The sequence below is a fragment of the Rutilus rutilus genome, assembly GCF_951802725.1.
Source record: "Rutilus rutilus genome assembly, chromosome: 16".
NCBI classification, from domain to species: Eukaryota; Metazoa; Chordata; class Actinopteri; order Cypriniformes; family Leuciscidae; genus Rutilus; species Rutilus rutilus.
In genome coordinates, this window is record NC_140224.1 from 27,955,272 (window position 1) to 28,099,450 (window position 144,179).

General features: G+C 37.6%; 3 protein-coding genes across 3 annotated transcripts; 2 read left to right on the forward strand and 1 right to left on the reverse strand.

The window, feature by feature from the left end:
- The first annotated feature begins 2,737 nt into the window (after nucleotides 1-2,737).
- Nucleotides 2,738-92,472, forward strand: ankfn1a (ankyrin repeat and fibronectin type III domain containing 1a). Its single transcript, XM_084434037.1, has 25 exons — nucleotides 2,738-2,952; nucleotides 3,061-3,142; nucleotides 4,278-4,402; nucleotides 4,581-4,754; nucleotides 7,043-7,275; nucleotides 19,095-19,318; nucleotides 35,262-35,299; nucleotides 48,136-48,264; nucleotides 50,080-50,272; nucleotides 51,295-51,505; nucleotides 63,959-64,153; nucleotides 65,398-65,511; nucleotides 66,010-66,107; nucleotides 68,301-68,391; nucleotides 69,022-69,129; nucleotides 77,272-77,371; nucleotides 79,058-79,190; nucleotides 80,021-80,137; nucleotides 80,643-80,858; nucleotides 80,955-81,121; nucleotides 83,067-83,208; nucleotides 83,939-84,107; nucleotides 84,801-84,967; nucleotides 89,388-89,601; nucleotides 91,580-92,472. Exons 1-25 carry the CDS (start codon nucleotides 2,906-2,908, stop codon nucleotides 92,341-92,343), a joined length of 4,251 nt encoding a protein of 1,416 aa, XP_084290163.1. The 5' UTR covers nucleotides 2,738-2,905; the 3' UTR covers nucleotides 92,344-92,472.
- A 7,344-nt stretch (nucleotides 92,473-99,816) lies between these two features.
- On the forward strand, nucleotides 99,817-101,501 carry nog3 (noggin 3). Its single transcript, XM_084434236.1, has one exon. The coding sequence runs from the start codon at nucleotides 100,241-100,243 to the stop codon at nucleotides 100,913-100,915; it is 675 nt and encodes a 224-aa protein (XP_084290362.1). The 5' UTR covers nucleotides 99,817-100,240; the 3' UTR covers nucleotides 100,916-101,501.
- Nucleotides 101,502-111,462: 9,961 nt separating this feature from the next.
- LOC311306515 (ectonucleotide pyrophosphatase/phosphodiesterase family member 7-like) lies at nucleotides 111,463-115,898 on the reverse strand. Its single transcript, XM_084434954.1, has 6 exons — nucleotides 115,463-115,898; nucleotides 113,866-114,011; nucleotides 113,016-113,648; nucleotides 112,675-112,918; nucleotides 112,085-112,208; nucleotides 111,463-111,991 (listed from the first exon to the last, which is right to left on the reverse strand). The coding sequence occupies exons 1-6, from the start codon at nucleotides 115,707-115,709 to the stop codon at nucleotides 111,931-111,933; spliced, it is 1,455 nt and encodes a 484-aa protein (XP_084291080.1). The 5' UTR covers nucleotides 115,710-115,898; the 3' UTR covers nucleotides 111,463-111,930.
- Nucleotides 115,899-144,179: the final 28,281 nt, after the last annotated feature.

Sequence of the window (144,179 nt, forward strand, 5' to 3'; positions counted from 1 at the left end):
GAACGATAGTGTACATATGGACAGATTTAAGTAGCTATTTATAAAATAACATAGTACAATTATTTACCAGTTCACTATAGTCATGCAGAAAGTTTAATGCATAAATAAAAAAGCTTCACAAACTGAGAAGCTGAAGAAGAAACTTACCATGACATGAAGCATATGTGCCCCGGAGTGGAAACCAGACTGAAATGAATTATTTCTTCAATATGTTTCTCTTTCTTTAAATACAACCTTGATATTTAACCCTCTACACACTGACTGCACGCATCCTTTGGAATCGTCCCTGTGGTGGGTCAGTTTCTGGGCCTCCAGGGTGCCACAGTATCCAAGGAACAAAAACAAATCCCTGCACCACAGCTGCAAGGCCACACACTCCCCTAGATTCCCTGGCCATGCCGTCAATTACAGACAGATGTTCAATGTTCTCTGCCTTTCATCTTTTTCCCACTCCCATAACTGGGTGCTGTGCTTGGACTCTTGCTCATCTGCATTGTGATCTGTGTAGAACTGTGAGTTTCTCAGAAAATAATTTATCATCATGTCTGCTGAAAAGTCTTCAACTGGTTTCATAAGGCGGGTTTCAGTCTCTGGAGAAATGCGTGGGTTAAAGCTCCCTCATGTGGTCTTTATAGTGACTAACAAGGGAAAGAAATATTCACAGGGAGTGAGTGGGTTTAATTTATGGGTGAAAATATTGAAATGTGACATACACAAGTGTCTTGGTAAAAGCATCATCTCACCATCTTTATCTAAAAGCAACAAGGTCACTGACCTTGAGGGTAATGTTCCTGTGAGATACAAACTGTAAAATTTTAAACAAGTCAACATCTTAAAGGGTTAGTTTGTTTTTGTTTTATTATGTTCCCTTAGGTGCAATTACAGTATTACTATATTTTTTTGGACCTTTTTTTTTTTTTACATTTTTAGTGATTTATGACCCTTTCATCATAATTCTCATCCTCTGATTCAAACAGTCTGTTTTGGGGGTGTTTCCCCTTTAAGAGTTCAGTGTTGACGCCCACTGTTATGATTGGCTAACGTCATTGGCTAATAGTAGTTTTAAGATGAAATACATTACTTACAGTTTGCGTCGTCGTTGTTGGGCTCAGAATAGTCGGCTCGGCCTGATCTTTAAGCAAAAGTTTTCTGGCAAAGCCAGCATCATTTGTTCCCAAAACAGTCATCCTTGAAATGTAGAGAACACACGCTTAAATTAACACTGCCGTGACTGGGACGTCCGCAAAAAATAAACTGCATCCATTTTTCCCTGATGTCTGGATCGTTTGTCAGCGAATTCAAACATTTTGTTTGTCCACAGCCAGGAACAGCACATCTGCGTCATCGCGATCTTAATTGTAAACAGACCCACTCGCTGCACGTCGACTGAACACCTGTGGCATGACAATAATGCGAAATGAGGTGTAGTTGTCTTGCGCTGGAGGCGGTCATATGCAAACGACTGGTACGTCACTTCGTACCGTGACGTCACTTCTTACCGTGACATCACTTCTTACCATGGATCCCCAACAAGCTGTAATTAGAGCTTGATTAAATAAATGCTTCGTTTACAATGGGGAGGATGTCTTAAACTATGAAACTTGCAGGAAGTTTTAATGGTACAAAGACCTCTATATACCAAAAGATCAAGGCAAATTTGGTTTCTCATGTCATGACCCCTTTAAAGTCAAACCAAACAAACACACCCCTCCCTTCATTGCTCCGCCCCCAAAATGCACCATACAATGCAGGAGATGACACTTTGTCATGGCATGAGGTGAAGCAAAATAATGCTTCTCAAAAAATAAAGTGAAGGTGACGATCGAACAACAAAGGAGGAACAAAAAATTAACATCCAGTATGAGTGTATACTTGCAAGAAATGTTTTAGTCGCCAGCAGCACACCAGCTTCAGACAAACAATGACACTATAAACTGTCCAATTACTATAGCTAACATTACAACAACAGCATCTCTTGGTTGTGTGAAACAGCTAAACCAATAGATCAGAAACAACGCAATTTTGTCGTCTTTCTTCAGACCTCCCACTTAGGTCTCTTCCAGTGATATTCCTCTGATCTTTTTTGTTGTTGTTGCAATGTCTCTCAGCCATCTCTCTTTCTACAATCTTTCTTCAAATCTCTCACTTGACTCTCTCTCCTCCTCCATCATGAATGGACACGCCCCCTACTGCTGATTGGCTACTAGGGAGTCGTGCTGCTCCCAATCCACTTTCAACAGCGTTTCTCAGAAATCTCTTACTGCACCTTTAAATCATATTTGAATATTTATTTGATTATTTCCAATAATCATGGTTTATAAAACTTTTTTTACAGTGATTCAGTGAATCAAATATTTCTATAATATTTAATAATAATAATAATATTTAATAATATAATTTACAATACAATTAGCCAATAGTTTTAATATAATAATTTTGACTTAAATTTACTTTAACCATTCAGTTTTAGTTACCACAAGCACGTTTTAGTTTACTCAACTTTTTTTCTTCTTTTTTTACAGTGGATTTATAGATTAACAGTGTTACATATTCTTCATAAATATAGGCAAGGTTTATATAACTGAGGCTATAAGTTAGTCATCATGTTCTCTGGTGAAAATAGCTGAGATGTTCTTTGGTTACATCAACATGAAGATGAAGAATTGTTTATGTGAGATAATTGCAGTCCCTCATTTTCCTGGATAACTACATAAATATTTCCTGTCTTATCTTACACAGACAAGTACAAGAAATCTGAACAGGACGGGTTTCAAAGAAAATCGACATTTTTACGTCCATACATGTATGTATGTATACACTCGTTAGCAAAACATAGGCTATCAAAACATTACTCCGTGGAACAGTTTAGTTATTGAACAGAGATGAAAGAGTATCTTCGAAGCAGATGACAGGGTTTCTTCACTTCCTGATGGCGAACAGAGATCATATTTGGTGAGTTTTGCAAAAAATCTTTTGCTTTTCTTTCTACATGCAGTCGCAGAAGTTCGACTTTTCAGTACGCCTGAGTGGAAGACACGTAACGGGAAGTTTTGAGTCTAGTTTCAGGTTTTTACGGGAAGAGGATGCAGATGTTCTGAGGATCCGCCGCGGTTCCTTGAGTCCAGAACCGGAGAACAAAGAGGTACATTCCCTCCTTTTCCAAACGAGTATTCATATTCAATGAAGCTGTCTGCCCTGGAGGTGAAAATGTGTAAACTTTACACTGTACATCGCAACTGAAGTGTTTGCAAAGTGTAGGTGGAGTGTTGGGAAGAGGAGTAATTAAAGATGGATGCATGTGGGATATATGAACTGTGTTGTGATGGTAAAAATGTGAGAAGATCTTAAAGTTATTTCGGAGCCACACCTATGCTAAAGCTAATTTGTTTAAAGTAATTTCTGTAGTGATTAAGGGAGTGAATGTATCATGATTGTTTATTTATGGAAGTCGACTTTATGTTTAGTCACTCATTAAAGTCTTGGCTACAGAAATCCATTGAACATTTCCACCGTTACTGCCATGGATAAAAAGTTTCTGATCATTTATTAATATTTTCCTGTGACAACATGCCCCAATAGCAGGAAATGCTGTCACACTAGTTGCCACAATGGAACCTGCCATTGAACAACCCATAAAGGTTTCCTTTTAATGTAAACAGTAAAACAGGAAACAGCCAAATGTAAAAGTTAACATTAAAATATCTTTTATCATTTGGTTTTGGTAGAAAATGTAAACAGTATCATAGTCGGCTCTGATGCTGCTTTTGTTGTGTAGGCTAAATGAAATTATGCATTAAACTTTGTTCATATCATAGATTAATATTGTTTTGTTTTTCTTGTTGTAATGTAATATTTTAATTCATATTTACATATTTATATGTTGATGATGTCATATTTAAAATATTAATTTCATATTAGGATAGGGCAGGATTCACATTTAGCCTTAAACCATAGTTACTGGGATATAACCTGTTTGACAGCTCCACCATGTGACAACTAGACCTTGCTCTAAAACAGGCTAGGCTACTAAAACATGTCAGCCAGATACTGTATGCTGAATGGGCATTAGTAATGTGTGCGGACTTGATTATTTATCCAGCCTCTGTTTGGCACCACCAGCAGGGACCTGTGCTGAGAAGTGACCTCAGGTCCAAAACATTAGCTATGTGGATTTTGGCTTTGGTGTATATTGGCTTCATTAGTGGTTGTAGAAGAAAACCTGCCATGATAAGCATATAGTACACTAACAGGTTTTACTATTTTCTTTGCGTGCTCAGAAATGGCTCAAGATGTCTTATGAGACCGAGAAAAGTTGCCTGCTGTCTCCACAGGAATCACAAACACCATATGGTTGCCTCACAGCTAATGAGAAATATGAAATCCCTGGAATGGGAGAGGACAGGTACTGTAAGCACTATAAAAAAAAAAAAAAAAATACAAATAATGATATGATTAGGCTATATATTTATGTTATGAAAACAATATATATACTATAAAGAACTAAAAATATTTTATTATTAGTTCTGTTTTATAGGTTTAATTAAGCAAAACTGAATGATTATTGTATTCCTGTATTTCAGTGTTTTAGAGATGCTGAGCTACTCAAAATTCTCTGATCTGGAGACATGGCTGTGTATGCCCTCCACTTTGTTACCCAGGAGCCGGGATTCAGTTTGCTCCTTGCTGACACCCTCCCATGAGAACGACAATCCCTCCCATGAGAATGACAATGGAGACACATACAAAGAATCCAGGTAAAGTGTTTGTGAGTGAATTTTAAGACATGCTAGTTCCTGTTTCCTTGTTACAGACCAGTTTGATGGCATTTTAGAGTAGGCGTTTCAGTTAAAGACAATTTTCATATCCAACCAGAAATCTTATGTCTGTGTGCTTAGACTGTTGGTTAGCAGTGTCTTGGTTTACTATCTTATGGACATGCAAATACATAATCGCCATTTTTACTATTACACAGCTCTTTGGAATACCCAATTCTATTTTTGTGTGTGTTTAATGACCACTAAACTGTAAAATTGAGTACTGACAGCCAGTTACCTACACATTTTGCACAGTCCAAGCCTCTCGTATCATTCTTTGGTATCTTTCTTCTTACATATTCAAATAATTCCAGCTCAAATATCCATTTTGCTTATTTATTTGGTAAGTAGCATGCAATAACTGAGATAATGTACAGTCAGCTGGAAATTATTAAGGAAAAAAAAACCTTACTGAACATTAAAATCATAAATATATTTACAATTTGAATGACCAAATGAATGTAAAATCAATATATACATAAATTTTTTTATATATATATATATATATATATATATATATATAGTAAAACATTTTGTTTTCAAATGTTCAAGAAAAAATGTCTTTATGTTTGACTGAGTGCAGTTGGTAGACTGTAATTCGTGTATTGACCACATGATGTCATTGTTTATTCATTGTTTACACAAGTCAGTGTTTGGACCTTCTTGTTAGCAGAACACTCTGACATAGCCAGACATCTGCAAACCATTTATTTAAAAAAGATATGTGAGTATGTACCAATTTGTACAGATTGTGACTGACATTTAAATGACTCTTAGTTCTCTTAGTTCTCAATAAACATTTCACTCCATATTTAACAACATCTGATTACTTTTGAGAGTCCTATTAAACATGCTTGTTTTCTTCATACACACTTTTGAATGCATATCAAAACTAAGAGCTGTGCAGAGAAGAGAGAATTACACTGACAGTAGTACCAGCCAACCTACTACATGTTGAATCACTGTGGCTCTTGTGGTTTCAATAGCCAATCAAAACCAATCATGTCTTCTCAGCTACCTTTTATGCAGCACTAGTCTCAACGAAAACTGAATCATCAGAACACCCAAAATCATACGCTACAAACTAGAAACACAAAAATGCAGTGCATACAATGACTAAGACCAGTTAATATTGCTTTTACCCTGCCTGGGGTAGAAGAAACACCCTGCCATCCAACTTTATGTAATCAGGCTACATTCATAAGCCTAAGCAGAGCCATTTATTAAAAACAAAAAGCCGGGCTCCATGCTGCGATGGTGTTATTACATCTCTCAGTGGAAACAAAGCATTCACTGGAAACCTCTCTTAACTTGCTACAGTTAATCAAGCCTCACAAAAGCAACATAGCCAACTCTACCATCAGATAGGCGCTACACTTGACTCTTGACAGACTGATATGGCTTTTGTGTGTGCGGCTGGCACACTTTAGCTGAAGGTGCTATTTAATATTTATGCCGGGCGCTGAACGCTGGTTGGGCTGCTTTTTTTAAAGTTTTTTTTTTAACCAGGGGCCTTCTTTTTACCCTAGAGCGATTACGTTGTTGATTTGACTATAAAAAGGCTTTAGCAACGGGAAGTCCTGGGCAAAAACGGTGGCGTTAGATCTTGCAGGTGCATTCAAATTGAATATGCTGCTCATGGCTCATACGGATTCAAATGGAAAATCTTTAATAACTTGTTTTACATGAAGAGAAGAAGTGCATGAGGGCATCATGCTTGCAATGGAACGGATTGTTGAGTTTTTGTTTAGAAGAAAAAAATCAGGGTCTCACACGAGAGGATCAAGAAAAAGCCAAAGCTATACCCTTCCAGATTCCAGGTATTCCAGATTCCAAATTGGTGTTTGTTTATTTTTATAACTATTCATTATTTTATTGAGGCTTCTACTAAATGTATTATTGCATTGATATATATATATTTTTTATAATAGAATGTTCTCAAACTAAGAATTAAATTGTGCACATAATATTGCCAATACCGCTTGATGTCTATAATATAATCCTTCCAACATTTTGTTCTCACATGTTTAATTCCCTGCTTTTTCTGATATCCAGCTAACGCTGTAATTTTCTCAGCGTTGATTGTTATGGAAAAACCTGCGTTTTTCACTGCCGGTATGACACGCTGTGCGGTACGGGGGAGCTCAATTGTGATCATGAAAACATCACGCTATGACAGCTAATTATAGTGGAGTGACAGCAGAAATGAAATCTCTTTCGTTCCACAGGCCCCCGGAGAACGAGTCTAGTCATCTGAGCCAGTGCCAGGAGAGGAAAACCCATCTATTGCCACCCTCTCCGCTCCTGCCAGTTTCAGCCTCCCCTCACTCCTCACCGCCCCTGCGGACCACCTCAACTCCCCTGCCCAAGCCCACCAGAGACTCCTGTCATGGCGGCGTGAGCGTGAGGAAACGGCGGCGCCTGGCAGCCAGCCCCGGAGGACTGCACTGGGACGCATCAGGTATGCCAATCACAAACTGCATCCATTCATCATAGTTTCAGATACCACCTCTTCTCCAAAACTCTTTTGGCTCTCTGTATGTGTGATTGTGCCAGTGCTGTGGTTCGAAACTTCTTTGAGCGAGTCAAATAAATACGTGTAGTGTTTCAGTGTTTGAACTTCTGTATTTGAGTTGGAAGCACATTTGGAGGTCTTGAATGGATTGATTTCTACGTTTCGCCAAGCATTGCTTGCGGTGCTGTTTGTTTTTATTTGCTTGATTGCCTGTTACGTCCAATTTCATCAAGCAATTTGCACAGTTTGACACACATATTTGTGAAATTCGAGGGTAAAGGTTCTCTGCAAAATTAATGACTTGAGTAATCTAGCTAATTGCTTCTGCCGGGAATGATACTCTCACTGTGTTTTGTTGCAATTACCAATAGTAAATGATGATGCTGTGAAAACTAGGTAAATAAAATGCAAATGTATTCCCAACTAACAAAAAAATATTCTAAGAACGTTTTGCTAACGTTCACATAGAGAACTTTATTTCTGAATGTTCCCTGAACATCCAGTTTTATAAATATTTTTTTTCTTGGAGCATTCCATTTTATAATTTTTCGCAAACGTGGGAATGATACTTCCTCACCGTTTCATGAACACGTTTTTTAATAACGTTATTAAATACCAGATAACTTTGAACAAACAATTTTATTAACATTAATTTGATTTAATTTTAAGGTGACGTAGTTACATTGTACTTACTCAAATAAGTATAAGTGATATTAATTGACTACATGTACTTACTATAGAGTTACGGTTCGGGTTTAGTTTAGGGTTACGGTAGTTACTTGTAATTATGCATCATTTATTTGACTGTTATTATTACTATAGTATTACTACAGTATTTTATTACCTTAAAATAAAGTGTTTCCCATTTCTCATAACTTTGAGAAAACCTTGCCAGAGCGTTAGACTAAAAAACATTTCAAGTATATTGAAACAAAAAGAGATGAGACACAGCTATTGAGTTGCACATTTGTAAATAATGAGGATATCCTACAGAACACTGTATGTGTTTTAATATTAGTGTTTTAACCAAGCTCATCTCGGAGTTCATGCTGTTATGCTGCCGATCGCCAGAGGTGACTCTGTCATTAGCGTTCTTGTTGTATGTGGAAATGACTCCTAATTGCAGGTTTATTTGTGGCACTGCCCTGCAGGCGATGTTCATTAATGCTATCGCAATAGTAGTGGTGAACCTTATGGATGGCATAATGAGCAATTTATTTTACAAGGACTTGTCAGGGAAACCAACATTTTCTGGTCACCCTCCAACCCCACCTACCCTTCAAAAGAGTATTATCACTATCTTTAGGGGTGGCACAGAATGGCAGGAAACAGCTCTGCCTATCTCTGGAAGAGCGTATGACTGGTATGTAAACAGTGGAGGGTGCTCTTGGAAGATTGTTTAAAGAGTTTGTTCGCCATGTTAATTCTGTCATCATTTACTCACCCTCATGTTGTTCCAATCCTGACTTTATTTCTGTATGTATGGATATAGCACCATAAAAGTATCATAAAAGAAGTCCATACAACTCATGTGCTATATTCCATGGAATGAGATGAGGGTTAGTTAATAATGACAAAATTAAACTATCACTTTAAGAGTGTATGAGGCTGTGTTCAGAATGCTAGCATACGACTCTCACTATTGTTGCAGTAAATAGTATGAATGTGCAGTATGTATACACATATACTAATGTTATGTATGTATGGAATACCCAGATAATCTTCATAATCTACTGTACAGTAATTTAAGAACACTGTGGGGAACATGATACAATGCACTTTCAATGCAGTTTCATAGTATGTTACAGTCCGGGGGGTTCGGACTGTAACAATACGTTACATATTTACAATAAATGTAATGAAATGGAAAATAAATGTATTTTATATCCATGGTGGATTTAAAATATTGTATATAAGATGGATAAACATTTTAAATTAGAGTTTTTCAGAGGTGGTAAATGGAAACATGCAACATGTTGTGCATAGTGTGACAATATTATGGCAACAGCGTAGTGTATACTGTTTACAACATTTATCATTGCACAGTGCACACTGTGTACACTACTAAAAGTTTGGTGTCAGTTAAGGTCCGTTCAAACCAAGAGCGATAACTATATTAGCGTCCACACCAGCAGATGATATCGCTCTGTTTATTCTAAGCGCGTGCTTGTCTGCCGCTATAGAAGCTTGATCTCATTACAGCAGGATGGATTCTGATTGGCTATCAATGTTTTTATCGTTCATCAGTTGGATTATAAAATCATTCTGAAAGTGATTTCAACGATATTGTTTCTCTGTGCCGTTATCGTTATAGCTGTGGTGGGAACTCTGTTATTATTTAATATTGAGAACGATTTTTAAAACTATATATCTTTATCATTATCTTTATAGTTATCGTCCTTGGAATGAACTGGCCCTAAGATTATTTTATTGAAAGAAATTGATATTTTAATTTGGCAAGGATGCAGTAAATTGATCAAAAGTGACAGTAAAGACATTTATAGTGTTACAAAAGTTTTCTATTTCAAATAAATGCTGTTTTTATTTTTTTTACTTGTGTTCAATGAATCCTGAAAAAATTTATCATGGTTTCCACAAATAACTGTTTTCAACATTAATAACTGTAAAAAAGGGTTTCTTTAGCAGCAAATCAGCATATTAGAATGATTTCTGAAGGATCATGTGACACTGAAGACTGGAGCATTCAGCTTTGCATCTCAGGAATAAATGACATTTTTAAAATCTATTAAAAATAGAAAGTAGTTATTTTAAATTGTATTAATATTTTACAATATTACTATTTTTACTGTATTTTGAGCTTTGGTGAGCAATAGAGATTTCTTTCAAAAACATTAAGGTTACAATTTTTTACTGAACCCAAACTTTTGAAGAGTAGTGTACTCTTTTACATACTATTCATTCTGAACATACAGTATATGTGATCAAATGTCAGTTTGATGCAGTGTACTTTAGCACAGGAAACATGCTTTAATGAACTTTAGCACAGGAAACATGCTTTAATGAAAGTTTTTTTTTAGTTGAATCTTTATCAGATTCAAAGATTTGCAAAACATCAGCCTAGCCATGGCCATTGTAAGCATGATGGTAAACAACGATAGTGTTTTCCACAGCTTTGTGTGGTTTGTTAAAGTCACTGTGTTTTCCATACCTAGATTCACCTTTGGGCTAAAAGTGAAAGGAATGAAAAGGAAAGTGGTGTTGATGTGATCCCCCTCTAGGGAATTCTGGAATTGTTTCCACAGAAGTGTTCAGTGCACATATTGATGTCAGCTGTGGCGTCAGAATCAATATTTTATCCAAAGAGCTCCAATGGGTGCTGGGTGTTATCTTCTGTTTAATGACACCATCCCGTGTAATAGAATGAGTGCCGTTGGAGGATTGTTTTCAGCCTCCGAGTTCTCTGTTTTTTACCTGGGGACGTGAGCCTTAATGTACTAAATGATACAATCAGGGTTAGATAACCCCTATGTACAGGGAACTGGTAAATGGCACAAGCCGGAAATTATAGGCTAAAAGGGTTGTCTGGGTAAAAGCAGTTAAAGGATTAGTTCACTTCAAAACGAAAATTCTGTCATGATTTACTCACCCTCGAGTTGTTTCAAACCTGTGTGAATTTCTTTCTTCTGTTGAACACAAAGGAAGATATTTTGAAGAATGTCGGTAACCAGACAGTTGATGGACCCCATTGACTTCCATAGTATTTTTTTTTTAAACTGTTTGGTTACCGACAATCTTCAAAATATCTTCCTTTGTGTTCAACAGAAGAAAGAAATTCACACAGAGGTTGAGTAAATCATGACAGAATTTTTATTTTGAAGTGAACTATTCCTTTAAGTTCACTTATTCGTCTTTTTATTCATTGTTTTGTTGGCATTACTTTAGTTTGAAAAATCTCTGATTATGTAATAAAAATGTAAATTTCAGTAAAATGTACATTTTGCAATTTAAATTACATTTTTTTTTTGTTGGTGGAAATGAAATTACACAAAAACACTCATTGTCTAAGTTAAATCAAATTATGTACGCTTCTGTTCAAAAGTTTGGGGGTCACTACGTTTTTTATTTATTTATATTAATTTATATAAATGAATGCTTTTATTCAGGGATGCATTATTTTCTATTCATCAACGTATCCTGAAAAATAAAGATCACGTTTTCCACAAAAACATTAATCAGGCCTGTTTCCAGCATTGATAATAATTAGTAATGTTACTATTAGTCTGATTTCTGCAGGATCACGTGACACTAAAGTAATGATGCTGAAAATTCAGACCCCAATCTTTTAATTTTTAATTAAAATCAAATTACAGTTTAAATCAAATGACATATAATACAGATTTATATGATGTAATTTTAATTATTTTCTTACAAATTAGTTATCTGTAATTTAATTTAAACTTGTCACTAATAAATAAGTTGTTTATAATCATTTTAATTTATTCTTTGCATTTTTAATCTTTATCTTAATGTTGCTTTTAAATAGCAAGACATAATGAATTTAGCCTCTGATATAAATGTTTAGATTAATTGATGCACTTTGATAATATTTTTGTGAGCAGTGCATTTTCTAATTCATCAACTACTCCAGTCGTCCAGTAGAGGTCACTATTGCATTTGAGCTTGTACACAGAAATGAACAGAAGAGAGGATTGAGGTGTAAAGGATTTACTTATTTCTGTTTCTCAACCCTATTGAATTTAATTCCGTAATTTCTGAACAGGACGTGCTGTAGGGCAGTAGAAGCTCGCCCATTCTGTTCCCAAGCGTTTGTTCCTTTTCCCTTAAAATGCCAGTTGTCATTCAAGCTCTTGGTGATTAACCACACAGCCATGTTTCAGCATTAAACGGGATTGGAGCCACTTTGTATTTAATGTCTGATGATTTGCACTGGTGTTGCGGATGAACATCACCATTACAGAAGATCAGGCTGTTCACTTTGTTCCTGATGTGGTTATTTTTGCTAATGGATTTATTTAGCTATACCACATATTTTAAAGCTGCAGTGTGTAATTCTTGAGCAATTAATATCAACCATAAAGAATTACAAAAATAATGACCACACACTCCCCCATCTGTCAGTGTTGTTGTATCGGGCTTTTGATGCTTTTTTTTTTATTATATATTTTTTTTACAGATATTACTTCTTTGCATAATTTTCATTTTAAAGGTTAGTTCACCCAATAAGGAAAATTCTGTCAAATTAAGATCTTTTTAATGAAATCTGAATGATTTATGTCCCTCCATTGACAGTCTACGCAACTACCACTTTCAATGCCCAGAAAGGTAGCAAAGGCATCATAAAAGTAATATGTGACCTCAATTTTATGAAGTGACACGAGTGCAAAAAACCATAATTTACCACTTTATTTACAAAATATTAATCTCCAACGCGTGTTCACGCAACAACATCTGCTCTTGCGTCATCACAGCATGCATGCGTCGTGGTGCTCTCATTAACGCGTGTTGGAGATTAATATTTTGTAAATAAAGTGGTAAATTATGTTGTTGGTTTTGCACAAACAAAGCACTCGCGTCGCATCATAATTGAGGTCACATGGATTTTTTTTATGATGCCTTTACTACCTTTCTGGGCCTTAAAAGTGGGCCTCAATGGAGGGACAGAAAGCTCTCATATTTCATTAAAAAATATCTTCATTTGTGTTTCGAAGATGAACGTCTTACGTAAATGATGACAGAATTTTCATTTTAGGGTGAACTAACCCTTTAAGCTGCAAATGCTATTTATTAAACAATTATTATATTATTATTTTTATGAAGTAAAATAAGAAAAAATTGTTGTTATTTATTTTTTCATGATTACTACTTAACATCCCACTGTAGTCAATAATTGTATCCCTTATAATTCATCTTTGATCACCAATCTATTTTCCCGTGATTTTTTTTTATTCATGCCTTAAAATAGCTTGAATGTAACTCTACACCCTTGGTTCATTTAGTATACGCGGATTCATGAATATGCAAATGAGCCCCGCCTCCACTCACTCATACAATGGCACGTATCGCTCTCTACAACGGCGGACGCATAACGGTAAATAATACGATTAGCATTCGGCTTGACTACGTTATCAAACAGCTAATGATGTGTTGCTAACGTTACACAAACCTGTTCTTGTTCGCCGTCTCAGAATCAGCCAGCTGCCTTCTAAAAATCAGCGTCCTTAGAAACGCTTTGAACATCATAGAAACTCAGTGAAGAAAGTCATATAGTTCATCATAACATAATACACTTGATTTTCACCACAGGGGGTCTTTAATCCTGTTATTAAATCTAGCCTGTACATTAGCAGCAAACATGTTGCTAAGCTTTCCTTGAATAGTTCATACAGACGGGTCGTCCTCCTCTAATGACACCCGATGACATGCTGTGTGTCTTTTGGCAAGAAGTATGGCCTTCCCGATGAATGAACAGACCAGTGACCCTGGAGCCAGCACCTCTTTACCCTTTGCTTTTGAGGATGACGAAGATGGATCCCAAACCGTTGTCATGGAAACTGGGATCATTAGCACCAGCTGTGTTTGTTTTAAGGTCTTAAGATTCTTCTCACGTCTTTAATTTAGTTGGACTTGGTGTTAAATTACACTTATCGAATGCTTTACTCTCGACCTCGCTTGATAGACAGCCGCAGGGCTTCATCAACACGCCGACGTCCTTGTGTCCATCCGTGGATGATTTTCAAACAAAAAGGGTAATTGGACAAATTGGATCACTCCTATAATTTGTGTTTTAATCACTTATTTGATAAAGTGGGGTCATTTGTAAAACCATTTTTCTCAGGCTCGTTCGATTTTTAAGTGCGCTCAGCCCTGGAATCTCACTCAAGCTGTAGGAGGGTTTACGGATAGTGTCACTGCAGGTGATGTGATATAACAGCTTCACACAACACACAGAGATGCTCGGTTATAAATCAATGCTGACATCAGACTGTTGGGATTAAATCTCAAACCTCTTTACTGTGTTGGTGACTCATCAGTGTGACCTAGAAAGCTTAATATTGAGTAAACATATAAAGATTCAACTACTGACGGAGGTATGAATATCTGGGTGCAACAAACAGGATCAGTTGGCAATATAATATATTGTTTTAATAATGTAGTTTGCATGTCAGATATCAATATGGTGTGTGGAAATGCTGGGAACGCATCAAAGCAGATGGTATGAGTAGATGCAAGCTCATGATGTGAAAATAATGTCTAGCTGCGGTAGCCAGAACACCACATGGAATCTGTCATCAGGGACCAGTTGAAGGAACTTGATATGGTTCAGTTGGATACGTGACACACACACAGACACCCATCGGTTCAGGTTTCATTTTGCTACAGTCACCATGCATCGTTTCCATAGCGATGAGCTAACAAAGTTAAAGTCTGTGTATTTGACAAGTGAGATAACATAAGAGTTTACGCTTGTAGCGTGCAATCCACACTTGGGCTGACACCTGGGTAACTCTTGAGAATCCTCAAATGGCATAATATGCTGAGGTTTTCATTGGATTTTTGTTTTTGTGAATTTCTCAATGGAACACACAGAAAATTGATCTGGGAATTGACTGTGATTATTTTCTGCCGTGGCTCATTCATCTTGGCTGTTCAGCATTAAAATACCATTATACTTGTACATGGTGATTCTAGGGTATTGTTTGAAAGAACCTTGGAGTGCCATGGAAATACAGCGGTACATGAATATGGTAATCATGTAATGCCATTATTGAATGTTTTATTTCCCTTCAAATACCGGCACGTCGTTGCTCTGTGATCTTTCAAAAAAAAAAAAAAAAAGTATCTACACAAAGATATTTTAACCAAATCTCACATTACAGTATGTTGAATTTAATACCATTCTGTGGAGAAAATGACATTTTAAACATTTAGGGAATGTTCAATGGACTCATTTGTCTTGCTAGCATTTTTATATAGCTAAAGTACAAGCAGGGTTCGTACGGGTGCTTGAAATCCTTGAAATTGCTTGAGTGTTTTCAAGGTTTGAAAAGTGCTTAAATTTGCTTGAAATAGTAACTGTATTTCTTTCACAACAAATACCTATCTGACTGAATAGTTTGTTTATTAAATGTAGAAATAAAATGTAGCCCTTCAGATACAGAGCGATTTGCTGGCCAGAGCAAAAGTAGGCGGAGTTTTCATTTTGATTCCCGCACTTTTTTGGATGCCCCGTTTTTATTGGCCACGCGGGTAATCGTCACAAAGTTGAACTATTTTTAACTTTGACCGTGGCGTGCACCCAAGCCCGCCAATGCTGCGCTCCGCTTTGGTCGATGCAGCAACAAAACATCTTCGCGCAGTGCGCAAGCCATTGAAATAAATGGGTGTCATAGCACAGCGGTAATAATGTAATGTTAGTATTGCATGTCCGTTATGGCACGTTCATTTGTGAACATAGCCAAAGTTAGGCTACAGCACAGTAACTAACGTTAACTACCCGCAAATTAAAACCTGCAAACGTTAGCCCAGTGCATAACAACAATCGTTGATTGCTGAACAGATGTGCAGATGAGTATACTGTATTAGGCTGCTGTCACTTTAAGACCTAATGCTTCCAATTCAATTTCTTTCTCAACTGTTTACGTTCACTTAAGACATCACCGACTGTGTTTATATGAATGCTCGCCAACACAGGCATGTTGACGTAACTGTATGTATTTGATCGTTCAAATGCAATAAGCCGTGAAAGAGAACTGAATTCGGGATCACACACTGTCTGAGAGGCGTCTTTCTGTGCGCGCGCTTTGAGTTCATTTCTGCAGCTTATTGCACTCTTTTTAACGTCAAGCAAGTCACACGTAGTAACAGTCGTTCCTCTGCTATATGTGTTGACCTAGGTAGCCTTAAATCGTTCAGATATCGCATTCCATTGTAAATATGTAAATGTGCGATATTTCAATAATTTTGATACATTGTGCACCTTTAAGATTAATAATAATAGTAATAATAAAAAAGATTCAAATATACACATCAAATGAATTTGAAAAGTAGGAAAAAATAAATGACGATGGCATGATAAAATGTTTTCAATCCTTTATATAACAAAAAATGATCATAATAAGTTTGTCAACCCCTGGGGCATAAAAGTGCCTGTCATTGAAATAACACTCGTATATCAAAGTGTTACTATCTGATACCATCAGTGTATTTTTTATTGTTCGGTTTGGCTTGAGTTACTTCTCCATACATCTTTATCTTGTCATTAAACAAGTGCTGCAGAAATAACTCACCACTGATATAATCTGTGTGCAGCGCATTCATGCAAATTGATGATTGTTTTCACGAATTAGCATATATCTGAGCTTGGTTATCAAAATGGTTAGGGTTTTGTCAGGACACCATTACAATTCTATGCGAAACGTGGTGGATTAGCTAAAACACCAAATTCATAAATGTTTATTTGACCTCTGCTTCAGAGGAGGTTCTCTTCACAACAGTCTCTGAGGCGAAGACGATAACAGCGATGTCTTCATGCAGTTTTAATTGTAAGTGGAGTAGGCAGAACCATGCAGTGGCTCAGCGGATAAAGAGCCAGAACTGCTGCCCACCAGCTGATGGTACAGAGAAACCAAACACCCCGCTTACAATCCTAGTGGCATACGGTGCACGTGTGTGTGTTTACATTATAAACCTCCAGTTTACAAGAGCAGCTCTTTTAGATCTTTAAGATACTTTTATACTTTACAGTTTAATGTTACCTGAGGTGAATTTTCACCCATTTAACTGACAAATTGTATTCTTCTGTGTGGTACAATAGTTGGTCTTTTTTATGCTTTGTTCATTACGGTGAAATTGTTATAAACATGACTCACTAGAGAAGCAGTGGGAAGTTTAATTAGAGCAGTTCAAATGAGAATTGAGAGGATGTGAAAGGATGGGCTATTTAAAAAAGGCTATTGCAAAGTGGTTAGAATTGACTAGTCATAATATGTATTCCTTTTTCTTATTCATACTGTACCAAATTTGTACTTCCCTTGTTTTCTACACTACATTTTTTGTTCAAATTACATTTAAATAAAAATTTTACATTTATGATTATGTATGTGAACTGCATAGACATTTTCCATCCTTTTGGATTACAGAGTTTTAACATAAACTAATAAACGTATGCTATGCATATTTGTCATGTGTAAATGATGCAGGCAAGATTTCTGGACTTGAAAATCACGGCATAGTTTATTATTACCTATTTGCATCTATTTGATTTTATTTAAAACAATTTTTTTATTAAAAATAGCTTAGAATCAGCATAAATGTGTTCATTGCGAAAACAATAACATTTATTCAGTTAAAAAGTATACACATATGGCTATAGCTGTGGAACAAGCAATATTCAATTAGTTAGAATGTATTAGATTTAAAGAAATTGGATTTATTGATGATAAATATATAAACCTGGTTATTGTAAAACACATTCAGTTTATTATTAGTAGTATTCAGTGTTTGGAATAACGCTGTTTAAAAGAACGGCGTTAGGTAACGACGTTATTTTTTCAGTAACGGGGTAATCTAACTAATTACTTTTCCCGTCTTTACACTGCGTTAACATTACTAGACGTTAAATGCGGTGGGTTACTAGTATGCATTGATTGAATAAACTGTGTAATCCGAACGCACCCCTGGCTCGCACAGCTAGCTAGTGAGGAGGTGGGTTAATAACGAGGTAAGCGATTATGATTGGCTAAGGCAGTGTCATGTGTTTCATGGTAGCCAATCAGAGCCAGTGTTTTTACACACATGCCAGCACACGTGCCACACACACACCAGCTAAACAGAGATTCGATGAAGCAGCAGAGATGGCGAGTTAGGAGCAATCCTGACTGTAAGGTTGGCGGGCGCGATCGAAAAGTTGCAAAGTGTTTACATTTGTGTGTGTGTGTGCGTGCGTGCGTGTGTGTGCGTGCGTGTGTGTGCGTGTGCGCGTGTGTGTGTGTGTGTGTGTGAGAGAGAGAGAAACAGAAAGAGAGGCGCGGGCGCGATCGAAAAGTCGTAAAGTGTTTACATTTGTGTGCGTGTGTGTGTGAGGCGCGGACGCGATCGAACAGTGGAAACATAAAAACATTCAATTCATTCAGGTACAATTACCAAACATATCTCAAGGTCTTTTTGTCTTTTTATTAATTTAATTAATAAACTAATTATATAAAACATATAAAATGTTATATCTGTCGATGTGCAATAAATATCTAAAGTTATGTACAAACACCTGTCTGTTCTACTCATTTCAACTGACTTGTGAAAACTGCTCAAAAAAATCCAAATTCTTTTTTTAACAGTAACGCAAATAGTTACTTTCCCAGGTAACGAGTTGCTTTAGAGTAATTCAGTTACTAACTCAGTTACTTTTTTGAACAAGTAGTGAGTAACTATAACTAATTACTTTTTTAAAGTAACGTTCCCAACACTGGTAGTATTACAGAAATCCTGTTTCTTTCATGTTTCATCTATGTATGACTAACAAATGTGCATTGCATGAAATGTATTAGTTTGTTTATATGTGTAATCCAAACTAATTGAAATGTTATATGCAATCAAAATACATAAATCTTAAATTTAGGCCTAAATATTTTTTTGGAGTGTTTGAATCCTATATTTAAAAAACAACAACAATCTCTTCAAGATGTGTGTTTTTGTGAGGAGAGGTTTTGGTCCTGTTCACATTCTCTAGTGTTTTCTTTCTCTCTGGGTGTCAGTTATCACCTGAGGTGTCTGTTTCTCTCTTTCAGGGTCAGTGTTGCGTGACCGTGACCGAGGGGAGACGTCGCCACTGTCGGAAGTGAAGCGCTTCCCTCGGAATTCAGAGAGCCGTGTCCCAGAGCTTTGGGGGGATAGAGTGGCTCTTAGGAAGACCATATCCGTCGATGACCGCCTTCTCCAGCAAACTCCTAGTGAACATCACAGACTCCTCAGTCGACTAGAGAGGGGCAAGAAGAAACTCAGGAACATCAATGTGAGTGGTGTGTCTCATATCGCTGTCAAATAGAGGTTAGATACAGACTCTATGGGGAATTCCACATTGGTCAAAGTTACAAATGTGCCCTTCGTTGCTTGTTTATTGCAATGTCTTGTTTGTTTACTTGCGCATATTCTTGTGTTTAAGGACAGCTCTTAGTTTTGTCCACCTTTAGGTGGATATTGATGTAGCACATACAGTGTTTTGACAGTTTCACAGCTGCTGTGTTATTTTTGTGAGGTTCTTCATAGACGTTCAGTTGTGTAACCGTTCAAAAATGAGGCATGCTTGCCCAGAATTCATCCTGGAGTTTGATCATGGCTTTCTATTCAGTGAACACTCATCTGTCATCCTACACCAGTGAGTCAGTGCTTTGAGGACGCATTGCCTTGTAACCTTACATTTGGGACTTTTGCAGAACATGAATTCGATCTGCATACATTTGCCTTTGTTGAAAAGCTGATTCTGTGCAGCTCTGTGAAAACTTTTATGTATACTATATAAATGTATATGTTAAGAGGGGGTAGATACAGAAGCGTTCGTAATGTACGTATGCTTTTATGTGCTGGCCTCAAATGATCATGGCCATGAATAACTATGAGATCTGTGCATTTCGAACTTCTCAGAATTAATGGTTTAAACTAAACCATCAAGGATTTCAAGTTTGAGTCGTTTACTGATAACGTACCATCTATAAAATGGAAAAAAGGTCATTTTGATCAGGATGAATCTATTAAAAGTAGGATCCTTCAGGGGCTATGTGACATATTAATTAAAATATAAAAACCACCAAGATATCACCAAACAGATAAATGTATCTAATATAATTAGATGCATCATAATTAAGGTGAACACAACAATACATCACATGAGTACTTTCAGGGTTAAAATATAAAAACCACCAAGATATCACCAAACAGATAAATGTATCTAATATAATTAGATGCATCATAATCAAGGTGAACACAACAATACATCACATGAGTACTTTCAATATTTTGCTTTACAAATAAAACGTAAAATGTGTCACGTGAAAAGGTGGATCATTTTTTTTAACTGATTTTTGTAAACATTTTAATGGTTTTATTTAACTGAACCTTTTTTTTTACCCAATTTTTTCTCTTTTTTTCTTTCTGTTTATCATTATGTACCATATTTGTAATCCTTTAAATATAAAAATATATACCCAAATCGTTTGAACAAACTGATTCACTAAAAATAATCTGACTTATCAACGCTGCTTTAGATGCCATAGAGTTCAACATCACCCCCCCTCCCTTTTTCAGCGGTGCTGGTTCCGGAAGTATTTTTGACATTCATTTTTCCCATAGGGATTATAAAAAAGTCTTTGTTAAAGAGTTAGAAGCCACGAACCAAGCCAATCAGCTACAAGGTGAATCACAACACTACAAACTGATTTGAAGCAAATGTTTTTGAAAATCGGACATAAGACAAAGGTACTACGAGACTGTGTACTTTAGTGATGGAAAGAACTACAATCCCATGAAGCATTGAGAGCAGCATAATCAAATTAAAAATGATGGAGAAATATAAAACTACTAATTTACAAATGTTGATTTTATATATATAAACAATATACCTTAAGTTTACTGCAAAATATGCATATATACACAAATATTTAAGGATTTTGAGAGTGTTTAGTTACATTATTCGCATTGCTTCATGGGAGTGGGCGGAGTTAAAGAGCAATTTTGATGCGTGTTGCTTTTTTCAACTATGATTGGTGTAATTTTCTGTACAGCATCATGGGTAATGTAGTTTTTCAGCTGTTAAACACAATTATTTTTAAAATAAGCTGAAATAATGCAGGCTGATGGAATACCATACCTGAGTACCATGGATTAACAACCTCGAAGTAGCACACAGTAGGTCTGTCTGTCTTTAAAGGTTTATAAATTATCGTTCAAAGTCAATTTCTCTATTGAGAAAATGAATGGAGTTTTTACTTTCAGAACCCATCTGTTGCACTCTATACGGGGCGCTCTTGAGCATGAAATATTATTTCAACATTTAACATTTTACATAGATAACATTTAAACCTACAAAAAAAAAAAAAAAAAAAAAAATGTATATTTCCCATTTTGGATTTTATAACTTGCACTTGTGAGTTTATATCAATTCTGAGAAAAAAAGGTTTTATCTCGAAATTCTGATTTTCTCTTCTCAAAATTGGGATATATAAACTTATAATTGCGAGAAAAAAGTCAGAATTGTGAGAAACAAACGTGAAATTACCATTTTAATAATTTTTTTCCATGGCTTCCATAGATTTCCACTGGGGAATTATCATTTTCTGCCACCAGGTAGGCTCCGCCCACAAAACACGTCGTGACTGAATATAAAAACCAACGATGCAGCGTTTTGTCGTAAATAATCACTACTTTTTGTCAAAAGTAGCTGCTCTGCTCCTAATCTACTGCCGCGCTAGTAAATAAGGTTAGTTTGTAGCGACTTAGTTGGTCACTCCCCAACATTGTTCAGTCAAATATAAACACAAATTATCCAGAAATTAGTATGCTGATGTCAGGAAGGCAATATCAGAGGAAAATAATTAAATAGATTTCAAAATGCAAATGAGCAGTAACACTGTGTATAAATATTGTGAGGTATTAGATCCTTTTTCATGTAAACTGTGTTGAATATCAGAATGGTGTGTGGAAATGCTGTGAATGCATCAAAGCAGATGGTATGAATAGATGCGAGCTCATAATGTGAAAATAATGTCTAGCTGTGGTAGCCAGAACACCACAGGAATCTGTTGTTAGGGAACAGTAAAGGAACTCGATATGGTTCAGTTGGATATGTGACACAAACAGACACCCATCAGTTCAGGTTTCATTCTGTCACCAATGTTTCCATAGCAATGAATGAATGAAGTTGGATTCTTCTTGTTTCAAAGTCAGATTACGTAACGTTTTAAAAGTGTAGTAAGGCACAATTGTGTAGACACCTTGGTAACTTAGAGAATTTTTGATTTGCGTAACATGCAGATATTTTCCTTGCTTTTTTGTGTCGTTCAGTGGAAAACAGACATCCAGTACTTGATCGTAATTGATTGTAATTGTTTTCTAGCGTGGTTAGTTTGGCTTGCATTTCTTTAACGAGTTCATTTAGATCTCAGGAGATGTAATTAAACAAATGTTGGCGAAAGAATAATGGCCTACCGCTGATATCATCTTGTGCGCACTGCAGTTTATATAATTGCTTTCAAGATGGCCTTTATATATTTGAGCTTGGTATTCACAATGGTCTTTGTGAGGGAACACATTAAAAATTAAAAGTATTTGGGAAAATGTGCTAGCGACAGTGGGACCTGTGTTTGATAAATAGTGTATTGTATATTGGTTGAATTTTACATAAATGTAGTGTATTTCTCGGGAGATCAGGTCTGTAGACAATATTACAATATAAAATATGAAGAGTTTGGGGTTGTAATCCGTAATCTAACATAAGATTTTGTTTTAATAAACCAAAAGCGAATCATACGTCAGTGGATTTATATCAGTGTTTTCAATATTTTGTAATTTCATTGGGATAGATATAGCAATGGAAAAGCAATAGAGAAGTACAGTGTGTGTGTCTGAGCGCTGTGTGTGGTAGGGAACATTGCCGCTGTTGCTGTTCGTCACTGATGACAACCACCGCAAGCCCCTCAAAAAAACATTCAGAATTTCAAATTCCAGAACCAGGTCTTTTTTGTATATTTATGGTGGCAAATCTGCGTTGAGAAGATTCCAGATTTACTCATTAATGCAGTGACAAACATCACCGATATGAGTCTATGATACTGCTTCATTTTGATCAAAATGAGGCACTTTATCCCTGTGATTTCCCTGCTGGCCAGGTAAACCCTGTTGACTTCCATAGTACACTCTAAAAAATTCTGAGTTGTTTTAACCCAATTTTGGGTCAAATATGGACTAACCCAAACGTTGGGTTAAAAATGCAATTTAAAAATGTAACCCAATAGCGGGGTTTGTCCATTTTTAAATTGCATTTTTTAATCCAACGTTGGGTTAGTCCATATTTGACCCAAAATTGGGTTAAAACAACCCAGCATTTTTTAGAGTGTAGAAAAAAATACTATGTCCATATACTGTTTGGTTACCGACATTCTTCAAAATATCTTCTTTTGTGTTCAGCAGAAGAAAGAAATTCATACAGGTTTGCAACAACCCGAGGGTGAGTAAATGATGACAGAATGTTCATTTTTAAGTGAACTATTTATTTAAAAGAACCATTTTTTTCTTAGTGTGAAGAACATTACATTTTTTTTCCCATTATAAAGAACCTTTTGTGGAATGGAAAAGTTTGATGGATGTTAAAGGTTCTTCATGAAGCTAGATGCCAATTAAGCACCTTTATTTATTTTTAAGAGTGTACAATAATGGTCCTTTTTTTGATTTTGAAAGACAAAAGTCCCTAGAATTCTTATGGCAAGAGTTATGCAAAGTTTTTTTTTTTTTACAAAAATGTCTGCTTTTGTCTTTGTGGGTTTGGAACGACATGAGGCTGAGTAAATAATAACAGCATTTTCAGTTTTGTGTGCACTCTTCCCTCCACCCTGGCTAACAAAATAATAGGGCTCAAGGCCCATTGATAATCTGCATATGTTATGAAGATTGAGTGGGAATTTACAGTCCAGCTGGAGATAATTTCCTACTAGTTTAGCATAAATTTTATTCTTCATACATTCCTAGCTCTCCTATAATTTCTTAACAATTGTTCCACGAAATTGCTCTGTGACCAAAAATATGATAGTTATGCTTTTTCTGTTTTCAAACCATGGGCAGAATTTTATGTCACCCAGGTGTTTTTTTTTTTTTAACCTCGCATGGCATGATAAAGCAGTGCATTTTAATTCTTGGGCCATTTCCAAAGAGAAGGATTTCTGAGAAGTGATGTATATGTAAAAAAAAAAAAAGTGTGTGCGTCCAGTCCACAACCTAAGTTCCGTTTTTTTCATTCCCAGAATGCTTCTGGATGAGTTGTCAAACTTTATAGTCCTATGGCAGTAGAAAACACAGTTACACAGATATTCCAGAATTTTTCCCTGCTCACAGCTCAGGCATGACTGCATGGAAAATGTCAGTGGAGAGCTCCTTTGTTATGGTGAATAGTAAAGCCTTTAAAATCGAAATGTACCTGAAAGCGAGTCTGGAAGGCCGTCTGCAGCTCTTTTTTGTGCAATTATGTTGCCAGGCTATGTCAATCACTAGGCTAGAAGATTTGTTTCGATGCCTGTGGCTGTATTATTGTCCAAGGCTTGATATTCTGACGTAAGAAAGTATGAATCAACAGATAGATGATGATCTGTACTGAATCCATAAGGAAAAACAAATTCAGGAATTCAGTTAATGAGAATATTAGATATCTATCTATCTATCTATCTATCTATCTATCTATCTATCTATCTATCTATCTATCTATCTATCTATCTATCTATCTATCTATCTATCTATCTATCTATCTATCTATCTATCTATCTATCTATCTATCGTAATTAATTTATAAACCACTTCAAAACTCAACGTCGCTGTCATAAATGTGCTTATTTTCTTATTGACCGAGTAATAATACAGAATCATAAATATTTCAAATAATTTTCTTCATGAGCGTTTCTTTGTTTGAAATTCTTAACCCCCCCCCCCCCCCCCAAAAAAAAATCTGTTTAGCAGGTTTAAATAATATTTGGATCTTAGATTTCCAATGCACTCTCTGACTCTTTTGAACCCTGCTGCGTATTGCAGAGAAAAATCTGACAAAAGATACGTTGGATGTTACAGACCGATGCAGCAATTTATTGCCCTTGGTTAAACATGTTACCATGGTGCTTGGTTAGTGCTGGTCTGAGGTTAAAGTCTTATAGCTCAAGGTGCTCAGAGCGTACAATGTAATGTGATAGAAGGTCCAGAAGCTTATAAAAGCAATCATTCCAACAACTGGCTGCCAGGAATGGTTTCTTCAGAGATAAATCTCATGTGTTAACGCTTTTGGCATCACTGGGTAATCTATTCAACATCTTTAGACAAAAGAACATCATTGATAAATGGACCTCCTAGTTACTGAACAACCACTTGAACCTTCATTCATGCATATAGCATCTCAACAAACATCTTGATTGGATGGATTTCAATCCGTGCTGATTTATAAAAGCATAGCCTGTACTACGGATGGTATGGAGCATCTCCTGCAGAGTTTTTTTTTTTTTACATATTCACCCTCTTCAAGGTTAATGTATTGTACGCTATAACTCACCACCTTCCAACCCTTCATTCTAGCGCCTCTAGTTAAAGGTCTACATTCCTGCTAGGACTTTTCTGGGATGTTTACCTCCAGACTTCTCTCAGACGTTCTGTCCTCTCTCCCCTCCACTCCCCTCCTCCTGGTTGTGGCGGTCTCTGGCAGCGCCTGCCGGATTCCTGCATGTCTATCACTCTAATCAGGCGGCCAGACTCATTACAGAGTCCACTTAGTCAAGCACCGCCAAAAAGAGAACTTTCCTGCTGTCTAACGGGGGAGGGCTATTTTCTTTTCATTTGGATGGGGTGCAGCGGTTTACTTCCACAGACTTGCTTTCTACAGGTTTTAAGAGTGCCCTATATGAAAGTTTACTTCATTAAGAGACCATAAGGGGGCAAGCTTGCCCTCTCTCTCTCTGCCATGCCGGAGCCGCTGTCTAGCCCAAGGTGATGAGCGTGGGCAGAAGACGTTGCAGAACAATTTCAAAGCAGCGTTGTACCCAACCGTCATAATAATGTGCAGCAGCCTAGTTTGAATCTCTGATTTCGGATGTTTATGAACATCTTGTTTGTGTGGGTTGAATCAATTTAGAATCACATTAAGAGGGAAAAGAAAATGCCAGTTATGGAGAGGAGAAATAGAAGCTGTGCATTTGACGGCCAGAATTTCATTGTTTTTCCATAAATTATTTATATAGTCCATCAGTGTTTGAACTATATAGTAAAAGGTACAGTTGGGTCCAGAATTGTCTGTGAAAAGGCTTTTATTATGCATAATTTTCTAGTTTAATACTTCATTTATTACAATTTATATTGTACTGATACATTTTATGCACTCAAAATTGCACTTGAGCTGCATGAACTCTACAAGTCACATCATTAGTGGTCTAGAAAGAGTGCAGCATCTTAAATCTTAATTATTTATTTTACTTTTCATCATTGATTATTAAAATGAGAACTTTTATATGTTGATTTACATGACAAAAATAAAAAACATTCAATGCGATCTCAATGCGGGTAAAAATTACTTTTGTTTTGGGGGTTACATTAAAGGTACATTGATGTAAAATAATACAAATTCTTTTCAGATTTCATGCTAGCATTTGGATGCTTGATACAACTTTTTCTATGTAAAAATGTATATGAATGTATTCAATTTCACCATTCACATTTTGCCTTCACACCACTTTATTTTAAATAATTCTGCGTTTTGACACATGAATTAAAAGTACAAACATTCCATGCAGTCTCTCAATTAATATAAGCTCAAAAAACTGCATGTAATTATTAAATAATTCTTACAAACAATTTAGCATGTGACACTGCAGGATATGGCAACTATCCATTTGCATATGGAACATGAAGTACATTAAGTTAATTGATTAATTAATATGTTGGCCATTAAGTGGTTACCAATCATTTTCTAGCATTTATCATCACTTTAAAAGTGATTTCACAGTTTGCATTACAGCTTGTTGCAAAGCAATCTTCAGTTATTGAAGCTTCAACCTGATAACACAAGAATTGCCAGTAATCGTCACAAAGGGAACGCACATGTTTTTCACACCAGGCTGGTGTGTTCCCGCACCACAGCACCCTAATGAATAATGAAACGGCACAATTTGCTAATGTGTTGCTGAACGCCTGCACCATATGAAAGCCGGTTGACACCTAGACATATAAAATGGCTGCGCAGGCCATGAATTTCTGCAGTCACTTAATATTGCTGCCACAAGGGCTGCGAGCTGCCAGGACTGGGCTGCCAGGGGCATCACCACAGCCCCCTCTTCCTCCCAGACCAGAAGCGAGATCTGGGCTATGAATGCTAGCATTGCTCCCCTAATTGGGCCTGGGAGAGGTTTAACAACCATGCTACAGTTTACTCTACTGACAAATAGAAAAATAAAGGCCTTGTTCAAATTAGCACCGTGAAGTGAGAAGTTCTAGAAGCCCTTGACTGTCTTGGCTGTCAGCTCCGTGCTTGCCTAACCTAATCTACAGAAAGAGGTTATTTGAGTTCAGTTCAAGCTATTCGCTTCATTCATTACGTCCAGAGGTGAAAACAGACTTCGGCTTCAGCCGAGTACGATCCTTTAAGCTCGCATGAGCAGGGTCAAGAAGCAGAAGACTCCAGGCGTCCAGATAAACCAGGTGTCCATAATGATGCTCTGGCTGCAAAGCAATTAGCATTTAAATGCCCTCCCATTCAATATGCATCTTGACTAAGCGTATATAAATTAGTCAAAGTGAATTATTGATTACTGTAATTTGAGGTCACACACCTTCAGCTTCCTCACGGGCTGCAATTATAGCCACGCTCACGCTAACTAATTTGTCTAATTAGCGTGCTAATTATACATGCATCGTGCACCATGCAGGTTCCTTGATCTGTACTGAGTTATTTTTTCTAAACATGTCACGAAAAACATATTTATTCATGCAGATGCTTTTACCCAAATCGACTTGCAAATGAGGAATAGTACAACACAAGTGATTCATCCTAAACAATCTGACAGCATTGCATTTCCTGCTGGCTGGTTCATGATTTGTTTGGGGACAAATAGCTTTGACAGTACAGTGACATTTCTAATAGTTTACTTTACAGTAACAAGATTATTTTTCTTACAAATAGTGATAGTTGTTTGTCACACTGTGAACTGAGGTAGTAATCAAATGTGCAATCCTCAATCCTCGCTCATATAATGGAAAGTCTGATTTATTTGAATGAATCAGTGCTTTATACTTATTATTGAGCAGTCTCTTTTTAAAATATTTAGTAAAAGCCATTATTCCAGTCTTCTATGACACATGATCCTTCAAAAATCTTTCTAATATGCTGATTTGGTGAAAAATGTCTTATTATCAATGTTGAAAACAGTTGTCAGGATTCTTCAGGATTCTTTGGTGAACAGAATGTTCAAAAAGAACAGCATTTATTTGAAATAGAAATCTTTTGTAACTTACAAATGTCTTCACTTTTTTTTATCAATTTGATGTTTTCTGTAGAAACAAAATAATATAATCTTACTGACCCTAAACTTTTGAACAGTAGTAAGTATCTATATAATATATATATTATGTTGATATTTAAAAAAAATTATTTACACATTCAATATTATAGCTTGTAGTGTAGCAAATTATTCAAAAGAGAAGCTTTCACTGTAGCTTAAGTATCTTGTAGCTGGAGAAGCAACAGTTTCCATCGCATTTTGTTCTCAATGCTCATGTGAAAAACAACGACGATGCACCAGTGGAGAGATTTGTTTGATATTGTGAAAAGGAGAATTTCTGTGCTTTTTATTTGACATGTTTATGAAGGGAAATGGTCAAAGCCATCTATCTCGGAGTCTTCACTTGTAAGCTCACAAGACCAGATGTGTGTCCATCCAAGCAGATATTTCGGGCTGGTGAATGCTTCCGTTTCCTGTCTGTCAGTGTGTGAGATTCTAATGTGAGAGTGTTTGCTCCCAGCATTTATCTGTCCACCGTATGCACAGCTGCGACCCGTTTTTCTGCTGTGTGCCAGGATAGTGGAGGTGTCAGTTTTAGTACGAGCTTTTAGACTCCTGGTTTATAGCTGATGCCTCCTGAATAAATGTGTAGAGGTGTAATTTGTATACTTTTACACATTATATGAATGAATGAACTCTGTTTGTGCTGATTTGATGCTGTTAGTGATTTGAAGTTTCGTTCAATCTTCAGACTTGTCACTTGTTTGTTGACACTTGACTCTTGGTTGTCTACATTGAGTTTACAGTTTGAATCTCTTGCTTTCTTTAGAGGTGAATTATCCATTGTCGATTTCACTATAAAGGTCACATAATGATATAAAAAAAAAAAAACACATTTAACATTGAATAATGCACATAATCAGTACCAGCCTTGACGTCGCAGAAATAGAAACCGTTTCTAAAATACTGTCCCTGTCTATCATCGCGTTTCACAGAGACAAAAACTCTGATTAACATTGAAAAGATCACGTGATTATGAGGCGTTTGCATGTAGTTAGTAGAGCAGTGCACCTTCAATGTCTGTTCTGCATCAGACAGAAAGACAGCGGCAGTGTATTGTCTTGGTCTCTGTTCGTGTTTTAAAGCAATTAAAGCCTTTCCAGGCTCATTTTACTCCCATAGATTGACAGTTGTCGCCCATGAACTGTTGTATTAGCCCAGAAGGTCCACTGACATTAAAAAAACAGGCGCAGACAGGAGCAGCCCTGTGTCGCGTTCCCGATAGAGCTTCCTGAGTGTGACATTTCACCAAAATCAACAAGCTGTCGATAGCAATTCTCTCGATTGGAAATCTCAAAGCCGCTAAGCTCAAAGCGCCGGTCCGCTGGCATTTGCTGCTCTCGGACATTTTGCCATGTTCACATTTTCACACGGTTCATGATTGCTCTGTCATTTTTGCTGGATTTTGTTTGATCTGGTTGTTCAAGTCAAAAACATGGCCTTGCTGAGTATGACTAAAGGCCCTTTATGGCAAGTCCATGGAAATGTATGAGATGATGAGAGGGAAAAAAAAATATTTCAATGCTTTTGCATTCTTGCGCAAAAGTTTTGCGTTCCCCCAAAAAACCTTGGAGGTGAGGGGATGAGGGGGCGGGGGATTGCATTCACTCGCAAATCCTTAGTAAAAACTTTTGGGTCACACTTCAGATTAGTGTCTCATTATTAACTACGACTTTTGACTCAAAAAACTCTTAATTACTGCTTATTAATAGTTAGTAAGGTAGTTGGTAAGTTTAAGTATTGGGAAGGATTAAGGGATGAAGAATATGGTCATGCAGAATAAGGCATTAATATGTGCTTTATAAGTACTAATAAGCCGCCAATATCCTAGTAATATACATGCTAATAAACAACTAGTTAATAGTGAGAATTGGACCCTAAACTAAAGTGTTACCAACTTTTGCATTCCCCCAAGAACGCTTCAAATTCCAAAAATTTGTGAGTGAACACAAAGTTTCTCTGGGGAACGCAAAACATTTGCAAGACAATACAAAAGCATTGCATAATTTTTCTAATTTTTTTCATCATCATGTCCTTTTAGGGGCTCCATACAAGTCAGCTCACTCAAAGTAATTGATTTTATTTCATGTAATTCATATATTGCACTTATGTAATAATTGTGAATTTAGATCTCACATTTGCAATTTTATATTGAACAGTTGTAATTGAGTATTTCTCGCAATTGTGATAAAGTACTGTACTTCATATGTCACAATTTGACTTTAGGTCTGTGTTCAGCATCAATTAAGATACTAATATATTTTTAGTAACATTTTGAATTTCGCTTTTATATTTATATTTCTATAGTTTTATATTTATATTTGTATAGTTTTCAATTTAATTTGAAAGTTTTAGTAATTCTGTCTTGACAACTCTCAGAGTGTTTGGCATGGTAATGGATATGACAATGTTGATATTTTTGGTCTTGGCAGAATAGATCTGCTACGCTGCTGCTCCTGTTGGTTATTGCTGCTGCTGCAGAGCAAGTACGGGACTTGCTACTGCTAATACACACACAACATGCTGCTGTGAGCAAGTAAGACATGCTGTTGCTGTTCAATATAGCGTACATGAATTACCCATAGCAGATCTATACAAGTGGAGCTGGGGAAGGTGGAGGGTTTCTGAAAGCGCACTGCAACTGCTACAGCAAATGCTGACCTGATACAGCAGGAACCAATCAGCTATGCCCTTTAGAGATGATGCGATTGCGAGCAGATTGAGTTAAGGACCTATTAGCCTGCGCCATCTAGAGTTTCATGTGTTGTTTAAGGCGAGACACGGCAGGCAAAAACATTGTTGTTTTTTTACTGGTCGATTTTGGGATATTTGTCTTCAATAACATGTCTTCTTTCAGACTTGTGGTGAAAAAAAGTCCGAAATACACATTTAGGTCTTTGTTTTACTACACTTTGTCTGTTTGCGTCTGTAGATTTCTCATAAATTCAACAAAAGTTGTCGTTGTAAATCATCCCGCCACTCCGCGATCTCTGTCTGCTCCCTGTCATCACATGCACTGCTGGAAAGCTCTCTCTTCACTGTACAATGCTGTCGGATCCAAATATGGTCATTTCCTTTTTATCAGCAAACAATCGTGAAAGTAAAAGGACTGAATGCGCAATCTCATTGGCTGATGATAAATCTTTAAAGCCCGTTTTCTCAAAATGATCTTTCTCTCATGCTCCAAGTCCGAAATCTCCACTTCAGTAGCACCGATATACACCAAACGTTCCAGTCTTGTTATATTATGAAGACATTTACAGAGGGATTTGTAAATATATTATTCCTAGCATGATTTAAATAACATTTTATTCCAAAAAACATGGCGAAAATCATTTTTTTAAGGCTATTGACAGTATATTCTGATTTACAGGATAACAAAAGTAGATATCCGTAAATCCCTCTGTAATTTTTTCCCCATCTAATATGTGAACACAATGAAAAAATAATTTTTAACCTGGCTTTATCCAATACTCAGATTTACACTCAGCAAATTAGTGCATATTTAATTAGATATTGCCTAATTTGCATATTTAAACATTAAGTTAAAGAAAAATTGTAATACTTTTTTTTCTCATCTTAATGTAGGTAATCAACTGGGAAAGTTTCATGGTGATATCTGCTAGTTAAAAATGTTACCCTATTCACCTGTAGTGTCTCGCCTTAAGAGGAAGAGGTTAAACATCGATCTAACCTGCCAGAAGGGGTAGTTTGTTATGAAATTGGATGTCAGTTTGTTTCACACAATTACACTCTTAATGATCATAGTCATTTATCTCCAGCAGATCTCATCAAGACTCTATGCGAGCAGAAAAGCCACATTCATGTGGGACACACAGCCCCTCTTGGGTATATTCACGACTCTTCGCGCTATGAGCTTTGTTAGGAAATATGACTTCAGTCACAGACACTGCTGGGTTTGGAATAGAACATCGTGTACCACACACTGTGGCAAATGTGTCATCCTCAAAATTGATTCAGCTTGTTTTGAACATCACAGTTACGTGAGTCACATCATACATTGTAAGACATGTTCTTTCAGTATGTGACAATATGTTTTTCTTTACTTTGTTCTGGCAAAGGAGGTTCAAGGTTGCTTAGTAGATTTTAAACTGAAGAGCTGTCTGAACAGTGTAGCAAGTGTATTTTCTCTTTTCTTTTTTTATCAATATGATATAATCATGTTATTTGTTGTGTAGCTATTGATTTAAGGAGTATTAACATCCAGTGGCAAAAGCACATCATTTCAGGTATTGCTCTCAGCTTCTACAGTCCTAGGTCTTATTTCATTATTGATCATTTCTTTTATGTGACTATTTAAAGGCTGAATGCCTTGCGCTCCTGTGTCCGCTAATTAAGGACTCCTTTTTTTGAGAATTAACTTTGAATTAACTTTTTAAGAGGTGATTTCTTTGAACAAATTATGCATGTAAAACTGGTGGACTTTTGAAATGAGGAAGTAAAGTCTCCTCTCTGTGCTTGATAGTATTCATCTTCAATTTAATTTTTTAATTTTTTTTTTTTTACCATTTCTGGGTATAGAACACCATTTACCTTACACTTTCCATCAGCAACCAATAGTTTAAAATCTATGATTATATTTGCATACTATTTAATTTAAAACTTGACATAAAAATAATAGCCATATCAAGTCTACTTTTTTAAGTGCGCATATTATGCTATTTTAAAGGTTCTTAATTTTGTTTTGGAGGACTCCAACAATAGGTTTACATGCACCCAAGGTCAAAAAACACTTTAATTTTCTCATAAAATACATTGCATATCACCTCATTTCTTCTCTCTAAACCCCTCCTTTCCGAGAGCCTACTCTGCTCTGATTGGTCAGATGGCCCAGTCTGTTGTGATTGGTCTACCGCTTACAAAGCCTGTCGGAAATGAAATGCCATTACCATATTTGAATTTCAGCTCTGGATCTTCTTCAGCGCTTGAGTGATACGAACAGTAACTATGGCGTTGGTCTTACCGTATCAATTCCAGCGCGAGTCCTCATCCTTTTGAAACGCAAAGTGGATTCCCAGTGCCGAAAGCAGCGTTTTCTCAACATGTCGACAACACAAGCCAAACTTTCAGCTACAACGATAGTGTTTGAGGGCGGGTCAAAGTAGACGTTGTTCGCGGGCAACCAATGAAGACCATAGGCAGGCCCTGTGCAAATTTGTTACATTAGAAGTGAGACTGGAATTAATGACGACTCGTTTCGACAGTTCAGAATCTATTCTTTCTTTTAGGAGATAACAACTTTTTTGTTGTGAAAGGTAATACTGTATTAGGGGCACTAACAGGGACACTTACTGTATATATTGCTCCAAAAATAATACAGTACAAAATTATTACAGTTATGTTGTAAAAGTAGAGTTTTTTTGTCATTTTCAGCTACTATTATTAATAGCCATTTTCACACTAATAGTCAACAAATCCACAGGTGTCATGATGGTTACAGTTTTAATCAAGCCTAAACCGGCTCACTCACAAACATTTCATATTTCAGCAATTTCGAGATTCAGACGTGACTAAATGAGGTGATGGGTTGTTTGCTTTGTAATTAGTCCATTCATTCCCATCTGTTTTATGAATTCATGCAGATTTGTGGAGTTTTTTTTTTACCAGACAACTTGAATTTCATAATGTTCTAATCTTTCTTTATAAGCTCTTTATAAAAACCTGACAACTTAAGAATCACGTTTTGTCTCGTAAACAGCTTTTATCCGCTGTTGGACTTGGTAAGTCAAATAAACTGTTTATACATTATTCCATTATTCTGTATTCTAGCTCTCATATTTCATAATATTTTTTGGTTTGTTTTTATTGTTGTATTGGTGATTATTTGTACATCTACATTTTTTTCCTCCCTTGCCTCCTCTGAAGAACCACCCCTGCTGTGTTTATTATTTCATAAAAAAACATGTGGTAGGCTTATGAAGAACATAAAGTACTGTACGCTGCAACAGGTCGAGCACGATTGTACAAATACAATTTGCTTTCTTTACCTATAATAATAATTATGATACACTTTGCTTTGTCTGAGTTTCATGTATTGGTAGCTGATGTGGCCAGTGCATGGCATTTGATGTCAGATGAAAGAATATGCATATCTACAGAATAGGTAATTTTCTAAACAAATTCTCGAAAGTTGCTATGACAACAGTGAGGCTGCCATTCCCAACTGTGAGGACAGTTTCTGGTAACAGGAATGCTTTGGTGTCTGCATTGATTACACTGTAATTATAAAATTGAATATTTCTGTTTGGCATTGTGTTAGTAGAGAGTGTTAATGTCATTAACTCAACTTACGTAAGCAACGAGGGGCCGCATTTATACATCTGTTTTATGCATTGGTTTGTCTTCTGTGGAATTCTAGAGCAGTAATTCATGCACTTTATTTTCATGCATTTTTGTCGTGTTGCATTTATTTGACTTACGGGTAATACAATACTTATACAATCTAAAAGGTTGTAAGTGCGTAACATCTGATTTATTTTCTAAGCAAAAGCCTAAAAAAGACATTCCCAATTTTTGGACAAAGGTTTGAAATGTTTGACTTTTCAAATAGTATGCTTAATAATGTATAATTAATCTTATTATCAAGATTAATGTTAATATAAATAATGTTCAAAATTCTACTTTTTTGTTTATTTAATTTTGCAGAGTCTTGGAGCCACTGGCAGATACGAAACCCATAAAAAGTAAGTGGTTTATTTTAAATACTTTACCTTCTAAAACTCCATGCAATTGCCAGAAATGAAAAGGGAAAAGATGAAGACAATGAACAGATGTTCAACTAATTAAGGTGCTATCAAATGTTATATGGTAAAAAAAAAACAGAAATATGATGATGTTTCAGTGTATAGTGTAACTACAGATGGCTAATGAGCTTGGTATGAACTCTTATAATTATTAAATATATATATACACAGTGGGTACGGAAAGTATTCAGATTTTTCACTCTTTGTTATATTGCAGCCATTTGCTAAAATCATTTAAGTTAATTTTTTTCCTCATTATTGTACACACAGCACCCCACATTGACAGAAAAACACAGAATTGTTGACATTTTTGCACATTTATTAAAAAAGAAAAACTGAAATATCACATGGTCCTAAATATTCAGACCCTTTGCTGTGACACTCATATATTTAACTGCAGGTGCTGTCCATTTCTTCTGATCATCCTTGAGATGGTTCTACACCTTCATTTGAGTCCAGCTGTGTTTGATTATACTGATTGGACTTGATTAGGAAAGCCACACACCTGTCTATATAAGACCTTACAGCTCACAGTGCATGTCAGAGCAAATGAGAATCATGAGGTCAAAGGAACTGCCTGAAGAGCTCAGAGACAGAATTGTGGCCCCTAAGAATCTGTAGTGGATCATTTAAATCATCACCGGTATCAGCTATGCAGGTGGAGATGGGAGAAATACCGTTAGGTATAAGACGAATGAAGTTAATGTTGGCATATTGGGTCAATATCCAGGGACAAAGTGTTTCACATCCTGTAAAAAGTGTACTGACAGATTGTTGGGAACATAATGAAACCAATTTTATGAGTTTTGGGTGGATAGGTGATGCAAAGGCGAGGAATATAGGATTAAATCAATTACAGTATAGCAACACAGTCTCAATATCCTCCATCCCTCCTTGGTTATTCCCCTTGCCAACTGTTGACCTCAGTATACAACAGGAAATAAAGGATCAATCCAAACAACTTCCAGTGTGGTATATAGTGCGGAATTATTTTGAGAGGCATTTCCAAGATTCAGTGTTTTTGTTTACGGATGGATCAAAAGACCCGAAGACAGGATATGCAGGTGCAGCCGTGTATATTCCAATGAATGATTCTCACATTAAGAAAAGAGTTTCTGACCATTTATCAGTTTATGCTACAGAACTATTGGCAATTTTAATGGCCCTGCAGTGGACAGAAGAAAAGCAAATGAATAACATAGTTATTGCATCTGATAGCTACTCGGCACTGGAAAGCATACAATCTGGCAGATCATCTTTTAGGATGGATATAATTAATGAAATATTCCATAAATTGTATAACATAAAGCTTATGGGTATATCAATTCAATTTATTTGGGTTCCTGCTCATGTTGGTGTAGTGGGTAATGAGAAGGTAGATATTTTGGCTAAACAATCTTTAAAGTTAAAGCAGATAGATTTACAAGTTCCATTAAGTAAAGCAGAAGCTAAAGTGTTCATTAGGAAATATGTACAATCAATATGGCAGGTACACTGGGATGGTATTGAAACAGGAAGACACTTATATAATATTCAACAACAAGTTTGTGCTGGGAGGAGAGAGAGCAGGAACAGAAGTGAAGAGAATATTATTACCCGTCTGAGAATAGGTCACACAGGATTGAATAGTACATTGTTTAAAATTGGCAAGCACCCAACAGGGGAATGTAATCACTGTAGTCAGCAAGAGACAGTTGAACATGTAATACTTTACTGCAGGAAATACAACAATGAAAGACGTAATTTCATTCAGTCACTAATTAAAGCTGAGCATAAAGATTTTTCTATAATAGGTATACTAAAGGAAAAAGCTATATATGATAGTATTATTAAGTTTATTAAAGAAACGAAATTAAGTAAAAGAATTTAGGCTGTTTTTTTTGTTGTTTTTTTTACGTTTTTTTTTTTTTGTTGTTGTTTCCTCATGAATTTTCATTTATATGTCGCATTATGTCAATCCTATAAGCATGTATCCTGTCCACACTCCAGTCCAGTCGGTGGCGGTAATGCACCTACAAATTGGTTTGCCAACCGCCAATAAACACCAAAGAAGAAGAAGCAGAATTGTGGCAAGGCACAGATCTGGCCAAGGTTACAAAAAAATGTCTGCTGCACTTAAGGTTCCTAAGAGCACAGTGGCCTCCATAATCCTTAAATGGAAGACGTTTGGGACGACCAGGACCCTTCCTACAGCTGGTCGTCCGGCCAAACTGAGCTATCGGGGGAGAAGAGCCTTGGTGAGAGAGGTAAAGAAGAACCCAAAGATCACTGTGGCTGAGCTCCAGAGATGCTGTCGGGAGATGGGAGAAAGTTGTAGTAAGTCAACCATCACTGCAGCCATCCACCAGTCGGGGCTTTATGGCAGAGTGGCCTGACGGAAGCCTCTCCTCAGTGCAAGACACATGAAAGCACACCTGAAGGACTCCAAGATGGTGATAAATAAGATTCTCTGGTCTGATGAGACCAAAATAGAACTTTTTGGCCTTAATTCTAAGCGGTATGTGTGGAGAAAACCAGGCACTGCTCATCACCTGTCCAATACAGTCTCAACAGTGAAGCATGGTGGTGGCAGCATCATGCTGTGGGGGTGTTTTTCAGCTGCAGGGACTGGTTGCAATCGAGGGAAAGATGAATGCGGCCAAGTACAGGGATATCCTGGACGAAAACCTTCTCCAGAGTGCTCTGGACCTCAGACTGGGCCGAAGGTTCACCTTCCAACAAGACAATGACCCTAAGCACACAGCTAAAATAACAAAGGAGTGGCTTCACAACAACTCCGTGACTGTTCTTGAATGGCCCAGCCAGAGCCCTGACTTAGCCCTGACTTAGCCCTGATCTCTGGAGAGACCTGAAAATGGCTGTCCACCAACGTTTACCATCCAACCTGACAGAACTGGAGAGGATCTGCAAGGAGGAATGGCAGAGGATACCCAAATCCAGGTGTGAAAAACTTGTTGCATCTTTCCCAAAAAGACTCATGGCTGTATTAGATCAAAAGGATGCTTCTACTAAATACTGAGCAAAGGTATTTGAGGTATTAAAAAAAACCTCTTTTTTAATAAATGTGCAAAAATGTCAACAATTCTGTGTTTTTCTGTCCATATGGGGTGCTGTGTGTACAATAATGAGAAAAAAAAAAGAACTTAAATGATTTTAGCAAATGGCTGCAATATAACAAAGAGTGAAAAATTTAAGGGGGTCTGAATACTTTCCGTACCCACTGTATATATATATATATATATATATATTTTTTTTTTGCAAGGCAATAAAAACTGTATTTCTGGTTTGTGCGGGTTCCCACTTCAGAACTAAGATATCAGAAGGACTTGTTATCTATCCAGCATGGAAAAGTTGATAACTGTTATGCTTTGTGCTTCTTATCAATCTGATATCCTTGGTAATTCAAACTGCAGTTGTTCATCCAATAAAAATGCACAGAGGAGCTAGTTTCTAGGCTATAGGTTGTCCAATCATTATATGAATCAATGGGGGGTTTGTTAAGGGATAGACACCATCACTCAGAAGCAGCCAATATCCCAGATTTTATGCGCTATTATTAGATAACATACATAATTTGCTGTTTTGGTCTTAGATGGACTTTTATGAAGGTTTGCTTTGTGACATCTCAACTTGACTTAACTATCTGCAACATTTAATGTTTGATAATGTATTTATTCATTCATTTATCTGTTGCAGTCCATTTATGAGCAAAAACAGCGCAAATATGTTGACTTCATAGGTTGACAAAATGAATGGTACGATATTATGATACCAAGGTCTCGACCTTCAATACATTTTTTGCAGTGAGTTCTATATATAATATCTAGAAATTGCCCTGAATTGTACTGCACTCTGTGTTAATGCACAGTGTGAAATAGCTCTGGAAGGTGTTTGTCAGTCCTTTTGATGCAGTTTTATATTTTACAGTCGAGCATTGTATTCAGCTCAACACAACAATACATTTCTACAACCAGAAGAGCCTCTTATGAGGTTTTTAAGCCACTAACCTGTCAGTTTGTTTGGCTAAGAGTGTGTTTTCATGTACACGTCTAATATGTGCTGAGGGAAACTGTTCTGAATGCTTCCCTCTTGGTGAGAAACCGTGCTGCCTGCAGTCTGAATCAGTGGAGCCCATGCTATCCATTAAGAAATATGGCACTAGTAGTGTTGCCATGGAGATCAACTCAATTGAAGCTGCGTTTAAGCCTCAGGAAGACATAATCGAGTGCTTTGGCTTTCATTCCAGAGATACGCACTGCAACAGTGTGGTGGTGGTGATCTGTTGTTTTTCCAATTTAATAATTGAAATGATGTAAACTTTATTAGAAAGATAGTTTTAGTTTATCTGATGTTGCAATATTCCACCATGTGCATTATGCATGGCAGCTGTTGTAGTAGTGTAATACATAGCTACAGAAATAAATACATAAAAGGGTGCAAGTTATGATATTTATGTGATAGTTGATTCCACAAATCCAATTTTGGATTCAATCCAATCCCCCCCCATCGCAAAAGTAGTAGTTTAGCAGAATGTTTGAGCTGCTCTCTTCCATTAAATGAATGTGAATAGGGACTACAGCCTGCCAAGCTCCAAAAAGCACCATAAAAGCCTCATAAAGTAGTCCATGCAACTTATTTAATATATTTCTAGACTTCTGAAGCCACAGACTGAAAAGTCATTATTCACTGGAAATCTTGCTTGACAGCTGTGGTCACCATTCACTTACATTGCACGGACAAGAGCAGCTTGAACTCTTCTTGTGTTCCATGGAGAAAAGAAAGTCATACTGGTTTTTCAAAAATGACATCAGAGCGAGTAAATACTGACAGAATTTAAAGTCACCATGAATATTGCAGTATTTACCATAAATGATTAACCGTGCACATCGGTTAAAAATTCACTTGTAAAATTCTCCTCCCACTTGCAACAACATCTCTTTTCTTCTCTTCTCTTCGGCGTGAGGGTGGGACAACCTGTCACTCACGAGATCGCACAAATAGCAAATGACAACGCAAAGATCAAATAATTTCCCGACTTACAAAATCAAGTCCCGGCCTACTTTTTTTCTTGTTTGAGAAGTCGTTTCACTTGCATATACAACACGATAGGGAAGAAAAGACTATCGCAACTTCCGCGTTATGCCGACTTTAATACCAATCTCGAACTGAGCCTTAAGTCTGTCATTATTTTGAACTTTATTTTGACCAAACATGAGAAAAAAAATCAACTCGATGTTTAGAACGCTTTGCGTCACGGGTGCGTCACTGCTCCTCTGATGAGCCGAGTTCGATTTCTGTCTCGAAGTCCTTTGCCGATCCCGTTTCCCCTCTCTCTGCCCTTGCTTTTCTGTCTGAACGGTCCAGTCCAATAAAGGCATAAAAGGCCAAAAGTATAACTTATAAAAAGAACAGCAGATGGCTTCACAGACAAAAATAGTTTGAACGTCACGGTCGTCTATTGGTTTCCTATGAGCAATGATAACATCAGGACCAGTTGTCAGCTGCTTGATTTATACTCGGTCAGTCGAGACACTCTCTGGCTCAGTTCTCACTGATTGATGGATACAGAAGAGACACAGGAGACTTTAAAGTGACACTATATTGCTTTTAATGTCAGAATTTTGTGCCACCAAAAAAAAAAAGGAGTCCAGGTTTTTCTCAGGATAAGTTGTGCTTTCAACTGACACAAAATGCTCTGGATTATAGTTTCGGTCTATATGCAGAATGAGGTTGACTCACACTAGTCTGGGACACAGAAATCCATGTTGCCCACACATAGAGGTAACACTCGAGTTTAAGGAGGGTTATGTAAAGATCTCTATAATGTTTATGTAAGCTTTATATGACACTTGACTGCTAAAGGATTGAGTCCTTAATCGTGTGCTAATAGTTTAGCTTAACAAATTCATTTGCAAAAAAACACAAATCACAGTTGCAGTTTGATAAACTTAAGTTTTAGCAAATTGTGCTGCTTGTCAACTAGTGCCCAATTAGTGGGCGACTTTAATTTGAACTTACTTAAAGGGATAGTTCACCTAAAAATGATTCTGTCATACGTCATCATTTACTAACTCTCATGTCATTCCAAACCTAATTGCTTGGTTTCCAATTATCTTTTAATATCATTCATGTGCAGCAAAAGAAAGAAATGCAAACAGGTTTGGACAACATGAGGGTGAGGAAATGATGAGAAATGGTGAGTGAATTTTCATTTTTGGGTTGACTATTCATTTAAAGCACTCAAGCATTCAAGCTAAACATTTGATTCGTATTACATCCATTGCAATTGAACATCATTTGTTTATAAAATCTCACAACCAGTTCTGATTCTTCCCACTCCAAGTTCCTGGACCATGATTTTGGCTCTATCTAGTAGTATCCACTTCCCACTTTTTCTGTTCATTGCAGTAGCTGTTTCAAAACTAATCACCATCCTACATATGGTATGCTCTTGGCCTGAGGAATCGGGGAATGTTATCATGGATTTGACTGGCAGTAAACTGAGTTTTCTTTTTTTCGTTTTTGAACAAAATGCTAATAGAAACCCAGCCTCCAAGCCCATGCCCCAGATGAGATGTGTGTCTCAGAGCTGTTGTCGTGGCCTTTGTTTTGCCTGCCATGCGAATGGAACACTTACCCTTGAGCTGCGGAGAGGAGCTGCACACAAAAGCCTGCTGAGAAGAGAACGCTTGCTCTTTCACGCCGTCGTGACTTGGTTTACTGTCTTCTGATTGGCTGTGTGCTCGCCCATCTCACAGCCCCCCTTCAGTAGGTTTCTTGTCTTTCCATGAGTCAAGAACTATCTGGAAGCAGCTGTAATGCGAGATGACTAGATCAGGTTGGAGATGACATGAGTTTAGAAGTGGTTTTGTGATAACTACAACTTCACGTGAAATACCATGATTGCTCATCAAGATGTTTCTGCTTTAAGCAATAGAAACAGAGGAAAAAAGGTGTCGGTTTCATCTCCTTTTGATATCCTCCATCTATATCACTGGTTCTACCTGTTTTCACACCCTCCTTTTGTATTTTTAGTCATCCTACACCTGTGCGTATATACTATTACTAGCTGTCCTGGTTTCCTTATTGTTTCTTTCTAGTATTACTTTTATCTTCCTCTTGACTTTAGAAATAAACTAAGCCTTTTTTAATGCAGCCACTACATGTTGACAGAGTTATTTGTCTTGCTTTTGTAAATTTGTTTCTTTTTCCCAACGCTGCCAAACATGAGAAATTGAGTTTATAAAGCATAATGTTGCAAGGAGGAATTCCTGTAAGCCACAGGAAGCAATAGCACTGCACAAAAGTAGTAAACATTCAAGAAATACTAATTAATTCATTTATTTACTTCTTATCAGAGATAGCCATGGGCTGAGTTGGTCCACAATGATGCTGTATTGTTTTTTCCTAATACCCTTTCAAGGATTTTTACTGATAGGAACCGATGACATGGACGTCTCGCTGTACAATTAGTGTCAGTTCTTATTAAGCTTGTGTCCCCTGATTGCTCGCATGCAAGACGATGAGAGCTTTGCTTTTAAGCTGCAGCTATGGAAACATGTAGCTTTGTTCTTCCCTCATGGAAAATGTTCTGTACAATTTTTGCCATTACATTTGAACTGTTTTGACGCAGTTTCCTCTTAAAGAGGCCGACTCCTTATCCTGGTGCTCTATATCAGGTGTCATTTCAGCATATATACTTGAGTATTGCATGCGAAACAGTTTTATTTGTTTAGCTGCGTGTGTCTGAAATTGCTATTTGCTTTACAGGTATTTAAGGTGATGTGTGTGTATAAAGCAGAGTATATGAAGAGTTCAGATACAAAAGCCTCTAAGTGCCATCTGAAAATCATTTTTATCAAGCTCGTATATTTAAGTTCTGTAATTTCACTTAAATGACAATTAATAGGCAATTTTCATTGCCATTAAAGTGAAATTACTGAACTTAAATATACGAGCTTGATAAAAAGGATCATTCTAGAAGAAAATTTCAGATGGCACTTAGAGGCTTTTGCATCTGAACTCTTCATATTAAGACTGAAATAGTGTTTTCTTGCAAAACATACTCCAATAATCTTTGTTTTATTTACAGCATCCGGAAATTAACTACAGTCTATAATGCTGTTTTATACCAATAATGATTTGTTGTATAATTGAGTCATTTATAAAACAAAAAAGTAAACAAAAATATGTATAGTTTCAAAGAAAGATTGACGTATATATATATATATCTCTCATATATTTACAAAAAGAGTACATATATTTACATCAATGTTCAAATTTGGTTATTAATTTGTTTATTTATTCATATACTACACATGTGGCATTTGATGTATTGGGAATAGTGAACGAGTGAGACATTTCAGACACAGCATTTCATTAATATTTCAATTTATTTCTTATCTAAAAATGAGCATGAAATATTAACGTTATTCATTACTAGGCACTTGGTAACTTTTTTTTGTTTTTGTTTCCGATTAGCACAACCTAATAAAAGAATCAGCTGTTTTTGAGAGACAGGTTGAGGAACCCAGTAAATTGTAGCATCCGTGGCCGCACGTTTTATGTTAGATAATGATCAATTGAAGCTGACTTTTTATGTTGGCATATGTGTTATTCTATAATTGCCGGTACATTTGATGTCCAGAGTCGTTATTTTTTTCAGCTTTTTTCAAATGGTTATATTTTTAAAATTATTTTAATAATTTGTATGGATCACAAGATGTTACAGACAATAATAATATTTTCTGTAAAAAGGGTCTGAAAATCATTAGTCACTGTATTATTTTATTATGTATCATTGTGTAATCAAAATATTTTATTTTACTTTTGGTAATATTTCATTTATTTTATTCATTAAAGCACTAAATAGTCATAAAAATGTGTGTCCATAAATTTTGCGTCAATTATGTTACCGTACTATACTTCGCCTTTAAATTGGTGGAATAATCTCCCACAACTATGTAAGATACAGTAAATGATGCCACTTTCCCTCACTGATAAGATTTGAAGCACTGAAAGGTTTATGTGGTCTCTCTGAGAAAATATTTTAATTCAAAAAGTTCTTACACCAATAGTTATTTTGTAAATCGTCTAAATTTTTACCACAATATCACAAGGAAAACATAATGTATCACTGATCACACAGTGGGTTGTTTAAAAGTCTTTTATTCATGATTTCATTAGTGTTCTTAGCATTTATGCTAGCAAGTTGAGTTTTTGGCTAAAAAGTTTAAAATGGTCAATTCTGTTACTGTCAAACTCTGTTACCAAGGTAGAATAATAATGTTGACTATGTATATGTAATAGAATTTACAGTAACAGAGCTGACAAACAACACTGTAAAAAAAGAAAAGTTGACTTAACTTAAAATTATAAGGCAACTTGCTGCACAGATTTTTTTGAGTTGACTCAACTAAAACATCTCTATAGTTGAGTTGACTCAACTATAACATTTCTAGTTGAGTAAACTCTATTAGTTGAGTCAACTCAAAAAATCTGTGCAGCAAGTTGCCTTATAATTTTAAGTTAAGTCAACTTTTCTTTTTTTACAGTGAATACAGTAAAGATATCTGGGGTTTTTTCGTTAAAAGTAAAAAAAGGAAGTAATTTGTGTTTGGCAAGCACTGAATTATAAAAATATTATATGTTTTCAATAAGATCCTGGAAAGAATTTCTGTTTGTTCTGTTTTCTTTAACTTTATGAAATGCAACATGTATCTCCATATATTCTTTGAGGTCTCTTTCTCTTCTTAGAATTAACACAGGACTGCATTTGTGTGGTTACACTGTTTTGTCTGTCACTTAGCTTTCAGTCCATGTGGTCATGAATCATCCCCTCTTCTTTCCTCAAACTTGTCTTTATCTCCAGCTGGAACGGTTGGGTAACAACATCCCGCAACAATTGGATTCGTCACCAGCGTACTTCTACAACTATGGCCATTAGCACTTCTGTGTTCAGTAACCATTTTGCATGAGAAACAAATGGTCTGAGCTATTCTCTGAGAAATTAAAGCATTCACTAATATGCAAGTAGGTGGAGAGATAATAAGCCATATTAGTATAATATTCCTTTCTCCCAAGGGGTCTATTTCACACCATGTCACGACTGTAAACGTAGACTAGAATTATAATGAATTGAGCACATCCTCTCACAGTAAAACTTGTTTTTTTGTGTGGGTTTTTTTTTTGTAGTTTAATTCAAATTTCATCTTTAAAAGGTAATATTACTTCTAAAACACTTTGAAAAAACCTCCGCCAGTTAATGGAACTGTAATTTTCCGTTGGCCGTAGGAGACAATAAAAATCAGGACATGCTTTTGTGCACTAGGGCACTAAACACACAGTCAAGCATTCCAGCTATTAAGTCAGTATTAATGGATTAAAAGCATTACATGCAGTGATTGAGCACTCATTCTCAATATTGCTTTAAGGGTCTTCACAAATACATAGACAAACAATTTTTTTTTTCCCATTCTGATCATTATTATAACAACATAGACAACAAGGGGAAACTAGGACATCTTCTAGTTTGAATATGCTCCAGTTAAGTTATGTATTTTTCCCTCTGGGCGCATGAAGACTTCGACTAGCCACAACTAAGTTTTAATCAGATTTGTGATTCATGTTTATTGGCTCTGTTCCAAAACCTATTGAGCTGCCTCATTGCTGCCTACATAGGAACTTAAGGAACCTCATAAGTGGCTGATTTGGAACATTCTACCTGTTAGTATTTTTAGTAAATATATGCTATAATTATATAAGAGGTAAATAAAATGGCAACACATTACAATAAGGTTTCATTAGTTAACTACTTTATTTAACATAACCTAAGAATGAACAATACTTCTACAGCATTTATTAATCTTAGTTCATGTTAATTTCATTATTAAAATCAAATGTTGTATTTGTTAATCAACTGACATGAACAAACAATTAACAGCTGGATTTTAACATTAACAAAGATTATTAAATACCGTAACAAATGTATTGCTCGTTGTTAGTTCATGTTACTTAATACATTAATGTTAACAAATGAGACCTTATTGTAAAGTGTTACTAATAAAATGAACATTTTTATAATTTTGATATTAAACAATATGAAATTAAATACTAAAGTATTTATAATTTCTATAAGTAACATTTATTTAATTGAAGCTGTGTTTAATGTTGGCATATATTCAGTGGCTTTAAATGCCGTTACCGTCATGTTTCAACCATTTGCAATTCACCTTTTTCCATCACCTTTTTTTTAATGCTTTTTCTGAAATTAAGAGTGAAAGTGCATTTATAACTGTTAATAGTTATATAACTGGCTGTTATAATTATATTGTTAATAAATGTAATATTAAGGCAAGGCAAGGCAAGTTTATTTATATAGCACATTTCACACACTATGGCAATTCAAAGTGCTTTACATAAAGGAATTCAAAATTAAAACAGTTATAAAAGAAATTAAAAGAGATAAACAAATCTATTGGACGTCTCCAATAGACCCGATTTTTCCCTAAAATCGGACAGGAGGAGCTCTAGGACTGACTCACGGGATAACCTCGGGTTCACTGCCTCATCAGTCCGCACACTAAAAACCGCACCCATCTGAGTTCAGTTTAGAATAAAAAGGAGGATGCAAAGTAAAATACAGTGTAATCAGTCGGACGTACATTGGGACAGCACTCATTCAGTAAATGCACAGATAAACAGATGTGTTTGGAGTCTGGATTTGAATGTGACTACTGTAGGAGCACATCTGATCTCCTCTAGAAGGTGGTTCCAGCTACGTCTGGTATAGTAGCTAAAAGCGGACTCACCATGCTTAGAGTGAACCCTTGGTATTTCTAGCTGATGTGATGCTAATGATCTGAGTGATCTGTTAGGTTTATATTTAGTGAGCATATCTGCAATGTATTGAGGTCCTAGGCCATTGAGTGATTTATATACCAGTATTAATACTTTAAAATCAATCCTAAATGTAACTGGGAGCCAATGTAAAGATCTGAATTATAATTTAATTATATTAAATATAATATTCATAATTTATATTTGTAACTGATTCATGTTTTTCATTTTTTTATATTTCTATGATTATTTCAAGATTTTATAATACATTTAAATGCAGTCTAGGTAGTCGGCTCGGTTTGGATGTGGGGGTCTATGACCTGTGGATCCATCTTTCTTTTTTTTCAAGAATCTGATGAAAAACTCTGTGGTGGCTAGTTGAGCTCAATAACAAATGCACCGAGAGGCAGAAACATAATCTTAATAATTACGCTGCCCACCTTTTGAAACAGCCCTCCTGTGCTGTTTTTAAAAAATACTGTTGTGTTGAGGGATTAGATGCCTGTTTCTGCTGATAAGAGGGAGAATGAAACAACTGGAGTGATTATGAGAAAAGAACAACAGGTCTTTCTACCCCCCATCCCCATCCCCATCCCCATCTCTTGCACAGTGTGCTTTGGGCATGCTCAGTGGAATCTCGCTTTAAACGCCTGTGTGCTTTTGTTGTCTGTGTCGCTCATCCTAGCGCCTGCAGAATGCCCCTCTCTCCACCTCCCTTTCTCTCTTTCTCCCTCCCCCCCTCCATCTCCTCTCCTCTTTCCTCTCACCGCACATTAGCCTGCCAACACCGCGGCGAGATGCGCGTGAAGAGGAGCGCTCCGGTGAACACCTGGTACTCCGGGCAACTCCAGAGCAGGGGTGTCTGTTTTGATCTTTTCCCTCTTCCCGTGCCCTGAAACCGACTCTTTCCCACATCTCACTGGACTTTCTCTCATCAGATCTGAGAGTAGGATCTCCCGGCTGGCTCAGAGACTCAACCAGAGGCAGAGCGATGCTGCGTTGATTAAGGATTTCAGACCCCTCTTTCTCCTCTCAGGCTCTCCGGGGAGCTCCCAGAGTCTGGACAGGTGAGTTCAGCATCTCTTTCGCTCTCGCTGTACTCTCGTCCGTCTGCAGTCACTCACTCCAAGTGTACTCACAGTACGATTCCCCTCTCCAGTGTTGCTAATATTATCCATCACCCCCCTGCTGTTTCCCACAGGTGTTCCTCAGTCATAGTGGCAGCTGCCTTTTCCCTTTTTTTAATGGCTTAATTGGATTCAAGGCTCAACTTTGGAGCACCGCTCCGATTTGACCACTCACTTTGCTCGCTCAATTACTCACTGGTGTCAGAGGCTTCACTCTAGCACTGCAGAGTGCATTATTATTAGTGCTATGAGTGGGTGTTTGCACGCTCAAAACTGTGCACAAGGAAGAAAAAAAAAACAGGACACTGCCTTAATGTCATGTCTGACAGGATTATAGACCGCTGGGATGAGAAATACCACATTAGATCCCCTACGGTTCCACAGCTTTTAAGGAGAATGTCAATTAGGGACAATTTTGATGTTTGCTTTTTTGGAAGAATGAAGATGTTGAAAGGGAAGAGTTCTCATATTTGTTTTCACATGTCAAGAAAATGTTTGTGCACTCATGCCCTTAGCATGTTCAGACAGTGTGCACTCGTGCCAGATGCTTTGACTAATGGAACAGATATTTTTTCAGGCATTTATATGAATTGTTTTTGCACGTCATGGAGAGATTGATGAGTGATGAAGGTGCTACTCGTCTGTGATTACAGATTCAGATCAAAAATTCTTCAGAACAGTCTAAATAATATTCTTTCACAAATATTTGTGTCCTTTTTTTGATGCATCAAAACAACTATTACCTATGCTGTGCTTTTTTAAGGTGTGTGTGTTTTTTAAATTAGGAAACTCTCAACAGCTACTATAAATTCATTGTCTGGGTTTATTGTTATTCTTGGCTCAGAATTAACTGATTTCCTGCAGGATTTCATTGTACTATAAGAACATTGAGGATATCCTTGACAACTAGACCATGTTGATGTGGAGTGAGAGACAGTCTGGCTATCATTTTTAATAAAATTGTCTGCAACGGTTTAAGCGCTATCAGTTTTGACGTTGACTATTAATGGCTTGAAATTAAGCTCTCAGATTTTTTTTTTTTTTTTTTTTTTTTTTTTTTTTGAACGGATGCAATTTGTGCCTGTGAAGTCTCTTATGCTGTGAAATATTATTACAATTTAAAATAATCTGTTTTAATAATAGCAGCCAGTCTTCAGTTTCACACGATCCTTCAGAAATCATTCTAATATGCTGATTTGCTGCTCAAAAAACATTTCTTATGTTTGTCAATGTTGAAAACAGTTTTGCTGATTAATATTTTTGTAGAAACTGTGATACATTTTTTGGAAATCTTTGGTTAATAGAAAGTTCAAAAGAACAGCATTTGAAATTATTTTGTAACATTATCAATGTCTGCCACTTTTAATCAATTTAATGCATCCTTTCTTAATGAAAAATAATAATAATTTTTTTTTTTAAACACGTACAGGGTCTGACCCCAAACTTTTGAACGAGTGCAGATATCAGAAAGGTTCATTTAGATGTTACATATTTGCCTTTTTCTTTTAAAAATAAAATACCTGTGCATCAGTATGCAGTTATTTTGCAGGTAGCTTTTGCTTGAGCTGAAGCATTAATGACTATCCAGTGGCCATCTGTCCCTGAAGCACCACTGACTCAGATATTAGTCATAAATGACATACCGAAACACATGCTAAGAATTTATTTCGAGTGCAGACTCTTAACAACACTGATGCAACAGGCATCACACCTAAAAGTGTTTTGTCTGTTCTCTTTCCCTTCTCGACTCCACAGGAACTTCTCCATTACTATGACACAACAGATGCAGAACCTGCAGCTGACGCAGAATAAGAAGGGGGCGGGTCCCGCCTCCCCCAGCGCTGCCAAGCGTCTCTACCGCAACCTCTCGGAGAAGTTCAAAGGAAGCCACTCCTCCTTCGAAGATGCCTACTTTTTTGGCCGATCCGACCGTATCCGCAAAGTATCTGTGAGTATTTTGGATGAAAAAAAATAAATCAAAAAATTGCAAATAACATTCAGCTTAAAGAACCCGAATGCGTATTATCAATAATTAAAATTTGTTTTGAAGTAAAAAGCTAACATTAGCCGACATTTACATTTATATAATGTAGAATAAATTGATGTTAACATTCACTTGACCTTACACATGACGTGTTTTGAGGTGGAATGACATTTCGGGTGCTCGTGAGACCGTCAGCGTCGTGCCGTGCTCTCAGAACTTCCACAAATGTCACTGATTATATACAGCTAGATCTAGCAATCATCTTGTTAACTCAAGTGCCCGATTACATCCCTCACCCTTGCTGCCCTCTGTATGTTTTCACACATGGATCAAACTCACAACTAAAGAGGAGAAGCTCTTATTATTATAATGTGTTGTTTTTGCCTAATATTTGCTTAAACAATCCCCATTTAATTTTTGACCTCTACTGCATTCTTTAAGGAACTAGACATTTCTGTGTCCACCCTCTGGTGGATGCCTGGTTACAGATCTGTGCTGGTAATGGAAAGGTTGTAGGTCAAACCCATGAGCAGTTAAACAGACAATCCGTGCTCTCGTTTTATGTTGTCTGTGCTGATTGTAGGCGAAAATTTAGTTAACAGTAGTATGCAGAAACATAGCTTGATTTTCCTGAAAACCATAAACACGGCTATGTAGTGCATTGCAAAAAAACTTTTGTTTGAGTATCCTAATCAGTCTGTTTAATTGACTAAGAGACAGACGGGAGAATTCGAAATCTATTTGTAAAAGCAAATTCAGTGTCAAATGATAGATCGCCAGCAATATGCTGATTTGGTGCTCAAGAAACATTCCATATTATTATTAATAATGTTGAAAACAGCTGTGCTGCTTAATATTTTGTCGAAGCCATGATACAGTTTTTCATGATTATTTGACGAATAGAAAGTTAAAAAGAACAGCATTTATTTGAAATGGAATTTTTTTGTAACAATGTAAAAGTACTTGCTGTCGCTTTCTCCTCACAGAACGTTCAGAGCAGTGAGGCTCTGTTCGAGGCTGTTGAACAGCAGGACCTGGATGCTGTGCAGATCCTGCTGTTTCAGTACACAGCTGATGAACTGGACCTCAACACCCCTAACAGTGAAGGCCTGACACCTCTGGACATCTCCATCATGACCAACAACGTTCCCATAGCCAAGCTGTTGCTCAAAGCTGGAGGGAAGGAGAGCCCTCACTGTGAGTATCCATATTTACCAATGACAAGCTTTAAACAGCCAATTCCCTCGGTCTAAATAGCTTCTTGTGTCTGAAGTGTTTCCTTATTAAGGAGGCATTAAACGATTCTTCAAGTTTCAAGTTGGATCTGTTAATTAATCTAGTCCTTTACAAAAATGTGACATGGTAAATGCCAAAATGCCAAAGTTAGTGCAGGTATTGTCCTCACCACACATTTTGATGAAAACAAAACATCTGAAAATGCTAGCACTTCATTAGTGTAATATTTATAGAGAATTTATTATTTATATTTATATAACTTGTTATTCTTGAGGTTCGGTCCCAACATTATATGTCTACATATGTAAATATAAAACGACACTGATGACGAAAAGGTTTTGTATTTGCATTTTGGTCTCTAATTAATTTTATTTTTTGTACGAAATCTTCAACTATTTACTATTATGTGTGCAAGCTCCTCCTCTTTTTTAACTTTGAACATTTGAACTTTGAACACTGTATATATATATATATATATATAGTATATATAATGTGTTTGTATACTGTATATATCCTATATTAGTTGTAACGATTATGATTTGTTTTGCCTGTCTGTCTTGTCCTCTGACCTACTTTCTAGTTTGTTCCCTTGTTAGCCTTATTCAGTTCACCTGTTGTCCAATTAACTAACTCATTACTTCTCTTTGTTTGGTCCATGCTTATAAGCCCTCAGTTCTCCTTTAGTCTCTTAAGTTCTCGTTTGTAGTAGTGTGGTTTTCTCCTGGGTTTATCCTGTTTCCTGAGTATTTGTGATTCAAATCTGTCTCCTGGAATTATTCTTCGTCTTGAGAGTTTTTATATACCACGTTACGTAACAGAATGGACTGAACCGATCAACATGGATTCACCTGCTGTGCTGCTGCTTTGCTTGGAGCCTCGAGGCCACACATGTGGATTCCAGACTGCTTCCTGTGCGCTTTCTATTTGACCAGTTTGAACTAGCGCACAAAGGCTCGCCTGCCCGGTGTGGGTCCTCTAGGATCATTTGCCAAGTTCATCGAATGGGTGTTGGTGAACTGCGGTTCAGCTTACACCGTTGGCCCCGCTGAGGATGACAACGTTACCAGCCCCACTCCGAACACACAGCCAGAGACCAGCCATCCACCACCAGCGAGCGACTGAACGGAGACGTTAGTGCTCACCGCAGACTGTGGGGACCGGCCTGCCACAATGTACGAGCCCGAACCAGAGATGAGGTCGGAAGGGGTCATCGCCCCGGAGGCCGTACCACAAACAGTGTCTGACCAGGTCCGTGAACTGGCAACATCATGCATAGTATTAGTGGAGTATTAGTGGAGATTGATGGCTTGGAGGGAAGCCCCGCCCAAAACCCCATCCCAGTGGATGTTATGGTTAGAATCAGTTTCGAGGAGGATTTAATGTGCTGGTATGGGGAGGTAAAACCTAATGTCCCTGTATCTCCTGCATGTGCAACGTGCCCTATATCTCCACCGCCCCCTGTTTATTCTGAATGCCCGCCTAACCTCCCTCTCCCACCTCCTTAAACAGCCAGTTCCTCTGTCCCACCTCTGCTCGTATCCTTCAGCCCCTCTGCATCTCCTTCAACATCTTGTGGTGTTCTGCTTTAGTGCTTCAGGCTACTAGCTCCACCCGGCCCAGAGGATCCCCAGGCTCCGCCTCCAGCCTCTGTGCCCACCGCGGCCTGTCGACACATCGGCTCAACCTCAGCCTCTCTCAGCTCCACCGGAAACCATTGGCCATGCGGCTGCACCGGGCTCCCTCGTCCCTCCGGCTACGCCTTGGTCAGACATCGCCCTCCTGCACCTTCTGCTCCGTCTGGCTGCGCCTTCCCCCTGGCTCTGCCTCTGTCCTCTGGTTCACCGGTTGTACCTCAGGCGCTCGTCGCCGCGTTTCCACCTCCAGTGCAACCGGCTTTGTGTGGGCTCTCCGGCTTATCGTCTTCACCTGGGTCTCCATCGGTGGCTGCATCTCCGTCGGCCGTCCCCAGGATGCATTCCATCAAGTCATCTCCACCATGGCTCCTCCTGCCTTCGACTCGTCTTGGCTGGTCCCTGGCTAAACATCTAGCTCATCCTGCTCCTGGCTTCCCCATGGCTCCTCACACCATCCACTCCTCCTTGGACTAAGTTGTTTATTCTGGACTCTTTTTGTTTTTCTTCAGTTCTTCACCCTCCTCCAGAGCCCCCGCCCTCCCTCCTCCCTCCTCCCTCCTCCCTCCTCCCTCCTCAGTTGGACTGTGTTGTATGGCGCGAGGACGCGCCCTTTCAAGAGGGGGCGTACTGTAACAAGTATGCTTTGTTTTTGTCTTGTCCTTTGACCTAGTTTCTAGTTTGTTTCCTTGTTAGCCTTATTCAATTCACCTGTTGTCCAGTTAAAACTCATTAGTTCACTTCTTTTGGTCCAAGCTTATAAGCCCTTAGTCTCTGTCCTTTCTCGTTTGTAGTAGTGTGGTTTTCTCCTGCGTTTATCCTGTTTCCTGGGAATTTTTGATTAAAGTCTGTCTCCTGGAACTATTCCTTGTCGTGAGAGTTTCCATATACCACGTTACGTAACATTAATAATGTACAATTCAGTTCATATAATTTTATACTACAGGGCTGTTGAATGCTTGAATCTGATTGGTTGACGAACGTTCTAAGGTGTACAATTATTTTCAGGGAAGTGGACAGCTAAAGTACTTCCAGGCAGGTCTTGACCGCATTACATGTCCATATCACTTTGCCAAATGATTTCAGTTATTTCAAAGGTCCTAAAAGCAATAAGATACAACAACAATAGGATAAAAATGACAAATTATTTCCATGTTTTTTGCCACTTATTTTTCCATTATCTCTCTCTCTCAGCGCTGTGTTGTCAGCGCTGCTCTGACCATTTAATCAGAAAAATAGTTTAGCAACTTAATAGCTACATGATATTTCTCACTGGTAATAATGGCTTTGTTCTTGAAGCAGATAAACTTAGTTTCGCTATTAGTAGAGACGCTACTGTCGAACACTGTTGAGAGACGCATACTAACTCAGGTAATTCACACATGCTTAATATATCTCTCTCTCTCTCTCTCGCTCTGCATTAGTCTGCCATCAATGGCTCACGCCTCTGTTATTAGCTCTAAAATTACGTTTTGTAATTAGCAATGGAGGCGTGGGTTAAGATGCGGAAGAAATTAGTCCCACTCACAAAAGCGTTTTAACAAAACGGACAAAAAAACAGATAAATGTCTTGAAATACAACATCTGAACAATATCTTGAGTTGTGATAACCATAGTATAAGCGGAATAATTGACTTCATTATTGACATGATTTCATCACTTATTCCTTACATATATTTTTGTTTTATTATTTATGTGACAAAATGTTTGTTGTACTTTTTTTTTTTCTTTTTTTTTTAACACCATTTCACAGAAACATTTATTTCACAATATTGATTTTACAGTTGTAGCAGTAACTGTAATTGTGGTATTTTGGCTGAAACTATGGTTGCTATTGACATTTTGCTGCTTCTTTTGACTTGAGTTACTTATATGTCAAGTCAAGTCAAGTCAAGTATATTTGTATAGCGCTTTTCACAATACAGATTGTATCAAAGCAGCTTCACAGTATTAAATTAAAATAATACAACAAGGTTTGTTTCTAGTGGAATTTATTGATAAAATCAAATTAGATATCCAGAATATCCCCAACTGAGCAAGCCAAAGGCAACAGTGGCAAGGAACCGAAAAACTCCATCAAGTGACCTAATAGTGTCCTAAAACTCCATCAGGTGACCCAATGGAGAAAAAAAAACCTTGGGAGAACCCAGGCTCAGTCGGGGGCCAGTTCTCCTCTGGCGTTTATTAACTAGAGGCCGGATTGTAATTTGGACTGTAAGATTAAAAATATTATATGAATGCCTGGCTGAAGAGATGCGACTTTAATCTAGTTTTAAACTGGGAGAGCGAGTCTGAGCAACGAACAGTATCAGGAAGGCTATTCCAGAGTTTTGGAGCTAAATGTGAAAATGCTCTCCCTCCTTTGGTGGTTCTGGATATCCTAGGTATGACCAAAAGCCTTGAATTTAGTGATCTTAAAGAGCGCGATGGATTATAGGGCGATAGAAGATCCGTTAAATAGACTGGAGCTAAGCCGTTTAGGGCTTTATAAGTCAGTAGCAATACCTTGTAATTAATACGGAACTTTATAGGTAACCAATGCAGTGATGATAAAATCGGTGTTATATGATCATATTTTCTTGATCTAGTAAGAACTCTAGCGGCGGCATTTTGGACTAACTGTAGCTTGTTAATTGAGGATGCAGGACAACCGGCTAATAAAGCATTACAGTAATCTAGTCTCGAGGTCATGAATGCATGAACTAACTTTTCTGCATCAGAAACTGATAGCATATTACGTAGCTTAGCAATGTTTCTAAGGTGGAAAAAGGCGGTTTTTGTAACATATGAAATATGATTTTTGAAAGACAGGTTGCAATCGAGTATAACACCCAGGTCTTTTACTGTAGAGGATAAAGTAACAGGACATCCTACTATATTAAAGTTGTATTGCGAGAGGTTTTGTGGGCGGTTTTTTGAACCGATAAGTAGTACCTCTGTTTTGTCTGGATTTAATAAAAGAAAATTACGCGTCATCCAATCTTTTATATCTTTAACACACTCTGTCAATTTGGATAATTTATCGTTTTCATCTGGCCGTGATGAAATATATATTTGAGTGTCATCAGCATAACAATGGAAACTAATTCCATGTTTCCTTATAATATTTCCAAGTGGCATCATATATACTGAGAATAATAGAGGGCCTAACACAGATCCCTGCGGCACTCCATAGTTTACTGGAGTTATGATCGATTTTTCTCCATTTAAATAGACAAAATGGTAGCGGTCAGATAAGTATGATCTAAACCAGCTTAATGCTTGTCCTTGAACACCAGTATAATTTTGTAGTCGATCTAAGAGTATTGTGTGATCTATAGTATCGAACGCAGCACTAAGATCAAGTAAAACTAGTATTGAGATACAGCCTTGGTCAGAAGCTAAAAGTAAATCATTTGTGATTTTAACGAGCGCAGTTTCAGTGCTATGGTGCGGCCTGAAACCAGACTGAAACTTCTCATAGATATCATTTTCTTGCAAGAAAGAACACAATTGAGCGGACACCACTTTTTCTAATATTTTAGACATAAATGGAAGATTTGAAATGGGTCTATAATTTGCTAGGTTATTATGATCTAATTGTGGTTTCTTAATGAGAGGTTTTATAACTGCCAGTTTAAATGTTCTTGGAACATGACCTAAAGATAAAGACGAGTTAATAATATTAAGGAGAGGCTCTTCCACTACAGGTAACACTTCTTTCAGTAGTTTAGTTGGTATCGGATCTAATAAACATGTTGTTGTTTTAGAGGAAGTGATAAGTTTATTTAACTCTATTTGTTCTATAGTTGTAAAGCACTGTAATTGTTCTTGCGGGGTGATAATTGAGGCTGAATTATAAGGCGCAACTGAAGATTGAACGTTTACAATTGTGGTTCTGATGTTTTCTATTTTCTCAGTGAAGAACTTCATAAAATCATTACTACTAAACTGTAATGGGATATTTTGTTCGGGTGATGTCTGTTTATTTGTTAGTCTAGCCACGGTGTTAAATAAAAACCTTGGATTATTTTGGTTATTTTCTATTAGTTTGCGGAGGTGCTCAGCCCTGGCTGCTTTTAGGGCCTTTTTATAACGTGACATACTGTCTTTCCACGCGATTCTAAAGACCTCTAAATTAGTTTGTTTCCATTTACGCTCTAAAATACGGGTTTCTCTCTTTAGAACATGCGTGGTATTGTTGTACCACGGTGCTTTAATTTTCTCTCTGACCTTTTTTAATCTAATAGGTGCAACAACATCCAATGTTCTAGAGAGAATAGTGCTCATAGTGCTAGTTAGTTCTTCTAGTTCATCTGTTTGTTTGGGTTCAGGCAGCAGCTGAGACAGATCGGATAAGCAATTTGAGAAATTATCTATGGTGGATGGAAGGATTGTTCTGCCTGGTTGATAACGCGGCGCTGCATGACATATTACAGCAGTACGTAATATGCAAGTTACCATGTAATGGTCAGTGACTTCATCACTTTGCGGTATAATATCTATATCGGTTGGATCGGTTCCATGTGATATAATTAAATCGAGTGTATGATTAAGACGATGAGTTGGTCCGGTGACGTTTTGCTTGACCCCAAATGAATTTAATAAATCTGTAAACGCAGCCCCTAACGCATCATTTGGATTATCTACGTGTATGTTAAAATCTCCAACAATTAATGCTTTATCGACATTGACTAATAGGTCTGAGAGAAAATCTGCAAACTCTTTTAGGAAATCAGCGTAAGGCCCAGGCGGTCTATATACGGTAGCCAAGGCTAGAGATAATAGGGATGTTTTTCTAACATCTAAGAGCGTAACATTTAGTACAAGTACTTCAAACGAAATAAACTTATAACCCGCTTTCTGAGTAACATTGAGAATATCTCTATAAATTGTCGCAACACCACCGCCACGACCAATTAGACGGGGCTCATGCTTATAGGAGTATCCAGGAGGAGCAGACTCATTTAGACCGAAATAATCATTTGGTTTAAGCCAGGTTTCAGTTAGGCAAAGTACATCGAAGCTATTATCTGTGACTATTTCATTTACAATAACTGCCTTAGGTGTGAGTGATCTAATGTTTAGAAGACCTAGCTTTAGAAATTGTTTTTGTTTACTAATAGCAACATTTTCTGTTTTAATAACAATTAGATTTTTCCTAGATCCTGCAGTAGATTTGTTATTTGATTATTTGATCTCACTAAACGAGGAATAGACACGGTTTCTATGCAATATTCTACACTAGTATTTATATCAGTTAAATTGGTGCAGCAGAGACTATGATTTGGACTTTTGGTTACTAGTCAAAAGGTATTTAACATTTTGGAGATGTTATCCGACAGAAGATCTGCTCCGAATCTGCTTGGGTGTAAGCCATCGGCACGGAAAAGCCTAGGACGCTCCCAAAACAGATTCCAATTATTTACAAAGAGCAGTTTCTGCTCATTGCACCATGACATTAACCATTCATTTAGCGCAAATAATCTGCTAAACTTTTCATGTCCTAGTCGGTACGTGGGAAGCGGTCCTGACACTATGATCGTTGTTTCAGGCGATGTGCTGCGTACCGTATCGATCAGATTCCTGAAGTCTTTCTTCAGAATCTCTGTCTGGCGCATCCTGATGTCGTTCACTCCCGCGTGGAGGACAACAGTTCCGACGCGCTCGTCACCGTTCAGAATCTCGGGAACGTGAGTAGCGATTTCAGAAACACGAGCACCAGGAAAGCAGTGACTGTGCACCTTACTTTTACCTAACGTTGCGCGTACGTGCCGAATGATGGAATCGCCGATGATCACAGCATCGCGTTCTGTTTCGCGAAGAGGGGAGAAGCGGTTTTGTGTGGATAACTCGAAAACCGGGAGGGTCGGAGAGAGTCTTGGTCTAGACCTGACTCGCGTCTTCCGCTGCGGAACCACCCAGGCTTCGTGGTGGCGTGTTGGAGCCGGAGTGAACGAGACCATGGCTGATCGCGACCTCGGCGCTCGGGACCTATGTTGAGAAACGCACGGAGTAGACGAAGTCGGAGTCAGCGGGTTAGTAACGTTAATCTCTGATTTGTGTGCATCGGCGCGTGATGTTTCAAGAGCTAACCGCCGGTCTATCAGCTCGGCTTGTCTCAATAAAAGGTCGTGGATCTGTTTCTCAACAGCTTCCAGCTCAGACTGCAGTGCGTGCAGCTCAAATGTGTCCTCACCTGCACCAAAAGGTAGACTACTTTCATCTGATATATTCGCCATTTTAACAGATGGACAGTAAGTTAGCAACGAAGCTACCAGTGATGCTATCAATATTAATACTAATTTATGACTGAAGTTTTAGATATAATCCGTCTTTTTAGTGGTACGGGTGTAGAGTAGACGCACGATAGGCGAAAAATGTTTGTAAGTGAGTGTTGAGAAGACGCGTTCAGCCGTGATCCACGGGAGTAACCTATAGGAGTATCCAGCGTTGGATCACTAATAGGCTTGAGACGCGTCTGCTCAACAGTCCGCGTTGTAACTATGAGGGTTGAGCAGTAGTGCTTCTCAGTGAGGTAAAGTAGAAAATGTTTGTTGTAAGTTTAAAGAATAAAATCAAGATTTATAAATCAAATCGATGGAGCTCCAAAGACAACAACGCGTTCAGACGTATGTGCTTTGCTTATCATCACATCTTCATCCCTAAGGAATAAAAGTGCATTCTATGTGGTTACTTCACCATCAAAAGGTTTTTCTTGCGTCACTCCCTTCTGTTTAGCTGTGGCAACCAAAAGCAGATGCTCTGTAATTGGACAAGCTGTTTAGAATGAAGCTGACGATAAACAGACAGAGCCAGTGTGAGTGTTTGACACTTTGCTTTAGGGGCTCAAGTAATAATCGCCTTTAGGTACAAATACTAGAATAAACTTTTCCATGAAAGCTGCCATAAGCACTCATAATTCTGCTTTAAACATCTAATGACATCTGTCGTAACCACTAATGAGTTAAAATATTACGTTCGTTGTGTAATATTTTGGAAATAACATTGTGGAGTGTCACATACTGTATAATGAAATGATCATTGACGTCATTCAGGCAATTTGCATTTTTTTTAAGCATACCAAACTATTTTTGGGACAAGCTGAGTGTGGTTATCAGGTTTTAATGCAATATCTGCACCCATTGCCCTTGGATTAATCAATAGCATATTCAGTCCCTGAGTCTTTGGCAACAGTAGAGCAGGTGTTTCTTACCTTGAACACCATGGAGAAAAAAAGTCCCTCCAGTCCAGAGCACTCAGACAACATTCGGCTTTTTCATGATTGCACTGAGACCAAACAGGGAGCACTGTACTGCAGTCGGAGCGGGGCCGGGGTGGGGTAGACAGCACACGGCATCCCTCAGAAAAATCTTAACAAGGTTTGTCATTTAATAGTTTAACTTTTCCAATGATGCATGTAACGGGGGGCAATTATACTAAGTGATTTATTGTACCCAGGCTGCAGTTAAATTTCAAAACATTTCATCGTGGCACAATCCAATCCTTGTAAACAAACAGAAAATAAACATTGCCGTATTTTCCCCTCCTGGGCTTTAGGCATTATATTTATGTCAGGCCAGAAGTGCCAAGTAAATCAATCAGCCAGACGCCTGACAGTTTGGAGGTCCGAACGAAGGCTTAAGTTAAAGCATGTTTATGGGCAGGGCTGGGGCCCGTAATGCCTAAATTTAGGGCCGTCCCAGAGCCCCGACAATGCCAACTGTGTGTGACAGCGCAATATCGGCCGACTCGCCCATTAATTTATAGTCTGTTCAATTAACCACACATAGTAGCCAGATGTCAATCTTCAGAGCGCAGGAAATTGCACCTCAAGACTGCTAATATGGCTACCTTTTCCACTGCGCCGTGGACCCCCGTGTAAGAGCGGCTAGGTTAGGCCCCCTTTTTTCCGAGTTGACAACACACACTTTATCATCTCCCCCGGAGAGCTCCCGTCTCCAGGGTCTCGGGCTGGGCCAGTGAAAGAGGGTTTCTTCAGCCATGTATTTATTTGTTTATTTTGCTGTCATGGTCTATGACTAAGGCTCTGAAAGAAAATGCAGCTGTATTCACGGCCTACGAGTAGGACTGGTCAGGCGGTATTCATTTTACCATGACAAATCTATACGGCCAAACACAGTCCTGTGTGTTCCAGACGACCGTCGAGTACATACATCCACACCTCTCCCCTCCACCACACACGGCTGACTTCATCTGCCGCTATGCTGACACAAGCAGTGTGAGCTTGGAGATTTAATGGTAGTGTAATGGGCTTCCTGTCATTTCAATCATGACTTTTATTTTTGGTTTATGTAAGTTTGAGATACATTTTTATCAGTCTGTTACTGCTGTCTTTTTTCACAGTGCAGTTTAGATCGTAAACAGTTTTGAAGATGAATGTGCTTGAGGCCAGCAAAAGTAGGCAGTTGCGCACTGTGCTGTATTTTTCATACAGTATTAACTGATGTAGTCATATGTGCTTGATCTTGTTTTTTTTTTCAGTTATAGAGAGCAGTTTTACATTTCCCGAATTAAAAATCCCATTCAATGTCTCCATAGATTTCTTAGCAATAAAATATAAACCCTTCAAGACAAAGCTACCATAAATTCAGAGGTTGTTGAATGATGATACACTACCCTTCAAAAATGTAAAAAATATTTCTCTTTCAAAGAAATGTTGTTCTTTTGAATTTTCTTTTCATCTAAGAATCCTGATAAAAATGTATCACAGTTTCCACAAATGTTTTTAAGGAGCACAACTATGGAAGTAAAATAATGACAAATGTTTTTGAAACAAAAAAACGTGCTGAATTAAAAAAAAAAAAAAAAAAAAAGCATTGCATTAACCATGCTTGCATTTTAATGCATTGTATTTTTAGGGCTTGCATTTTTATGGGCTGAAATTCAACATGGTTCAGTATTTAAGCTGTGAATATTTCAATTCAAATTCACACACATTTTCATTTTTAAAAATTCAATAATCCATTTTCAGATTTCACTTCCAAAATGTTCATTCTATTTAAAATACAACCTATAATATTCGACAGGCAATTTTCAATCCATTTTATTTCTTCTTACAAATTCAGTGGTTCAAATTCGACAGCAAATTCGACATTTGACATCTGAGAACGGCAGGAATATTAAAATAAATATGAGCTCATGCGGTAGTCAAAAATAGCAATAATTACACATGATTTGACTGTTTATTTTGTTAAATATCAACAATATAAAAGGTGTGCATTATGCCTGACACCTACATGAACGCTTAACAGTTGGTTTTATGACTCTAAGTCATTCTCTTAAAATGCTATTGAAGTTAGAAACCTGTATACCAATGTCGTATGTAACTTTAGAGACGGTCCCTTAACTTGCAAATATCAAGCGTTCAATGTCAAGCCTGCCAGTATTACGCTTAGCGTAAAACTTTGCGCGTTACATTCATATTCTGAGTCTGCTTGCCTGTAGCATATAGTATAGCCTACATCCCCAATAAGGTGCGAGTTTGGTCTTTTATATCACTGTAGGCTATTAGTCCATTAAGCTACTTTAAGCATCCCGATGCCAGGGGAATCCTGGAGAATGACATATTAAGGGAACCCCTAGTTCTGAAGCACAGCTCCTAGAGAAATATATGTCTACTGCCTCAGATTTAACATTTGATCCGTACGTCAGCATCGGGGAATAACGTTATAATCTCGTTCACGGTAGAGAAAGCTGCTTTCATGTGCAGAACTAACTGTGAAGACTTAAATGTAAACACAGCTTTTATGTCTTTATCAGCTTTTCCATATAGCTACTACTGGCCCTGATAAACATCACACATACTGACCCCTTGCTCCATTTCTGTAAATCCGTTTTTATGAATGAATGACTCTCTCACCTGTTGCTCGGGTCTTCGTCAACAGCCGTTTGCACCTCCTGCTGGTGAGGTCGACTAACAGCTATGGAGATTATTAATCGGTAATCTACTGCTATTCCTGCCGTTCCCAGATGTCAAATGTCGAATTTGCTGTCGAATTTGAACCACAGAATTTGTGTAAGCGAATTTGTAAGGCAAAATAAAATGGACTGAAAATTTCCTGTCGAATCTTATAGGTTGTATTTTAAACAGAATAAACATTTTGGAAGTGAAATCTGAAAGTCCTGAAAGGATTTTTAATAATGAAAATATGTGTGAAATGTTTTGAAATGAAATATTCACAGCTTAAATATTCAACCATGTTGAATTTCAGCCCATACAAATGCAAGCCCTAAAAATACAATGCATTAAAATGCAAGCACGGTTAATGCAATGCCTATTTTCAAAAACATTTGTCATTATTTTACTTCCATACACAACTGCTTTCAGCATTGATAAAAGTAATAAATGTTCATTGAATAAAGGCTTTAAAAATGAATTTAAGTACATAACCTTCAAAATATTTGCTTCCAATTGAAGTTTGTAATGTTGTGATTCGTCTCTGAACTGTTGGGTTTGGTTCAAGGCAACTCTTTTTTGAAGAATATTTTTTACTTATGATAGTGGAAATGAACAGAAAAATTTCTTCCAGAACTAAGGGTGCTGTAAAAGTGGGGCGACCAGTGTTGTGCTCCAACTTGAATGTGTCATCAATTTTCATTTCATAACCTAGAGCCTTTTTATTTTCTACACGAAACCAGTTTGAAATAAGACATTGTGACTTTACACCTCACCTTTAAACTGAAATGCAAGGTTATCCACTAGCTAAAAAAATAAATAAAATCACACTGATCGGAATAAATGAAAAGTCTCATTAACAGACCTCTCTGTGTTGTGTTTCAGTTGTCAGTTTGGAAAGCAGAGATGCCCATCTCTCAGCGCTGGTGCAGGAAGCCCAAAGGAGAGCCAGCGAACTGTCCACCCAGGTGATGAGAGAGAGTCTCAGCCTGGAGACATCTGACAAGGAAAAACAGCTCAAAGCTTGGGAGTGGAGATGCAAACTCTACAAGCGCATGCGCACAGGATTCGAGCATGCACGTAAGTTTCTTCCAGTGCCTAACATTTAAAAAAAAAGTCATTCATATGCTATGCTACAATGAAATACTCATTGAACTGGCCTTTTATTTTCAAACGGTCCTGTCTAATCTATCAGCATCTCAACTGAAAGGTCATCTATTCCCATATCGTCCCAACCTGTTCACTTTATTAGAATGGTAAGACTCTGCAAACAAGGCGCTATGATTATTTGGTCCACTGATATTAATCTCAGGTTGATTGTCCTGAAATGACTCTTCAGCTGCAAACACACACAATAGTGTCCCTCTCACTCTCCTGTCATATTGATTACTTGTTATATCAGGCGAGTTTTGTTGGCTTCTCTTTGTAAACAACCTCAAGTGAAGGCAGCCGTGATAAATCAGCAGTGTTTTGCCGCAGACGCTCTTATAGATTGCAGAGAGACTCTCACAGGTATCTATGAAAAGGATTTCAGGAAACACAAGGGCACATTAGCTGTGCTGTGCTTTGAGTTACAAGTACAAAATGAAGGTGCTAACAAGGATATTGAGGCACATAAAACCTGCAAGTACGTATAAATGGAAGTAAAAAGGACAGTGGTCAGCCAAATGACAGCTATAGATTCATGTCTGTAGGTTTATTAAGTTTGTGTAAACCCTGAATATATATACAACATATATATACAATATATACACAACCCAAGACCTTGAGTGTCTTGTTATCCAGTACAAATATCTAGACATTCTAATAAAGATTAAGATGAATTTAATTGAGAAACAAAATTTACGTCAAAATGAATGTTCTTGAAAACAAGTTTTTCTTACCCTATTAGCAGATACTGAAAACAGTACTTAATATCTAATGCCATTTTGCTTCTTAAGTAAATATATCTTGATTTATGAATGTTTAGATATCTGTACTGGAAAACAAGACAAAAATACTGAGTGAATGTGAAGTCACATTACATTTCGACACAATTTTTCATGCAAAAAAGGTCTGTTGTCTATTATCAATAGTGTAGCGATGTATGAAAGCACAGCTCACACAGAAGTCACTTTCAGATAGTTTCAGAGAGTACCTCCCCAAAAACATGCCATTGATTGAGCTGGTGTTGCTGAGTCGGGATGGTTGAGATGCTCAAACAAAGCTTTTGATGTTAGCGCAATTTACACTTTTTTATTTAATTATCAACAGTATATGCCCCATATGTTAAATGTATTATTTGCCAGCGAGATGCTATGTGACCTTTGACCTGGCTCTTTCAGGGCCACCGGAGGCTCCGTTGACGGTGCGTCTGAGTGTGACCGGCAGCACATCTCTCACTGTTAGCTTTCAGGAACCTGCCAGCATGAACTCAGCTGTGGTGACCAAATACAAAGGTCAGTGCAGACTTAATGTGCATTTGTCTGTATTACATACACATACACCTTGAGAAAGGTGTTTTATTTTATGGATTTTTCTCAGGTTTTTTTCATTTATTTATTACATTTTGTTATTATCCATAGGAACAACACAAAATACACCACAATTGCAAATTTCCCAGACCAAATAATTAGTTAAATTAAATTAAATGAATTAGTTACAGTAATTAGTAGTGTTTTAAAAACACATCAGGGTTTGTTCACAGTCATCATTTAACACCTCACATTACAGTATCTACTTGTTAATAAACTGTATGAAAGGGGTTGAGAAGGGATGTTTTTATAATTTTTATAAGCAATAACACAATAATTTTCAATAGAAGATAAAACAGGTGATCAAGTCATATTTAGTTTTTCTGTAACATCATCATGGTCCTATTTGGTTTCTTTAGATTCCAATTTATTGATGTTCTCTGCTTTTTAATTCTGTATAATGTGTGATGACGTGCATTGCAGTTGAATGGAGCTGTCTGAAGGACTTCTCTTTATTAGCCGGAGAGCTGATCCTTGAGAATCTGCAGTCCCTAAAATTCACAATTACCGGTCTCACCACGGTAAGCTGAAATCACTGTGCAGCCTGTGAACCAGAGATAGACACTTTGATTCACGTTCAAGACTACAAGGAGAAAATGTTTTCTCAGAATATCACAATGTCTAGTCTATCATGCACTTAACAAATGTTTTCTGTTCATTTACTGTACAGAAAGAAAACTTGCCTAAATATTTTTGTTAGACTGAAAAGCACCTTGTTGTTTTAGTAAATGATGAATACACTATTCATGATAGTATATACATGTTTTAAAAGTATTAAGGATAAATTAGAAATTATCTTTTAATATTTTTTATATATTTGTATGTAAGCCTCATATACTTTCTTTTAGATACATTTAACAATTATTATTATTTAAAAAAAAAAACACAATAAAGTATATACATTGTAAATACAGTAGTGGCCAAAAGTGATATCCAGCCAAGGAAAATTGACATCTTCACCCATTTAAGATTTTGTAAGCAAATTGCGTAGTTGTGCTTGGAGTCAGTTGTTTTATTAAAGCAATGAAATATGCTAAATTGTGCGGACATAATTTTTTTACTAGGCTGTCATACAAAGAAATTATGCACAGGCAAAAACAAGAGAGAAATATAAATAACTGATTATGTGTTGTAGTCAGTGTATGCTTTTTCCTGTGCGCTTTTTGTATTTCTATGCACTTTTTTTGAATGCTAAAATAAAAGCTTTAGCTGTAGTTAGCCTTTTTTGCCAAGTAATTTTGTCAGATAAATACCTTAAAGGGATAGTTCACTTTGAAAATAAATTTTGGTATGTTTTAGCTTACCTCAAGGGCATCCAAGATGTAGGTGTCTTTTTTTCCGCAGTAGTTTCAATTTTGATATTTTTAGGTCAAACCGTTCTTGTCTGTCAGTCATTTCATGCAGGTATATGGTCACTGTCTCAAAGAGCATGCACAAAGTCCAAATTAAAACAATTCCCCATCGTCCAAATTAAACAATTCCCCATCGTAAGTACACATTGATGGCCTAAGACACGAAACGAGCGGTTTGTGTGAGAAAACGACCAGTATTTATATCGTTGTTACCTCTTGAACACAGCCGCGTCCAAATGATCTGAGGGCGCAGGCGGGTATAGATATATACATAGATGTCGCCTTGGCTACGGTTTCGTTCCAATGAACTGCAGTAGCGAAGGCGACATCTAGTGTATACATCTAGTGTATACATCTACCCGCAGGCGGGTATAGATGTATACACTAGATGTCGCTTGGCTACGGTTTCGTTCCAATGAACTGCAGTAGCCAAGGCGACATCTATGTATATATCTATACCCGCCCGCGCCCTCAGATCATTTGGACGCGGCTGTGTTCAAGAGATAACAACGATATAAATACTGTTCGTTTTCTCACACAAACCGCTCGTTTCGTGTCTTAGGCCATCAATGTGTACTTACGATGGGGAATTGTTTAATTTGGACGATGGGGAATTGTTTTAATTTGGACTTTGTGCATGCTCTTTGAGACAGTGACCATAGACCTGCATGAAATGACTGACAGACAAGAACGGTTTGACCTAAAAATATCAAAATTGAAACTTCTGCGGAAAAAAAGACACCTACATCTTGGATGCCCTTGAGGTAAGCTAAAACATACCAAAATTTTATTTCAAAGTGAACTATCCCTTTAAGCAAGTTTAGCGTTTTGTTCTTCCCTCATATTTAAAATATTTTAAAAATCAAAAAAAAAAAACTCATATTTTGATGGTTTAATCAAACGTAGTGTATCCGCTCCAGAATACAAATATCCGCTCCAGACATAACTTTTTATGCCCTTAAATTGTACTATTCTGTGCCATTTTATAGTATAAATAGTGTTTTAGTATAAATAGTAAATAGTGTTTTCATAATGAAATTTCAGTTATGTAGAATGTGGGACACTTAAAGCAGTCAATGAGCTTTCCTTATTAGACTTTGATGCTGGATGACAAACTGCTTCTTAAATTCATACTCTATGCAGTAGAGTACATAGTGCATAGTGTGTAGTACGTCATTTGTGACACAACTTTAAACTTTATACTTGACTTGGACTATGCATCCGAGACTTGTGAACATGTCTGCTGTGAATTATGAGTTATGTCCACAGAACTCCACTGGTAGTACAGCTTATTGATATTGTGTAGTAAAACTTGTCCTGGGGAACACTTGATTTTTAAGATGTTTTTCTTGTTTGTTACAGGGTAGACAGTACTATGTTCAAGTGTCCGCCTGCAATATGAAGGGCTGGGGTCCGGCACAACTCTCTCAACCTCCCTCTGCTGTTCCTTCCAGTAAGTTCTGCAAAGCAGCCACAGTTGCCAATCAGCACAAAAAATGATCATTTCCAAACAACCAAACAAAAAAAAAATTATAATACTACTGCTCCAAACAATACTGATCCTTTTAGCATTGCTTTTAATTCACATATCATGTCGTTAAAAGGAGAGAAAATTGTATTGAGTGCATATAGCCAACATCCTTGGAGGAAGGACTGTGCTATTGTTTAACCATCACGATTTCCACTCACCCTTCCGCCTTTGATACTCTCTGAGTCTGGCCTTGAGTTTCCTCTTTCAAAAAACATCTTTGTCATCAGAGGTCACTAGTTTTGCATCAGTAACAAATCCGGCATTATTCCCAATACAGACGCAGAGAACTGTCAGGGTGATATTTTTCAGTCTGTCCTTTCTATTTTGAACAGCTTCTTTTTTTAATAACCTCTTTAATACAATGCACCCTCTCTCGGCTATGTGTCGCTATTCTGCAAGTGCCCTTACAACAACATTTCACGTAGTTGTGGATGATTTTAGTCAAATTTATTTCTAAATACACAGCATTATCATATAAGCTTTTTATCGTTTAATTTCTAGAGCATGTCACAATGCTGAAACTGAGTTTTGTGTGATATCTCTCAATGTTAGACTGGAAGGATTGCGATGGGAGAGAGAGCAGGAGGAGAGGTCACATCGAGGCTATGGAGAGACTGTTACAGCAGGTTCGAGCCACACACCAGCACTACTGCTGTGGAGGTACACACACACACACACAAACATGTTGGGTTTTTATGTTTTATGGGGACATTCCATAGACATAAGGATTTTAATACTGTACAAACTGTATATCCTATCCACTAACCCTACCCGTAAACATTCCCATCACTGAAACATTCTGCATTTTTAGATTTAAAAACAAAACAAAACAAAACACTTAGAATGATTTATAAGCTGTTTTCCTCATGGGGACCAAAAAATCATAATTCCCACAAGGATTTCGGATACAAAATTATTCGACCCCCAAAAGTCACATTTTGTGCAGATTCTTTTATTCTTTATAACTTTCAATAAACGCTACCTGTAAGTGCTTAGAAGCTTCTGTCACCTCTCTGCTTCAATCTTAGCCCCTTCTTCTCTTGAAAAAGCTTCCAGATCACTGATAATCTTTGTTTTTTACATTACCACTGCTTTCTTCAAATTCCACCAAATATTTTCAATGAGATTTAAATCCGAAGACAGACCACTGAAGAACATTCAACAACTGGTCCCTTAGCCACGCTTAAGTAGATTTGGATGTATACTTTGGGATAGCTGTCCTGCAGGAAAGTTCATTGATCATCAAGCTTCAGTCTCTGCAATGAAGGCATCACAATTTTTGCCAAAATAGCTTGATACTTTGAGGAATTCATAATGTCCTTCATTCAGTCACGATTTCCACGTCCTGCAACATCAAAGCACCCCCATAACTAGTCTGGACCACCTCCATGTTTGACCATGAAGATGGTGTTCTTCTGCTCTTAAGCTTTATCTTTTTTTTTTTTTTGCACCAGACATAACGCTGATCCATGGGTCCAAAAAGTTCCAGTTTGGTCACATCACTCCATAAAACATTTTTCCAGAACTCCACAGGTCTATTCAAATGAAACCACCACCATAACAAGAATGGACCACCTCCATGTTTGACCATGAAGATGGTGTTCTTCTGCTCATAAGCTTTACCTTTTTTGCACCAGACATACCACTGATCCATGGGTCCAAAAAGTTTGGTCACATCACATCATTCTTCCAGGACTCCACAGGTCTATCCAAATGAATTTTAGCATGTTCAAGTTTGCTTTTTTGTTCTTCTTGGTCAAGAGTGGCATTCGGCAAGATGTTCTTCTTATGCTTTGCATTTAAATGTTTTTTCCTCCTTTCATCACGTCATCTTGCAAGTCTTTGACTGTAAATAGAGGGTTTTTCTCAGTTGCTCTGATCAAACATTGTATTCCCCTTAATGCTATTGTGCTTTTTCTTCAACACCCTCAGAGGCTTTCTGGTACAACAAATGTTAAACTTATGAATAAGGCTGCCAGCTGTGTCTCTGGGAACTTTTAGTGTTTTGGAAATCTTTTTGTAGCCATAGACTTCCTAATGTCATAAAACAATTTGTTCTCTATAGCTTTGGTGTGAGCTCAGACTGTGTAACAGCACAAGCTAATTCAGTTTTGTTACAGAGCTTCCAAAGGCTTAATTGTGTTTTAACAAAAATTTGTACCAAACCATACAAATAAGTTACCTCCTACCTGCTTTCAGAACAATATAAATGCAGTAGTGAGTCGCCTTCGCCTTGGTACTTTTCATAAATTAACATCCTGCTTACATGACTTATGGCCTTGCATACAACCCACAATTTATTATTAATTAATAATTAACATCTCCAAAATGAATTCAGTTGGATAGTGATAGCTTCAATTGATAGCTTCAATTGTAAGCTATTGTAATCGTCTGCTCCGCATCCAACACAAGCTGCAGAGTCGCACACAGTGCGCCAGGGATCTTGTGATGAGTCTAAGGCGAGATAATGACTGACAGGACCATGATCATTTTGCAACAGATTCTAAGCGTCTGATAAATGTCTTATCTTGTAGAATGCGTGCTCAGCACCGTTGCTTCCTATACACAAAGTATGCGTGATCGTGATTTCAAAAGCTAAAGTAAAACACAAGCTCCCTGATGACTTACTTGAGCACCAAATCAGCACCATATCAGAGGAGCATCTGAAACTGAAGGCTTGAACAATGCGGTCAAATTAGGCTACATACGATAGCCTGTCTCCCAATATCAAACCTATCTTAGGCTGGGCTGTGTAGTTATAACCACCTCTTAGCTCTGGTCTCTGTTTTGGTCTCCGTTTGCACTTTGAATATTGAAAGAGTACTTTGATTATTGTTTATTTTTGTTATTTCTACTGGTTTTATTTCTACGTTCAATTTGTGGAAAGGAGTTCAATTAGGAGGCCACACACAGCCTCAATCAGAAGTTCTGGAAGCTCATAATTCATGTAAGGTCTGAAGAGACTCATGAAATCATACAGGATAGAAGGCAGTCAGTTGAGTTTGTGGCAAAACCTTTTACAGTGCTTGTATATTGTTGTCTTTCAATGCATATGATAATTCATACTCAAAAGTAGAACTGAAATGACATTCATTACAAGATTAGTTAAAACATTTCAAAATGCACCTACAGACAATTTTTCCAGTCATATATTTGGTTTAATATTGTTTCTTCATATATTTCATATATTTTCTTAAAAATACTGGTCAAAAGTCTCTTCTCGTTGTCGTGAACCCAATCTCATGTTTCGTCTTGTCTCGTGAGCTAAGTGTCTCATTTTACCCCTAATATGTGTGTGTGTGTGTATATATATATATATATATATATACATACATACACACATATATACATACATACATATACATACGTATATATATATATATATATATATACACTCACCTAAAGGATTATTAGGAACACCATACTAATACTGTGTTTGACCCCCTTTCGTCTTCAGAACTGCCTTAATTCTACGTGGCATTGATTCAACAAGGTGCTGAAAGCATTCTTTAGAAATGTTGGCCCATATTGATAGGATAGCATCTTGCAGTTGATGGAGATTTGTGGGATGCACAATTTTAGTACAGTGAACTCATTGTCATGTTCAAGAAACCAATTTGAAATGATTCGAGCTTTGTGACATGGTGCATTATCCTGCTGGAAGTAGCCATCAGAGGATGGGTACATGGTGGTCATAAAGGGATGGACATGGTCAGAAACAATGCTCAGGTAGGCCTCATTCTGTTTACGCCAAATTCTGACTCTACCATCTGAATGTCTCAACAGAAATCGAGACTCATCAGACCAGGCAACATTTTTCCAGTCTTCAACTGTCCAATTTTGGTGAGCTCGTGCAAATTGTAGCCTCTTTTTCCTATTTGTAGTGGAGATGAGTGGTACCCGGTGGGGTCTTCTGCTGTTGTAGCCCATCTGCCTCAAGGTTGTGCGTGTTGTGGCTTCACAAATGCTTTGCTGCATACCTCGGTTGTAACAAGTGGTTATTTCAGTCAAAGTTGCTCTTCTATCAGCTTGAATCAGTCGGCCCATTCTCCTCTGACCTCTAGCATCAACAAGGCATTTTCGCCCACAGGACTGCCGCATACTGGATGTTTTTCCCTTTTCACACCATTCTTTGTAAACCCTAGAAATGGTTGTGCGTGAAAATCCCAGTAACTGAGCAGATTGTGAAATACTCAGACCGGCCCTTCTGGCACCAACAACCATGCCACGCTCAAAATTGCTTAAATCACCTTTCCTGCCCATTCTGACATTCAGTTTGGAGTTCAGGAGATTGTCTTGACCAGGACCACACCCCTAAATGCATTGAAGCAACTGCCATGTGATTGGTTGATTAGATAATTGCATTAATGAGAAATTGAACAGGTGTTCCTAATAATCCTTTAGGTGAGTGTGTATATATATATATATATATATATATATATATATATATATAGTGCTTGTGCACATATTAAATATATATTTTTAAAAAATATGTAGTTTTATATTTTGTATTTATTTTCTACATTTGTTACTTTATGTATTTTGCATAAGTGGTTTCATTAGTGTGCTTTTAGACAGTTTGCACTGACTACTTGATTTTGAAAATATCCTTATACCTAGCTAAAATTGGGCTGTATGTCCCCTGAATCAGAACAGGATGTTCCAATGGAACCAGATGACTTCATCCTCATCATCTCTGTTTTTTGCTCTGCTGGTGCCCTTTTATTTGCTGTCTTTATTGCGTTTTGTCTTTCCGATGTCAGTCTCTCATAATGCTCTCAATTATTCTCATCGTATATTTCTCTCTCCCTTCCACCCATCTGCCCACTCACCAGAAATCCCTCCTTCCCATCATCCTCTCATCTTGGGAGAGGCTACCGCACTTCTTCCAGTAGATTAACTCTGTATTAAAGTGACGAAATGAAGCATGGTCAAAGTGTTTTGACTCAAGTATGGCCATCCAGAGCAGTATGAATACGCTCTCTCTCAGCATTCCTGCTGCCTGCCCTCCTACGCTCTTCACACGAGGAGCAAGGCAGGCGTGGAGTATGTGTAAATAAATAAATAATGTTTTAATACATTTATCCATTTTGGATTTTAACATCTACGTGTCAAACATGTCGTCCATATAGTGCAGCACTGTAAATCACAGGGCTCGAGCCCAGACACCTTTAAAATGAGGCAGGCTGGACGTCGCGCAAAGAGTAGAGAGTCTGCTTTGGCCTCAAGCCCACTCTCTATCCCAGAGGCCGGCTACTGAGGTATAGAAGAACGCTGTTCCTGGTGCTGACAGTATTGCGCTACTCACAAACAGCAACTTCATTAGGCAGCTATGCAGTCGGCCACAAGCAAGAGGGGGGTGAGCAAAAAAAAAAACAGCATCCCTCATCTGTTTAGAAGTCAACACTAATGATGTCAGAGCGATGGCTGCCAGCGTTGCAAATGAATTTATACAGGGGAATTGATTCTATTAGAAAAACACTGTATGAGAGTTTTTATTGATGTGGAAAGCAGAAAAACAAGAGAAACAGAAGAACTTCTGCACACAAACTGTGCAAAAATAACCCATCTGTCTCTGTCTTTTCTCATTTGCTTAATCGTAATGTTTGCCTTGTTTTTTCAGTAAAAATCTCCAAACATCCTAGAAATCACATACATTTACTTGTGTAATATAATAATAAAAAATATATATCTTGAATGTTGAACATTCCATAAAAAATATTCCACAATATTTTTTAAATAGTAAAGATCATCCATGTTTGATATGTAAATACCTGCAGAGTGAGATTTTGATCCTATGAGTTTTCTATGTGGGATTAGATAATTACGATAATTATAAATTATTATTATAATTAAAGACTTTTTTTTTTTTTGAGAATGTATTTTGAAAACTCCAGTTAAAATATTCCAATTGGCAAGTCATTTTAAGCATAAATGTCTTTATATTTTTAATATACAAGAAAGATAAACTAATTTATGAAAACATGTCTTAAAAGTTTATGCAGTATTGCTTCTACATGTTTTTTTTTTTTTGGCAGACACTTTTATTCAAAGCCACTCATTTAAAGGTAGGGTAGGCAATTTCGGAGAGGTTAGCAATAGCAAGCTAGCTTTGATATCATAAGACCCCGCCCTTCCTCTAGAGCGTCTCCAAAGCCACGCCCCCTCCAAAACACATGAACGCGCACAGCCAGAGCAGAGTCTGCAAAGCGTCACGAGAGACTACGTCAAATTACCTCATGTCTCAAAGCACGTAACATTACAATTATAATGAACGTAAACAACTTAAAGTGTGCTGACTTGTACCACCTGACTGCTGCAGGTTCATTTCGGCATTGACAGTGTTGACATAGAAACGCATAATTCCGAGGATGTGAACAGCTCCATAGAATGTCACAGATTGCCCTCTTGACGGTATGAACGGACCGGATGCAATAATTGGACGAAAATGTTTTGGTCCTGAGACTTCCACAGAAGATATGTACATGTTTTAATATTTAGACCACTTCTATTATTGATTGCTATCAGGATGTGAAGAGAGTTTCAACCAGTATAAAAAAAAGTGTTTATGAAAAACATTGCCTACCCTACCTTTAAATGAGGAATGTAACAATTTATCTTAAGAGCCAACAATATTTGCAGTACACAATGCCAAGTTTATAATGTTAATGCACAAGCTGGGGCAGAAATGAAATGCACAAAAATAAGAGAAAGAATAATCACTTAAGAATATTTATAGTTATATGTATATGTATAATTACAGGCAAAGACAAAAAGTTTTTTTTTTTTTTCAGTATGTGTGTGCATTATATGTCCCGATAAGCACACATGCTGGCAGGGGCAATGTATTTACCCAGGTTATTTTTGGAGCGACGGTGTTTCGAAAATAAATCTGCAAAATTAATCAGCACCGGTACAATGACACTACTATAAAAACCGCTCAGCAAAAAAAATGCAGCTCGTTTAAACAGAGGTTATCTTAATTTATGATGTGTATATGTGGAGCTGAGAGGTTGCTCTCAAGCCGAGGGGTGTGTGTGTGTGTGTGTGTGTGTGTGTGTGTGTGTGTGTGTGTGTGTGTGTGTGTGTGTGCGTCGTGCACACAGCTCCCAGTGTTCCTGCATGAGACACAGCAACACCCACACGCACAACACGATCGCTCACACGCAAACCTCCGCACTCCGTCGCGGCTATGTAAGCGCTTTCTGTCAGCGAGGGCCTGGAAAGTCTGGCCACAAACGTTATGGATGATCCCGCTCGCTCTCGTATGTTGAAAAGGGTCCGTTGACCCCCGCTAAATTAGTTAGAAAATGAAGAATGCTACCAGAGCTCGCCGTCTCCCCAACTCTCACTCACCTCATTTCATGGTTGCACTCACTGTGCGGTAGTCAGATTTATTGCCAAGTCATTAATCAAAGGTGATCCGTTTTTTTTGTTGTTGTTTTTTTTTTGCTTTCATAAATGTAAAGGCATTTCTTTATTTATTTAGTGTGACAGTTTGGCGGCACAGGAGGCCAAATGCACTCATGTCTTATAATCTGCTTGTCAAAGCCAGTTAACCTTCTGAGGGAGAAATAAATACGAATTCTGCGCTCAACTTATCAACACGTGCGATGGCAGCGCTGGCTCTATTTGCGGAGACTGGAACTGCCGCTGAACTTCACATAAAAATGTTAAAACGCATTGAATGTGTTTCCAAATTTTGTTCTCACTCCAACTTGTTGTGATTCAAAAATTGTATTTGACATCCAAACCTTGGAGTCTGGTGGAGATATTCCAATGAATGTAATCAAATTTGACTCTTTTTCAGTTGGAACGTAATTGTCCTGAGATTCCAGTAAGACGCATTGCGGTTGTGAGGTTACGTTATGTAGATATCTTGCCAAGCAGGAAACAATCAGTGTGTGCATTTAATCACGTACTGTTAACAGTCGCCACTGTAGGGTCAAAGGGGCCAAGGGTTAATCTCCTTATGGGACTTGTAAGACACATTTTTCCTTTAGGGGTTTGATAGTGATTTTCAAACGGAAAATCTGCCTTCCTACCTCCCTTTCATGCCCCTCCGATGGAGACACAGAGACTAGGGCTAGCGTGATTGCTCTCACGGTGACTCGCTCGCTTTGACGGCCACTTTCACGTTGTAAACAGCTTCTCAGCCAAATGGATTGTTCCGTCTGCCCTGCTGTTTACACGGGGGCCAATTACGTGACGCTTAATTTCATGAAAACAGGGACGTCTGAAGATTGGCATCGCTGAAATGTGGGCTGATATGGCTGTGCTTGAAGCGGGAGATACGCAGCTGAAATGTTCCAGATAACCGGTTTGTCGGTGGCCTGACTCCCCCAATCCCTATCTTACACCCCTGAGGCTCTTTCACGCTGTCTGTCTTCGAAGTTCCCCAAGTTTATTCCATCATGGTTTTCATTTTGCTCTTTTCAATGTTTGATACGTTTGTGTCTTGTTGAAAACCCTAAGGCTCTGAGTGTTTTCCAGCAATTCTGAAATGTAAGGAATATCCAAAAGGATGACCAAAACTACATAGTTCATACTCAATTAATCATTGGATTTTATAAACGACTAGTTGATCTTAAGGAAGCCAGAATGAATCCAAGAACCCACAGTCTTTCAATAGGGTAACTTGCACATAAACATGATGATTATTCACACAGTTTTTCCATTGTTTGGTTCTCAAACTATCTTCAGACTCCCATGTTAATCTACCAAGTCTGGGTATTTTGTTGTTTTCACCTGTATGTTTATCTTGACTCCATTTGTTTACTGGTTTTTTTTTTACCCCCCCAGACACATCAAAGTTGCCGAATCCAAGTCGAAAGCAGTCAGTGTCCCGGAGCCTGAAACACCTTTTTCACTCCTCTAATAAATTTGTCAAGACTCTCAAAAGGTAGTATGAGCATATTGCAGAAAATAAGTGGCACTTTCCACAAACAGGTTACACATTGGTATCTCATTAGTTTTATTACAGCATTAGAGACATAAATGGTTACTATTGTATCGTTGTGTTGTTACTGTAGATATGTGCATGAAAGTAGTTTTGCGCATATAAAATGTCTGTATTTTAAAATGGTGTGATTTGGTCTGCACCTCAGAGGTCTTGACCATCTCAACTGAATAATTTTTAAATAATATTTTGAATGTTTAATTAACTGTTTATAATGCACTTATAATTCTAGTTTCTTTATAATTAACTGAGATATTTAACTGTAAAAAAAACATTTTAATTGTTAACTTAAGCAAACTTATAATAATAATAATATTGTACTATAATATTGCTTTATTGTAGTGTTAATTTGACGAGGTTAGAGGTTGATGATCAATATTATCTAAACGTTAAGAATCTCACTTAAAGCTACACTGTGTAGGATTTTCTCCCATCTAGCAGTGAAATTGTTTATGACTACCAACTGAATATTACTTTCTAGCCCCTCCCATTCCGAGGGCGTTTTAACTCATACGGTGGCCGTATTATTTCAAATCTGCCGGCAGTCGCGAGTAATCTCCCCCTCGCATTCGTCACGGTGTCACTGAGTGTAAAAACGCGAAAGGCGAAGCTTGAATTTCCAGGTATGTCCCTCTTTGGCTAATGTATTTTCAAGATGGAGGCGCAACATGGCTGCCGCCATTCGAGTGACTCGCTCGTACTGTATGTATTCTAAATGGCAGATTCTACGCTTACGAGAATACTTGATTAGTTGGTAGAAGTAATTACACATTAATGAGCACATATTATTTTGAAAGAACAAAGTGTTTTTTGCTAAGAATCAACTTAAGAAATTACACAGTGTAGCTTTAAGAGTTAAGACGTTAAAGGAGAACTCCGGTCAATTTTAACATAGAGCTAATTTTTTTGTAAATTTGGAGTGCTGTCAGTACAGAGAACAACGACAAAAATCGGTGTTGCCTACACCGTGTTATCCTCTTTTTAAAATTTGCACCCTGTTGACTTAAATGGGGCAAGTTTAAACCTGCTTTTAGCCTCTTAACATCCTTGATGTGTCATTACAAGATTGTCGATTGTCGAACTCATACCGTTGCTTAGTTACCTATGATCGCGCGCGTGAACTCAACAATCGACTACTGTGGACTTCGACCGAAAACAGGAAGTAAATACAGGTATGTGGGCTGGCTGAATTAACATCACTTTTTTTCATATCTTTCACATCTACTGCAGTCAGATTCACCGTGTTCACTCGGGAAGGAAGCACTCACATGGCTGGGCACATGTAATGACACATCAAGGATGTTAAGAGGCTAAAAGCAGGTTTAAAACTTGCCCCATTTAAGTCAACAGGGTGCAAATTTTAAAAAGAGGATAACACGGTGTAGGAAACACCGATTTTTGTCGTTGTTCTCTGTACTGACAGCACTCCAAATGTACAAAAAAAAATTGCTCAATGTTAAAATTGACCGGTGTTCTCCTTTAAGGGTTACTGACTATTTACTTAAATAAATAAAAAAAGTATTCACTATTCTTGGAAAGTGCCAGGAATCATTGAACTCACATTATAGCTGAATATGCTGACTTCGTCTTGTTCTGAATAGGTTCTCTTGGCTTTTTTTTCTTTTTCAGGGGAGTTTATATAGCATCAGTATTTTACCATAAGGACAGTCTGCTAGTGACTAATGAGGATCAGATCCCCATAGTGGAGGTGGAAGACTCATACAGCAGCTCCCTCATGCAGGACTTTCTGTGGTTCACCAAGGTATGCAAAAACATACAGTCAACCGCGACATTAAGCAGTGGAGAGGTCAGCACGGAGATACTGCACTAAAGTAACGTGCGTTTTATTAACGCTGAACTGAAACATACATTTTCGATGTTTTCGTAACACATCTCTTTGACAAGCGTCAATATTTTTGTTGGTTTCTTCCAAATGCAGCCTGCGGTCAGCTTAGCGTCCTAAATATATTCTGTCAAAGTGAACAGTCACCACATTTTTGACGTTAGACCGCGCGTTTGTAATTAGCCCATCATTACAAGGCTAAAGTGGTGTGATGCAAGAAGCAGAGACAGTCTTAGCAGAATATAGCTCTTTGTTTGATGGCCAAATACTTCTAGATTTTATGGTGAGATTGGAGGTAAAGTTATACTCATGAAACGAGCCTCGCAGCTTTTTAAGCGCTCATGTCCACATCCACATGTTTATTTTACAACTTGTCTCCTAATATGCAAGTAGAAAATGAAGGTTTGTCAAGGAAAATTTTGATGTTGGCTTGATAAACCTTGTCTCAAAGTTTAAAATAGTTTGAAGGTTAAACAGTCACATAAACAGGCAGGCACATAGATGGTCCCTTCTATGAGAGACTTTTCTGTTTAAACACCTTATTATGGAGTGCATATTGTCTGTTGCGCTTTCTGTTCCACATGGTCAAATAAGTAGTCAACTGAGACACCTATAACTAGCCCAGTAGGGATTGTTTCATCACTGAAAACAAAGCACTCTGGCATTGATGCACAGACTTTGAATGATGTCGAGGAATTAAGTAAATTGCTTCCTCCAACTTCACAAGTGTGCGTGTGTTTATTTTGCAGCTGTCCTGCATGTGGGAGGACATCCGGTGGCTGAGACAGAGCCTGGCAGTCTCCACCTCTTCCTCTTCCACTCTGCAGTCCAGACAGAAGATGCTGACGGCCGCGGGCCAACTGCAGGTTTGCCAGCCCGTGATGAGCCTTGCTAACAATTTATTACTATAATGGGATTGAAATTGAAATTGAGTGGGATAATCCCTTATGAAGGATTCTGAGCAGAGTATGTGTCTGTGTTTCATATTTTATATTGCATAACAATTATTTTGGCCTACGTAACCGATTTATTTATTACAGAAGTGTAAATTTTCTTTCCAATTTTGAGAGAATTACACATTGGTCCAGTGATACATTCATAAGTCCTTGGTGATTTGTCTTTTTTGTCAGGCATTTTAAATTTCTATTGACATAAACCAAAAGCATAATGACATATAAAGAGGGCAGACATATATCATTATGAGTAAAAGGTGATTTCTATGTAACATCCCACTCTACATGATTACAAATAATTTTTAACATTTGTTTTGTAGCGGACACCATGTACACAGCATCAGAGGGTTAAATAAGAATTCTGGAAAACAAACGTCCTTTTCACTTCATGTCTATTCCTCTATTCTTCTCCAAACAGAATCTTCTGGGCACTCACAACTTGGGCCGAGTCCACTATGAGCCCATTAAAGATCGTCATGGGAATGTGCTGCTTGTGACAGTAAGAGAGGTGGACAGCTTCTATTCCTTTTTCAATGGGAAATGGATTCAGGTATCCAAACTTCAGAGTCAGAGGAAGTCTCTGTCTACCCCTGAGGAACCATATGCCCTGGACATCCTCCTCATAACCATACAGGTGAACACAGCAATGTCTTGTCCTACAGACATTAATGATAGCCTATCTCAAATCTTCAGAAAAAGAATCTAATTTTAACTGTTATTTTGATTATAGGACATTCTGGCCTATCAGAGACGGAGTCAGCACCGGCTGTCCTCTGGATTTTATCTGGGTTACCTAAAGCTCAGCAGCTCTGTGGATCAGATCAAAGTTCTGGTTCCTCAACGTATGCCCAACATGCTCTGTCACACCAAGATACGAGACAACTGGAATGTGTCAAGGTTAGTTACTGACTTACACTTACAACTATTTCCTATTATTTGCTTTTTTTCTCTGTAAATCAGAGGTTTCAAACTCATTTTTGGTCATGGACCAGATTAAACGGAATGCAATGTCACTTTTTTGGTTTGTTAAACTTTAGTGTACCCATTCAGAGTGCATGTACATTGCTCATGTTGTTGTTATAGGGGTTATGCACAACAAACTATTCTGTAAAACAGGTTCCATCGCTTCCGGTTCAGGTCTTTTGTATATGTTTTGTTAAATAAAGAGCTGTTTTACTCAAGATGTCTTCAATGGAGCTACCAAAGATGAGCATTACCGATGTCCATCGCATATGCAGATTGATATCTAAAAAAATGTTTTATTAAAATGTCTTTGGTCACACTAATATTTGGATATTAAAATTGAGTAACCCGCCAACAATAAAAATAACTTGCTAGGTTAGCTGATTACCTTAAAAATCCATAGATGTCGCCATTAGTTCATACTGCTGTTAACACTTTCTCCGACAAGTGGATGTGATGAGACCTGTTTTCTTGTTTGTTCATGTGACCTTCAACATAAAGCCTATTGTCATGAGCTACTCCCACAAAGTTTTGAAATGATTTGGGTTGTTTAGTTGAAAAATGCAAATTTGTGCATGATATGCAACACAACAAATGAGAGAGTTTATTGGTCCTGCTTTAGGGAAAATTTTATATTCTGAATATTATACTAATATAGTGAATGAATGTGCTTTAGCATATCTTTTCCTCAACTCATCCTGCACTTTGCAGTTCACACAGCAGGTCTCAGGAGCCTTTTTTTCTTTTTGTTTTAAATCTTTAAAGTCTTCTCTTTTTTTTTTCATCTCAAAAATATTGAAGAAAAAAGACCCTAGGTCTTGAAAGCGTTGAGCAGAGACGGCATTATTAAAGCATGTATTCAAAGCCTGTAATAAAAGCGTATAATGATTTTCTTCTTTTTTATTAATCTATCGATTTTACCTAAAATACCAGCAAATATACATACATCTTGACTCATTATGAAAGCCTCTCATGCAATCTAATGAATGTCATTGATACAGACATGCCTTTTTTAGCCTTTTATATCACCGAAACAAGCTATTATTTCGCACTGGTGAAGCAAATACGAGCTCTCCAGAGTGAGTGTACCTGAGAAGATTGAAATATGCCTGAACTCCGTGTCAGGCTCCCCTTCACCACAGGCTTACATAGTTTCTTGACACCACCATTTTTTACAGTCAAAACAAAACTGCTATTTGTTTTTGTTCGGTAAAGGAGCTATTTATTTATTTTCATCTCGGGTCATGGTGTTGACCTTGGTAGGTAGCTAGAGACAGGGAGAGTATTATCCTGCAGCTCTGTGTGGTAGTAAAACTAAATTTACTACGGGGCCGGACTGTGGAAGTCAGTGGGAGGTTCACACAGGATGATGCCTACTCACGGCTCGAGGAAAACCTCTGGAGCAAAGAAATTCTCCTTTTTTCCACCATCCTACTACCCCCTAGACACTAGCCTTGAGGGTGTCCTTGAGACTAAAACCAAAATGCTCTATTTTGCCCCGTCATCTTACCCGCGTACCATAAGCTGATGCTTTTCATCTTCTTACAGTTTTTGTGAAATTTAGAGAAAGTTAAATGAATTTGACCTCATTGTAAAAATCTATTTGCCAAAATTATCACAATTTCAAAAATACATAAGAGTTGTCACTTTTCTATTATTATTGGTCATTTAACAACTTAGCTTATCTTAGTGTAGAATCTTCAGATTAAAAAGAAGGGTATTTAGTGGTTGGTCGAAAACATCTCACCAAATCTAACTCTCAATGTTAGACCTAACATGCCATCCCACTAGCCTTTGGAAACCACTCTGTCGATGGCACTTCTGGAAACCGTTATATAGAGTTGTGTATGTTGACTGAACGCTGTCTCTTCCCACCCAGGGATGAGTGGGAATGGCTGCAGTCACTGTCTGGCCCTGTGGAGGTGGAAAGAGCAGATCAGGCTACAGACTGCCTCCTCTTCTCTGAGCTCCAGACGGCCATTAAGAGTCTGCTGCACCATATCAATCTACCTCTCCACCAGGTACTGCAGTCTACAGGACAACTCTGTGGTAACTGGGTGTTAAGCTTCACAATAATTAAAAAACTAAAGTTTGTTAATATACTTTCATTTTAAAATGATTAAAATAGCTTAAATAGTATTTTTTGGACGTTTAATTTGAAAACAGGGGCTGTTTGAAAAGAGAGCATTACATTTGAAGCTTATATAAACCTTGGGTAGTTTGAATACTTTGGGATCTGTAGCAGCATTTATGGATGGATGGATGGATGGATGGATGGATGGATGGATGGATGGATGGATGGATGGATGGATGGATGGATGGACCAAATATAGATTTATAAAAATGTAATAAATGTATTAAATTTGATTTATATAAATCTAAATAGATATATAGATGGATGGATGGATGGATAGATAGATATATCAAATATAAATGGATAGATAGATAGATAGATAGATAGATAGATAGATAGATAGATAGATAGATAGACATACCAAATATAAATGGATGGATGGATGTGTGGATAGATGGATAGATAAACTAATAGACATACTATAGATATTCTCTCCCAATATTAGTCAGAATTATTTTATTTTATTTTTTGTCTGTATTACTTTACAATTATACACATAGTTTTGGGATATTTGTACTTAGTTACGGCATAACATTGTTACCCTTTGTTACATTGTAACATCATTGTTACTTTACCGTGGGTTAAAGTCTGTGTGTGTGTCTGTGTGTCCCACACAGGCCAAGCACTTCCGTCTCTACACACACGAGGTGCTGGAGCTGGGTCACAATGTGTCCTTTCTTCTGCTGCTGCCCGCCTCAGACGACGTTTGCTCTGCCCCGGGACAGACCAACCCCTACACACCACACTCGGGGTTCCTCAACCTCCCTCTTCAAATGTTTGAGCTCGGTACACTGGCTTCTGTTTCAACCCCTACAATATTAGCTCAGTTGGCCTTATAAAAATCCACAGATTCCTCCCCCCTCTGCCCCCAGTCACACTCCCTTAGGACCTCTAGTAAATCAAGCAGACACACACACACACATATGCAGACACCAGTGGGGTGGCGGTGCGCACCACGGCTAGCCAAACAGCCACCCACCCCCCTCGCTGAGCCCAGACTGTGTAAAATAAGGAAAGGTTAAACAAGTAATCAATATTATAATCCAATAAAATGTGTTTTAAAGAATGGCAGATCATTTTCATTGAAATAGCAGGGTTTGTTTTCAGACGAGAAGGCAAATCGTGTGCTTGTATTCTTAGCAGCCGTGCCAGTTAGAACACTTAGTAGCTTATTCAGCTGCTGTTGTGGGGAGAGTTTCAAACAACTTTTTAAACGTTATACTGTGAGGTAGTTTCAGCCCAAACACCATACACTTGTAAACCTCCCACAGATTTCCATTACAAAAGCGTCTTTTAAAAAGATTCGTCAGTGTTTTTGGGACATTAATGATAACCTTCCTAGGGTCTCGATTTCACACAGCACACCACCCTGGGAAGTCAATTTCAGAAATGCAATAACGTCTCACTACTGTTGCCCATATAAGACAGTGTCTATTACTAACTACAGTATTATTGTTTTTATTTTGTCTCCCTGTGCAGTTCACTTCTACTCATATAAGGAGAAATTTATCAGTCTTTATTGCCGGCTGTCCTCGGTGCTGGACCTGGACGCTCTAATCACCCAGCAGGCTTTTAGAGAGGCCATCACTGACTCAGAGGTGTCCACAGCCAAACAGAGACAACAGCACATATTGGACTACATTCAGGTATGGGGCAGAGGGTGCCCCTCTGTGAAGGATCATGTGATTTTGATAAAAAAAAAAAAAAAAAGATATGTATATGAGGAAGATTTATCTTTGTAAGTTATAATACATTTTTACATAATATAATTTAGTATTATATTGAATATCAGCGCAATAAAAAAAAAAACAAGTGTCCTTTTATTATTATTTGTATTTTTTTATATTTTTTTAACAAAAATTATAAAGTCCAGTTTAAAGGCCTAGACACATAAATATAATTTAAACAATAAAATAATTGTTCACCTTGTGCAAATGCTTTTGATATAGCAGAATAGTTTTGATTGACGTTTAAGTAAATGTTTGTTCTGGTACTTTTTGTTTTATAAAATATATTTTTAAACAATATTATTCAGCATTAAATGTAATATGATATAATAAAAAAAAAATATATATATATATATATATAATATAATAACATAAAATATATAATTAAAAAAATATATAATAATAAAAAAAATATATATATATATAAAAATTCACCATCTGTAAATTCTTTTGATATAGCAGTATCTTTTGGGATGAAATTGAAGAATATACTTGCTCTTTTCTTTTTTCTTGCTTGTCCCAAAGTATATATGAAAACAAGAGTCATCTTTATAAATTATAATATATTTTTACATAACATTATTCAGTGTTAAATTAAATATTGATGGAGCAACACAATTTTCAAACAAACTTATTGTAGTTTCTTTTTATTTATTTTTACAAAAATATATGTTTTTTGTAGTAGCTGTATAGTAGAAGCCTTTAGTGTATAAAGGCATGGGCTCATAAATATAACTAAAAAAAATATTTGTCACCATAATCAAATTCTTTTAAAAATATTACTATCTTTTGGGGGGGGATGTTTAAGTATATACTTATGCAAGCTTTCTGTTTTCTGCTTATTTCTTCACTTTAAGCTTTTTATAAGCTGCATCTCAAATAGCTATTTTATATTATCTGTATTATTTTGTGTTTAGTACAGTTTGATGTACCTCTTGGAGCTATAATGTTAGTACAGGACTAATTTGCTAGTGAATCTCCATTGTGAATCTCCATTTGCGAATCCATTACAACAAATCGATTTCCTCTCAATTTAAATAATTTGTTGCTCTGCAGGCATTTTGCATCTTCATCCATTGCCAAGCTAACAGTGTTTTTGGTCTTTGAGAACATTGGGCTTTTACCGAAAATACTATTCTTTCACTTATTCACCAGTCACTGAAAAATCACCTCGAAGAAAGAAACAAGAAATACACTACAGTAAAAACAGTACAACTGTGAAAATGGGAAATTATTAAAATTTAAACTTACCTGTGTTCTGTTTTAATATATTTTTAAAATGTAATTTATTCCTGCATCAAAGCAAAATTTTCAGCATCATTACTGAAATCATTCTAATATGCTGATTCGGGGCACAAGTAACATTTCTTATTATTATCAATGTTAAAACCAGCTATGCTGCTTAATATTTTTAAGGATTTTACTGAACACAAACTTTTGAATGGTGTTGTATGTGGTAATTTCAGGGATTCAGATTCCGCATTTTGTCAGTGCTCGCAATGACTTAATGGGCCAGAACAATTTTGCAAACAGGTGTTTAAGATAGTGCTATGGTGTTTTTTTGCCATTTAGTGTTTGTACGCTACCTGAAATCATTCTTTGCTGCTTCATTCCTTTTTATTAGCCACGTTTGTGTTGTACAATTACAACTTTTAGCAATACGTCATGCATGTTTCAGTCCTGAGAATCATGTTTATTCCCAACCGCTTGGGAGTGTTGGAAACATCAAACTACAAAAACAATTTAAACTAATAATCCAATTAGGATAGTTTATTGATGTCATAAAGCATAACTACTAGACGTATAAACTGTAAAACAAGTTGTTTTTCTTGTGTCGAAATTTCAATAACAGCTCAGCAGACTCTCTCACAATCCGACTTGAAAGGGAGGCGTGTGTTAAGTGTGCCGGTCTGAAATAATCCCTCTCCGCCACCCCGGTCTGGACTATTAATTGAGATTGACCACAAAACCACAAGTGTTTGTGTGATGTCAGGTCCAAGAGGCACTGGAAAAAAGCGGCACACTGACCACAGATTACACAGCGCCTAAGAGCGACGAGGGGAAAAAATAATACCGATCAATGAGTGTGACTGCATGACTGTGTGTGTGGCTGAGCAATGTGGCATCAATTAGCGTGAAAACCTTAATGTTCCAGAAGGCGGCAAACGAGAAAGGGCCACGTCTGTCAAAGTGGCACGGCTCTGGAAAGTGCTTTCGTGTGAGAGAGCAGGTTTATATCGCTGTGAGGTCCTGTCAAAGAGCTAACGGACAGACCGCGAAACGCGCGTTTCAGATGCATGCGGCGAGATGTGGCATTGAGATGGAGCTTGCGTGACGCTCGAATTTACTTCGTAGGCTCAAGTGTTTGGCTTTAACTCGGCTTTGCTGCTTTGATGCGAGTACGTAAGCTCTAGTTCATCTGATAATACTCACAGATATTTTGCAACCTTTTGGCTGTTAAAGTTCTCAGCTGGTTTTAGTTCAAGACCAAGATTTTGCAGTGGACAGTAACCCCTGGTCCCAGATTAAAATGCATGTTTGAGATCTTAAAATATGTCAGTGCCATTGTGTCTTAAAGGCACACTATTCAAGATTTGTACCTTAATATTACAGCTTCGAAATCGTTTCGATGGTAAACGAACTCGTAGTAAGGCGACGCCCCAGCAATGCAGGTTTGAGAGGTGGCGCCCCAACAAATCTTGCGAAAATCACGACTAGCTTTACGGCACGACGTCACATACATCAACAACATATGAAGCAGCCTCTATGGAAGACACTAGCACGCATTTCAGATGTGAATCATGGCAGAGTCAATGAAGAAAGCGCGGTCGGAAGAGCTCTGCATGAGTGGTATTTACGACAGTAACGTTAAATACAAGTACTCCACAGCGACTCTAGGGGTCGCTGTTTGAGAAAAACGGAAACTGCATAGTGTGCCTTTAAGATGCACACCAGTAATGTTTTTTAAGGCACGTTTATAAAAGCTACATAAATGTCCCAGTTGAACTAAGGTCTATTTCTGGCTTTATTGTTAATTCTGGCCTAAGTGTTAAACCCAAAGTTGTGTATCAAGTGAACAAAAAATGCCCTTGAAATCTCTCCTTGAAACTAAATCTGTATTTAATGTGGTTTGAGTCGTGTTTTCTTCTACTTTGTGTTTTTTTGTTTAAACTTTACCAGGGTGAAGGGCTTTCAAGCAGCCTGTATGTGTTGGATCTATCTAATATTGTAATATTTTTTGCCAAATATTTTGCATCAAAATACTTTTGAGTTTGATTGCACAGCTTTTGACTCATATAAAAATGAGAATCGTTTTCTCATCCCTTTTAATGGCCAGGCCTATTCATTTTGCTATCCTAAATATGCATGATTATATGGTCAGTTGCATTTTATAATTTCCTTGTAACATTATTTTTCCCTGCTGCCGACGACCCTATCAGAACAGACCAGTGATTCATTTTTGGATTGAGAGCCGGTATAATAGAGCACTGGGTGTGAAATAAGCCACACTGCTTATTTATTCTTATTTTCCCCTAATTTGTTTCAATATTTCCCAGCCAACAGCATCAGCCAAACATTTATTAGTTGAAGTAGTCTATTTCGATAGACACATATTATTGCCCTTGTCATACTGGAGTCCCCTCTTTGTCGTTAGAAGCCCGGCATATTTTCCAAAGGAGTCATCCTGTGGTGTCAAGGCTCATTCCCATAAGCTGGATCTCTCATGGCATTTGCTAGAAAGAGCTCAGATTGCAATTTTTTTTTTTTTTCGTCTACTCTGCTGCATTTTTGCTCAGCCTTTTTCCTTCCAATTTGAAATAAGCTCCTTGTAAATACAATTGCTATAGTACGTCTCAAGGATGGAAAATATGAAAGTGGTAGTTGTGAAGATTCACTGCGTGGAGGTTAACAGCTCTGATTGAAAACACATTTTACCTCTCATTTCGCTTCTGCACACTAAATAGGAGCAATATGTACAATTCGGCTCTGACGTGCTGTGATCGGTGAACAGAGGAAGATGACACAAAATAAATTATGACATTAGTCACGGTCATGCCCCTTCAAGACTTCACAGCGCGTTTTCTGTGGCCTCCTTTTGAAGCTTTTGTGTGATGCGCTTTGAAAAGCTTTGTGATGTTTGTGGGGAAAGTTCTTGCGACGTTTATGTGGGGAAAATACCGCATTTCTCACACTGAAAGCTGTGATTTGCATTTTTATCGAATCAACTTTTAAAAAGCACCCTTTAGTTTTCAAGCTAACCTTGAAATGCAGGCAGCATTGCCAATGAAATAAGAGCGCACCCAACCTCTCTTTGTTTTTTTTTTCTTTGTGTGTGAAGCAATTGGACGAGATGTGGCGAGACGTTCGCTGGATCACCAATGCCCTGCAGTACGCCCGCTATAAACAGCCTCTCGGTTGGGTGCCTATCACCTGGCTCGTAGACGTCAGCGTGGAGCCTCCTGTCCAGAAGAATGACTCCACGTCCTCTAACACAGAATACGTGCCCACTCCCTCGCCCTCTCCGGAAATGAGGAGACGAAAGCCCACAATTGGTAAATGCTATTTTTCAATAGCTGCCATTCATCCAGGTATAAAAAAAGATGTCGTGCTTGACTGCATGTTTGTGTCACATTCAAATATGTATTGTATTTGCAATGAGTTTGCACATGTAAGTAGTGGGATTGTTGCATTTGTTGACAGTCTTTTGAATACATTTTCCAGGAAATAAATCAGTGATTCTGATGCAACTCTTCAATATTGAAAGCTTTGAGATGCCATGTAGTTTGTAGGACATTACAGGTCGGCACAAAAGGAAGATTTGACAATTTATTTTTGACAAAAGACACCAATTTTCAAGACATTTATGAAATTGCAGTTTACAAGCACTCATGGGAGGCACTTGAGTGACTGTCACACTGTGATTGTTGGACATTTAGAGTCTTTTAGATTTCAGTCTGTGTAAGAACAAACTAAGTATTGGTGAATTATGATAATTCACAGAAATCATTTAAGGCCAAGTTTAGGTGATTTCATGATTTTCAGTCTTTACAGTGTCTCAGCGTGTGACTAAAGAAACCATGCAATACTGATAAAATATGCCTTGTAATTAAATTTGTACAATTAAAAGCAGAAGTCAATTAAAATATTATTACTTTATGTGGTCAAATGTGTGCAATAAATATGCACAATGCATGTCTGCTGGGTGTTTTTACTTTTATTTTCTAACTTTTATTATGCCACATTTCTCAGGATTTTTGATCATTGCATTATGTGTATGGGATGTGAACTCAGCAACATGCTACATAAAATTATAATTATTTTTGTTGATTTTTCAGAAAGAACCTATGTATATTTCTTTACTTTAAACCATAGATATCACTTAAATTTAACAAACATTATTACATTATATAATGTTTAACAGTATATGTGATGTCACATTAATTGTATCTATATAATAAATATACAGTAGCTTAATATAAGAATGTTTTGTTGCTTTTTGAAAGAAATTAATACTAGTTTTCAGCAAGTATGCATTAAATTGATCAAATGTGGCAGTAAAGGCTTTTAATAACTTACAAATAAATTCTGTTCTATTGAAAAATCCTGAATAAAGTTTCCACAAAAAATATTAATGAGAAAAACTATTTTTAGGACTGATAATAATAGAAGTTTCTTGAGCACCAAATGAGCATATTAGAATGATTTATGAGGGATCATATGACACTGGCCACAAAAAAAGTCAGCTTTACTATCACAGGAATAAATTACATTTTAAAATATATTAAATTAAAAAAACAGTTATTTTAAATTGAAATAATGTTTTACAATAATTATGTGACCCTAGACCACAAAACCAGTCACATGGGTACATTTTTTGAAATTTAGTTTTATACATCATCTGAAAGCAGAATAAAAAGAACATTGATGTATGGTTTGTTAGGATAGGACAATATTTTGCCGAGATACAACTATTTGAAAATCTGGAATTTGAGGGTGCAAAAAAAATCGAAACATTGAGAAAATGGCCTTTAAAGTTGTCCATTTCTATTCGCGATTGTGCTGCATTCACTCACAAAAATAAATGTTTTATATATTTACGGTAGTAATTATCTTCATGGAACATGATCTTTATTTAATATCCTAATGATTTTTGCCATAAAAGAAAAATCGATAATAAAGACCCATACACTTTGTTGGCTATTGCCACAAATATATCTGCGCGACTTGTGACTGGTTTTGTGATCCAGGGTCACATATTACTAGTTTTACTGTAGTTCATCAAATAAATGCAGCCTTGGTAGTACAAGAGACTTCTTTCAAAAATTTCTTTTTTTTTTGGATTTTTCAATTGAATTGAAATTTTGAATTGAAATTTTGAAAACGACCCCAAAATTTTGAATGGTAGTCTATATCGACTATTTCAGCAGAAGTATCCTTTTAAAATGTTTAATTTATTATTAAAATGTATTTTTGCTTGTCTGATTCCCCATACGCTTTCCATAATCATTATCAACCCACATTTGTTTGCAGAGTCCCAACCGGGATCAGATGAAGAGGGCTGCTCGGAGGTCTTTCTCCCCACAGACAGTGACTATGACTCCAGTGACGCTCTGAGCCCTCGTGACCTGGACTTAGTTTACTCCTCGGCCCAAGATCTCTCCCATCAGGCCGTGCACATCCTCAGCGGAAGCGCGCCCGATGTGCTTCAGATGCACGATCTCAAGTACAGCGCTTGCTCAAAGTCCATCCTGGAGACCGAATCCTGCACCAAGGATATGGAGGACCTGTCGCTTTCCTCTTATTCCGTGAAAAACACAGACAAGCCATCCCGCTGCAAGTTCCTGGCCGATCCACCGACGAAACGTAAGATGCTGTCCAAAAGCCACCCTCAGAGGAGTTATTTTGGCGGGCCGCACCGTTGGCTGCGCATACAGAGCGAGAGCCACACTCCCTCGCTATCCGAAGGGATCTACACCAAACAGAGCGAAACTGACCTGCCGCTGGAGACGCCGCTCTCTATACCGCACTCTCCCACTACCTCCTACAGTTTGGATGAGTACAGGGCGACCTACAGGGAGTCTAAGCCCAACGTTCACAGGATCTTTGTGGAGTCTTGCAGCAAGACGTCACCCTGCAGAGATGCCCCACATTGGGAGGAGGAGGAGACGGGATCGAGAGGAGCGACCACCGGAGAGACCGGATCGGGGTACCGCACCACAGCGGAAGCTCAGGACATGGATTCGGATGAGCTAACGAATGAACAAGTGTCGGAGGTCCTCAGCAGCACTCTTTAGGACGATATACGCATGGTCTTCTCGACACTTCAATCGCCTCAAAAAGCTCCAAAACTCCACCTTTCCTCTCCAACCGCACACTTTACAACAGCTCTCAGTTGTAATGAGTGAACACTTAGCCTAATCAATTCTTGCATCCTCTCTGTAGAGGATGAAGTTGCTGGTCAACTCTGCGGGACTCATAAATCATGGCTCTGACTGTTACAATGTTGATTATCAATGCAACGTGAAACAAAGCACTGCTTTTCCTCAGAACTTGAAATTAACTCGCCAATAGAGTCCGACAGTTAGCGGCTACTTTTTCAGCAGCCTTTGTTCGTTCTGAGTGTATTTTTCCCATTCGTTTTCACCATAGGGGTTTAGTTATGAACAAAACCAAACAACTCTAAATATTTTTAATATTACAGGTTTTTTTATTAGAAACTACAAGAAGTGTGTATTTAAGAACTTTTATGATTAAAGTAGAAAATATACATATATAATATAATTATTCTTATTATGATATATTAAAGGGATAGTTCGCCCAAAAATGATATTTAGCCCATGATTTACTCACCCTCAAGTCGTTCGAGATGCATATGTCAATCTTTTTTCAGACGAACACATTTTCAGTTATTTTAGATAATGTCTTAGATCTTTCAGTGGTTAGAATGTGAAGCAATGGGGTCCAGCTCGTTGAAGTCCGCAAATGAGCATGCATCCTTCACAAAAGTAATCCATCCGGCTCCAGGGGGATAAACGAAGGCCTTCTGAGGGTAATCCGTGCGGTTTTGTCGTAAAAATATACATATTTAAAACTTTATAAACGAAAATAACTGGCTTCCGGTGGCGGTCGGCGCGCGTTCATGGAGATGGAAGCGTCGTGACGTAGAACGAACGTGACAGCGCAGCCAGAGAGCAGAGCAAAACAAAACTCTACGTTCGTTCTACGTCACGACGCTTCCTACGCTACGTTCTACGTCATATGCCAGCATCCATCGCCGTGAACGCGCGTCGACCGCGACCGGAAGCCAGTTATTTTCGTTTATAAAGTTTTAAATATGTATATTTTTAGGACAAAACCGCACGGATTACCCTCGGAAGGCCTTCGTTTATCCCCCTGGAGCCGGATGGATTACTTTTGTGAAGGATGCATGCTCATTTGCGGACTTCAACGAGCTGGACCCCATTGCTTCACATTCTAACCACTGAAAGATCTAAGACATTATCTAAAATAACTGAAAATGTGTTCGTCTGAAAAAAGATTGACATATACATCTCGAACGGCTTGAGGGTGAGTAAATCATGGGCTAAATATCATTTTTGGGCGAACTATCCCTTTAACTTTCCAAACTTTACGTAAAAAAAAAAAAAAAAAATTCAGCAAGGATGCATTAAATTGATCAAAAGTGACAGTAAATATGTTTATAATTTTACAAAAGATTCTTTAAATGCTTATTCATTAAAGAATCCTGAAAAAAAGTATCACAGTTTCCACAAAAATATTAAGCAGCACAACTGTTTTCAACATAGATACAGTCATAAGAAATGTTGCACCAAATGTGCACCAAATCCACATATTAGGATCATGTGACACTGAAGACTGGAGTAATGATGCTGAAAATTCAGTGTTGCCTTCACAGGAATAATTACATATTAAAATTGAAAAAATATTTTTAAAGGTATAGCGGAGGATTTTCTTTTTCCGGGTGGATCATCAAGACTATTGGTCCTCCTAAGTGTCAATCATTCTGGTGATATGTTTACGTAAGGCCGTCGTACGTGCTCGTGCACACAATTCACACGATGGCGTGCGCTCAAAACACAGGTCGGGCTTCCCACTGATGCCTCAGTCGCGAAGTTTCTACTCGACAGGTAAAGTTTGGCATGCTATTTGGAGAAATCCATTGAAAATCACTGCTAGTAAAAGTTAATGTAAGCTCTCTCGTGCACACGTTTAATAGGCGTTCCCTCTCGGGAGCAGGTAGAGTGTTGCGCATGTGCATTTTTTCAAAAAGTGGAGAGGGCGGTTCTTTTCTAAAATTCGGGAAAATCCTCCGCTATACCTTTAATTGAAAAAATATTTCACACGATTATTATTTTACTGTATTTTGTAAATGCAGCATAAGAGACTTCTTTCAAAAAACATTGAAAAATCTTACCAACCCCACTGTATTATTATTAAGGTTAAAATATTATACAAGTCAAGTTCTCTGTGGAGAAAATGAATGGGATTTTTACTTCTGGAAACATGCTGTTTTGCTCTATTGTGGTGTTTTTCAGTGAAGAGTGGAGTTAGGTGATTTGACGGTCAGTTAAAATTCAGTTTACGTGTTTACTTGCAATGAAAGATCGATGTATCCGCTAATTTCACTGCCCATTTAGAATGATTTGCTCCTACTATTGATGTATGAAGTGGCATAATCCCCTTCACATTACATCTGTTTCAAATCGATTGTGTTTCGCTGTTGAGAAACACTGGATGAATGAAAAATGACCCCCTAACTACAGACTCTGTTACTAAACATTGAGAGCCCTTTTCAAATTAAAAAGCTATTATGTAGTTCCAGGGAAAGAGTGCGTGACATTTGTTCCACAGAATGTGTTTCATTGAAAAATACCTTGAGTTGTGCGATGTTTACCATACAATGGTGGTTTGTGGCGTGTGATTGTTCACATTTGAAGATTCCTTGTAATTTGTTTGTTTCTGTTCCTATTTATGCTGGGTAACCCACTCTTATGAAAGGAAATGAAAACCACTTATGTTTTACAGGTCGAAGGAATGAGAAAAACTGCACTTTTAATATATACAGTATATTTGCATCCCACCACTTTTACTGTAATAAGAGTTTTAAGATCTGGGCTGTTTTGAATCGGACCTTTTGCGGAGGAAGCTGCAACCTTCTTTGCTTATACTGCAAATTTGTGCCACACAATCATGAATATTTGGATGATTTGCAAGTGCTTAATTACTAATATCACTGCATTCATTTTGTCAATAAAGCCATAGGTATTTGAAATGCAAGTTATGGTCCAAGGACATAACCAAAAAGGTAGTTTGGTTAGTAAAGCATCTTTAATTCTGTAAAACTTTACCATTGTGAATATACTATATCCAATATGTATGCCCTAAAAATGAAGTGAATCAATTTCCCAGATGAAAAGGGCAGCTTTTTGCAAGCAACATCGTGAATGTGTCTGTTGCAATGTTTTAAAAAAAAAATTTGTTAATGTTTGTAGTGTTTTTTTCTACAAAACAAAAAGAAAGAAAAAATAGTATTTGCACAAAACGTTTGAAATATTTCCAAAAAAAAAAAAATGTTGAAACTGGACTTTCTCCTGAAGGATTGTACAAATGTTTTATCTTCCTGGTTAATGTACAGTGATGTCAGCTGGTGCTCAAGATCCTGTGGGTAAAATGCACTGCTCTGACACACCGGTGTGTTCGGGCCCTGCTCTTTCAGTATGCATTCAACACAACCCTGCAGCGTCGAGGCATTATATACCACATGCCACCTTACGTATTCCAGTTAAATCATTGAAACTGTCTGCAACTGGCATTCCAGTTGGGGTATTATTGTTAAATTATATAGTATATTTGTCTTGATACCTTTATACTGTGCACAATGCAAGCCAAAACAATTAAGAAGCATCATATCTGTATATTTTTGCATTATGCATTTATTGATCCAAATAATATATTTCAGTATTGTATTTTTGACGGTTGGTCCCATGTCATAGAAGTTTCTGTTGTAACTTGTTTGCTTTTTGTGATGCATCTTGAATATGACGCTGTGACAGATGTATTTAAGTCATAAAAAAATAAACATTCCAGTGTAAATATTGTATGATGTTTTTTTTAAAGCTGGTTCTTTAATTGGTGACACTTTACATTAAGTTCTATACGCTGATTTCACGCAGCCGTTATTTTGAAATCGAAAGCGAGGCTCCGGTGGGAAGAAAACCGGAAGTGTCGCCTTTAATCATATAGGTGAGTCGTGAATGCGATGGCGTATTGTTGTGTTTAATGATGTTGTGTCAATTCTAAAACTGTACATACATTTCTTTCATACTTTAGACTATATACAGTGAAATTCATTTATAAATAAAATATTTTTGTTTATATAATTCAGAAGGTAAAAAAAGAAGCAGGAATGAACTATATACATATCCTATATTGGATATTGGATATTAACATCCAAAAGTGTAAATCGCGGCAGCAGCTTCAGGTTGGGGTAGTCCAAAGGCATTGTTGTTTATCTTTACTTCCGGGGTTTTTCCCACCGGAGCCTCACTTTCGATTTCAAAATGGCGGCTGCGTGAAATCAGCGTATAGAACAGTTAATGTGTTAATAAATGGAACCATTTCACTTTATTTTAAGGTGTAACAAGCACAACATGTATTTACTGTAGAGTTAGGATTAAAGTTTGGTTTAGGGTTAGTTGCATGTAATTATAGTTATATATAAGTTACCCTTTAATTTTAGGCTAATTCAAGTAACTTTATTATTTTTTTTTTAATACATTTTTGAATGAAATTGTGATTGATTTCAGAATTGCAGACCATTCATTTTTGTTTTATTGTATCAATATATAATTAGAAAATGTCTTACAGAGATTGAATATTTATATATACATATTTAAATATATTATATATATTTTCAGGATTTTTTGTTATGGATGTATTTAATATATTTTTTTTATAAACTGATATGAAGCTTTGTTTAAAATGTTAACAATTTAAACAAACAGGCCAAATTATCTTATCTTATAAGAAAGGTTATCTTACAGACGCTGAATACAGATTTAAAAATACAAAATAGCCTATATATTTTTTTTTATAAATATTTTTAAAACTTTGATTTTGTATAATTTTATAACATATTTTCATTATTTTTTGTTATAGATATTTCATTTATATATATATATTAATTGATATAAAGCTTTCAACAACCAGGCCAATAGACAGAGACAGACAGAGTGTGTATGTTTGTATTTAAAACTGAACTGACCGCATGTTAGCTGCAGTGAAACCGTAACTTTCAAATCGACCGTTCAAATTGCTCTCTTGTTAGATCATCAAAGGTCTTCACAGGGAACTAAACAAAAACAAATGACATTTTTATCTAGCTGGGTCATGAAAGAATCAGGAATATGTTGACCTCGAGCTGGGAGGCCCTCTGATCCGTCATTAAGATTAAGTGAACTTCAGAGTCGGACCAGACATTGATGGTCATGGAGGCGCGACTGGCCTTTGCCCAGATATTTCACGAAAATCAAAGGACAAATATGCCTCTAGATGATTCGAAACACGTGGATCTCGCAGTCAGTTAACGGAAAGAAATAAGAATGTGTGTTGAATCGGTGCAAATAGTGCTATCAAGGAGATGATCTGATGATTAAGTCCGGAATGACGCAATGTTCTCAATTCACAGCTAAAATTGACAACCTGTTTGAATATGGCCTCTAATCCACTGTGCTATTTGTCCCAACACACACTTCCATGGAAACCACTGGAACACAGTTAAACAGTCATTGGTGCAAATTACAAGATAGAATGAAGGAATCCACGAAAGTATAACAGCATACATCAACTGAGCTGCAGTTCACAGGTTAAGACACTTATTATGACTGACATTTAATACTAAACAGTATGGTGTCTGTTCGTCACAAATGCATTAATCAGTTTTATGTTCATATAGAGAACTCTGGAAAACAGCATAGCTCTTTATTTGGCTCTGAGAAATGTCTTTGTTCAGCGAGAGACTGCGCCGGTCCTGCGTTCTGTAATTCTAGCCGGAGGATAGGCCATTTTTGCAAGGGCCACGGATTCCTTCGTCACTACAGTTGGTTGGCAAGCTTATCTCAAAAACATAATTTCAGCCTACTTCCTTTCTTTTAAATAAGAACTCGGCATTCTACTGGCGCCGGACACTCGCTGACACAGGAGCAATCCAGAAAATTGCTCTAAGGTCAATTTAAATGTTAAAGAGAAGCACAGGAATATCATAGGAGATGGGGAACTCTTCTGGGATAACTGAATGCAACCTTGTCATTCGAAGAGAAGCCAAAAGAGCCAGCGGACAGTGGCACCCATTGATTTGATTTTAGGAAGCATTTCAGAGTAGCTGATAGGCTATCAACTGACAAGGAATTAAACAGAAGAGCAATGCATACATTCATAAACTTTTGTCTGCATCAATTACAAAAATGACTTGAATGCATGTGTCGTGACATTTTTCATTTCTAAGTTAAAAGTGGTTTTGACATTTTTGGTGGGCCTTAAAGTAAAAAAATGTCATGGTGTTGTAACTGTGTGGAAGTTGTTCAGAGTTGAAAAAGCTGAAATTCTTCCACCAGAGATAAATACAAAGTTATGTCTTGAAACTCTAGATGACGCAAGCTGGTCCTTAACTCAATCTGTTTGCAATCACATCATCTCTATAGGTCACAGCTGATTGGTTCCTGTTGTATCAGTAGCCAATGAGCTCGCTGCTCATCCTTCAAATACTGGTCAGCATTTTGTCTAGCAGTTTCAGAAACCCTCCACCTTCCCCAGCTCCACCTGTATAGATATGCTACGCTATATTGTACAGCAGCAGCATGTCTTACATGCTCACAGCAGCGTGTCGTGTATGTATTGGCATGGCAGTAGCAAATCCCGTAGCAGCAGCAATAACAGCAGCATCAGTGTAGCAGATCTATTCTGCCAATACCAAACATATCAACATTCCCATATCCATTAGAGAGTCGTCATAACAGAAATATATTTTTAATCTTTTAAATAAAGCACTGAAGCAGTTTGTTTTAAATTATACAAAAAAAAAACTGACAAACTTCATGAAAGGCATTTTGTTCCGGTCAAATGGAATTTGATATTATTAATATTCGTGACTCAAAAATATTTTTATATAAAAAAATAAAAAAGACTCTCCAAGGTGCAAGAAACGTATTTTAATGTATTTGACTTGATGATTACTTGACAATTTTAAATCGAAATATTTGAAGAAAGTTGTGTGAAAGTTTTCCAAAATGTATAAAAGCAACAATGACTACAAAGATAACATTTAGAAGGGCTTGTGTTTTAAAGTAGATTAAAAGTGAAAAAAATCTGAAGATTTTACTTTGTTAGTCATTGACTAATACAGATTAAAAATAAAAGGTTTATGTAAGATATAGTTTAATATACTTTATTAGTAGGCTATATGATTATTAATGAATTTCACACAGATCCTAAAGACTCGTTCCTAGTCCACGCCGCTGTCATTCATCTTTTGACATGTCACGCATGTGCGCGCGCACCGGCAGAGGGCGACCAACGATAGACAGCCCTCCGGACCCCCTTATACCCCACCCACCCCCTTACCCCACTCCCGGTCCATCCCACCCCCCTCCCCTCCCTAAATAGAAGGAGGTGTCGGGGAGCTCTGGCAACAGACCCACAATTGAGAATGGGTCTTTGGGTTCTGTCACGACCCGCGACAATAAATCAGACGAGCCAGGTGATTCTCAATTCGGCGCACATCACCAGAAACCATGCGGATCCTCCTCAGACACCAGGACTCCGGATTCAGACGCAAGGAGCCCGCGAGCTCAAAGAGGAGACCGGCTCCGGCTTAAAACGCCTGATGCTGTCATGAGCCCTTCTGCTGATGTGAACTTGTGCGTAAAAGCGGAACGAGACGCGCGGCATGACCTCAAAGTAGATTCTGACACAGCGCTTTTGGATCTACGATCACATTTACGCACGAAGTGGCATCGAGGATAGTGCCGTTTGAACTGAACGAACACTTTCTAGGGAGATCGCTCGTGGATAGCCACCGCGCGCGCTGGAGACTGCGCGCTCACAGCTCGCCAAAAACTCAAGCGAACACTCAAACGCGCGGATTAATCGAGCATCCGACACCCACAGCCGAAAATGGATAACGTGTCGTATTTTCTGGCTACATACTTTCTCATTTTCTCCCTCGGATTTAGGATAGAAGAAGGGATGTGCCAACATTACTACCTCCTCCGTCCCATTCCCAGTGACAGTCTACCTATAGTGGAACTCAAGGAGGACCCGGATCCCATACTGGACCCTAAGGAGCAGGATCTGAACGAGACCGAACTCAAAGCCATTCTAGGCAGTAAATTCGATCAGAACTTCATGTCCATCAGCCAGCCAGAGGACAAATACGCAGGACAGGACGACCTGAACGAGTCGGAGCTCATGAAACAGCGTCCCACCGGCACCATGCCTAAAGATATCAAAGCCATGGAGTTTGAGATCCAGCATGGGAAAAAACACAAGCCCAGTAAGAAACTCAGAAGAAGGCTTCAGCTGTGGCTGTGGACTTATGCCTTCTGTCCGGTTGTGCACACATGGCAGGACCTGGGGAACCGATTCTGGCCCCGCTATGTGAAGGTGGGCAGCTGCTACAATAAAAGGTCTTGTTCGGTTCCAGAAGGGATGGTTTGCAAACCTGCCAAATCCAGCCATTTTACGGTTTTGCGATGGAGGTGCCTGCAGAGGAAGAGTGGGCTCAAATGCTCCTGGATACCAGTTCAGTACCCCATTATATCAGAGTGCAAATGCTCCTGCCCGAACTGAAATAAGCTCCGTGCTCCTTCTCACATGCACTGTCCAGTGTAGGAATGTATATTTGATGTATATGTGCTGCCATTTTAGGTTACACTTTACATTGGTGTTCATGTTACTGTGTAATTTCATACAGAAGTACTGAGTGATGCTGATGAAACTTTAACATGTGATTCATTTGTGGAGCTGCTTGGTATTATAGTCATTATAGTTAATAATTATAGTAATATGTCTAACATGGACACTGTAATGTAAAGTGGTGCCTGATTCATTTGTAAAAAAAACACAAAAAAGGGTCAGTATTTGCCTATAATATCCAGTGTCTACTGTAACTTTGGTTGTAATGTAACTTTATACATAATTTATGTCAAAGAACATTTCGCATTCAAAGTGCGTTTATTGAAGGAATTCCAAGCTTTTTCCATTATTCGGAAAAAATAATAATACTTTATACACCTCAAACAGGAGAATATAGATTACAGTCTCGGTGTGCTGTAAATATAAGGGGGATGGAAAATAACTGCTCGTGTAAATAAAAGAAACTATTTATTCTTTATGTCCATGTAGTCAAAATGCATTTAAAATAAAACCACTAAAAATGTTCATGAACTGTTTTTTTGCTTATTTCACTTACTGTACACATGCACTGCATGCAGTAAAACTCACCAGTTGCTATTTATAAAGCCCTCCACGTTGATGTGACACTAATTGAAGTGATATTATTTTAATTTGACTTATAAAGTCAAGGCTGGATCGTAACGGACAATTGGTGATTCGTATTCCTCGGAGGGAGTGGATCAGTTACTTTGTTGTTTTTTTTCCTCCGAGACGCCATTCCGTCCTCAGACAGTCTGAAGGGTCTTTGTAAAAGGATTAAAAGTTAAAGACCTTCATTTTCAGATTCTTTCATTTAATCTGTGTGGCGCCTGAAACACATGCTGGATGGATGATCACATGTAAAAACATTCTCTGCTCTGTCTGCTGCCTTAAGTCCATTGGCATGAAAAGAACAACTTGACCTCGCAAAGGAATGAAGATATTGAAGTTCCACTCTGTATCGATTAAGTTTGACAAACGCCACATCGATGGCATTGATCATATTCACCGACTGTTTCGCTTTATAATAGCATTTAAACATTACACTGCAGCGTTTCATAAAAGAGGGACATTTTGCTTGCTACTTTAGAAGAGTCAATAGCAAACACAACAGGGATCAAAGTAATGCATGCATAAGCTACCACGTAACAGTAAATACACAGCTTTAAAACCAAAATGAAAGTTGCTCTCGTGCCAAAAGAGTGAATCCTGCTTTTGTTACATAGATTTGGACTTAATCCACCAGTACATTGTCCAGCATCACTTGGTTTTGCACAGTAAGGAGGGTTTACGTGAAGGAACATGACGTCTCTCTCAGTTTAATACACAATAATAAAAACAGTGCCTGTTCCTCCAGCTTTCCAATAAGCTCAGGAAGATTATGGACCCGTCACTCCACTCTACTTAACCAAGAAATGCTGTGTGTGCTGATGTCTTTCTTTCTTTCTTTCTTTCTTTCTTTCTTTCTTTCTTTCTTTCTTTCTTTCTTTCTTTCTTTCTTTCTTTCTTTCTTTCTTTCTTTCTTTCTTTCTTTCTTTCTTTCTTTCTTTCTTTCTTTCTTTCTATACATAATGCATATTTTCACACAGTGATAACTGTGATTTTCAACACTGGCTTAATGAACACTCATGGATGCTCTGAATTATCCCACTTCATCGCTCTCAGGGCATCACATCCCCGGGAGATATGACTGGAAACTTCATCCCGCACAGTAACATGCCACCCAAGTTCTGGAGTCCATCCAGTATCACTAACAATCAGGTGTGAGGAACAGTTGCCCCCTTACACGCTGCACCCTTCCCGTGATGAAAACCAGTCTGGCCACCCAGGCGCTCTCTCTAACCATGACAGAGCGGGAAAAACCACCAGTCATTAAATGTTCAGATTTTTTTTTTTCACAGACACTCCCTTAAAGGGAAGCCTCTCATTGGTCTAAAGCTTGTGCGTGTTTCCTGGCGACTGGCGAGCAGAGGATGGATGGAGCCCAAACCAAAGGAACATGGGGACGTGAGTAGGTTTGTGGGCATTACCAATGGGCTGGAAACTCCTTACTGAAAGAGCTCCAATAGCACTCACAAATATATGACTGACAGATATTTACATAATGATTCAATAATTCAAAGTTCATACAATCCCCATTCTTTAGCAGTGTTTTGGCTAAATGTGAAATTGTAGAATATGACACAAGGCCATGATTAAATTTTGTGTGTGTGTGTGTGTAATATTCTACATTGTGTGTGTGTGTCTATATATATATATATAAAATTATGATAAAACCTGAATAACAAACACGTTTTATAAAAATATTAAAGGAAACATGTTTGATATTCCCACACACATACGTATATGTGAGTAAAAGTAAAGACTTGAATAACAGAAAGATAATCTCATATAATTATTAAATATATCATTTAAATATATATGTATGTATGTATAAATCTTCCATTGAAGCACATCTGATAATCTTTGTAATATTCCCAAATCATGCTTTGCTATATGCGTATAAAATATGGAGTTTGAAAAGTTTTTGGGAGACATATGGACCCCACTATCTCATTTCTACATATATGTTTTTATTTTTGTGGCCTATGCTGTGGAGTTCCATAAGCTTTTTTGTTTGTTTTCACTATTAGACGCATTTCCTTTTCTACTTTCAAAGCTGGACCAAATGAGCCTCTAAAAAACCCTGAATCAGCCTCCAGCTGTGAGAGCATACAGTATATATAACTGAAGAATTGAGAAATGATGTTGTTTTCAACATTGCCATTAAATTGTGTCAATTTACAGCCTCGACTTGTCAACAATTCTCATATTTTATGAGAGTGTGACATTCAAAAACAACATGTGGTAAAACTCTTTATTATAGCTTAGATTTACAGTTATGCAAATTATGTCAGGAAGAGACATGCATCAACATAACCCTGAGGCTGGTGTCTGTCAATGCTCTGCTACGAGAAAATGCACTTTTTTTCTTTCTTTTTTTTACATTTGAGGTTTTAAAACCTCAATAGCTTTACATAACAATAATAAAATTCAGGTATTTGTTGTTCACATTCTGTGCGTCTTGCACTTCAATAAAATGCTGTTGTTAGACACCTTTGAAACGGCCAGATGCTATCAGGGTATCTGAGCGTGCTCTCAATGATATCACTGAGGAAAAGGTCAGCGTGATCTCAAGTTCACACCAGAGATCATAGCGGTGGGGTCAGGGGGATGATTGCATGTCAGATGTTGGAAGATCAGAGCTATATTTGCAGACGTGCAGATTCAAGCTGACTTTGAAGTGTAAGAGAGTCGGTACCAGATATGATTAAAGAACGTCTGCTCATTAATGAGAGGGGAACATCAATGCACATTCACCTGGACCGCAAATTGACCAAATCCAACGAGATTAAAATGCATGCAGTTGGAAGTTCACAATCATTTGAATGTTTTTTATTATTTCCATTGATATATAATATCGCTTCTTTGAATCTGAAAGCTCACCTTGTGCATTTTAATTCAAAAAGTGCATTAAACCCTTTCAGCCTTCAGTTTGAGCTCAGGATCTCCTCTCCCCCTCCAAAAACACCACACAAATATGAGGGATGGCAAATACTTGACTCATCTGAGGTTTAATCAGACCGCAGCTTCATCTCCCTTTTGTTCCTCCTTGCTTTTTTCCTTAAGAAATTGGCAGCATAGCCCTATAATTTCCCCCCAATCGCCAGGCCAATGTGGGCTCGGTGCCATCGTTCCACCCATTGCTGTCTAGATTGTAACGAACGGGCTCGTTCCCGTAGCACAGGCAGGATCTCTTCTTCTGCATTCATAACCCTTAGAACAAACATTTTAATCCTGTACTGAAAGACAAATCTCTGTGTACGCAGTTGCCACCCGTATGCTTCATTCTCAATATTTTCAGGTCTAGATCAGGTTCCTCCATTCGAAATTTCACAGTGCTGTCGTCATGCCCGGCTGACGCTGCAACAGATATTTAGAGGAGATTAGATTAATGTATGGAGGTTTATTTCGTAATGAGGTGGAACAGATCACATTCAGTCCGTGTGGAAACAGTATTTTGTTTGTGTTCAAGCTAATTAACATCATGGAAGCTCATCAAGAGCTCAACAACTAAGCCACCAGGGAAATCTGTGGCAAACAGAACGACCAAGGCCCAAAATCTCAACCTTCCCTGCCCAGAACAATTACTCAGATCATTTAGGAGTTGGATTGAGAGGTGTTTTGGATGGCGGCACTGACACGAGCCGAAGTAGGAACTACTTGTCCTGCATTGATCCTCTACGTAAAAGCGGAATCCATCACGTATCGGCCTGTGGCTGTTTGAAGGGGGCTGGACTAGTCTTGAAAGTATTGGCAAAGCGGATCTATAATAAATGCACCCAGCAGACTGTGGCGCCACTCTTGCGTGTGCCTCTGCATATGAGCATTGCTCTCTGTGTGTGTGTGTGTGTGTGTGTGTGTTGAGTGAGTTTGTGAGACAGCCTGTGAGTGCATGTATTTGAGTCTGTATATGTAATGGAATCAAAGTTTATAATTCCTCTTGAATGATAGTCCTACTATTTATTTCCAAATGCAGGCTTAGGACTTAAAAGTTATGGATCACAGCCTTTCTTAATATGAGGAGCGGTGTAACAGAAGATGTGAATAGTCGTAAAGAATACTGGCATTAAATGTCTGTGCTGCATTTTCCAAAGTAAACGAGTGCTGTTTTTGATGGATCGAGGCGGCAGGAGATTTGCTAATCCTGTTTTCTAAATTAATTCAACTTTTATTCTTTTTCTTGTGTTTCACCGCCAAACAAAACAAACATGTAGCAATGGTTTAGCTATCTATTTTTTTTTATTTAGAATCTGTCAGTCTGAACTATCACAACACGAACCCTGACTCTTATTAAGTGAACGTACTGACTTCATCCACTAATGTATTAAAATATTAGTATTAAGTTAAGGCATGTAGAAGAACTGCACTTGCTTGTGGCTTTCATGTCACATTTTAAACAAAATTTCATCAAACTATATCAAACCTGTTTTAGCAACATTCATTTTCTTCTCTAACTATCTAATCCACAAAAACACATCAGAATCGCGTAGATCACTGCCATTGTACCATAAGGCATGAAGACATTTCCAGCATCCTCTGTATGTATGCCAAGCACGATGCGCCCCCTAGTGGTCCATATAAGAACACGGATTAATTAAATAAATCCATGGACAGGTATCTAGCTGGTCTGAATCGTTAGATTACTTTATAAAATTAGAACAAGTATTTTACTGAGAGGCCATTCAGCACCTTCCACATCCACAAATAGGTGATTATTAAATTTATGCAGTTATGTTAGTGGCATTTAGATTTTTTTGAGGAAAAAACGGACAGTTAGCCTGCTCCCATCTTGTTAACAAAAACATGTAGCCTACTTTATTGACACTCCCTTTCGATAAAGAGCGATTTATTCCATCTGGAACACCGAATTAGGCAGAGACTAATCGTTTTTAGCCCACATATTGCTGTTAATAATTTATTTGACAAGATTCTAACTGATAAACGTAGCTGAAGCCGAAAGAGAAAACTGACAATAAAAGAACGATATAAAATGCCGCCAAAACCGGCACTTATGTTATGTATGAGGAAGCAATGACGCAGGAAAGCCAGATTGCATAGCTAGATAAAAAAAAAATTCTTCAAGATGTGACTCAACAACTAAAGACGTTCAATTGACACACGTGGACAAACAGTAAAAAGAAAGAAGAAGGAATGTATAGCAACCGTATAAGTCTCCTGGGAATTTAATGTAGGAACTGTGATTGCTTCAGGCTGTTTTTGACTGTTCTCCTTCCTGACCAGGTAAGACAGTAAGCAACTTTTCTTAGTTTCATGTTCCAATTCCTTATAAGTTTGTAATTGTACATTAAGTTAACTCTTATGCTTTGTTGGCCAAGTGAAGTGGTCATGTGCCTTTGAGCATGTGGCCTAACCCATGAAATCAAAATGGAGAATTATAAAAAAAATATATATATTTTATGGAATATTGCGCAGTGTTTATTTTAAATGATTTATCCTGGAAAACTTTAAACACTGATGACGTGTTTTTGTTTTTTTGGCGCGAGGGCGGTATACAGCAGTGCAACTTCAATGTGACGAAAGAAGTATGTCCGAGTTCACAGTAGACCTACCATAGACAGTAAAAGAAATGGACACAGCGACCCCATAGACTTCAACGGAGAAAAGTGATGTCAATTAGAAGCACTCACTTCCTGATGGCTGAGCGTACTGCGCAGACTCAAACTGAGCTTGACGACGTAGATGTGACGTGAGCAACCTGGCTGACAGTTGTAAGTCTTCTAGTAGCTGTGCCAAGAGAAATCTGAATCATTCCCTTCCAAATCTTGCAGAGACGGAGAGCGTGAGTAGGAGCTGTCCATGAGCTAGGAGCAGGAGCAACTTTATGACTCTCTATGGGCTTCTCCCTTGACTTTATCGGACTTTATGCCTCCACGTCTCCCCGATTGCCTGCGAGCTTCTCCTTGTGTCTATACGGTCATTTCTCTACAGCGCGACAGAGAGTCGCGTGGTTATGACGCAATCGTTAGCCTATTTTTACAAAAACTGCTTCTACGGGGCCATAACGTAAGCTACAAGGTAATGGAGCCTTTTATACATTGTCGTGTTTATTTAGAAATAAAAAATGGATAAATAGAGTCTTTAAACGCCTCAGATGTAAAGTTATTCGCTGTCAAAGTGACGCCAAAATGAATGGGAGTCAATGGAACGCTAACAGCAGGTGATGGCTTGCTAACCAATGGTGGCCCCCAGGGAAGGTACGCTTTCTGGGTGCTGGATTACCCCCGTGAGACATACTCATAAAAGAGTAGGCAAAAAGTACCCGGATGACCTACTTCTTCCGGCGGGATTCTGAAGTGCTCATAGTATAGTTTAGCTACTATCCCCATGAGGCCACGGGAGAGGATAATTGCAGTTAAGCGACGTAACTGTCTGACGTGCGTGATTTTTTCCCCACAAACCAGTTCAGCGGAAATCCTGCCCTGCAGATAATTTCATTGGTTAAGGTTACGTGTAGGGATCAGTGTTTGGTGTAGGCAATTAGTACAGGGATTGACATGACCAATTAAATCTTAAGAATCAGCTGTGGGATTTCCACTGAACTGGTTTGGGGGAAAAAAATCACACAACTGATACTGGTAGGTCACGTAATAATGACAACATGGCGAATGTAGAAGGCCTATGTCCAGATTACACACATATACTACACACATTCATACTATATAGAACATACTTTTTAGCGGTTGTGAAGTAATTAGGCTACTTATTCAAAATAAGTACCTACTCAAGAGAGATCACAGCAATAGCAAACCACAACGATCCAAAGATCCAATCAATTCATGATGGACAAAATCAAATACCGTCTTTTTTTACACTCAGATATAGATCGCAATAGGGAAGAAAAAATGATGACATCTTCTGTTTCATGCCGACTCCGTGCTTTAGATATTCACACACAGGTTTGGCTCCATTATAGCACATGACTCATTATACTCTGATTCGATTGTTATACGTGAGAATCCATAACCAGATTTTGATTAAACCTTCGTACAATTGTAATAATGTCACACAGAACGACGTCATTTGTTTTTACATTGCAAAAAGCATCTTGCGTATTAGTGCCATATTGCACACCTCACTGCTCGCACAAATACATAAAACCAAACCATAGCTGACACAGACGAATGGCAGCTTTTGTGCTGGGCCGCTTTGTGAAAACGATTCTGAAGCGTCTATCCATCAAAGCACGAATGACAGATTTATGGCTTTACTGTTGAGACCATTTCCCTCTTTACATAGATATTACCTCCTAAATCTTGCAGCTACATTCGAGTTATTCAACCTGGCAAGCATGAAAGCATGAGGCAAGCATTGGAGGAGAGACCTGCACCCACATGCTGGCACGGGGAGAAGTTATCATGGATTAACGCCTTGTTTCAGCTCAAAGGAATGCCTCATCAGGACTGCCTGGGCGGGATTGTAGGAGCAGGCGAGTGAGGATATGGAGGTGTTGAGTCAGTGTTTCCATGGCGGCGTGGGAGAAGAAAGCACGGCGCGCTCTCTGTGCAGTGACACCTCATTGACAGGTATGTCAGAGAGGTGTGCTGGTGTCCGGAGCCAGGCGGGCCGTACCACAGAGCTTGTCAGAGTAAATCTGTCGTCGCAAGCCCCTACGAGGTATCACCAGAGTGCGAGGCGACACGGTTCTTGTCCGCCCCCGCGAGACAAGGCCGCGGGAAGACATGGCGTTTGACCAAGACCACCAGTGCATCTTGGCCGGTCCTTGTGAAATAGTTTAAATGGTTTCAAACCTCATCCACTGGGACCTGCGGAGCGTTTTTATTACCCGCCACAATAAAAAGGCTCTATATTTGAATTTCAATTTATATGACTGTTCGAATGAATATAAGATGACTATTTTTGGTAGCCTATATTCTGCCCGTTGAGAGGAATAAAGGCGGTGCTCAAAAAACCAATACTCTATGAACCTGAAACAGCCCTGGAGAAAATAGTCCAAATGATCCTCTTGATACCGCTCTGCATTCCCCTCAGCCGAAGCACGTTTGTTAAGCCTCAGATGTAAACATGCTTGTTTCCCGGCTCAACCGTTCTTCTCAGCGCTTAACATCGCAGATGTGTGCGTAGTCGGAGGGAGAAAGAGAAAATCCACTCAGAAGAATGTGGCTGTTTGACATGTGTTCTCACAGCTAATAATGGATGAGAGCAGAGAATATTAGAGTGGCCCGGTTAGGAGCTGACATGTTGTGATAGAATAAAAGTGCTATGTAGGTCTTCAGAGGGAAATTCCCAAGTGTTTACACTATGAGCGGCCAAAACGACAGTCATAACAAGGTCTCAACGGGAAGCATAGCAGGCAACACTACCCTCCTATTTGTTGTAACTGACAGATCCAAAACTGGGTGACGTTTAAAAGGATGCAGTGCATATTGACAGAATGGAATATTACAGGTTCAATATGAGCTCAATCGAGGGCATTTTTGACAATATTAATTACCATAAAAAGTCATTTCTGCTTGTTTCTTTAAAAATGCAAATAATAAGATAATTGAGAAGCAGACATGGGTAGCTTTTAATTTGATTAAACATCTTGCATTAATTGTTCTATTATTTTTGTACAAAAATGGAGCAATACAATTGTTGCCGTATTTATTAATCTTTGTTAACGTTATGAAAATACAACTGTTCATGGTTAGTTGATGTTAGCTCAGGTGCATAAAAAATAATATTAACAGATACAACTTTTGATTTTAATAATATATTACTGATCTTGATTAATGTGGATTAATAAATTCATTTGAAGTATTTTTCATTGTTCATGTTAACTAAAGTAGTTAACTAATGTTAACCAATGGAACATTATTGTAAAGTAAAGTTGTAAAGAGCTGTAAAGTTCTCATCATTTGAGGTACGACGTTTTAGCGTTTCGTTGTAAAATTGCGTTTTATAGAGAAAAGGTTATTGATAAAACCATTTATGTGATTTTTTTTTTTCTCTCTCACTAAAATTATGTTACCATGCATATTGTTTAAGCCTTGGTGCTATACTTTTAAAATATATTTGAAAGCTTATGAATTGGCCCCATTTCTTTTCCATTGCAAACTCAAAACAACATTATGCCACAAGTGCTGTCAGCTGAGTTTAACTTGTAATATGCTTCAAATTAATTTGTCCACTGAGAGGCATCTCACTGACTGAAGTGCACTAAACGTCTGCACTCAAGACCATGTTGCTTTAAAAAAAGTCCTGAATCTTTTCATAAAAGAGCATAAAGGATGATCTCTGCAGACAGAGTGTGTGTCCTGCAACAGTAGTAGAGCGATAGACAAGAGACGAAGAGACAGAGAAATGTTATTGCACTGGAAGATGGATGGGAGTCTGGCGCGCGTGCCAGGGGGAGACTCCACATTTCCAGACTGGCTCTGTTCTGGCGGGTGACTGAGTGTGTGTACGTGTGTGTGTATGTGTGAGTGTGTTTGGAGGGGGCTACACTGCAGCACACTGTTCAAACTGTTTATGCATACCAGCCTGCTCTGAGTGCCTCTTTGTCATGAGCTGTTTACTTAAACTTATTTTGGGAAAATTCCACATGACTGGTCGGGATTTCACCATAAATCATTGAATCTGCAGCTTTGTGTAATGATAACTTCTGTCAGTCATTTAGTCCTCATAAGCTCCTTTTCTGCTTTGTGTTTTTCCATAGGACCGACCGGCATTGTACAGCCTATTGTGAGTGGTTAAAGGTAAATGTGTGTGTGTGTGTGTGTGTGTGTGTGTGTGTGTGTGTGTGCATGCAAGAGTATTTGAAGACTTTAAAGTCTCAGGAATTGAGTGAATAATATGTGATTGTCATCATTAACAATATTTATTTGGAGGCATTTTGTTCACATACAATACAGTCACAATTGTTCTAAGTTTAAGAAAACTCCCCATACTCCACTAGATGGCCTCAGTATATACTGTATAAAATATGCTGCATAAGGCAGTGGAGAATCTGAGACCACCAGTCAACATTTCTAATTGAATACAACATTATTAATTACATATTCTATCCACATAACAATATGAATGAAGGACTGAAAAATGTACATGCATTTCTGATACAATATCTTATTGTATGTTCCCATTTTCTTTTAATGACACCTGCACTCAAGTTGCCTTTAACATGAATTCTTAAATATTTTTTATACATTTTTATAAATATTTCTATATTATTTAAAAATTTCACAAAGTTCTACTTCCGTGCTTAAATAAAAAGAAATCCCTAGATGTTTAATGTGGTCTCAGACTTTTGGACCTCTCTGTAATATTAAAAGACAAACAAGCAATTCAAGAATAAGTGATTGTCCGTCTTAGAATGAGGTTTGCTTGGAGTCCGTTTTTTCCTGGTAGACATCATCTATGTCTTTTGCTCTGTTGCAGAGTGAAGGTAAAGTAAAACATTAGATCACAGAGAGGTAATGTGCTGAAAATAACAATGACTTAATGTCATACTCCATTTCTTACCTCCGATTCACTTTGTATCTTTTATATCCGTTGTAGGATATAACAATGACAAACACAAGCAATAAAAATCCAGCCACAGCAGCAAAACCAGTGAAGACATTTTGAAGACTCGACTTGGAAGTATCTACAAGAAAAAACAAAAACCAATTTTTTTTTTAATTTATGACCTGCAAGTTATGTAATCTGAGATAAGATGCTGATAGAGCTGGTCCATGTGTTAATAGTTTATGGGGTCATATAGTGAAGGACAGGGTAAATCCTTACAGGTTGTTATCCATTTGCTGACGATTGCTGCGATTTACAGTATCAAGATACCTTATCAAGATACCAAACCTGATTACTATCATGATAAGTTGTCTTAAACTATCAAAATAGTTAAGGACATAACAGAGATTGTGTTTGACATTATATGCAGTTGATCATTTATATTGGCAATCATTTTCTAAGCATATTTTAAGGAATATCAAGATTTTTTTACCTCTCAAAATAAGCAAAATATTTATTTTCCTTGACCTTGAAGATACTAAATAAGTATGTGAATTTATATGATAAGATTTTTAAGAAAGGTTTTTTTTTTTTTATCTTGTCACCTCCAGAATCACATGACTCTCCATTGGATATCAGCATATGTCGGGTGTTATCCAGTGACCCGTCATTGATTTCTGGTTTTATACCCAGTAAGTGGCACATTAGAGGGTAAACGTTGACGGTCTCAAATGGTCCAACCAACAAGTTTCTATGGAAATCTGGTCCCACTGCCCTGAAGAAAGGCTTCATGTCCATGACTTCATTGTCATAGCCATGTTCCCCATTATTGTCCTGGAATGGGTAGAACTGGAAGAGCATTCAGAACATAAGATCGCATATAATGTAATGTTTTCCATCTATTATTGCTTATTGTGCCCATTATTGTTGTTTACTTCATGCTCACCCCATTGATGACATATCCTGGGTCTGCATAGAGAATGATGGGTAGGATACGAGGATGCTTGGCGTAATGCAGTCGAGCAGGCATGTCTTCTTTCTTATAAACGTGAAGGTTTGGATGACCTCCTTTCAATGCTTGATAAACCTTTTCAAGCATCCCTTCTTTGGGCAACAGCAACCCAAAAGGTCCATAATCCACCATGTGGAATTTCAGATCGCTCAAGGAGAATCCTGGGATGTCATCGAGTATTATCTCTTTTACTTGCTCTCCTTTGAACACAGTGCTCATTCCATGGTCAGCTGTGATGATAATATTAAGATGGTCGCTGAGCTTGTGTTTCTCAGCAGTTTCCCGTATGAAGCCCACTGTTCGGTCCACTTTCTTGACTGCCTCACGTCGCTCAGGTGAATCAGGTCCATACTTGTGGCCGGTCGAATCCGGTTCGCCAAAATACAAAGTGACAAAGTCTAAGTCTTCATCTTTAAACCATTCTCTTATGACTTTATCAACGTTCTCTCTCCATGCCGTCTCATTGGAGTAGTCATAAAACCTTGGTTCCACCTCCCTCACTTGGACTGTTTCATTACGGTACTTAGCAGCAGTGCCAGGGAAGTGTAAGGATCCTGTTTTAAGCCCCTAAGAAAGGACGCATTTACAAGTCAGTTTATATCTTATTTAATGCCAATGTAACTAAGTAATGTATTTTCTTGCTAAGTTTAAGATGTTAGAATAAATTATTTAAAGTTAATATCATAAAGAACATTAGCATGTTGGAGGTCACTAAATTATTAACTTTATTTAATGAGATTTACTGAAACTTTTGTCAAGTTGTAATAGTTTGAGAGTTGTATACCTGTCTTTGAGCTGTGATCCAAATGGGTAGACTTCCATTATCCCAGTAATCATCCACAAACTGTGTCATGTAGTATTGTTTCTTCTCCTGTGTGGTTGTGTTGAACCAGTTGTTATGAATCACACCATGGTTTTCAATGTACCTTCCTGGGAAAAAAATGCATATTTTTTGATATGGCTGAGACTTCCCCAGAACTTTATATTTGAGTTCATGCATTTGGCAGACACGGATATCCAAAGAAAGTTACATTTCGTTCAAGCTATATGTGACCCTGGATCACAAAACCAGTCACATGTCGCACGGGTATATTTGTGGCAATAGCCAACAATACATTGTATGGGTCAAAATTATAGATTTTTCTTTTATGCCAAAAATCATTAGGATATTAAGTAAAGATCATGTTCCATGAAGATATTTTGTAAATTTCCTACCGTGAATATATAAAACATTTATTTTTGTGAGTCAATGCAGCACAATCGCGAACATAAATGAACAACTTTAAAAGCGATTTTCTCAATGTTTCGATTTTTGTGCACTCTCAGATTTCAGATTTTCAAATAGTTGTATCTCCCAAATATTGTCCTATCATAACAAACCATACATCAATGGAAAGCTTATTTACTCAGCTTTCAGATGTTGTATAAACCTCAATTTCAGAAAATGGACCCATGTGACTGGTTTTGTGGTCCAGGGTCACATATATGTTTTATTAGTTCATGCATTCTGTGGGAATCAAACCCATTGCCTTGGCATTGCTAGTATTATGCTTGTCTGTTTGAGCTATGTGAACAATCAAAATATGGTGACCCTAAAACTCCAAATCCTTTGTGGCCATCCATTGTTATTATTCTGTTTCTTAATTTCTAAAAATTATTTGGACTATTAACTTAAAAATGTGTCAATTTAATTGCGTTAGATAACAAAATATCAAAGCAAGCGCCATACAAGCAATCCCCTCTTTTCTCAGAACTAACTTTTATTTTCTTAGGAATTTTTTGTGATCTTTATGAGAGTCAAAATAAAAAAAAATCCTGAAATTAATTTAAAAATAAAGCATATATAGTTTAAATCTTGTGGTCTCTTGTGCTCTTATGCTCACCAAGGCTACATACAAAAACACAGTAAAATAGTAATATTGGGAAATATTTGTACAATTTAAAATAGCTTTTTCACCCCTATTTTAATATATAAAATGTAGTTTATTCCTGTGATGGCAACTCTGAATTTTCAGTATCATTACTCCAGTCTTTGTTGACACATGATCCTTCAGAAATCATTCTAATATGCTGATTTGATGCTCAGGAAACATTTCTTATTATCAATGTTGAATGAAAAGAGTTGAGCTGCTTGATATTTATGAGGAAACCAAGTTCAAAAGAACAACATTTATTTGATTAAATTATATATTTTTTTAACAATGCAAAAGTCTTTATTGTCACTTTTGATCAAATTATCTTTGCAGGATTAAATTATTAATTTCTTTAAAAAAAAAAAAAAAAAATATATATATATATATATATATAGTTTTAGGGACACTATATGTATTGTCTATTTACTTTAAATTAGAAATGTTTTGTTATTGTATATTTGTCCTTACCAGATAACAGGGTGAAGTGCGTAGGACTAGTGATGGTCAGGAAAGGTGGAGTGACATATGCGGCTTTGACTCCTTCTTCTGCCATTTTGTCCAGGTTTGGGGTGTCCACATCTCGGTCGTAGTCCCACCTGAACCCATCGAAGCTGATTAGCAGAAGTTTGTTTCTGCCCGTGGTGCAGCGATCTCTTGCTGGAGCAGAGAGAGACGCAGGGAATATAAGCAGCAAAACGCTCAGCGCTAATAACATGACAGGTATTCCAATACTCTGTTTTACGCAGAAACGGTTTTGATGAAACAATGAATCTAGCTTCTCTCTGGTTTGTCTGATGGTTGTTCCTGATCTAATAGCCCTAGCTTTTGACTGATCCTTTTGTTTGTGTTCTTTGCCATTCCTTTCTGCACACTAAAGTTCACATCACAGATGTTTATGAGATAAATTACATGCTTATGCTATCTTATGTTATCTTATCGAGTGGCTTATCAGGAGTTGTAAGACAAAAGCAGTTCTTTTCTATGTAACTAACCTTTCTATGATTTACAACTCGCTGCTTATATAAAATTAAATATGGTGTTCTATACTGTACCAAGGCTGCGTTAATAAGTGTCTAGCCAGTCATTTAGACCTGCATTGCTTAATTGAGTTATTTATCTACACTTGTGCAATTATGTTGGAGAAAAAATCCCTGATGCATTTGGACTTTATCAGTCAGATGAGCTACATTTGTTTTGCTCCCACCAGCCTTCTTAACTAGTGCAATTTCCTTGGTTAACCAGTTTTATCAGCTAGACCAGCTTGGACATTCGTGCTGGTATTTTCAGCATACAGGGAATCCTGCATTCTAGATCTTTAACCACCAGGTTATGTTAAGTTATGTATGATCATTAAGAACAAAAGGTATTTTCATTGTTTGTAACCACACAGTAGGTATGAATATTCTACGGGTTATTAGATTCTGAAATTATGCACATTTGAAATTGTCCAAAATAAACATATATGAATGTTTGTATAAAACTGTATAGAAATGTATAAAACTGATGTGAATTGCTCTCTTTATTGTGAAGCATTTTAATCATAGTTTAGGGCAAGAGTTTGACTGGCCACTCCATGTTGTTTTCTTCAGTTCGAGGCCATTCTCTTGTTGATTTACTCATGCTTTGGTCATTGTCCTGTTTCATTCACCTAACTTCTGTTGGGCTTCTATTGTTGAGTGAGTCCCTGATCATAGTAAAACCTAATTTTCTCATTAATGAGGCATCAGTATATTGCACTGGCTTCTGTTATATTCATACAAAGAATGTTGTTATGCAAGTTATGCAGTAGTTATGATGTCTACAGATAATTCTTGCACACAAATATGACTCTTTGAAATGAGTATTGCATGTTGCATATGTGCATATATTAGATGTTCACAATAATACTATGCAGAACTTGTAGGTTTCATTTATAAGATCTTCAGTCCCTCAATTCTATTCATTAGTATTATGCAGAACAATAGACCAAGGCCACCATGTATACACCAAGACCTGGTCTGAACACCACAGGCATGCTTTCCGTCTGCTTGTTTAATTGGTATTTTCACGGTCTTGACCCAGGCTTTCAATAACTGAAGTGCACATATGATTCACATTCATGACCCCAAAACACATTTAATTTCATAATGCACTTCATGATGCACTTTCCCCACCACCACCTACCAAGTTCAGTCAAATGCTAGCTGTTTAAGCCATGGTAATCTATCATGATGACTACTGAAAACAATGTACATAAAGTTCAGTGGACATAATAACAGGCTTATTTTGTGCTCTTCCATTAGAGATAAAGATATATTATAAATAATGATCCACTGCCAGTACATGATATTAGAAGTCTGAACAGTATTATAATCTTATAAACATCTTCTTAGAATTGTTTGCTTGAAGTTGGCTTTCATCTCTTCCTCATCTCCTTTTTCTTTCGCTCTGTTAGTGAGTAAAGGTAAAGAAATGCATCAGATTTTCACTAAACAGAAAGAAACTGTTCCCAAAAATAACAAGTCTTAATATATCTATGTGTCATACTTTTGACTAATTTTGTGTCTATTATATTCATTGTATGTCGGGTGTTATCCACTGACCCATCATTGATTTCTGGTTTTATACCCAGTGGCAAGAGGTGGACAGTAACAAAGTACATTTACTTAAGTACTGTACTTAAGTACACTTTTTGAGAATCTACTTTACTTGAGTATTATTTTTTCTGGAAACTTTTTACTTTAACTTCACTACATTTGAAAGACAAATATCGTACTTTTTACTCCACTACAATTCTGTTAAGGTCCTTGAGTAGAAAGTAGTAACGTCAGTAAGGGGATGAGTTTGGTTGCAGGGGTTGCATTTTGGTTGGAAAATGTAGTCAGATTGACGTCAGAACCCAACGTCAGTTTGATGTCAGATCTGACGTCGGATTGACGTCAACATCCAATGTCGGACAGACATTGGATTCTGGTTGGAAATGAAAGTCGGGTTGACGTCAGAACCTGACTGACGTCAACCTGATTTTCATTTTCAACTACAATACAACGTCTGTCCAACGTTGGAGATTAATGTCAATCTGGCATTGGATTCTGACATCAACCTGATTTTCATTTTCAACGTTGGGTTTGGTCTTCTAAATGTGAATTTTGTCATTGTTTTGGAGTACACTAGCTTATAGATAACAGTAAGGCTAACATATTCATACTAAAAGCCAGAAAACTTTAAATAGGGCACTATTTGAGGGAACAGCCATTTGGGTGTCCGAAACCATTGTGGACGTTATTGAGTGCACCTATTCAATCTCACATTCAATCCCACATCTGGAACTGTGTTCTAGAAATAAATGTGATATTGATATGAGGGTAGGTATGCAGGCATAGATTCAGAGGTAGGCCTATAAGGTACTTTAAGTATTACATACAACAATCCAACAATAATAAAACAATGCATTGACATTTACTTTTTACTTTTGATACTTAAGTACTTTTAAAAACAAATACTTCTGTACTTTTACTTAAGTAAAAATCGGCCTTTACAACTTTTACTTGTAACGGAGTAATATTTGACCAGTAGTATCTGTACTTTCACTCAAGTAAGGAAGTGTACTTTGTCCACCTCTGCGAATGGCACATTAGAGGGTAAACGTTGACAGTCTTAAATGGTCCAACCAACAAGTCACTGTGGAAATCTGGTCCCACTGCCCAGAAGAAAGGCATCATGTCCATGACTTCATTGTCATAGTCATGTTCCCCTTTATTGGTCTGAAGTGAGTAAAACTGGAAAAACGTTTAGAACAAGACTACAAATAATGTAATGTCTTCAATGTATGTTGGTGTCACATCTCGGTCGTAGTCCCACCTGAACCCATCAAAAATGGTCAGCAGTTTAGTGGTGCAGTGATCTCTTGCTGGATTTGAGAGAGACATAGGGAATATAAGTAGAAAAAAACTTAGTGCCAATAACATGATGACTATTCCACTACTCTGTTTTACACAAAAACAGTCTTTCTTTTTTTTCTTCTGATGGTTATGGATTTTCAGCTCTCGCCTCTTGACTCATTCTTTTGCCTTGGTGCTTTGCCATCAGTTTCTGCAGACTTAAGTTCACATTATCATTGAGGTTTATTGGATGAATTGCATGTTTGTGTTATCTTGCGTTATCTTACAGTCTTATCAGAAGTTATAGGGCAATAACAATTTACTCAGCTCTTTTCCTTATTTATTCACTGCTTTTAAAAATAAATTAAATGTAGGATATGAAGTCTTTTTTTGTGCCCATATAGGAATCTAGCTAGGCATTTTCTATCTATGCTTGTGAAATTGGTTTGAAATGTATTATTGCTTGATCATTTCCGTTAATCTTTTGATAATCATTCAGGCGGTGCTTCAAAAGGTGACCTTTAGTGTTCAAACTGCATGAGGCAGTTTCTTTTGAAAATTCAACTTCATTCCCATAACTCCGAAAATTAATAGTTGAACAAATGATCAATATAAAACTGAGGCTAACAATTAAATGATATCCACTGAAGGTAGGTGGGACATATCGAGAACACTTTAAAACCCTTATTTTTTTACTATTGATAATGTGATATATAGTTTTTGAAAGAAGTCTCTTTGATGCTCAAGAAACATTTCTTATTATTATCAATGTCTGACTGTCTACTTCTCCATCTTTTCCACAGCATAGGAGTAAAAGTCATCATCAAAATAATCTTTAAAAAGCCAACACAATGTTTTTGTCCACCTTTGTGAATAAATTAACTTCTCCAAAGATCGGTTCCTGCTCAGAACTTGACTGACAACATCTACACCTTTGTATATAAAACAGAGACAGAGAGAGAGGAGAAAATTCCATATTAGGGTTTCTTTTTAAGGTTTTATTATTATTTTGACTAAAACTTAAGAATAAATATTTGTAAATAGCTTTTTGTCAATAGCATTTTCAAACATTTCAGATGAACTAAATTAAATTATGCCAGATTAAATTTGAATACTTACATATCCTAAATTCAGTCCAAAAATGCTGAGCTCCATAGAGAGAAAGACTGAAATTGATGATTTAGCCCATTTCAGCTTGTCTGCAGTGAAGGGGTATCTGTTTGAGACAAATACACTGTAAGACACATTGCAAGAAATCACTGAGTGATGATCGTTCTCCTTCCTACAGTAGTTAACCCACCTGTGCGCTGATGTTAGGACCTTCCTGTTCAGGTGGGACTGTAATGGTAGAGAGTCTTCTGCCTAATAAAATATCAAAATAATGTAAAAATATATATAAACTTGAGTTGTTAAAATGCTAGATTTGGTATGAATGAATTAGTGAGAGTTTTACTGCAGTGCTTACCTGGATACATTTAATCTGGTGAGACTGAACATAGAAAATGGTCCATCTTCTGATTGGTTCATTTGCTGTGTAATAAATATAATGTTAGACATGATGCAAAGGTCACGTAGCCTATTTGATATAAAGTTAGCCGATTTTATAAGATATTGTATGCTACCTGCACCAGTGGCTCCAAAGTACATATCACATAATGCTAATCATTTTAGCAAACTTATGTCAATATATATATATATATATAAAAATATGATTTCAAGTACAGTTTAAGCTTACCTAAGGAATCTAGACGTCACTGGCGCGAATTGGCGCTTTGTTGCAGTTGCCTTTAAACACATACACAATTGCAGTAAATATTAAATTCCATTAAAAAATAAATATATGTTATAGTTTGCAAACTAATGCTAAAACTAGAAATGTGGCCGCTAGCCATAAAACTTGTTAGCTAACATACAATGTTATTTTCTCAACAGTAGGCCAACATTAGCTACAACCAAAACTGAATTTAACATTAACGTTAGTTAATTTAATGTTAATGTAAACTAAGCGTTGCTCCTTGGCGTATTTTAACAATTCAATAATCTAACAATTCAATTCAATAATCTAACAAAGTCTGTAAAATGAAACGTTAGCGCAGTTTACCGTGGTAAAGTTCGTTACCGCCATGTTGACGAGTATGTTAAACTAGGGTGCACAAACCATGTCAACACACACAGAATGTTTTTTACCTTGCTTTCTGGTCTTTCTCTCGGTGAAGTGTATTCCGTCTCTAGCCCGGGCCAGACACGAATGGCGCGGTCCATAGGACATGCCTCTGACTGTTATAGCGTTGTAGAAACGTGGTGTAAGGCAAAAATTAGGAAATAAAAAGCACGTTGGAATGGTGCCAGTCAGAGAGGCCATTATGTCAAATACAGTAGTATAGGCCTACTACAAATTTAAAAAATACACTAAGTCTCTGTATGTGGTGTTTGACGTCACAGAAAATTCCCATGATGCAATTGGAATCACAGTTATTTACTGTAAAGAGAAATAGCAGTATAATACTGGGTGATTTAAAGTAAATAACTGTAGAAATTACAGAAAAGTCTAACAGTGTACGTACATAGTGATTTTACCTGATTAGAATCGTCATGGTTGCTTTAACAGTCGACCTCATAAATCCTCTGTTTTCTTTGCCTGTCATTTGTTCAGACTGCCACCACCAGAGCTTTAAAGGAACACCGGGAGCAAATCAGCCAAGACATGGAGCTGTGGGGCTTTGAGTGCCTTTGGAGTCTGATACTAGAGCCATAGGACCTCTGGGAATACAATAAAAGCAATAAAATGGGTGTTTCATTAAACACCAGTTTTTAATGCTTTTGATGTCTTCCTAGAGGTCAGGTCAGGTGAAGGTAATCATTTTGGAAAATGAGAATGACTCTCTATGACTGTTGGTTGAGTTTCCTATACGACCACATGATGGCGTCAGATACCTTCCAGTTTCTGTCCTGATTACACTAAAGTCTGGAATCCTGAATATATTTCTTTCATGAAGGAACCCAACAGGACAGAAAATGAAATCCTACAGTCTGGGTGCTTTCTTCATGTGACCTGTAGGTTTGTCCACTTACTCATCATGGGATTAGGGGAACTTTTCACACGGATTTAGGATTCCTGCAGAATTTTAAATATATAGCCTACCTGTTGGAAATATAGATATCTCTATGGTTTGTGCAAGCCTTTTTAAGGTCTGTTCAGATTCTGTTCTTCAGATATTTGCTAATGTAATGTTTTACATGAATAGCTTGGTTGTATTTTAAAAAGAACAAGGCATTAACACATTAACTACAAACACTTAAAAACAATTAACTTTATTTTAAATTGGTAAAAAAAATAAAATAATTGTCATGATTTCAACCTAAGTAGGCCTACAGAAAGAAACATCATAGGCTGTGTAACAGGGCCTATAGTGAGACAAACGAATATTGCCGAAAATTGTATCCAATCAGAATTTAGTTATTGAGGTTCCTTGCGTCTGAGCTCCTGTCTCCTTCAAAATACAAGATGTGCATGTGCTGCAAATAAGCAAGGAGCTCGTCTTTGTCAGGGTCATCAGCCAATCAAATGTTTTCGTAGAGGCCTTTACGCAATTCTACGTAAATAACTAAATATCAGTTGTAACACGAGCATCGCGCAGCATGCGTGATCGTGTAAATTCCGGATTATTTGAACAGTTAATGAGGGATGATTTTACATCAAATAAATAATCATTGGTAAGTACTGGTAAGTCTAATTCGTCTTTTTAACGACTTGAATTCTCAAATGACCAGGCTTTAAAATGCACTGGTCGCCGCTGTGTCATGTTTCCTAATTAAGCAAACTGTTATTCGCAATTAACAGTGTTTTAACAATAATATGTGACCCTGGGCCACAAAACCAGTCACATGGTTAAATATTTTGAAATTGAGATTTATACATCATATGAAAGCTGAATAAATAAGCTTTCCGTTGATGACTAGCCTATGGTTTGTTAGGATAGGACAATACTTGAACGAGATACAACTATACAAATACGAATCTTTGAGAAAATCGCCTTTAAAGTTGTCCATTTATGTTCGCGATTGTGCTGCATTCACTCACAAAAATAAATGTTTTATATATTTACGGTAGGAAATTTACAAAATATCTTCACAGAACATGATCTTTACTTAATATCCTTATGATTTTTGGCATAAAAGAAAAATCGATAGTTTTGACCCATACAATGTGTTGGCTATTGCCACAAATTTACCCTTGCCACTTGTGACTGGTTTTGTGGTCCAGGGTCACATATAACAGCTGTCCTATAGGCTACCTGCAGTGGCGTTCTGAAATGAGGAGGCAAACAAAGTCCTCATAGTTTTTCTTTTGTAATAGCCTAAATTAAATTTAAATTCATGATCAGTTATAGCCTACCTAGGCTATGTTGTCACATTTTCCTGACTAGTGTTGTCACATTCCTTTACATAAAAAAAGAAACCAAATACAATTTTATTTAGTATTTTTACAGTAACAATAATAGTTAATGTTCTATTTATTATAAGTATAAATCGTGTTAGTGTTTTAAGCACTTTTACATTTATTCCAAAATAATAACTAAAGGCAGTGTCCAAGGTAAACCATCAACACTAGGCTATAATATGTGTTTTATTGAACTAAATACATCGTCATCAGCTAAAACGCATGCGCATGTTACTTTTCTTCTTGAACAAGTCCATTCACATTCACGTGAATCGTGTCACAGTTCGCGTGCAACCGAACACAGACCACCTCCTGCACCCAGGTCCACATGACAGCTTTCACATTAGCATGTTTCATGGGAACGGTTCCCCGTTTCGAACAAAACTGCCAGTGTCACCCAGACTCCCGCTGTAACTTTATCTGCTGGCGTTGCTGTTGAACAGTGTTACTTTCAAAAATGAGTGATTTATCATCATATTTTGTTATATTTGTGCTTTTTTATTTTTATAATATGGATTTTCTCATCCAATTATTTTTGAGGAGGCACTGCCTCCCCTTGCCTCCTCATAGGACATGTCCTTGCAAAGGCATAAATTCTGCAGGTAACTGATTTATATATATATTTTACATTTAATAGACTTTATACAGATTTATACATATCTATATATAAAACATATATACAAATACCTCAGAAATGTAGTCTAGAAGACCTACAAGATGTTTTGAACATTTGAACATCATTGTATGGCACGCACAACCTCTTAGTTTCCCTTCGCTTGTGTTATTGGTAATTTCATGGTCTTGACCCAGGCTTTCAATAACTGAAACGCATGTGCTTGTTTTATATTACGACCTCCGTGTGACACACGTTCATGACCTCAAAACTCATCTCATTTCATAATGCAGTTTATGATGCACTCCACCTCCCCACCTCCCCACCTACCTGCTTGCTAGGTTAAAGACAAGTCAAATGTTAGCTGTTTGAGGGCATGGTAATGTATTATGATGATTATTGGAAACAACTGGTGGTAGATGGCAAGGACCATTTAGATCTACAGCAGTGATTACAACCTATCTTGAGCATTTGAATGTGATGGCCAGTAAAACAAGCATTTGTTTCATAGCAGTTATGGTGATGTTCATTCATGTCAAACATTCTATATTAATCTCTGTGTGTGTGTCTGTTTAGATTATTACCACAAATAAACATTTGCTTTATTTTTGAAGTCCATTGTAGATTAATTAGACATTTACATAGAACAGTTGGAGTATTTACATAGATATTTACATAGAATATTGAATAGAACAGTTAGTTCTGGTCCTCAAATTTGTTTGGTCGTCAAGACTGGACTATTTTCAAGGTCATGTGCCCAAACTTTGATTTTTTTTAAACTATTTTCATTGTTGATACATAAATCATAGTAGTGTTGGTGTTTAGACCAGCAGCACTCTTGCTTTCTTCAAGTACATAGTTCGGAATCATTGCCCTGAGTGCCCTCTTTGACCTTTTAAGAAATAAGAAATGGTAGAATTGCATATCGATGCTAATGATGTCTGTTCGTATATCACTCGGGGAGTATTTTATCTTGGAGGCTGGTCAGTAGTGTTTTATGATGCGACCTTATTGAAGTCAATCAAATCATCTGACAGCTAGTTGCTCAGATGGGGTTTGCTTTTGGCCTTGGGACAGGTTCAAGGTGAACACCTTATCTGTTGGAAGATAAGCTATTACTGTCATCAGGGCTCATTTTTCTCATTTACATTCACTTACATACATGAACAGAAAGCGAAAGCCGTGTGTATTAAAGAGAGAGTGAGTCCTAGTTCCTCATTCTGCATTGCCTTTAAAGCTGACATGGAATACAATTCACCCTATTTTCTAAATGCATGTTATAGATTGTATTGAGAATGATTCAGCTGTGCATGTTTAATTTTTTCTTTTAAATTTTGACCTCATAATTTTGACTCTTTTCCCTGCATTGATGGAAATTTCTGTCATTTATTAGACAACGCTTCCCCGCCATTTATGGAATTTTACGGCTTTCAGTGTTTTCACTCTTATGTGGTAGGGGGCGCTATTACACATCTTCTGAAAGTTTACTGAATCTCCTGATCAAAACACAGGCGAATAAGAAGCAGAAACAAGCTATAGCATATATAAGCAGATGCATACCCTGTATGTAAAATAACGCGATCAACATTAAACATCATATAAATCAAAACTGCTAATGTTATTGAATGAAATGTCGACCCAGGACGAGGTATAGGACCTTGAAGCTTTGGGTGTGTTTATGGACTTCATCTACTCCATCTATGTTTTGATCATCTTTCTGAATCTGATCCAGACTTGTCTTATATGACAAAAATGCGATTTTCTCAGCTTTTTGCTCAAAATGTTGCTTTTTTATGAAACTTTCCCGTATTCAAATGTTGATTAAAAAAGGAATGCATGAAGCTAGAATAAAAAGTATGTTTATTTTTTTTTTTAAAGCAGAGGGCCTGTTCTTTCATTTGATGTATTGCATGTTCAGATATTCATACAACTACTAAATATTCTGGGGGCCATGAAACTTTTGTGAAAATGATAAAAAAATGTTATCCCTGGCTGGCACTTGTTTTCATAACTGGATTTTCCAGTGAAAAACGATGACTTCTCTCTGATTTTGTACTGTATGTTGGATTTCTTCAATCATGATAGCCTAAGGTATACTGTTTTTTTGTGTGTTTTTTCATGCTTACACTATATACTAGAAAGTTATGTCCAGTCTGCGCTATTTCTCTCCAGAAGTTATGACTGATAAAATGGTCTTTGTATTCGTTTAAAGGTGCATTGCGCAACATTTCATGTTAAAAATACCCGTTTTTCTAACCCATACATGCTTAAACAATTGCCTGATGGGCTGAATGAGCCCTTCTATGATCACTGCGATTGCCTCTATAATCCTGTACAGTAAAATAAATAAGAGGGATTCGGGACGGAATCGACTGGGTGTGACGTCATGCGCGTTCACGCTCACCTGGCTATGTCTGGCAGGTTTGTGTATTCGCCGCCATTATCCGCATCAGCGAAGACAACTCAAGCGACTTTTGCAAAAGTAGAAGATGGATTCAAAGAGACCGGCTTCTAGTTCATCCCAAACCCCAACGCAAACTCCACGTAACCGCGTGCACAACTCTGGTTGCAGTTTCGCGTGTCGTCAGAAGGGGGCATAGTTCTGCAAAAACTCAGAGACTTGCGCAATGCACCTTTAAACTAGAGTTGTGGGTATGTCTTAAACCCCTCACGCAAATGCTTGTCAACGGAGATTCATGTCAAAGTACACGTGGTTTAAAAAAAATCAGGCCGTACACGTATAGTACGCATGAATTATGCTGATGATGGAATTCATGTCAGGCACTATACGCATACCCTAGCGTACAGATAAAAAGCGAAGTCAACTTTGGCCTTAAAACCCACCCCTGCAAGCTTGTGTTAATCTGCCTCTATTTTTGAGTGCATTTACCTCATCTAAAAATCCAATCAACAAAAACTTTTTAATAATTTGTCATCTGATGTACATCACCATACACTCTTAAAATAAAGGTTCTTTATTGGCATCAATGGTTCCATGAAGAACCTTTAACATACATGGGATCTTTCCATTGCACACAAGTTCCTTCATAGTGGAAAAAGATTCTTTAGATTTTTAAAATGTTCTTCATACTAAGTAAAAAGGGTTCTTTTAAGAACTGTTGACTGAAAGGTCCTTTGGGAAACCAAAAATGGTTCTTCTATGGCATCGCTGAATAAGAAACAACCTTTTGGAACCTTTATTTTTAAGCTTGTATAAGATCTGTAGCTACTTCCATTTCATCGCAATTCACAACTTCAAGTTACACATACACTGGATTGCTAAATTGCTGCTCAGTTTAAAAAAAGTCTAAAGCGTACGACACGCACTCCAGTAAATTCACACTTTTAAATTGAATTCTTTGGCCTGTTTTGGCTCGCTTGGAGCATTAAAGTCACCGCAAACTTCATTTAGCATATGGTTTATATTTGCAGCATGTATTTGGTCTGAACAGGCGGCGTGTCTGGTATTTGGACAAGGGGGTGGACGTCTCCATGTGGCACTGTGCAAGCGGGATTAAGACTAAGCCTTGGTAAAGCTCTGGTTAGGTTTAGTCTTAAGCCTGCACTGGGCACTTCAAATAACACATCCTAAGCCCTCAAATACTAGACTGCGGCCTGTGTCAAGCATCCTCATCTATCATATTACAACTTTGAAAGGCACCTTGTAACACTTGTTCTGAGCCTTTTAATAGTTTTCCTTTTTTATGGCTTTACCTCAGTGAAGATTCAGTCCAAACTAATGAAGAAGGCGCACCTGAATTGAAAGGGTAAAGGGGTGGGGGTTAACGCTTGTTAAATACCACTGACTGAAGACACTGTTTTACAGTACATCGTTAAAGTTGCACTCTCTGATAGCTGCGTGATGGCATCCACTATATAGCGCTGGGGGAAATGAATGCACGGCGGAAGTGTGAATTGATATTGTTTGTGTGAAACCTATGAAAACAAGTTGTTAAGTGGTTGTATCAGTCAAGCGGGGTTTGTAATCAAGTGAGAGGAGAGGCTTCCTGCGGAGATGTGTCATCTTGTCTTTTAGTAACTCATCAGCGACAAAATGGTGCTGGGAAAGACAAGTAATAGTGAAATATAATGGATAATGTTGTACATTTTATTGTGGGAGGTTTGTTTTCCTGTCGTTTTTTGGTCATTTGTGCTCGTATCACTGAGGGCGTGTGGCTGGCGAGGCAGCTGTGAGACATTATCGCAGCCCTGCGTCACGCTCATTCGTGACAAATGCGTTCTGAGCCACACCACTTTGCATTCAACTCTTATTGCTTAATTAGTTTTAACAGCAAATGTTGTTACACAGCAGCAGTCACATACGGATCTAATACTGAGATCGCTCTCATTAATTAAGTGCGTTAATTGTGAGTATAACAGATGAGTGCAGTATGGCTGGCTTCCTCTCCTGCCTCCCGTTTACTCTGTTTATCACGGGGACATAAGCTGTCATCGGCTTTTCAAACTCCACCAAAGCCGCAGCTGGCTAAGCTCAGGTTGAACTCTTTCTCAAGAAACCGTGTTTAAAGGTGGAAAAATGCACGCTAATCCGGCTTTTTTTGGAGTTTAGTTCAGCTTTAGGTCAAGGGAGGACACGTCATTTTCTCTGGACCCAGAGGTTTGATTCATTTTAACTGGATTGTTTTGTGGCCAATATCCTGCATTTTGATAGTTTCTATCGCACTGTTGCACTTTTTCCTGAGGTTCAGTTTTATATGTTCCCAGGCCCGGCTCCATTCCTGGTTTTTTATTTTTTTATTTTTTTGTGAATTCCCATCAATTATTAAATTGATTGATTTTAGTTGTATTATGGTGTATCCTTTTTTTTTTGAGAATTCCCATCAATTATTAAATTGAATGATTTTAGTTGTATTATGGTGTATCTTTTTTTTTTTTTTTTTTTTTTTTTTTGTGAATTCCCATCAGTTATTAAATCGAATGATTTTAGTTGTATTATGGTGTATCCTTTTTTTTTTTTTGTGAATTCCCATCAATTATTAAATTGAATGATTTTAGTTGTATTATGGTGTATCCTTTTTAAAAAAAAATTTTTTTTTAAGTGATTAAATTTCTATTTTTGCCATAAATAAAGCCTTTGGTATTGATGTGACACTAACAACCTAACTATCAAACTCTGTAAATGAATACATGCAGGCATGCATACATACATAAAAATAATAGACATTTTAGTAATAGACTTTTACAGTTTATTTCAGAAATTTCATTAATATTATTTAAAAAAAGGTTTCATCTGGTACAGTATTTATCAAATATTAAGTAAGAATATTAATTGTTTTAATTTACTTAATTTTTTCTTTAATTTGAATAAACTAGCATTATTTATATAAAAAAAATTAGACTTGCCTTAGAGAAGGCTTGATAGAACAATATAAGACATTCAAGAAGCTGTATAATATTTCATGTATCTTATTTAAAGCATTTGCTGTGCGCGTAATCTATCAGTCCAAAAAAAGTACATTGTCATTTCCCAGAAGGTTTTGTGATCAACTGCTTCGTTTAATCCGTTCTCACACAGGCCTCTTTTTTTTTTTTTGCTTGCAGGGAACATTGTGTTCTTGGTGTGAGTAAATTGTGTGGCTGTATAATCTATTGCATTGTGTGTGTGTTTGTACCTGGACTGGTGCAGTGAGGCATGAGGGCAGGGTCTGAGATTGCCGTGCCACCTTAGCGCCCTCCACTGACTGCTGGCAGGCCATTGGAACAGCGGCCCCTTGTGTGCTGACAGTGATATATGGGTAATTTAAAAAGTCGTTCTTTTCAAAGCAGCCAGCTGCTGAGAGGGCATCCAACCACAGCCCATTCCCACGCAGTTTGTAAAAAAAACTCATTTAAATGTACTTTACAGATCAAGGCAAATCAGATCTACATTAATGTGGCTGCATCTTCTTTGTGTTTCTGCCATGGGCATATGCATAAAACACACAAATAACCCAACTATACTGATTATCTCTCACATTAACAAGATCGAGTAGAGAAGTTTGAGTTATGTGTTCATTTAAATGCCGAGCAAAATGAGGAAAAGTTGGACTGCGGGACATTAAAACTCAAAGCAAGTAATAATGCTACAACGGATCAATGTTATGAACTCTGTGCTGGCACAATTCGCAATAAATTAGGGCCCAGAATTGATTTCAGTAACACATGCTGCATTTCATGTATTTTTTTCTGCAATATTAATGTACCTCACAGCTTTATTGGCTGAGTGCTGGTAATGAGAAGCCCGCACTGTAATGCTGAGACTTTCTGAGGTTTGTTAACTGTGATGTTGCTCTCTTCAGGTCACAGGGCCATGTTCTCATCAGGAAATCACACTTCTGTTTACAGGTCCCTGGAATAGGGCAGGCTCTTGTCACAGGTGGTTAAAGAAGAGGGACTTCAGGCAATTAGAAAAATGGTATATTTGCTGGATGTTGTGCTGAGCTGAGAAAGAGTTTGAAATTACAGTGGCTTTCAGTTTTGAAAGAAGGCAGTGGTAGTTTCCATCTTGAACGTAATGTTCACATTGATTGATTGACATTCTTCAGACAGGTAGCAAAAATAACGATTTTATCCTACATCGAACTCAAATAGGACTACATTTAGTAATTTGTAGTCTGAAGCAGCGGTTCCATCATAACGCTTTTAGAAATTGAACCTCCTACTTTTTAGGAAATAATTATGCTATTTGAATTATTTTGTTTTGATTGACCACAGCGAGAAGAAAAATGACAACCAGTACTGTCCGAATTTGACTTTCACTGAACTGAATGAATATGAAAGCAGTAATCCTACTATGGCTAGTGCTCACATACCTGCCTGTCAGCAAATCAGTTTGCTGAATGTCATTGTCGCATAATTAATATTTATGAACCAAGCTGATAAAATTTATAATGTGCTCTCTTGGTACTGTTCCTGTACTTCTGGTTTGAATGCATAAAATACATTACATTAGATTTTTGGAAATATCAATAGCTTGTCACTGGGGCAGTTCTCTCAAACGTACACCTTTGTCTATTACATACTCCTAAATGGTATATTAATAGTCATAAACCAGTTGTTTTCAGCCTTTTTGACTTGAAGGCCCTGTCACACACAATGTAAAGGCCCCCCATATGGTTTTTCTGCTATAATTATGACAACACGGCTTGTTTTCAAACTTTTTTTTAATTAACAAAAAACTATATTTTATTAATTAAACATGATTATTTTTTTTAATTCTATTTAAGATTCAAGATTATAAGATTTTGTGTTTTTTAATTAAAAGTAATAAGTCACTGATGGGAGAAAATGCATATTCAGTTTACATCTTGATTTATTTTTTTATTTTTTATTTTTGATCTAATTAAGTACCTTTAAGTCATCCTGTAGCCCTTTGGAAGATTGCTAAACCCCCTGGTTGAGAAGCACTGATATCTTGATGTATGTATTTGGTTGTCACTGTACAGTGACATGTCTTAGGCAGTTTTCACGACACTGTTTTCAATTTAAAACAGAAAACATTTTATGCTTTTTGGCCATTCATTTACATGACAATGGCGTTTTGGGGGCCTGAAAATTCAAACTTTTGAAAACAGGATTCAAAGTGCAAGTTTTTGAAAGCGATACTGTTATTGTCTCTGAGTAAACTACAAAAATGTGAATTTGGGAAAGCGGTGACGTCATGCACATTCATATTACGTGTTCAGTCTATGGGCGCGTAGTGTTTATTTTTTTACAAAGTGACATCGCCAACTACTGGCCTTGCATACATAATACGGTGTTTGTCGTTTTCGCGGATCCGTGTGAACGGGGATCTTTCTAAACACGTCTGTATGCGAAAAACGTTTCCATTTTTAGCACATCTTTGTGTAAATGTACCCTTAGAAATGGGGTGTGGTGAGCATCTATGAGCTTAGCGACTACAGACCATTGTTTAGACTGCCTGTGCATAAACGGTTTGGCCTGGTGATGGCGGAACATTTTCTCCCTTTAAATCTTTGCATATTTACTGTATCTAAATTTGGTTTTCGACAGCTGGCCCACAAGTGGACTGGCCCACTGCAGAAAGTCCCCATGGCCAGTCCATCCCTGCCTCTGACGCATATGTTGTCTGATGCGCTGATGGCGAGATGCCATGAATGGATATGAGCAGAGTACTTTCTTTCCACACTGACTGCTACTCTCTTATGTCTCATATGTCATGCTGATGCTTTAGTCATTACTATGGCAACTGATGTAGTTATAAGCCAAATTAATGTGCAAGCTGCAGTGTTGAATGCTGTAAATGTGCTGCTTTTTTGAGGTAGGTTTTTATGTTGTACCTGTAAATATCGTTTATCATTTTTAAATTATTCATTTTCAGTAGCGAATCGAATAACAGTGGTTCTCTGTTAGTTTTCCTTCAGGATACAGATTGTAGAGCCAAAACAGTACCAGAATTGTTCATTGTACAAAAAAGAACATACTATCTACAAACAGCCATTTATGAGCACTCTTTATTAAACTCTCCTTTAAAGAAGTCAACTGAGGCACATGAGATCACAGCAATAGCTAACGACAATGATTCAGTAGCCCCTTTCACACAGCAATCCTGGTAAATTACCGCAAAACTGCCAGAATGACTTTACCGGTAAATACACAAATATGCTACGGCGTTCTGGCTTTTTACCATTAAGAGACCATTCACACATCAGCTCCAAAATACTGGTAAATTCTGTGATGTCAGTCATCGGAAGTGATATTTAAACACCGCGCACGTTGTCTTCATCAAGCGCTTTAGTTTCACTATCTGTTCAACTAGACAAACATTTTTGACGTCTGAGTGAAAGGCATCAGGGGATGATCAAACAGAACGTGTTTTTGCTCTTAAAAACACTACACGCGCATAATAGTATCCAACTGCAGAACTGCAATGCTGATGAATGGAAAAGAAGGCTGGGTCTCGAGTGCGACACATTGAAAAAGCTGCGAGATGTGGTGCAGCGGTCAAAGATGATCATCTTGTGCATATTTAAATAAAAAAACGAAAAAGTTTACTGTAAACAGCGCTGAGTAATCGCATCATCTCGTAAGAACTTTGATTGGCCGAAAGCAGACTTCTAACGTCAGCACGTTCTGTCGTTCTACGTGATCATTCCGGTAATCTTCATTCCACGTTCACACAGAGGACATTACCTGTAATGTACTTGTAATGTTACAACTTCCCTTACTTGTAAATTGCTGGAACCAATTTACTGGCATTTTTGAAAAGGTCCTGTTCACACTTGATCTCTTACCGGTAATTTACCAGTAAAGACTGCGTGTGAAAGGGGCTAATGTTCCAATCAATTCCTTATGGACAAAATTAAGTCCCACCCTACTAGGGCTGGGCGATAAAACGATAACGATAATTATCGTGATATAATTTTTCTCGATAAAACGATATCAAGAGTTCGATAATGTTTATGCGCCAAAAGCGGAACGAAACTCATTTGAACAGCGCGCCACACGGACCTTTAATCCGCTCGCCTCAAAGTCCAAACGGCAGCGCAGCGCGAGCTTACTAGAGCCGATGCGTTTACTCTGATCGGTCTCGGTCATGAGATCCAGTGAGAAGCGCTTGAATTCAGCGAAGAACACAAATGTCTCAGTGATTTAAACCAGTTTAAAGGCAACAGCGCTGAAACAGCGCTGACAAACAGGAGAAACACTGTGCACAACGATACTGTCGGAAGGCTTTTCCGTCAACAAATTCCCATCATTTACCATGGATTTATTGTAACGTTAGCCTAGTAATATTAACTGCACCATGAAATGTAGGATATACATATTGAATTGTATTATATTATTAATGTAGACGATGTATTAAAGGACTAATGGAATATAATTACAGTATTTAAAAATGTATTTAGGCTACTGTTTTTCATACAAATACCATAGAAACCATAAAGTTACATTTTGCCATGATAGTGAGGTTATCATGATCTAAATGCATGATACTGGATGACCAATGGTTAAGTTTAATAAAACAGTCAGAATATTACATTTTACCAAAAAAAAATTAGCACATGCAGAAACTAAGAAATTAATTATCCAATAAAGATATTTATTTTGTTGAGGAAAAATGACAAATGTTTGAATGTTCTACCTCAGATTTGTGAAATGTTCACCTGTTTGGCAAGTGTTTGTCATGATATGTTCTGACAATAAAGAGTAGTTTAAAACCACAATTAACGCTCTTGTTTCTACAACTTTCACTTAGGAGCAAAAATCTGCCTTTAAACTGAAAGAAATAAAGATTTTACTTTTATCGTGATAATTATTGACATCGACTGATATAAAAAATTTTATCGCCCAGCCCTACACCCTACATTTTTTAATCTCGCTTGAGAAGCCGTTTCATACCGACTTTATGCTTTAAAAAAATATATATCTCAGTGTACACAACCTTCTCCAGGCTAATGTTTTCGCAGATACCAGTATTTGGAAATACAAAGTTTGATTTGATTTTTGATGTCCTCAGCAAAAGATTTAGGGTTTGGTACGTTTTTTTTCTTCCAGTTTAAGCTAGAGCTGCACAACTAATTGCAACGAAACCGCACGCGATTTGGCAAAGGCTGCGATTATTTCATGCGCAGTCAGTGCAGTGCGGCTGATCGGTAGTAAATGCTGCACCATCTGAACGCCAGAGGGCGCTCTCACGCAGACACGCCAAATATGCCCCGCCGCAGAAGTACAATAACAGCAGCGTTTAAGAGCCGTACATCAATGACAAGCTGCGCATAAAAAAAAAAAAACAATCGCAGCCTTTGCGGTTTTAAAATCGCGATAAGCCAAATCGGTTTAAATTGCGATTAATCGTGCAGCCCTAGTTTAAGCATAATTGTTGAACTGGTCTGAAGGATTGTACTGTCTCAATTTCTGCATTTCACTATTGCACACTGTACTTTGAGAGAGTGTATTTGCAGATCTTGTACATGTGTAAATGATTGTTTGACTCTTGAAAAGGCTACATAGGTTTTGGGTAATTAGGCATTGTCTCTGTGTGTGAGAGCGTCAGATAACTGTCATTAGTTACATATTGCCTGGTCACAGTTTCCTATTTTACACTGAGCTAATTAAAGCCTAATTTAAAGCTTTGCTTGCTTTCTGTCAGTCCTCCGTTGGCCATAATATGTTTTTCTGACAGAAGAAAAATATAGCCATCAGCGTTATGTTCCAGGCTTAATTAAGCAGGCGGTATAGACGCGCAGTTTCTGCGGCGGTTCGATTTGACCTCGAGTTCCTTGCGATAGATTAGCTTTTCGTAGCTATAGAGTATTTGTATCGCTGCGAGGTGTGAACTCCCCCCCGCTATTAATGAAGAGGTGCCGCTTCCAAACGGGTCACGTCAAGTTCTCCGGATTTGGGATAACAACAGCGGCCAATTAACGTCTGCAACGTGATTCGTCCGATTTGCAACGATGGCGCCAGGGCCATCGGAATTCCCTGTTGTTTGTGAGGCGATAGAGAAGCGGAGTGCGGCTCTAATCAGCAGCTGAGTGACAGCACTCCCAAAAGCAATTCCTGCACTGTAATCCCCCTTTGTGGACAGGGTTGGAGATAAGTTGGCCGGGTTAATGCACCGTGCTCTTCTCTGCAGACCCATGCTGACAGGACCCTGACAGGTAGACACAGACATAGGTGCTTGTTTATGCTAATGGCGTGTCGGACTGGCCAGATAGAGATGTCGTGGGTATCCGGGAGGGCTGAGCGCGCGCACACAAACACCCCCTAGCTGCTACTTTACGTCTCAGGTGGCTGAACGGAAATCATTCGATGGGAATGGTTAAGGATGGGGACTTTGGGGAAGGAGGGAGGAGCCAAATGTTGTGTATACGTGTACTTGTGTGATTATGAATGTGTTTAGAGAGGGTAATGGATAGGGGTGATCCTCGGTTCCTGTGGTTGTCCCTTAGGTCGACAGCTCGACGGGGAGCCGGGTATAGAGGGTCATTACTCATATCTGCACACACAGGGAGGAGCCGGAGAGGGTGGAAGCCATGAATCAAGGGCGAGCAGCCATCACACAGAGATTGATGAAAAGCCAACGCATGGTTAAGCCTGATTTCATTTACAAGCACAATTTTACCAGAGGTGGGAGGGGCATATGTGCGCATGTGCTTATGTGTGTGCGAAAGGAGACAAACAACACACCCCTGGGCTGAGATTTCATAAAACAAATACTTGTAATGAATAATGGTGTGGTGACTTTGATTGAATGTGAGCGAGGTGGGGGTTGATCAACAATGCAAAAAAGGCAGCGAGGAAAAGGCCTCCTCGTCGTACCTGCAGTCGAGGTCACGTCCTCTTCCATGCATGTTTATGGCTCAGGGTGAAACATGACGTGAATCGATTATCATACACACTCTAATTATTCTCATGTTTTCATGCATAGGTAAAGGAGCAAGCGGCAGGGGAAATGCAAATGCGACCCCAATAAGGTCAGTAAAAAGGTGCTCTCAGTCATTATTGTGTAAATGCATCTGCGGCTTGGTGGATCTGGTCAGTATTGGAATCCGTGTGGCTGTTGCTCCAGATTAAATGACAAGTGTTTTTTTTTTTTTTTTTTTTTTTTACTTTTAAATTCATTATAAGTTCCCTGCCCAGTTGTATGGAAACAGTAGGGAATGGTGGCGTTTTGCTACCTCATCCCCTTTGATTTTATGCTGACACCTGTTGGCGTGGATGCATGGTGTTGTTTAGGTTTAGGGTTAAAGTTAAGGAATAACTGACCTGGCCTAAAATGAAAATTCTGTCATTATTTACTCACCTTCATGTCATTTCTAACCCCTTTGATTTTCTTAATTTTGGGTTTAGCCAAATGTTAAAGCTGCTTTTTCTGGACAATGAAAGTGAATGTTGATTGAATGTTGAAATGAACGAAAGCATCAATTAAAGTAGTCCATATGAGTCTGTGTGTGAGGACAAGAGAAGACAGTAATTTTCACTGATGATTGTTGCAGTTTTCAGATATCATTAATGCACAATATTAAAATTAAGGCTGATACTGATAAGTGATGTGCTGCTTTTTTAAAGCTTGTATTACTGTATGTAATTGACCCTTAAATCCCTAAATACCTTACCAACCAATCCTAGTAAATTTAGACATAACTACATTGAATGTATGAAAGATGGTTATAAAAAAAAATTGTAACTGCTAAATGCTAAGGTAAATCCTATAAATTTATTAGTGTTTTAAAAAAATCTATAATGGTGGCAAAGGTAAAATGAATTATAGACAGAAATGTGCATGCTCAATTAAATATAAATGTATAAAATATCATAAGTTCTAATGTTTTTGAACTGTTTGTGATGTCAGATTTGAATATGTGCAGACACAAATCATGCAAATGAGATTCAAGAGCTGCTTTGACTTAAATTTCAGTCTGTTTCCTCACATATATCTGAGACTTACTTTTTGCAGCCACTATATATTTCATATCAACTTGTTTTATGTGGCTGCTCTGTGTTTGGTCATGAGGATGTATTGTTTGCTGTGTAGATCTCATCTTCAGAAACACACCTCTGACATAATAGAGCTCCTTACTTATTTAGCCCACGGCACCGCTTCATTCGATGAAATGGCTCTCGCCAAAGGTATTAATGCCTCCAAGGGCGGAGGCCGCTGGGGGTTATGGACGGGTATCTCTCTTCTTTGTGTCTCCTCTCTTCCGCATTTTCCCGGGGCCACTCCGACCTAATGGGTGCATGTTCCGCTCTGGCATTCCATTCCAATTTGATAATAATGATATTTGCACAGGACGCCCTCTGCTTGCACAGTGTAATTACCTACTTTTTATATGATCTCTATTATTGGAAATCGATGTCGATAAGAGCACCCCATTAGAGCTTGTTATTATCACAGCTTGGGTTTTGCAACACTGCCATTATTATTTTACACACTCAAGACTGGCAGGGTTTATGGCCTGCTCGCTGCAGCCAGGCTGGAGTGTCAGTCTAATTCACAGGCGGGCAACAGGGGAATAAGACTCGAGGACTCGAAGCGGAGAAATCACAAGTGAGCATTTTTTAAATTGGTCAGCGACTGAATCCAGTCCAATGTTAAAACCGACAACCGGAAAAGAGATAATGGTGGTCTTAAGAATTAATGAATGAATTTATTTTTTTTGGGTGAAACTTTCAGCCTTGTGCAGGTCAGATAAGGAAGATTTTCTCCACAGGGAGGGTCTAAGCACATTTGTCTGTGTAAAAATTCACCGCTTTTGTCTCGCACCCTGCAGAGAGAGTGAAATGATTATTAGCAATTAACTGTCCTCTAATGAAGCAGTAAAAACAGGGATGGACTGACCATAGGGAACGATGGGACTTTTTCCCGGCTTGTGAGACAGCTGTTGAAACCAAATTTAAATATAATTCAAATATGAACGTATCTTTTGCACATTCACACCAGTTTCGTGGGATTGTGCATCCTCCTCTGTTCATAGTTTTTTTTCTCTTTCTCCTTTCACTTATTTTTTTCTTTTCTTTTTCTTTTTCCTTCCTTTGACCTAAGTTTTTATGTATTCATTTTTTATTTACAATGTGTAAATCAATCAGATCACACGTAGATGAGGGAGACGCATTCCTGTTTACATCTGGTGTTTTAATCCGTCTCTTTTGTCCACTTTCAACCACTTCTGTCATGATTTCTTTGAGGGGAGGGTCTATGGGCGGGTAAATGTATGTTGTTTTTTTCAGATCTTTAGATCTAATGGACAAAATAAGCTTGCACAATTTACATATATTACACACACGGAAATTACGGAAAAACATACGCAGAGCTAGGGCTGTTGCGGTGAATGAATTTCCCTTGCAGTAATTTTGAGTGGCTGAATAGCGTGATATATGCCATTCATTTATTTATATTTATTTGTTGCTATATAAATAAGTGTTACGATGTGGGTCAGCATGCACAAAAACAAGGACATTTTCAGTAACAAATGTAACTGAAACTAAACAGTGTCTTTGCGCATTGAAAGGCTGTCCCTCAGCGCGAAGTTACATTGTTTCAGCAGTGGACTGTCTGTAGCCCTATTCGCCCTATTCTTTTTGTTTTTGCTCTTCTGATGGTTTGTATAGTTGTATGGTGCAGCCTATAGCGATATGACCCATGCAGCACCCAAAATACTATCAAAACACTCCAACGCAGCCTCCATTCTTCGCGAAAGATGGATAAAAAAAAGCACACAGGAAACAAAAATCGTGAAAAAAATGATATACGACCCCGCCAAATCACAGAGATGTTGATTCGCACGGGACTAATATTATCACAGGACCTCGGTGTTCGGCGAAATATGGTAGGTCATTTGCGGGGGAATTTTTACTTTACAAATTACAGATATGGTCGATTCGCACGGGATTAAGATCACAGACAACCTCCGCAATTATTACAAATGACCAGAGGTCACCAGGTAAGGCTTATCCCGTGTGAATAGGGCTTTTGAGTGAGTCATTCATTAAAATGATTGATGTAATGAAACCAGGTGTTAATTATTTTTAACTTTGAGCTCCACTTTTGAAGGCTCAGCTGACCAGAGAGAAGGCTGTTACGCCATCTTATCTGAGTGTTCATTGGCGAATATTTAAATATTAACACGAGCGGAGTGGAATAGAGCGCGGAATAGGAATAGAATGCCCAGAACGCGCATTCTAGCTGACAGTCGTTCGGCTGTAGTTCTCTCGGTGTGTTCAAAAGCAGCCTTTTTCCCCGACGCAGGCGACAACACAGTCGGCTTTCTTTAGCGCTAGTTCGTCTGCGTCAGCTTGGTGTGTTCCAGGTTTTAAAAGGATGATATGAAAAATATTTCACTTTTCTTGGACACAGAAACCTTTTCACGAGTATATATGACTTGGCCTCAAAGACAGACGCAGGTAATCGCTTGCGCTCAGTCGATCTCCCATTCACTGTCTGTTTAGGCTTAAGTGTAAATCCACGAAGCCTCTGTACAAATCACCATGATAAACAGTCTTGTTATCATTATTAACTTATTTAACATTCAATACACATGCACGAAGTTCAAAACAAGAAGGGCATAGCCTTATGAAAAAAGAAAATGTGTGAATATCGCAGTTGCTTGATTCCTCTGCGGTTGGCTTGTTAGTAGCGCAGTACTACAATATTGCGGTTATCGTGACAGCCCTACAGCATCAGCTTTCGTTTCTGCTCTGTCAGCCACAAGACCAGGCCGAACGCTGTTGAGTGCATGTTAGAAATCAGGAATGGTGAGATAACATTGTGCTTGGTAAGTTTTTTTTTTTGTCTTCAAACCAAACTTGGGTCTTCAGCCATCAAAGTTTAAATCCCGTCTGGCTAGTGTGCTTCCCATAATAATAATAATAATTAATTCGTTACATTTATATAGCGCTTTTTCTGAGACCTCAAAGCGCTTTACATATGGAAGAGGGGAATCTCCTCAACCACCACCAATGTGCAGCATCCACTTGGATGATGCGACGGCAGCCATATTGCGCCAGAACGCCCACCACACACCAGCTTACTGGTGGAGAGGAGACAGTGATGAAGCCAATCAGTATATGGGGATGATTAGGAGGCCATGATGGACAGGGGCCAAGGGGCAGATTTGGCCAGGATGCCGGGGTTACACCCCTACTCTTTTTCGAAGGACATCCTGGGATTTTTAATGACCACAGAGAGTCAGGACCTCGGTTTTACGTCTCATCCGAAGGATAATAATATTTACGCATTAGGTCAGTAGGTGGAGAGTAGGCGGTGTTTTGTGTCGGTTGAAAGTGGACAAGATCAGAACGTTTTCGACCCTGTTTACACCTGTATTTAGAGTTTTCCACTTGTAATCCGATCGACCAAAACGCATCATCTCAATACCCGGTGTAAACAAGGCCTTACTGATCAATTTTGCCTTAAAGGGATAGTTCACCCAAAAATGAAAATTCTATCATTGTTTACTCACCCTCAAGTTGTTCCAAACCTGTATGAGTTTCTTTGTTCTGCTGAACACAAAGGAAGATATTTGGAAGAATGTTTGTAACCAAACAGATCTCAGTCCCCATTGACTACCATAGTATATATTTTTCCTACTATGGAAGTCAATGGGGACCGAGATCTGTTGATTACAAATATTCTTCCAAATATCTTCCTTTGTGTTCAGCAGAACAAAGAAACTCATACAGGTTTGGAACAACTTGAGGGTGAGTAAATGATGACAGAATTTTAATTTTTGGGTGAACTATCCCTTTAACAACTGTTACCCTCTACCATTATTTAATAATGATACAACCAAAAGTATTCAGCTGAAAAAGCTGAATTTTCAGTTTTGGGCTGAAATCATTGACTGAAACAGTGATGTTTAATTAGCATTCATCACATTTTCTGTGCACTTGTAATGACACATCAAGGATGTTACGAGGCTAAAAGCAGGTTTAAAACTTGCCCCATTGAAGTCAACAGGGTGCAAATTTTAAAAATAGAATAACTCGGTGTAGGCAACACCGATTTTTGTCGTTGTTCTCTGTATTGACAGCACTCCAAATGTACAAAAAAATGAGCTCAATGTTAAAATTGACCAGAGTTCTCCTTTAATTGTTACCAAAAATGATGCTAGAGTAGCAATATGTAAAATTTGTTTGGCTGAAATATCGACAGGCGGCTCATTGATGAAGAACTTTAATATGACTGGTTTATCACCATAAATTATACAGATTTAATAAGTGAAACTGAATTTTTGGTTTAGAGTTTTTACTCTGTTTCTGTGTTTCTAAAAAAATAAAAAAAAATAAAAAAAATTACATTATCCAAAATATGGTAACTAGTAACTACACATTGTTTATTTTTCTCAATCTCTTTTTTTCTCTCTAAATCTTTAAATAGGTTGTGCTGTTTTTGTTGATCCAATCCATCCCTTATCACACAGTGTTTGTCAGTACACATTTCCATTCATTCTAAATTTATTACCGTTTCACACACATGTGAGTAGATGGATATTACCTTTTCCTATTAAAGACATCAGGCATGCATTCTTATTTTTGAATTGGGCTATGCAACACCATGCTAACTGGTATTTCCACAGCAGGGAGACGAGGAGAGCAACTAACTGTAGGGTAGGTGCTCTTGGGATGCAATTTAGAACTGAAAACAGATAAGAGTGGGAATGAATCAATGGAAGGTTGCTGCTAGAGAATGTTGTCTGGACATATTGAGTGGGATGGAGACAGTGGATGGAGACAGCCTTGACATGGTTCCTAGACTGGTGTGAATTCAGGTTTAGTGGAGTCTGAACATTCGCTCTCAACCTGATTCCCAGTTACCAAAAATCTTTCTGTCATATGTGTTGGTTATTGGTTTGGATTTATGGATTTGGAATAAGGCTTCACTTCACTCAAAGGTGTTTACTTAATCCTTTGAGACCTTCTGATCTTTCTATTCAGTGTCTATAAAAACAATAAAAAAGGTTGTTTGACTGCATGTATATAATACTTATGTCTGAGACCAAACTGCGATTCAAAATCTAATTTAAACCTGGAAATAAAAATAAAATAAATAAAATCAGGGCCGTATTAAGCATGTGGTTATTTGGGGGACCATATACACTCTAAAAAATAAAGGTTTCTTATTGGCATCTTTGGTTCCATGAAGAAACTTTAACATCCATGGTACAAAACGTTCGTTATAGTGGAAAAATGTTGTTAATTTAAGAACTGATCGCTGAAATGTTCCTTGGGGAACCAAATATTGTTTTTCTATGGCATTGGTTTGCAAACCTCCTTTTGGATCCTTTATTTTTTAGATCCTTTATAAATGTTCTTAAATAGTGGACAATGTAGTGAAATGTCAGATAAAACCTAGTCTGATAAAACAAACATGCCTTTTTTTTTTTTTTTAAATGAAACTCTTTATTTGTTATGCTTATGATATATTTTGAAAAAGTATTAAATTATAGTAATCTATATAGTAAAAATGCAATCTCAGACTTTTTGCACCCCCCCATATATCTTTTTTTTTATTTTTAATTTTTTTATTCTTTCTGTCTTTTGCGAACTAAGTTCAACTGCAAACAGCAACTTTTCTCTTGATGAATTTTGCCCCTTGTAAAAACGGGAGATAACATTGGCTAGACTAGCATGTTACCCCAAGAATTCAGTTTATTGCCTAGATTTCAGAGAAACCCCTTTCAGCTTTGTGGTTTTGTACTTCAAGTGCTCTGATGTCTGAAAAACAAATATAGGCTCTCGGTGAGATTCGTGATCCTGATGCCAGGCACGGACAGATGGATGTGAGGTTGTTTGCTCTCTACTTTGGCTGTGCTGGATTACTTTTATGGAAGAAACATGAAAGTTGCTCATGATGAAAATTTCATGGATCAAGAATAGGAAGGAGACCAAACCACCCCATTGAGTACAAGCCCCTTTTTTTTTATTCAGGGAGGTTTCAGGGATGCCTCAGAAGTAGAGAGAACCATAATGCTACAATACAATAAATTGTCTTGCATCCAGGTTATCTTCAAGGCTATTGGGACAGTTATGAACTGGACTGACATTTCACTCGCAGTTACAATTCTTCAAACTACTTTTATCCATGTGTGATGAATAATATATTTTTTCTTTACTATTGATGAAGGGCAAGATGCCATTTTCAATTGTGATATTTTGTTCGGGTTGTAGTCTTTATTATAGAAAATGATGTAAACCACAAAAGGCATTGAATTACAATGATTTTGCCATAGTTAAGGGATGTTCTTAGACTCTGTGTGCTTTATTAAACTGCAGAAACCGCTATATGTTAATGTTCAATAAATAGATACAATTATTGATAATTGTAATTAACAATCCAACCACCAGGTAATGTAGTTCATTCACCTAATTGTAGGCCATTTACAGTTTCCAAGCAACGCCTCAACTTGACACATTCATAGGATACGTGGTCACTCACGGATTTGAACGTAGCTCAACCATCATCATCTTGAGTCAACCTGTTAGTTTTATATTCATAATTAGATTATGTTATGACTTTTTTTCTTTATCAAAAGTTGCATATCAGAAAATCTTAAGATAGACCAGGCAAATCAAACATTTTCAAATGTGTATTATTCAAACATACGTAATATGTCGAATGAAAGATTCACAGTATTGTGTCAGTTCTTCAAGTGTTCCCAAATCGAAGCAGAACAAACAACATTTAATCAAATAATTCTGCCCCAGGGGTTTGTCTTCGGTCCCATCTTAGATCAAATGGCAAATGGCTTTAAAGCCAATCTCAGATTTTATAGCAAAAGGTTGGAGCTCTGCCCCTTTCCCCCT

Excerpts from the sequence above, each read along its gene's own strand:
- LOC311306515 (XM_084434954.1), bottom strand. The coding sequence starts at position 115,709 with ATGTTATTAGCGCTGAGCGTTTTGCTGCTTATATTCCCTGCGTCTCTC. Across the intron at positions 113,649-113,865 it reads GGATCACAGCTCAAAGACAG|GGGCTTAAAACAGGATCCTT; the intron begins GTATACAACTCT and ends GTCCTTTCTTAG. Across the intron at positions 112,919-113,015 it reads CAGGATATGTCATCAATGGG|TTCTACCCATTCCAGGACAA; the intron begins GTGAGCATGAAG and ends ATGCTCTTCCAG.
- nog3 (XM_084434236.1), top strand. The coding sequence starts at position 100,241 with ATGGATAACGTGTCGTATTTTCTGGCTACATACTTTCTCATTTTCTCC.
- ankfn1a (XM_084434037.1), top strand. The coding sequence starts at position 2,906 with ATGACAGGGTTTCTTCACTTCCTGATGGCGAACAGAGATCATATTTG. Across the intron at positions 69,130-77,271 it reads CCAGCACTACTGCTGTGGAG|ACACATCAAAGTTGCCGAAT; the intron begins GTACACACACAC and ends TTACCCCCCCAG. Across the intron at positions 80,138-80,642 it reads CGGCCGCGGGCCAACTGCAG|AATCTTCTGGGCACTCACAA; the intron begins GTTTGCCAGCCC and ends TTCTCCAAACAG.